A 114,714-nucleotide genomic window follows, 5' to 3' on the forward strand; every position below is an offset into this window, starting at 1 on the left:
GAAATATAGGTGAAACACTACATGACATGCACCTCAAAGACATCGTTACAGACACATCACCCAAAGCAGTGATAATGAGGGCAAAGTTAAACAGCTGGAACTACATCAAATTGAAGAGCTTCTGCACAGCAAAAGAGACAATAGCCAAAACAAAGAGAAACCCCACCGACTGGGAAAACATTTTTGCACACAACACTAATGATAAAGGACCAATCACAAAAATCTACAAAGAGCTGATGAGACTCAACAACAACAAAAAAAAACCAAAGAAAATAATCCAGTTAAAAAATGGGCAGAAGGGCCTCCCCGGTGGTGCAGCGGTTGAGCGCTGAGTTGCGAGGCTGCCCACAGCCTCTGCAGCGCCGGTTCGATCCCAGGCTGCTCCCCAGCCACCGGAGGAGGGTCCCACATGGCGCACAGACCTTTGCTGCCGCCCGCTGCTCCCCTCAGCAGTGTACTTCGGTCCTTCTGCCTGCTCTGCTCCCCGCTCTGGCTCTGGTGAATTCTCTCACCCTCCCGCGCTTCTGACTGTACCCAGTGCTTGTATAAATAATAAAATAAAATAAAATAAAATAAATTAAAAAAAAGAATTGTAAAAAAAAAAAAAATGGGCAGAAGAGCTAAAAAGAAACTTCTCCAAAGGGGAAATGCAAATGGCCAACAAGCATATGAAAAAAATGTTCAACATCACTTGTAATCAGGGAAATACAAATCAAAACTACAATGCCATACCACCTTACACCATTGAGAATGGCACATATTAAAAAAACTGGCAACAACAAATGTTGGTGAGGATGTGGAGAAAAAGGAACTCTCCTGCGCTGCTGGTGGGAGTTCACTGGTCCAACCACTATGGGAAGCTGTGTGGGGATTCCTCAGTCTGCTAAAGATGGAGCTTCCATATGATCTAGCAACTCCACTCCTAGGTATTTACCCAAAGGACACAGAAACATTAATTTAAAAGGGCATATGCACCCCTATGTTTGTAGCAGCACTATTTACAATAGCTAAACTATGGAAACAACCCAAATGCCCAAATATAGATGACTAGATCAAGAAGATGTTATATATATACACAATGGAGTATTACTCAGCAATCAAAAAAGATAAACTCATGCAATTTGCAGCAACATGGATGGAGCTGGAAGGGATCATGCTCAGCGAAATAAGCCAGAAAGAAAAAGAAAAGTACCGGATGGTCTCACTCATAGCAGGAATTTAGAAAACCTAAATAAGGGACCAGGAAAAAGACTAATTGCAATAAAGTAAAAATCAAAATCAACAAGCAACTATAGACCAGAGACACACTACAGTGTGGGGGCGGGGGGAGGAGAAGAGGGATTAGGGTCAGAAAAAGAGGGTGGGAATTGTATGGGGAATATAACCAAAATGAAAATGCATACATTATGCAGAAATGAAAAATGATGTAAGAATTATATAAAATAAAATAATTCATAAAAAAACAAAGTATGCTATTTATATTATTTTATATTTTTAAATAGTGGTAACATTGGTTTATAACGCTGTACATGATTTAGGGGAACAAGTTCATACCTCTTCATATGCATGTCTACACACTACATCCATATTTTAAAATGTTCTAAAAAGATTGTCTTAACTTCCCAACCATATTATTATAAATCAGAGGAGATGGGCAATATTTTGTATGATTTTAATGTTTATTTGACATTTCATTTCTCATATTTTTTAGAACAACGAATATCTTTTCCATAAAAAGTGGAAAAATCAGAATAAGAATTCCAACAAAAATTTCCCAGATTGTCTCAAAGAGGTAATAAGGGGGGGCTAGTGTCTCAAGTGTCCAAAATCTTTGGCTTTTATATTGATTTGCCAAAATAAGAAACTGAAAGGAGATACACAAACTGAATAGTAGAGATTTACCTACTAGGATCCTTATATATTTTAAATCTTTGATTTTACCAATTATGACCTGGTTAATGATCTAGAAGTAAAAGGAACTAAAAAGCCTTCTGGGAGTTATAATATGAGGAAAATGTGAAATATTAAGGTGGTATGGTTATATTGTCATAGATGATGCCACAAGAAGGCATGTGTAAAGTATATAAATCGCTATATTCATTTTCTTAAAATCAAATAGTTTCAACTGATCATTAATAAAAAAGTGCAATGAATAATATGCCACTAATAGGCATAACATCAATGTAAATATTACTGTGCAACTAATGATTTAATAATGTAATACAAGTCATTCTGAAAAAAAAAAAAAAACAATAAATTTTAAAATAATTTTAAGCCACTACTCCAAAATATGATTTGATTTTAAGGTTATAATAAACTCAGAAAAATACAATTTACAATAGATTTTAGATTTATTAATAGCGTGTAGTAGCTTCTTTTAATTGATAATTCAAGTTTTTATCCTATTTCTTCAGTTATTAAAAAAAGTGGTGTAACTGAAATTTGATTTACAGAGAAATCATTCTGAATCCCATTTTCCCCCTATATTTTGTGGTTGGGAATTCTAATAACCCTATAATAAACAAGGACAAAAAGACATTAAAAATAATCCTACTTGAAGAAAATATTACAGTAATATAAAATCACACAAGAACACGAGAAATCATTTTTTCCGAAGTTTAATTTCAACTAATGAATTTTAAATGATAATATAATGTCAATCCAAATCTTTGCTTATCTGCATTGCATAAACTATTTTGTAACTTGTAGATGGAATAGATTCTTTTCACCATGGTAACATTTTCACCCTTATTTATGTCATTCTGTTTTCTTCTTATTTTTCTTGAGTCCTTTTCTTCAATAGTTGAACAAGACATTCCTAGATTGGCTAAAGAGCAATCCTAGCACAATAATGTTTCAACTTGCAAGGAAGAACACCCTTATTCAGTTGATAGAACTCCACCAGCTGGATTAGATCTGTAAATCTTGTATGGCCTTCATCGAGTGTGTGGAACATTTCACCATCATCTTCCACCTACAAGTGGAAAAACAACAAACTAACAGAAGGGCAGAATACCCCAAAGGACAATCACAGTCTATCACACACTGTTGTCTTTATATGCCAAAACTGACAGGCTTATAAAACTAGAGGACAATAAAAAGAATGTTATGGTGTGTCCTCTTCTTTTTAGTAACTTTGTTTGCATTTAAAAAAAGTTCATCTGATCTGAGGATAAGTAGTGTGGTTTCACATTCTGTCTCTAATTCACCCAACATTATGCAGTTGGAATAGTAAGACTATTCTTCATCAATGGACAGTGAGAAATCTTTACTATTCAGTGTACAAGTAAAAGATTTTAATGTTCCCACTTAGAGAAAATTAATTTCCATTTCTAAATGTTATCTACTTCATAGCCTCATTTAGTATATTAAAAATGGGGCCTCCCCAGTGGCACCACGGGTTGAGCGCCGTGCTGTGAAGCTGTCCACAGCCTCTGCAGCATGGGTTCAATCCTAGGCGGCCAGTGAGAATCCCACATGGTGAGCAGACCTCTCCTGGCTTGTCTGCTGCTCCCCTCAGCAGTGTATTTCAGTCAATCTGCCTGTTCTGTTCCCCACTCTGTCTCTGGTGAATACTCTCACCCTCCTGTGCCTCTGGCCTGTACCCAGCTCTTGTATAAATAAATCTTTAAAAAAAATGAATATTCACATAATTTGTCAGCAAATTGATACTGAAGTAATCGAATATAGATGCAATGATAGTTGTCTTTTTTTTTAAGATTTATTTATTTATGATTAAAAGAACTGGGATATAGGCCAGAGGTGTGGGAGGTGAGAGGATTCACCAGAGACAGAGTGGGGAACAGAACAGGCAGACAGACTGAAGTACACTGCTGAGGGGAGCAGCGGGCAAGCCAGGAGAGGTCTGCTTGCCATGTGGGATTCTCGCTGGCCAGCTAGGATAGAACCCACGCTGCAGAGGTTGCGGACAGCCTCACAGCGCTGCGTTCAACCCTTTGCACCACCAGGGAGGCCCTTGTCTTTGTTTTTTAATGGGGGGCAGCACTGAGTTCTTTTAGCATTAAGCAATTCGAACTTGCCAGGAACGTTTGCTCACACAATTAAGAAAATAGGAAAGGTACTTCATATGGACTTAGAATAATTCCAAAAAGAAGCAATTTGAAAGGAAACACTAGCAATGTAGCAGTCTCATGTAATACTTTTGGCAAAGTAGACTAAATCTTTATTATTCCACACTCTGGTTCCAACATAGCGATCACAAGCAGACATACGTTCATGCATGCACATACAGACACAGGTGTGCCGACACACTGGACAACAGCACAAGCAACACAAATCCTAAAGCGAGTTGTGCCATCCAGAAACAGAATTACAGAAAGTTTTAAATGTGCTGAGAATATTTTAATTGTTTTCTAGTTTCAAAGCACCAATGTATCTATCTATAATGATTAAAAACAAAAATACAAAAACAAAAAGATATTTTTGAGATGAGAGGAAGAAAGGACTTTAAAATAATGATTTTTTTAAAGAACCGCTGGTAGAATTCAGAAAGAATCTTTAGTGGCCTTTTAACAATAGGTGGCATGGGGTCTATGCAATATTGCTAAATCATATTTCATGGGAAAAGGGAAATTTAATTTTTACAATTCCTGTATTTCTTATATTAATTCAGGCTTATAAAACTACTTCTGCCAAACTTAACTCTAGTCAAAGCACAAGCTCCCAAATTATATTTAATAAAAGAACCAAAGAAAACCAAAGTTTCCAAAAGCTTATGTATTTAGATGATTTCTAATACACAAATGTGAAATCACAAATTACTTACTGGTATAATTTGAAAGTGCTTTATTTTTTGTCCATGACTCATTGACAGTACGAAAGTTTTGGGGTTACTCTGACTATCCCGTACCAAGAAAACTCTAAAGAAAGAGAAGGAATTTCAATATGTTTCTACATTTACTCATGGATTTTACAGATACATACTGTATACAAATCTAGGAGGTGTACTCATAAACATTGCCGTTGATTTCCTTTACTGTGGTATTATCTAGCGTGGTAAACAATATGTTATAATATAATCTTATGCTATTAAACTACCTTCAGTGCTAAAGGAATTTTAATAGGATGAATGTACAGCTCATTTTTCAGATTATTTGTGCATAATAATTATAATGCTATGTTAGCATCAATAATTAGTGCTATGTCCTTTTTCCCTGGGGAATCAGTATTCCCATGAAAGTCTCCTGTAGGAAAATGAGGCATTAGCACATTGTTATTTTAACTTCTCTATCATATTAACCTTGAACAGAGAAAATTATTGAAAACAAAATCACTTTTTATTCCCCTGTTCTACACTGGATTCCCTTTTTCTTTTTGATTCTAGTTCTTACTGGTAGATACAAAACAGAAATGAATATATTCTAAAAATCAATCTTGGAATCATTTGTTAAATAACTGAGGAAAATATAATAAGTAAAAGAAACACCCTCACAACATGTACTTTAACCTTGAAGAAAGCAGCAGAAAAGCCTCTAAATTGTCAGGCTAGGAAAACAAGACATAGCCTGATGGCCTAAGAGAAAAATGCTGCCAGGCATGGGTTCTTATTTACTGGCGTACAATGCAAGCAAAACTAGCTTTGTGTTAATTGTTGGCAAACAGACTGTGCAAACAGTTCCCACTGGTGACTCCAATACTAATCTCACTGGGCCTGGGCAGAGGCAACCAAATTTGAGCCATCGCATGTCTAATGAGGTTACCCATTTCATTAGTGCTGTGTGAGATTCTGACATTACATCACTGAGAAATGGGACAAAAGTAAGTTTCATTGGTAAATCAAGCTGTAATTCTCTCCCCATTCCGGAGATCACCACTACCACCTAGTGGATTGCTTAGCATCATTGCATCTTTCCAAAGGACACAAAACAAAATTTTAATTAAAAAAGTAAAGATATTACCACTCTTTATATAATTATTTCTCTCTTTTTACAAAAACTGGGTACACAAATAAAGGCAATTATCATCCTCCCAAATATTTCAACCATTTCTATTGTTTATTGTTTTTTTTTATCTCATCAGATAATTTGGTTGATTGTACAAATTTATATCAAAAAACTGTTCCATGCAGAGGAAGTATATTGTAATCTTTGCTTAGAAACTAGAAGATACTGAAATTCTTTTAATAATTTTTTATGTGAAGATTTGAATTTATCCAATGTCAATATTAAATCACCTTGAAATATTTTCACTTTCATCATCATAAACCAACCCCTAAAAGAAAAGATCCCAGTATCTCCACTTGTTTAAATTGATGCTACTCTAATTTCTCATCCAAACCTCAACACAACATTCCTAATTTGTATTGCATTGGGAAGGGGAATTTTGCAATATCTGAATATATTATGAGTGGTATCTGAAATAATGAGTAATTTGAGAAAAAAATTATGTTTTTAATAAAATATTTTATATTTCTCTAGCATTTCCATAGTAGCCCACTAAAAGATAACAGGAGAAATATTCAAGAAGTACTTTTTTATATAGTTTTCTATTACTTTAAGCTGTTCAATTTTAGAGACAAGAAAATAGGAATATAAACAGAGATAAAAAGTAAAACAAGCAGTCAAAATACATAAGAACTACTTTCTTAATTAATAAACCTTGCATTACACTTAAAATATATAACATGTAAGACAATGTCATGACATTAACTGTACTTAGGTACTATATTAAATACATGTTCAAATCAAAATGCTGATACCCAAAATCAGTTCAGATTTGTCCCCATGAATTGATATCTAAGATGATATTTGCACAGGAAGCGCAACTAATAAACACTGGTTAAAAACAGAACATCCTATTCGGTTACCTGTTTATTTATATATAAACACTAAGCACTTATTTACTGGCATACAATGTATACTATGTATATTGGTATGTATGTATCTGGTATTATACTATGTATTTGGTATTACATTATGTATCTGGTATTATACAGATATTGCTAGAATTCAATGTCACCCAAACTTCTATAAAAAATGTCACTTCTGCTCTGTGTCAAGCCAAAGTCAAAACTCCGTACATATTGAATAAGTAATCGATAATTAAAGGTGAAATGAGAATCACTGAATCATTCAAAACTTAGACTTACCCATCTACAAGTCCTTGTTGAATAATCAAACGTTGAGCTTCATCTCTAGAAATTTTGTGGTGAAACCATGGCTGGGACCGGTGGATAGCTGCAGAAAATAGAGAAATGCAAAACTTGGTTTGAAATGATCACAATTTAATTGCATGTATTTTCCACCAAAACAACCCAGTAACTATGGCTGAGCGCACATCTATCCAACCCTTCACTCACAGTGAATGTGCACAGACTTACCTATGTTTGTGGCAGAACTCTGTGAAGAGGCAGTGGGGCTACCATGAGTAGCCAGGCGTAAACATCCTTTTTTCTGCACAAGAAAGGGGAAGAACAAATTTCATTTCTGGGATGAAACAAATTCAAAATCTTAAATATTTTGAATAAGCTGGAGTTACTTGTACCCTCCAAGCAAGTCCTTCTTCAACTGCAACTGAAAGGGCTTCAGTAGGATTTTCTATAACTCTGCTTTTCTGGCCTGAGAAGTCCATTGCTACCAGGGAATTCTCTGATATACTTCTCTGGAAAAAAAAAAACACATTTTCTTACTCAGAAAGTATCTTTGAAATGTATCTTTCAAAAGATTGCCAGCAATAAGTTTCCAACCTAGGATGTGGTTCCAAAAACAGCCAGCTAACAGGAAATTAAAAAGTTAAAAATACACATTAAGATATAAAGGTGCTATGAAATACTTTGGCTAAAATAAGTTACACACTTTTTGTTAAGGTGATTGAATAGAGATTAAAAGCTTTCAAAGTAAGCATGTTTTCCCTTAAAAAAGACATCTGTCCAAATCTCCAGTCAAGAGGCTTATTCAGTTTATAAAAATAAAACTCTCTAAAAGAAAAACTTCAAAAAATCATGGAAAATCCTTAATGCTTATTCCCCACAAGTGAATAGATGTGCAAAAACCCATTACATGGGGTTGTAATGATAAAGGGTGAACTGAACTGCTTCTGGGGGGCTCATGGCTTCAGACCATTTTATATCTCTCCATAAGGATTCAGTCACCCAACTTGGTCTAATACACTATAGTCAAATGTACTCTTGCAATAAGACCTTGTCTACACACAAAAAAACTGGGGAGTTCATTTATCACTGCATCACACATTCCATTTTATGAGCATTTGTTATTTCCTCTTCAAACCATGCTGTAGTGGTCCACAATCTTATTACTGTTCATCTTTATTTCTAGCGATCCAGCGTGCAATCTTTCATTTGTTACAGGAGCCTTTATAACTGACAGCTGCTCTTTCCAGACAGATGCTGTCTCTGTAATCTCTATTTGCTGTCACACCTTACTTTGCCCTTCTCACCCCGTGATCTTCTGTGCTGGGCTGTCGACCAGTTGGATATACTTTTACTTTGCCGACATTAATGAAAAGCCTCCACCTGCTCAAACCACCAAGTAACTAATCTCAATCATAATGATAGCTTTATCCTTATAATATCTACCATCACATGCCAAGATGGACTCTGTAATCACAAGGCCCTGATAACATAAAAATACTGATAGGAAAGAAAAATAAACATAACCAGTTGTTCTTGCTCTCCTCTCTCTCCTTCCAGTCCTCCCTCCCTCTCCTCTCTCTCTCTTCCAACCCCCTCTCGCTTGTCTATAATATCACAGGCCAGAATCTTAAAACAAGCTTGTAATTACTTAATATAAGTAAGGAGGCTATAATATAAATAAGTCTTTGAAGTATTTTCATTTACTATATTAAGTACGTAAGGGAAACACAGGAATATAGTAAATGTTTTCTACTGAATGGCAGGTGGTGGATAAAAAATTAATAGTTTACCTTTGGTGGACAAAGAAATGGAAGGAAAGCAGAATCTGACTTGAACTCAAAAGGTCATTTTCAGCTCAATTCCTTTCATATAGGAAAGTGATGTTGATAACATTCAGAATCAGTGTATTTCTCAAATCTTTGTCCCTTTTTGGAGCTCTTTCTTTTGGTGGGATAAACAGGGCATGCTCTAAATATGGGACCATAATTTCAATAGCATGCTTCTCTTTTTTTAGAAAGAGCTCTGGATATATCCTGGATTATCCAGATGTCATTTTGAGCAGATCCAGTCACTCTTAAGTTTGGATATAAAATACTTTCAGGAAGTGTAGCAAGGTGGCAACCAGTAGTCACACACACTCTGTCACCCTGTTTGAAAGATCTCTATATACCTGCAGCATAGTCCTTAGAAACAGGGCACAGAAATTCCTCCAACAGAGTCCTCTTATTTGCTTCTTATAGAACCACAGAGCATCATAGCTATAACCAGTTCTAGAGTTTATGTATCCATGCCCCTTATTTTGTACTGTAGGACATTACTGACTCAACCAAGGTCACACAGACAGCTTATAGTAAAAGCAGTGGCAACAGACTCTATCCAGGGTTCTTTTCCGTACCACAGACTGGGAGGTACAGGGAAAGTACTGCAGTTTGTGACATTTAGCTCAGGGTCAAGATGAGGGATAATAAGAACTTGAGAACAACTATTTTCTCCCTATTCTCACTCTAGCCAGGAACAAATTAACAGATGCTGCTATAAATAAATCCATTGTTTGCCCTAAGAAGATACCAAATATATTTGGCTTCCTGAAATATTTGCTTATGCCCCTCATTTTAAAGGAAAATATGAATGGTTATTGTGTGTTATATATAGCACCGATGTTCATTATGGTATGAAAAGTTTTCTTCACACACACTTTCTCAAAACATACACTGGAAGAATTTAAGAATATTGTTCCTTTAAAAATATAACTGAGTAAATAAAGTTTTCTGTGTTCACTAAACATAGTGTCTGGATAAAAATCCAGGAGAGGGACACTGGCATCCATTCTATAGCTCACTGATTCTTCCATATATTCTAGAAAGGCTGGGATTGTGTTAGCTCAGTGATTACTTCTGTGAATGCTTCTGATAATCTGGAAAAGGGAGGATACTGTATAGTCAAGGAGATACACAAGTACCTCCTCAAACTTCTTAGTTTCCTTTACAAAAATTAAGAAGAGATATGTGACTCTGAAGTGCTAATTCACTCTGATCATAACAACCTCCACACAGAACAGGCCACCTGACAGAGGCACCTAGACCTCGGCATCTTCAATCTTCAATTAGCAGTGTATTTTCCTCTGCATGGTGTGGAAGAAGGAAAGCTACACTAACCAAACTGCCCTGCACATAACATAGTGATCAGCAGTAGAATTGCTTTCAAAAGGGAAGAGACAAGAATAATATCATACTTATATGCTAATGACAGTGATGAGGCTAGAAAATACTTTGCTTATAACAACTTTGTCCTATCATTGAGAGGACACTAAACAATAATAGCCTCCAAATCTATGGCTGCTATTAACATGCCCATCCTGCTAACTTTACACACTAAGGGAAATTTAGGAGGATTTAGAAAAGGATTAAGATAATAAAATTCATTATTCTTCACAGATATATATGGATTGAAAGATAAGGGTAAGCTGACAAATTGTAAAAGTACTCACCTTAAAGCAATTGCTTTTATGAAAATTCATTACATTCCTTAGTTTCTTATTTTAGGGCTTAAAAGTAATAGGATACAAAGATGAAAAGTTATTCTTTCACAACTTAAAGTGATAGAACTACAGAATTGGAGTTCTTTTTCCATATTAGTCTATCAGGCTTCATAATCAACATTATTTCACGCCTCATTCCTAGACTGAGCATTTCATCTGTTACATTATATGTGGGAAATGCGCCTTTCTTGGTCACAGCCAAGAAGAGCATATTTTTAACCTAAGTGAAAATGCAGCACGTTAGCTGACTTGTAACATAGGCGCATACATCTGAATTCTTAATACACTCAATATTAAGGAGGACGAGCAAAAATAGCAGAAAATAAACTTTAAGTTCAGAAATAAATTTGTGTTAATGCACAGGAAAGTAAAATTAGGCCCTAAAAAACAGAAAAGATGTGTCTGTGTGTGTCTGCAAATATTCAAGTTGCATTTGTGTGTATCTCAGAAATGGTGCTAGACTTAATGTAATGCACGACCTATATTTCAGCTTGCAGTTTTTAGCTTTCCTGGAGAGAGCAGTCTGGTTTTGAAGGACCTGGGACTTTGAAAGTTTTATTGTTAGAAAGTCAAAATGTAAGAGCATAGTGTGGCATTTAAAATTCCAAACCACTGACAATTTTATACCAGGTTATGACAATCCAAGAACTAACATTAAAATAAATTAACACACAACCAAAATCTGTAATTAATAAATCATCTGAAATCCCAAGAAAAAGGTTCTATAAATTGTTTTATTAAGATCCAATCACCAGGGCCTTTCTGATGGCCTAGGGGTTAAGTCTCAGTGCTACACATCAATAGCCCACAGCTGCAGCCTGAGTTTAATCCCTAGCCAGGGAGTTAACACACATTGTGCAGCAGGCCTCTCCTGTGTCTCCCGCTGCTCCCCTTAGCAGTATATTTCAATAGATCTGCCGGTTCTGCTCTCCACTCTGTCTCTGGTGACTCATCTCATGCCCTGCACCCCTGGCCTATACCCCAGTTCTTCTATGAAAAATATATAAAAATAAATAAAATCTTTAAAAAACTCCAATCATCAAGTGCTATAATGATACAGAATGACTCACATAATTCTTTAAAATATTTAAAAATTTTCTTTAAAGTATCTATATTAATTGAATACTTCTTGTATACTCTACTGCTGTGACTTTATAATAAAAGCTGCAATCATATAAAATACATGAATAAATATTTCACTATAACATTACAGTCAGAAGGCACCAAAGAGTGACTCTACTTGACCAGAAGGAAGTAACTCAAATGTACTGGGATGTACATTTCTAACAAATTAATAAAATGTAAATATAAAATAAGATATAGGTACAAAAACTTGGTCCGTACCATGGGTGATATACTCTGAGAACTGCAGCCACTTCTACCTTGATATGGATGCATGTAATTCTGGTACAGTTGCATGCCATACTGCAGAGGAAATAAATAAAAGCACATTCTTACCATTTTTAATACACATAAAATTTGTTTAAAATAATCAATACTTTTATTAATTACACATCATTAATATAAAAAATAAAAATTATAAACTATCTTTAAAACAAATAAGCAACCCAAAATTTAAAAGGTAAACTTTTAGTTTTCTACAATGCTACAATTAAGAAGTATTTTTTTTCTCTTGGACCCATACTTAGCACACCAATATAGAGATCTGGAACTGACACTCCTACTCATTAATCCTAGCACCAATGGCTCAAAAACCACTGGGAGTAGTACATACCTAATAGTAAGGACACTCGACTGGGAAGGGTACCAGGTTTATGGTACAAATACTACAAAAACCTTACACATCTTAAGTAAACACAGGTAAAATTCACCATAACTCTTCAGTGACAGATTGAATAACATTTTCTCTCTGGCAAATTCACAAACTAGGCCCTTTGTTGAAGATTCTTGGCACTCTATCACTGGTAACAATACTCTTATGACACCATTCAATTTGGGTCTTTAAATTCAGGGAAATCAAAATGGTGAGTCATAAAATAAAACTAAATGCTTTAGACAGGATGCAAGCAGTAAGTTTGCTCTCCAGAGGTAGCTTCCTACGAAATTGGCTGCCAGACTACAACTGGAAAGCAGAGTGAATTATTACTCTGAGAGGCACAAGAATGCCAGCTTCCAAGGTTTATCTTGCAAGGTTTCCACCTGAAACTGTAAGATAATCCCCTCAGAGTTAAGTCATGTTGTGAAAAAAACAAAAAAAAAGGGGGACAAACAGGTTTTCCCCCCATTTTTTGGCTACACTGAACAATTCTCTCCATTCCATGGAGCCAAAAAGAAGTTCAAAATAGAACCTAGAACCTACACAAGAGATTAAAGAGACACCCTAGAATCCAATCTTACCCTTAGAATGATATCCATTTAAACATTCCAACAAAGCTGATTTTCTACTAAAGACTATTTCCTTAAAAACAATGACAGCCAAGTGGATATATTTAGTAATTAGGCAGAAAATCAGAAGGTGGTGAACACAGTCACTGTTTTCCAGATCTTGCTTTTAACAAGAACACAAACCCACACTCATATTCTGTGTTGACTTTTTATCCAATTATTTCCCAATTTCTAGAAGTTATTTTTTTTTAATTTAAGGTTTGAGTGACATTAATGGGATCTAATGAAACATATTTTAAATCAACTCAAAGCCCACAACAATATCTTATAAAAGAAGATGGGAAAGCTTAATTCCTAGTCAAATCCATTTTGGAGAACATACAGTAACCTTTAACCAACACTTTTACAAGGTGCATGCTGCTTTGCCATCTTTTATTTATTTGCAGTGAAAAGCCTGCCACCTACTAATAAGACTGTTTTCTTCAAAGATGTATTGTCCCTGGTACTTGGAGTGTTAGGTAGTTGCTTCTGTGCTGCTGGAGGCCGTTAGTAGGCATTTAATTCTGGCTGAGGCATATGGCTTGGGTCACCAAACATTTCCCTATCCTATGGAGGGGCAGATAAGGGACCAAAACATGTGTGCGAGAAGTTTAGCAGAGTTCTAGCTGAAGGGGAGGGAAGGAGACAACATGTAACTAGTATACTACATAAGCAAATCTCCTTTTTTTACGTCTCAGACTTTCTGTAATTCTATATGTAATTAGATTCCTCCAAAGAGAATGTCAGTATCTTTATCTGATGCTACCTGAAGAATTTATGTGTGTATGAGGAAAAGAAAGGGACATAAAAAATAAAATAAGAGACCGAATTTTGGGAGGAAGCGATATTTAATAAGTACAATCAACATAACACTGACTAGTTTCTTCCTGCTCTTCCTTATCCCAATGATAAACACAATAGACAGCCAAAGGGAACAATCAAAAGATAATCTCTAACACCAGGAGTGCATGGTTGCACCAGCCAGGGGGATCAAATGTATTGGTTGACTGACTTTGGAAGGGAGGAAGACAGCTTCCTGGGTACAGAGTTTCCTTTTGGAAATGTTTTGGAGGTTGCAAATTTTGAATGTACTAAATAGCATTGAACTGTTCACACTAAAAATAGTTAAACTGGTTAATTATCAGATAACAAGGCTGGAGGGCATCTCCTTTACCAGTTTAGTCCGTTTTCCAGAAATCTGACCAAAGAAGAGAAACCAGAGGCCTCAAGGCCATAACTGTTATTGGATAAAGTACAGAGTGTCCTTCTGGAATGTTTCGGTGATTGTAAATTTTGAATGTATTAAATGTCTCTGGATTGTTCACATTAAAAAATAGTTAATTTGATTAATTATGTGAATTTCATCTCAATTTTAAGAAATAAAAGAATAAAAGGATACTTCCAACTCTAGTTTGACAACTAGAAATTCTAATTCTGCCCTTTTTCAAAAAGAAATAATTAATAATTTGTGTAATTTCAAAATTAAAGCTGTGTTAAATTTACTAGTATGCAAGTTTGAAAAAAAATATGTATTTTCTATACATTCTGAAACAAACTAGTTCTGTGTCCTATCTCTCTTTAGGACATTCTTATCTCTTTTTCAAAATGGTCAGTCACAATTATGCTTATGAGGGCTGTAATTTTTACTTAGCTCAAAGGTAGATGATTTAATTATATATCTATAATAAAAGGTACACAATAATTTGATTTTAATTATTAAAGTAGAAAAAATTTAAATAATACTTAAATGAAATATAAAACAGCTACACTAAATATAACCAGGTGGACACATTTTAAAATCTATTTCATACGGTTATTGATGGCAATATTTTGAAAATGTAGATTAAGTCATATACAGAAGTTTTGGTCAGTTATACTTGCTATAGGTGTAATACTAGTACAAAAATAAAAATCAGCACATTTCTCAAAATGGAATTCTTACTCTGCACACAAAGGATAAATGTATTAGGTTTTTCTACTTTACTCTGCAAATGTTTATCTAGATAAAAAAAAATAAAATACACACATTTGGTGGTGGTTATTTTCTTCCTTCTCAAACACCAACATAGATTCATCCTGAGTCTTTGCCTTTTGAAATACAGATACTTTCAAACTTCTATGGTACTCACAGCATTTAATAGAAATTCACGCCTGCAGCGAGATTACCTTAAGCAATCTAATCGCAGTCACCCAGCACGTCCTACTCTGCTCTTCTTCTGCACAGAGCATTTTCAGGTCTCGGGGCCCTCCCGCTTTGTTAGGCTAGAAGGCCACAGCACATTGTTTATCGTTAATGCATATCTTGAAGGTAACACCTGTTGAAATAAAAGTCACTAAAATTCTCCTATATATGAGAGAAAGCTGTCTCTTTTAAACGAAATTAAAAGAAACTCAAGCTTACCTAAAAAGCTGATGCTTGCTTTATTCATCTATCAAAATACTAAGCCTGTACCTTAAAGCAGAATCCATAGTAAGTCGGTGCTCCATGTTTTTTTTTGCGTGCCAGTGACACATAAATATCACTATTGCCAAATTCGCTGAAAAACTGCAAATGCCGTGGTTCCTTAAAAAAAATATATGTGAGGGTTGAAATGCAAATTTTTTTCACACTTCTTCTTTTGTATTTCCATTATATTACATAACACTAACACGTTGGGGAAAGTTATTCTTTATAACATCACAGAAACAAAAGTAAGGATAAACCAAATCACTACCTCTTTAAATAACAAGGAGATAGAGATAATATTTAACTGGAGAACTGGCAGTTTGTTACTTAACCTCCAATATACAAGAAAAAACACTTGCCATTTTAAAATTATTCTCTTAGCCACCACTTAAAGCTACGCAAAGAAGAGAAGATAGCAAAAGAGGGCTTTTGAAAATGTTTTCCTTGTCCTGGTTTCAAACAATGGTAATTCAACAAAGGGAAGAAGGTTGGTTTGAGCTTCTGCAGCTGGTAGAAGGGGAAAAATTCCTGCTTCATTCAGTAATGATCACCCCTCACTTCTGTGTACTGCGTAATACAATACAGCAAGCAATGTGACAGGAAGCTTGACTATCTTCTTTACAAAAAGAAGGAAATCAGTACAAAGGAGTTCAGGGAAATTAGCTGGTAGTAAAATCTGTCTGATTTTTAAGGCAAAGTGGAATCATGAACAGCTATTTCTTCTCTGGGAAATCCATGAGATTTAGAGCTGATCATGGGAAATCACTGGGTCATATTATTTTGTGACACATTTAATAACCGGGAGAAGTGCTTAATTCTGGGGTTGAATGTGTAATCAAAACTGACCACAATGCATTTGTTTCTTTAAAATCTTGCTACTAGTAATGCTGTCCCAGACCAGCATATCAGTGACACCTGGGAGTCTATTAGAAATGCAAAATCTTGGGGCCACCCCAGACCTACTGAATTAAAATGTGCATTTTAACAAGACCCCAGGTGATTCATATGCCCTGAACTTCGGAGAAGGAGTGCTTAAAAAAAAAATAACTGAAAACAGAACATTCAGCTGCTTAAGCAACCTATTCAAATCCAAATCCAAAGGAATTTCTGCCATTTGCCAAAAGGCTCTTTCGTCCCTGGTGACTGAAGCAAGAGTTTCTGTGTTTGCCACCATTTCTTTCTATGTCACTGTTGTTAGTCATCTGATTTAATGAAAGGCTGTACTTAAAGACTCCATAAGAGAATAAGTCAGAAAAGAAAATTGTTAATAGAGACCTAGGCTAGGCTCCTTGGGATAGAGAAGGGAGAAGAAAGGCAGTCTTATTGTCAAGGTCTTTCAAGCTTTATTACTTGATAGAAACTAATTTACTAGTACAAAAAAAAAAAAAGATTTCTATGAAGATGGAATAAAGCTGTCCACTGATATTGTAGATGTCAATGTAGCTGAGTCATTTTGACGTGAGAAAACCACAGTTTAAAAAAACACAGAGAGGGAGTACGAGGCAAGATGACTTTCTTCTCTTGACTGATTTTTTGTTCCATTGCTGGAGACCTATCGGGGGCTATGACACTTCATGACAACAAGGCTGAATAGGCATGGGTAGCAAAATCTAAGCATGCACATGTGAAGATAACGGGGCAGCTGAAGAAGAGGATAGAGGATACTTAGACATTTCTCTGTAGATATAAGTCATAAGCACATCTCTAAGGCTTTAAGTAGTGGCTCTCCTCTATCTTCCATACAGACTACATCTTTAAAAGTAAAATAAATCAAAACCCTATCCATAGAAAGAGGACAGAAAATGGCCTCCTTGCCAGGTAGAATATTTGACACTAGAAAATCTACATAATTTATGTCAAATTGAGGTTATCTAATAATTCAAATTTCTTTTTTTTTTTTTTTAGAGGAAACTTATAGTTTCATGGATAGACCATAGCACATGAGTTCATTAGGCACAGGCCTGAGAGAAGAGTATTCTGTATTCACACACAGCAGCCAGACACTATGATGAGGAGAGCTAAAGTATGATCTGAAAATAAGAGTTCCAATGTCAGATTTACCTAGTCAAGAAGATCACTGCAAGGATAAAAGCATAGATCCAGAGGAAGGAATAAGAGCAGGTTTATTATAGAATGGGTAAGGAAGAGGGAAAAGAGAATAAATATATAGTAGGCAGTAGATTTTAAGGGGCAACCTGAGGAAGCAGTTAAGAGAGGGAAATAATGAGACACTATTGTAATAGAGTGATCCCCAGGGAAAACGGAGGTGCCAGGTTCCCTGCCCCACACAAAAAAAGGGTGGGACTGAGCAGGGAAGAGAAGAGACTGGAGAAGGTAGTGGAACGGGGTGGTCCCCAGGAAAGGGGGAGGTTCCAGGTTTCCTGCCCCACCCAAGGGAGGGTGGAGCTGAGCAGGGAGAGAAGAAGCTGCAGAGGAGACTGAGGAAGGAAGCAGGATGGAGCCAGAAGGAGACCTGGAGGAGGCACACAGAGCCGAGAGACACGTGAAGAAACTGCGCTTGTCTTTTGGTAGTGGACGGGGTGACATAGACGTGGGTGAGACCCGTGTGGAGGTGACAATGGCAGCATTTATCTTGATTTTGATTTTGCTCTTCTCCTTCTGGGCTTGTCTGGTTGTTTCTGACCCTTTTCTGTGGGTCCCCACTGGAAGATGCTTTGGACTTGTGGCAGGCTTTGGGGCCTTGCTCTGGGCCAATCCCATTTGGATGGAGTTTTTTACCCACGAGGGAATGGGTAACTTTGGGTGCTTGATTTAGAAACTAGATTCTTTGCCTTTCCTGTATTGTTTCCTAACTGTATTAAAGTTCCTTCCCATTTAAGTCTCATGTTTTGTGTCAATGCAGCGGATGGCAGAACCCTATATAGAATAGGCAGGTTTGCGGGGTTTGGGGTGCCCCTCTCACTGCCCTGTAACAGTAGCAGGATGCAGAGCCAGAAGAAAACTGGAGGGGGCACATGGAACAGAGAGACAGGAGAAGAAACTGCGCTTGCTACTTATTCCTAGACTGGTTGAAACAGATGTGGGTGAGAGACCCATGGGGAGGTTAACAATGGCAGTGTTTATCTTGATTTTTATTTGTTCTCTTCCTTTCAGACATGTTGGGCCCCTTCTACCCTTTTTCTATGGGTCACCACCAGAAGCTGCTTTAGACTTGTGGCAGGTTTTCGGGACTCAGTGGCCCTGATATGGGTCAACCCTGTCTGGCTGGACATTTACCCACAGGGGATGGGTAACTCTTGGTGCCTGATTTGGAAACTATATTCTTTGTCTTTTCTTTGTTGCACACTAATTGTAGTAAAGTTCCTTTCCATTGAAGGTCTTACTCACTAGAGTATGTTTTTTCTTAATACAGTGGATGGCAGAAGCTAGAGTGGGCAGGTTTGGGGGTTTTGGGGTGCCCCTCACCCTGCCCTGTAACACTATCACATCTTCTAGTGAAGAATCACTAGAAAGACAGTGAGATCAACATGACTACTAGATTTAGAAACCACTGTTGTTTGATGTTAAGTAAAAAAAAGATGATCCAGTACACATTTACTTAAAAAGACTGTTACAAGTTTTGTTTTGGTTTTTTAATTGAAGTAATATTGATTTACATTGCTGTTTGTGTTTTGGAGACATAAGATGCCCCCTTTCTGGTGCTGTTAAACTAGGGGTCCCACCACGAAAGCACCCATAGTCCACCACCATAGCCCACAGTGTCACAAGTTATTTAATGCAATTAGAACACTGGGAAAAGGAAGTTCATTGAAATAGTTAAGAAAAAGTCTAAAACCTTAACTATGAAAAAGGGTAATTATTCATCCCATCATTGTCACAGACTAATTTGAAAAAAATTAAATGCATCTAAATGATAGACTATTATCAGCCAAACAATAAACACTTAATAAAAGATTCAGTAAGGGGATGGTTACTAAATTAGAGGAGCCCCATTCCAAGAAGTATTGCACCACATATACCTCAAAGAAACACATATTCACACACAAAATTAAAGGAAACAATATATTCGGAAAAAAAGGAAATTATTCACAACATTTGGGGAACATACAGAAGAGACAAGTACTATTCCTTTCAGGTCATATCTTATATTATGACCCCTGCCTAAATAAGGGGTCTTCATTATTAACTGTGTTCTGGGCATTTACATTTGGATACTTCACCTTCAGCACAATATATCTAGAACTAAGTTAATCTTTCTTCTAAGACAATGACTTTCTAGCAAATATTCTATTCCTATTTGTTCCACTTATTTCTTTTTCTCTAAGTCCATTTTCTTCTTCTTTTCCCATCTGTCAAGAAAAAACAAAAACAAAAAACCCTGGCCATTTACCATTTAATCTATCCCTTTATTCCTTTCTTCATTGTTCATCCTAGGTTAGACTCATCACCTCCATCCTGGGTTACTGAAATGATCATCTAAGCCTCCAGTCAATCTCTGTGTGTGTGAGAATCTTCTCTCTCTTCCTCTCCCCCCACCCAGAGCTCTCTCTCTCTGTGCCTCCACTCTCTGTCTCCCTTGCTCCCACCCCAACTCTTCCTCTTTCTACTTGGTTTTTAACCTACCTATGGTCATACTAATCTTCTTATGACTTGATCATTTCATTCTTTTTCTCAAAATTTTTCACTGGCTTCCTGTAGTGAGTTGAATGATAGCTTCCAAAAAGATATGTATATGCCCTAACACCAAGAAACTGAATATTCACTTTTTGTAAAAAAAAGGTCTTTGCAGATGTAATTAAGTTGGATCAAGAGATGAGATCATCTGAGATTATCCTGGTAGGCCCAAAATTCAGTGAGAATTGTCCCTACAAGAGATACACAGAGAAAGAGGAGAAAGTCATGTGAAGACAGAGGCAGAAATTTGTATTAGGCAGTCATAAGCAAAGGGACACCTGGTGCCATGACTAGCCAAGACAGAAAATTCTATTGAAAAGTTAATGGATCAAATAATGAGAATGAGAAATAAATAACGGATGAACATTTCGAGCATCAAAGGAAAATATGAGTTTACAGACTGAAAGTGTATGTTAAGAATCAAGCATGATTTAGCTGAATATGTTTGAACACACCTACAAATATGAGAGGAAAATTACTGAACACCAATGTTTATAATAACATTGAAAAGCAGCCAGAAAAAAATGACAGCTTATCCATAAAGAAGCAACAATGTTGTTTCTGACAACAGACAAATGAAATAAAATTAAAATAACCTCATGAAAACTCTCAAAAGTAGTCTTACTTAAAAGATATCAATGAATTACATTAAAGTCAACACTTCCAAAATAGAGACCATATGTCACAGCTGACATCTTTTAGACTACATAGAAACACAGACTACATAATGCTGAGCACTGTGGGAATTAACATACGTGATACATAAGTGATTGTATACATGTACATGATATCTACATTGTGTATGTCTAGGTAACTATATGCATAGTTAGATATATACAAGCACACAAATAATTACATCTACCCTTGATCACAATATGGTAACTTCCTTCAGGAATTTACAATCTAGTTAAGGAGATGAAACTAATACACACAACAGAATTAAAGAGCAGTAACAGACTCAGCTGGGTGTTACTAACTCCATCAACATCAACTGAAGTCCAGAGGTGGGCAAAATCAGTAGTGTTAACCATGGTAAAGAGAAAAGATGTGGCCTACATTGGGCCTCAAAATCTGCAGCCTAGGATAAGGAAAAGGGATGAATCAATGAGGGAAGAAATGAGCAAGGTATATGGTACTGAACTATGAGCATCCAGATTCCATCAAAGGATTTATGTTGAAATTAGTGGGAAATAAAGAATAATATTTAGTTTTTAAGCAGATTATGAAAATGTTTGGCATAAAAAAAAGATCAGCCATTGAAATCAAGTAATAAAGTAGAACCCATTTTAGCTTACAACTTACACATGATTCATAATATAGCACAGATATTTCAATTTACCTTTGATGTCCCTTTAGTAGAAAAATATAAACCAGATCTTCTTAGAAGGAAATAAATCTTTTTCCAGGACTTCTTTCCCTGTTCTTTTGCATGTAAGAAGCCATGTATTTCAGGATATGTGCTTGAACTCAGAAACATCTGTAAGAAAAATCCAAACTCTCAAACTTTTTGAATAAATGATATTGTATCCTTATACCAACCCTGTGAAGATTTCAAATATAAATGTAAAATCAAATTGTTGATACCATTTATACACTATTACAGAAATGACAATTTATATAAACACAAAAGAAATCAGTCTTTCAAAAACATGAGGTAAATTCCACATGAAACTATATTCATAAAGTATACATTCTAAATGATCAAAACTTCGCAAAACACAAACATTATATGCTATTTTAATGTCCACTTGAAAAACTGGATTTTAGTTATGGAGTTATGTCTTTATAGTTTTCAGCCTTTCCTATGATTTTCCATGAGATTACTTATCAACTTCAATGTCATTCTGGTATAAAAAAGACTAGAGGGCCTCCCCTGGTGGCGCAGCGGTTGAGCGCTGGGCTGCGAAGCTGCCCGCAGCCTCTGCAGCACCTGTTCGATCCCCGGCCACGGGAGAGGGTCCCACATGGTGCGCAGACCTCTCCTGCCGCCAGGTGCTCCCCTCAGCAGTGCATTTCATCAGTCTGCCTGTTCTGTTCCCTGCTCTGGCTCTGGTGAATTCTCTCACCTTACTACGCTTCTGACTGTACCCAGTGCTTGTATAAATAAATAATTAAAAAAAAATCTTTAAAAAAAAAAAAAAAGACTAGAAGCCTGACTCCAATTATTTAATTACTAAGCTTGTTCAGCAAAGTTCACCTCTTTGATAAGGGTGAAGCAAATGATCTCTATTCTATCTGCCATAATTCTATGACTGGTTTTGTTTTCCAAAGAGAATGGCAACAATATCTTTCACTCCACATAGGCTACTGCAATGTGATCTTGCCAGTGAACCAAGAAGAGGTGTCTATTTCTCAGGTCCCTTGACTATAACCAAGACTTATGACTGCTTTGACTAAAAGAATATGGCAGGAGTAATAGTTGGCTAGAGCCAACTGACATCCTTAACTGGTTGGATGGTTTCCACTACTTAACTCTTGGAAACCTGACTTGTGAAATGTGACTACACTGAGACCACTGTGCAGTAAAAAGCCCCATGCAACTGGAAAAGTCCTGGAGGGTGATCAATATATGAAGAAAGAGAGTCCATGGAGCACAGGCACACATAGTGAAAAGCAGGGGATCCTCAAGTTCCCACACCTCTAGTCCTTGCGCCTCAAGAGATAATCCACACAGCTAACCCCATCCCAAATTCCTGACCCACCAACTTGGCAAAATGTGAGTGGGTACTTAGTCCATTAATGTTTAGAATAGTTTGTTACACAGTAATAATTAACTGAGGCAGGGAACATTGTTAGTGAGGAAAAGAAGAAAGAAAAGGAATAGCTCTGAGTGGCTGTGCTGAGCATCCTTAATAAGACAGTGGAAACACATTAGTGTTCATTAAAAGCAGAAGCCACATGAATAAACAAATGCAAAATGGAAACACTGAAAGTAAGAAAAATTATTAGCTTAAACAATGTAACACTTTAAAAGGCTACTGAGGGAAACACTGATAGTAGGTATTTGTGTTTTTTTCCAAGTAAATTACTTAAAAAAAAATTTTAACTTAATGAGCCACAGTTATTAATTAATTGACATGCAAAACAGGGAAGTCGTTTTTTTAGTTTGAGTGCTTTCCAAGTTATTAAACCAAACCAATTAAATTTTAAAAAGCGAGTCAGAGAGGTCACACTAGTAGAAGAAGAAACGTTTTAAAAAGTGGAAACATTGCCTCAGTGGAGAGAAAGGGTCAGGGGCACATGCAGGACTACCTGATTCCAAAGCTATGCCTTTTCTCCTGTTTATAATTTAACATTAAAGCAATATAATTCTATTAGGAGAATTTGGGAAAGGAGTAGAAGAAAACTCCCAACACACCGCCCTGTCATCAGACATGAGAAGGGTCCCAGACACTGCCGCTGCAATCCACCTGACATTCTGGCAGGGTGTCTGCAAGCCCAGGAGCATAGGCATGGCCTTTAGAAAAATCTCTTAAAAATAATCAGAATTTTAAAATATTCTAAAGCACAAAAATGAAATCTAACCTATATAAAAGTCTAGGAAAAAGAAAACACAAAAACAAATCTTTGAAGGGTTTACCTACCCAATATATTTAATGTCATATCTATACTGGAAATATTCAAAGTTTTCCTTACTAAAGATCAAAGACTTTTGAGTGGGTTTGGGGATGCCTGGTGCTTCAGACAGACAGGAACTAATAAAAAGACATTGTTCAATATCAACTTGTTAACTGCATAGCTTCTGATGTGAAATCTACAGATCAAAAATTAAATAACTGAAACTCTATTTTAATGAAAATATCTCAGAAAATGATTGCCTAAAGCCACTAACAATATGAGAGAAATGAACCAAACCATTGCAAAACTCGAATTTTTATTTAAATAGTGAACTAATGTCCATTCTGCTAAGAATATTTCACAATTCTATTCTTCAAGTATTTCCATCAGAATTACTACAAATATTGTATAAAATAGATAGTTGATATCTTTTTCTTCTTTCACTTAATGACTAATTATTTTCCACACAGAGGATTGAAGCCATTTATTATAAAGGCTAATATCAAATATGTTAGTAAAATGTCTACAATTTATTAGGAATTTCAGTTTATGAAGACTAACATAATATTTCAACACATCACAGAGCAAAACTCTACAAGTTTCCTTTCATGATACACATTTTTTTCCAAATACTTAAAATCCTTTGACTATTGGCCAAAATGAGAAAGAAAAAAAATCATTAAAGGGCTTTATCTACATAGGGAATTCCTATCTGGGGTTTTTCTCTTCTGTTTTCAATTTTACCTCCAGCAAAAATTAGTCATTGCAAGTCATAACATTTCAATATCTGACAATGTATAAATATGAACCTTAAAGTTTCCATTTATGATATTACTACTTACATACTTTAATGAAAACATATTTTACCTGCAAAATCTGTGTGGGGGATATTTCACCATTGGTTTCAGTTGCAAAGGACACCATATGCTCTGGAAAAAAATACTGACGAAAAGACACAGGTTACATCACCCCAAAACCCGTGCTAGAAAAGATTCCATCATGATCAATACAGTAATTTAAAGCAAAAGTTCTTTAAATAAATCAGAATTTAAAATTTACTTCAAGTGAATGCAGTTCCTGGACTTTACCCTCAGGTTTCTTAATGAGAAGGTATGGTATATAAGCCCCAAAGATTAGAAAATACTCTCAAATGAACATATGCAGAGAGAGCCACCTACTATGAATTATAAAACAATGCCTTCAAGTCTACAGCCTGCTTAATTCCATAGCTCTTCATTAAGTCCTGCAACCATTCCAGCAGGTGCTAAAGGACTATCCAGTCAATCTTTATAAAGTCAAGGCTCAGAGAAGTAAAAAGACTAGCACTAGCCACAATCACTGCCCACAGTATTGAGGAGCCAGGACTTATACTAGAGCTAGGGAGCTAAAAGTCCCATCTTTGCACCTACTGCTTTCCAAAGTTACTAAAATTAACCCAGGGTGATTGTTTAAAATAGGGAGTGAATGATTCAGTAGGACTGGGTAGGTCCTGTATTGTTAATAAGTACTCCCCTAGATAATTTGTATGGTAAGACAAACTTTAGAAAATATATTCTACTGTTTTCCAATTGGACAGGGTTGTTCAATAGTAATTCTACTAACATTTGGTCTAAGATGTGGGAGGCTGTCCCATGCACTGTAGGATGTTTAGTAGCATTCATGGTCTCTACCCACAAGCATCCCTCCTGACCCTCAGTTATGATAACCAAAAATATCTCCAGACATTGTCAAATTGCCTCCATCCCCAGTTGACAACTACTACTCCAGGTCTACAAAATAAATGTACAGCCTTGTTTAAATAAAACAAACAAACACCATGTCTTTAAATATGACTTGTAACTTCTTGCTTTTAATAAAGATTCACAACAAGAAAACAATTTCCCTTCAAATTCTATAAAATTTTATTAGGACTCTTTTTTTTTTTTTTTTTGTTAAAGATCATTCCATTATGTATCTCCTAATAGGTTCAAGTAAAAAGCAAATATAAGAGGTCTTTCAGGGTTTGAAAATATTCTACTATGGCGTGTATCATATATTTTTCATAAAGCTTCATTTCAATCCAATTATCCAAAACTTAGTGTAAAAATATGCTACAGCTGCAGAGACAAAACAATTTAAAATAATGAGCCCAGAGGCTATTCTGACTTCTCCAGATCCCTTGTCTTCATTAGAATGTGACATACATTTACTTTCTTTTTAAAGAGGACTATAATGAAAGTAGTATTTACTAGATAATGCACTGATCTTTATCTCATTTCTACTTAGCTCAGTAATTATTGCTTTGAAAACAAAATAATTTGAAACAGCAAGATTCATGTCAATCTTAAATTTCTGGCAAAGTTATATCACTTCCAACAGTTATCAGTCTATTTTTACTTTAAAAATTTTCTCTTTAAATTTCCTTAATTCTGTGAAAAGTGTTGACCTATAAAATTTTGGAAACTGCTTGAGAATATATATTGATATTCATTGCCCAAATCAAATGTACAGCAGAATTTTTTTCTGAGAAGGAAAGCAATTGTTCCCCAAAGCTAGGATTCTCAGTACTTTTAAATTAAGTAACTTATCCAAATCCATCTTAGTCAATTCAAACTTTTTGCCATTATGGTTAAAAAAAATTCACCTGTACATATGAACTTCTGTGTATGGTGCTAACTAATCATTGTCAGAGAAGGAATGTGATTATAATTATAATTTTAAAGAACTACAATCTTACCAAATAGAGAATTGTATTTTATTGATAGTGATTTTTTAAAATTTTAATTGTATTTTTATTGTGTTAATATTGGTTATAATACTGTATATGATTTGTGAATAGTGACTTGACATAAATAAAATAAATTTAATTCATTCATTTTTTCCACACTATTAATAGTAATTTCACTTACCATTGGGTTTTTAAAGAATTCATATTTGGCATAATTTTTTCTAAAGTATAGCTTATTTTCTTCTTCCATTCCCCAGTTAGATAGCACTTCAATCACCAGCTCATGGTCTTCTATTGTTCTTTCTGTAAAGAATGTTTTATTGATTATGTTGACAGATATATGAATAGATGGATGGATGAACCCAGACAGATTATATATATAGCAAATTCCAATTCAATTCTGAAAAAGCCAAAATGATAAAATTTTCATCAATTTGAATTAGTATTGTTGATTTTTACATCAATGCAGACTGCAACCTGAAAAGAAAAATGATATAAAATATCACAATGTGTTTTTTGCTAATTCCAAACTCCTTTTATTGCTATGTAAATTATAAATTTGATAATAAATTTTCATTACAGATATGGGAGCTATTCTATTCCTCCAGCTCATAATGACTCCAAAATACAAATATTTGCCTCAAGGTCAAACAATTCACCCCATGAAATTTTGACAGTTTGAATATGAATTTAAGACACATAATCTGAATAGCTGAGAACAATTAAAGCAAAAGCTTTAAAAGTAAAAATTTAATATAAGCACATATAATTTTTGAAGAAGCCTATTTTCATATGGTACTTTGTACTTTCAGAACTAAAATTCAGGCAAATAGATTTTGTATTAACAATGAAAATAAGTGGATAGGATAGAAAAACTCTTAATAGGAAAGGCACTAAATGAAATAAGCAATGATAACTTGCTTGAAAAAACAGAAAACAACACGCACAATTTTTTTAAAGATTTATTTATTTTTATACAAGACCTGGGGTACAGGCCAGAGGTGTGGAAGGGTGAAAGGATTCATCAGAGACAGAATGGGGAGCAGAACGGGCAGACAGACCGAAATATACTGCTGAGGGGAGCAGCGGGTGAGACAGAAGAGGTCTGCTGCGCCATGTGGGTATCTCCCTGGCTGGCTGGGAATGGAACCCACACTGCAGAGGCTGCAGACAGCTCCACAGCACCACACTCAACCCACTGCACCACTGGGGAGGGCCAGCATGCACAATTTTTATTGTAATAAGAAGCTATGTTGTTCATAATAAGCCTAATCAGGACAGCCCCAAGATGGAAACTATCCAAAGTCATATGAACATGAGAATGAATAAACTATGTAAAATCAGTGGAATATATGCTACAACTGTATTGATGAATTTTACAAATGTAATATTAAATGAAATAAGTCAAAAGCAGAGTACAGACATGATTCTATTCATGTGAGGAACAAAACAAATAAAATAAACATATGGCATCACAATCAGGATAATGGGAATAGTGGGTGAGTGAACAGGAGTGTCAAGGGAACCATTGGGATGTGGAAAATATATTGTTCCTTGTCTTAGGTGTTGGATACTCAGGTACATGCAATGGTTGAGAATTCTTCAAGTTGTCTATATAGGTTTGGTCACTTTTCTTAATGAATGTCACACTACAAAAAAAAAAAAGTTTCAAGAAAAACAAATGTGAGATTACTAGCACAAGCAAGAAGCAGAGAACAGCCAAATAAGGAATACAAAATTCTTTGTTTTCTTTAGGTGCTTCTAGGACCCTTTTGAAAACTATCTGTGTTTCAGAAATTCAACTCTCAGTAGTGATCTGTGACCTAAAACACCCGAACCCTTGAAAGTAATGTTATATTTAAGGAGAAGTTTATTCATCTGAAAGGAAGTTCTTCTAAGAGTGCTCAATGAATATGGATGAGTTTGAGCTAAGTGTGTATCAACACTCAGGGTTCTGTTCCTAACTGTGATTGCTCCTTTTCTGTCTCACTGACTACTAATGTTCATAGCTCCTTCTCCCTCCTAAGACGCAGTCCTTGGCTCAACAATTTTCTCTTTTTCTCTGAACTAATTATCTCTCCTCTCTTCAGTTATCAGGTCTGTCAAGTTCCTTGATGTGAAACCTCTGGACACCTTTGCTTTCATTCTTACTCCAGTCCTAACTGTTTAGACTCTCCACCATCTCCAACAGTTTGTCTAAAGTCAGAGTCAGTGTGATGCTCCTCAAAATATTGAACATTTTCAGCAATTGTGTTTCTGAATCTGCAACCCAAAAAAGGTGAAAGCAGGGGCTGGAACAGCTATATGTAGACCAATGCATATAGCACCATCATTCAGAAAAGCCAAAAGGTGGAAACATTCTAATGTCCATCAACAAATGGTTGGATATACAAAATGTAGCATATACAATGGAATATTTTGCCTTAAATAGGAATGAAATTCCAACACATGTTATAACATGGATAAAACTTAAAGGAATTATGCTCCATAAAATCAGACAAATAAAACAGAAGAGATACTGTATGATTTCATCGTTAAATTGTTAAAATTCCAATACAAAGTCACTTATACCAGGCCCCAGGAAGACTTATGAGCATTCTAACTGCAGTTTTAGCCTCTCCCAAAAGTGGAATTTTAAACCAATCAATCTGGAATTTCCTGGTTAGCACTGGTGAGGTAATCTGCATAAGACTTGCCTCTCCCCCTCTTACCCTTGCCTGAAACAATCTTTCCTTTCTTTTGTTAAGAACTTTGTGCCTCCCTCTTGTATTTTTCATATTTTTTTTTTTTAAATTGAGGTAACATGGTTTACAACATTGTCCCTTTTTCTGACTATTAAAAAAACCTTCCATTTTGTACAACCCTTGGGAGTGTCACACTAGCTAGATGGCATGTTGCCTGATTCATGAATCCTTGAATAAGGCAAATTAGATCTTTAAATTTATTCAGATGTTTTGTTTTTAACACTTTATGAGACAGGACATAGAATGGTGGTTGAGGGGAAGAGGGAAGGAATGAGGAGGTCTTACTTAATAGGTAGAGAGTTTTGCTATGGTAAGATAAAAATGTTCTAAGATGGATGATGGTTATTGTTACACAACAATGTGAATGAACCTAACACAACAATGTGAATGAACCTAACACCAATGAACTATACATTTAAAAATGGATAAGAGCCTCCCAGGTGGCACCAGGATTAAAGCACATGCTATCAAGCTCTCGCCAGCCACTGCAACATGACTCCACTCTCCAGCAAAGGAGCTACCCAAATGGTGCGGCAGACCTCTATTGTCTCACCCGCTGCTCCACTCAGTGGTGTATTTCAGTAGATCTACCTGTTCTGCTCCCCACTCTGTCTCTGGTGAATCCTCTCACCCCCCACACCTCTTGTCTACACCCCAGTTCTTGTATGCATAAAGAAATCTTTTTAAAAAAGAATAGCATATTATGTACATCTTACCAAAAAAAAAAATTAACCTTGAAAACAGTCAATTTTTTTTTCTCTCTCAAACTGGGCTTTTTCTAAATTCCCCTATCTCCAGTACATCTTTCTCTATATCCACTCCAATAAATTTCACTCTTGTCATCCTCAGATATCAGAAATTTTTCCTCTGAATGGCTCTTACACAAGCAACATCACCCCCCACTCACCCATTCCCATTGTTAATACTACAATTTAGATCTTCACCTTTTCAGAACTAATCTTCAAACCTCTACTATTATCATTCTTCCAACCCAAATCTAGACACTAATATCACAATAAACTTTATAAAACATTTGTATCAATATAATCCCTGCTCAATAAAACTTGCCTACTTCCTCCTTGCTATGAGCTAAGTCCATTCAACAAATACTTATCAAGGCCTATCACATGTCAGACATTCATCTTGGTGCCAGGGATTCTGTAGTGGCCAAGACAGTCAAAAATCACTATCTAGTGAAGTAGAAGGTTTTTTAATAGTCAGAAAGAGGGATATTGTTATAAACCATGATACCTTTATTTATATTATGTAAGAAGGGGCAAGGTTATTAGCAAAAAAAAAGAAAGATTGTTCATTCCAATGGGAGGATACAGACAATATATAAAATGTAAATCTTTAAAGCTGGCAATAAACACTGGAAGAAAACAGCACAGGGCAGGGACAGAAAGGATGCATAAGGGACAATAATTCATTTCCAATACATTGCCAAGGAAGGCCTCCTTGAGAAAGTAATGTTTGAACAAACACCCTGAGGAGAAGAGGGCATGAGCCAAGCAGACACCTAGAGGAAGCCCTTGAGGCAAGAGCAAAGCTGGCATGTTTGAAGCATAGCAAGGAGATTAATGTGGCTGAAGCTGAGTGAGCAAATGGGAGAATACCAGGAGATGTCAGAGAAACTGCAGTGATGGGGGTAGGGAATGATAAAGCCCTGCAGTTCACAGTAAGGATTTGGCTTTTCCTCTGAGTTATATGAAAGTCATCCTGAACAGAGAAATAACATGAACTGACATGGATTTTCATTGGATCACATCGACTGCTGAGTGAAAAACTGGTCTTAAAAGGCTTACTGGTGAAAGCAGAAAGGCAATTTAGTAGACTGTTGTAATTAACAAGGGGAGAGATGATGTGGCCTGGATGAGAGTGACAGCACTGGACCTGGAAGAAGCAGGCAGACTGTGGATAAATTCTGAAGATACAGTCAACAGGATTTGCTGATAAATCGGATGTGGAGTGAAAGAGAGAGGGCAGTTAAAGGAGATACCAAGGTTCGTGGCCTAAGCACTTGGAGGGGCTGAGCTGCCATTAATAAATGTAAAAAATGTGATTTGCAGAGTGATCCAATGGCTACTGAGATATCAAGTGGGAAGTTGCATCCTTAACAATCTTTCTATCCTCACTTTTATGTACTTCCCACAGATACCCAGCAGGTTATTTTCAAGCTTACGAAACAGGTTCACATTATTAAACACAGTAAATGCAAAGTACTGTATCTATATTCATTGTAACTGCAGTGAAAAAAATAAACTGCAAGGTATTAAATATTTTAACCACTTGTATTTCTTTTTTTTTTAAAGATTTTATTTATTTTTGCATATAATAACTGGGGCGTAGGCTGGATGTGTGGGGGCAGGTGTGAGAGGATTCACCAGAGATAGAGTGGGGAACAGAAAAGGCATATCTACTGAAATACACTGCTAAGGGGAGCAGTGGGAGAAACAGGAGAGGTCTGCTGCACCATGTGTGGGTTAGCTACCTGGCCAGGGATTGAACTCAAGCCACTATGGAGGGTCGTCATGGTGGTAGTTCTGAGATTAACCCTTAGGCCACCAGGGAGGCCCTCCCTTGTATTTCTTTATACCCATTACCTCTCTCTACCACTAAGGAAATAGCATATGTTCTGCCCTCAAGATACACTATATAGGGAGGGAAAATATGACAGCGATATATTTTCTTTGCTTTGAGCTTCAAAATAGACTTTACCAATCTTTGACAAATATAACTGCTTGGGGAGAATCATGTCTAGCCAATCTTCAATTGCCTCATATAGGGATCTACCCTAAGTCCTCTGGGAAAGGGGCTGGATTAGTGGGGGAAAGCATGGAGTAGGGACTGATGGGGAGTTAGAGAGTAAGTGGGTGGTGTAGGTCCCAGTTGTCCCACATCCAGCCCCTTTCCCAATCCTTTCAGGGTGAGGGGTTGATGGTAAAACTTCACATAACTTTAACGGTAATGTGTGGTTCAAACCAGAGTGTAGCCTGAGGACACCACTAGCCTCAAGGAGAAGCCCTCCAATCTGGAGGGTAGAGAAGCAACAACTGAGGCAGATGAGTCCACAGCATCCCAGAATGCGGAAAAGCTCTGCAGCAGCACCAAGTCCCTCAGAAGAAGCATGGGAAGGTTAAAAGAAGGTCATGCAATTAAGGGGCTTTATGGTACAGGCAATATGCTTAAAAGAAGCAAGAATTTCCCAAACATGGAAGAAGTGGACAAGAGTTAGACAAATGTCCTTCCTAGGACTTAACTTCTCCACCAGAGTGTTGAAGGAGTAAAGGTAATTCTGAACCCTGAATTGGGAATATCTTAAACCCGCATGTAACTCACTCACACAACTTGAATGGACTACTTCCCCCAACAAGACTAAGAAAAATTCATCAAGCAAATAAATAATAGAAGATTAAACTGTCTGCTCTTACGTCAGGAAACTCAGAAATTCAAGAAATAAAGGATGCTCTAGCTCTGCATGTCTCAATCTAAGACCTTTTCCATTACTGTACTTAATTCTTATAATATCTGCAATAGGCTGAACAACAGCTCTAAAGACATCAGGTCCTCATCTCTGGAACCTGTAAATGTTACCTCACAGGCAGAGTCTTTGCAGGTGGATACTGAGATGAGATTATTCTGCATTATACAGGTGATCCTTAAATCCAATCACAAATATCCCTACAAGAGAGATGGCAGATATGACACAGATAGAAGGGGGGCAATATGACCACAGAGAGTCAAGTGATGTGACCACAAGCCAACCAGTGATGGCAGCCACCAGAAACTGGGAGAGGCAATGAATGGACTCCAATATAATGCCCTGAAAGAAGCATAGCTCTGCCAACATATGATTAAGAAATGACCCCAGGGCCTCCCTGGTGGTGCCGGTGGTTGAGCGCCACACTGTGAAGCTGTCCACAGCCTCTGTAGCGCAGGTTTGATCCCGGCCAGTCAGCGAGAATCCCTCATGGCGAAACAGACCTCTCCTGTCTTGCCTGCTGCTCCCCTCATCAGTGTATTTCATCAGTCTGCCTGTTCTGTTCCCCACTCTGTCTCTGGTAAATCCTCTCACCCTCCCACACATCTGGCCTGTACCCCGGTTCTTGAATAAATAAATAAATCTTTAAAAAAAAAAAAAAAGAAATGACCCTAGGTATCTTTTTTTTTTTTTTAAACATTTACCTCAGGTAACTTTTACATAAATTCATAATGATTCTTTTAAAGACCAATTTTTAAGATGGACTCAAACCATCTAAAATACAATAATAAAATGCATTACTAAAACTCCACAAATTCAAGTCTGTTTTAAGAAAACTTTGTGAAGTATTTTTTAGATATTGGAAAGTGAATCACAACAATGTGTAGGCAGAAACACAACAATATGTAGGCAGAAAACGAGAGACAAACTCTCTTAGATCACATTAATGCAGCAACCAGAAAGGAGAAAGAGGAAAGAAAGCTTCAAAAAGAATTAAAAAACTTCTTTTAAAACAAAAGCTTATATTGCTATAAATTTTAATTTTGTTACCTGTACATTAGTGAAGTCTTAAGTTTTATTTTGCTTCTGACACATTAGTAAAGTCTTATGGCAATAGGACGAAATATTACCAAATAATAGTAACTACCTAAAATTCCATTTTCTATTTAATTTTCAGAAACTTTTTCTTTAAGAAAAAAGAAGAGAAGATGAGAAGAAGTTTCTTCTGAAACTGTTGATTTAACTTCAAAGTCTTTTAAAAAACCTCAATCCTCTCGGAATGGAAAGTGTTCACCTGTGACCTTCTGCCTGGATTTCTTCACTGAATCTACTGAAAGTACAGTGTGGGGCTCAAATAGAAACCTGAGTCCCTACTCTTCTCATCACTTGATAAGAGAAGAAACAAAAGTGGCTTTTACCTCTAATTCGCCCAGAAAACAATTCTTTGTATACCTTTGTTACAGGAAACTCCAGGAGACAAATGGTCCTTGTACTTCTCCGTGCTAGGTAGAAACTACATACATTTTGTCAGTCTTATTTTCAGATAAAAATGAACAGCCTCTGACCAAGCAAAACACAAACTGGAGAAGCAAAGAATAAAACAGGGCTCAATTTCTAAAAGGTTCCTTAACCCCCAAAAAAACTACTTAATACCAGCAAGATCCTCTAGGAAATTGCCACCACCAGAATCAGCTCCCCAAGTGCAATAAAGGAAAATCTTGACAGCTAAGCTTGATGGGTTTATAAAAGCCTTTGTGGATCCTGCTTTAACAAATTGAAATAGTCCTCACGTTAACTGAGATTCAATGATCACAACTTGGGTTCATAGAAAGTCTTAGTTTCCCACAAAGTGTTTACATGTATATTATCTCAAGCCAATGGGTAAATACCTGAAGAACTTAAAAATAGCCTCCACGATTCTGTTACCCAGTGCATCCTATTAGGATTAAGCATGAATTTCCATTTGCAAATGACATGTGACTTCTTTTCCAAGTCTCTTCCTTCTAGATACTTTTGTAGTCCATCCATTGACTAGTTTGATCTGTTTAATATGAATTCCTTACAGTTCAGGATAATATAGTTCAAAAACCATTTATTTGTTCTAAATCTGACTTACAAAGATGTATGTGTACACAGAGTCCCAGCTCTCAAGGACTGAATACTATGATCATCATTAAGACAACTGCAGAAAATGTAACAGCAATGCAGGAGATGAGTGAGTACCTGGGCAACTTGGATTTTAGAAAGAAGGCTTTAAAAATCTTTTTACAAGTTTTTAAAATTATGTTTATTCCTTTATATCTATTTAAAAAAATATTGGGCCCCCCCTTGGTGGCGCAGCCGTTGAGCGCTGGGTTGTGAAGCTGCCTGCAGCCTCTGCAGTGCTGGTTCAATCCCCGGCCACCGGCGAGGGTCCCACGTGGCGCGACAGACCTCTCCTGTCTCGCCCGCTGCTCCCCTCAGCAGTGTATTTCGTCAGTCTGTCTTTTTTATTCCCCGCTCTGGCTCTGGTGAATTATTTTACCCTCCCACACTTCTGACTATACCCAGTGCTTGTATAAATAAGTAAAATAAATAAATAAATAAAATTTTTAAAAATTACACTTTCATTACAGAAAATTTGAAGCTGACAATCAAAATCCATCTTTATGCCTATCACTCAGGAATAAATACTTTAAGTATATTTCAGTAATTCTCTTCTTGCCTTTTTCTCTGGTTCTATGAGTGTGCCTTTATTTTTCACAAAATTTAGGAACCATTATATCTACAAACACACAGAAATATATATTTATATCTATCTATCTATGTATACATACCCACACATTTTATTGTAACAGGGTGGTCCGCAGGAAAGAGGGAGGTTCCAGGTTCCCTGCCCCACCCAAATGGAGGGTGGGGCTGAGCAGGGAGAGAAGAAGCTGAAGAGGAGACTGAGGAAGAAAACAGGATGGAGCCAGAAGGAGACCTGGAGGAGGCAATGGAGCCTAGAGACACGTGAAGAAACTGCGCTTGTTTTTTGGTCGTGAACGGGGTACACAGATGCGGGTGAGACCCGTGGGGAGGTGACAACGGCAGCTTTTATCTTGATTTTGATTTTGCTCTTTTCCTTCCGGGCTTGTCTGGTTGTTTCTGACCCTTTTCTGTGGGTCCCCACTGGAAGATGCTTTGGACTTGTGGCAGGCTTTGGGGCCTTGCTCTGGGCCAGTCCCATTTGGATGGAGTTTTACCCATGAGGGGACAGGTAACTATGGGTGCTTGATTTAGAAACTAGATTCTTTTCCTTTCCTGTATTGTTTCCTAATTGTATTAAAGTTCCTTCCCATTAAAGTCTCATATGTTTTGTGTTGATGTTTGCGGCGGATGGCAGAACCTATTTAAGAGCAGGCAGGTTTGCGGGGTCTGGGGTGCCCCCTCTCTGCCCTGTAACACTATCATCATTACAATCTTGCATTTGCCCACACAGTTTTCAAAGGAAGAACTACAAAAACATGATCAAAATCTGCATAACCTTAGATGCTATAGATATACTACAATTTATAACTTTCCTCCTTTTTTCTAAATACCATTGGGTTTTGCTTTTCCAGTTGATAATATAAATAATCTTCCTTGAACAGCCTTATCTATTTCTTGGTACAATGTGCTTGCTTTCCACATCTACCTCTAGTGTATAGTTGTGGGAGCTTCACCTCCCACTCAATTGTTCCTGTGCTTCCTGGTATTTCCAAGATTTGTAGTTTCCTAAGGGATGTATGACAATGGGTGGTGCCATATCCTGATGATCTCAAGGAATAACATCTGAGCGGCAGAAGTCTGCACCCAGCGGCTGCACATATGGAAGAGGCAGATGCATCTCACTCCCCGCTCTCAGATACAAAGGGTGATTCTACCAGGAGGCTAAGCGTGGGATGCCTCCAAATGCTTTTCTTACTCTCCTCTCTCCAGACTGCGGTGCTAGGTTAGCTGCCAGTCCATTCAGGCAGCTGTTTCCATTTTACCTTGTTTTCACAAATATTTATAGACAACACTCAACTAGTTATACTATAATTCCATTTTAAACTAAAATTCCAAGTAAGCCTAGGAAGGTGTAGAGCAGTCAGTCAGGTAAAGGTGGCTGAGAAAGAACTTCCTGAGAATCTTAATGGCATGAGCAAGGAAAGCAAGGAGTACAAACTGTAGAGTTTGCAGGCAAGCACAGGCAGTTGTCTAAGTTTTTTTTTAAAGATTTATTTTTATTTATACAAGAGCTGGGGTACAGGCCAGAGTCATAGGAAGGTGAGAGACAGAGCGGGCAGCAGAACAGGCAGACGGACTGAAAGCACTGCTGAGGGGAGCAGCGGGCGAGACAGGAGAGGCAAGAGAGGTCTGCTGCCAGCCAGGAATCGAACCGGCGCTGAGGAGGCTGTGGACAGCTTCACAGCGCTGTGCTCAACCATCTGCTCCACCGGGGAGGCACAGGCAGTTTTCTAGTGGATGAATTAGGCAGAAATAAGAGGCAATAGTCAGGCCACAAGTGTGACAAGCCCAGCAAAGAACCTTGTCTTCTAACACAAAGCGAATCAGGTCTGAATGATATGACCAGAGGCAAGAGGACCATTTGCAAGCCTAACATAATATTTGAGAAGAGATGATGAGTCCTGAACTCAGGCTACAAGAATGCTGAGAAGGAAAAATCAGGTGGAGCCGATGGCAGATTTTATTATGAGTACTCCCCACCCTGCGCTGATTTCATGTTTTCATCTCCAGCTTTGCAGTGATGTCAGGACACTATGTCTCTTCAAAGCTCACGTCAGGGCTACATGAGTCTCAGTATAGAAGGAAGCACAGTACACATGTCCTAAAGGCTTTACAATTATTTTCGTATTTGATGAGGGTGGTCACAATTCTGATGACTATGAGGTTACAAACAGCACAGAAAAGATAACTGCATATCAGCTCCAGACAACAGGAAAACACTAGTGCAGACTTCATAAAAAAGAAAATATGTGAAGGAGCAGCTTCAAAGCAGGGGGCTGTAAAGAGTTCTCATCGCCGCCGTGCATTACTTTTGTCTTAAAGAAATCACATGGGTTTAGTAGCACACACAAAAAAATAGTTTCATTAAAGGCCTCCAGTCATTCATTTTGCTTATTAAAGCCACTCCACAATGATATTCACAATGGAAATCTCAGCTGTCCCTATCAATGACACTAAAACACAATTAATTCCTCTTCCAGAGCAGTCTACAGGTATGTGCTTGAGGTATTGTGTTAATTGCTATTGCTTCATACCACAGCTTCAATTAGGAATCAAAATGGGAGCAAGACAAACAAGGATCCCATTAAGTTCCAGAGGCCTTAAAACTGAAGTCCACCAAGCACCTCCCCCCACCTCCAATAAGTATAAAAGCAGAGGACTCCATCTGGGGAACTATAGTGACATCCAGTGGCTATGAAGTAAAACATGCCAGTTATAAAACTTGGTTTTTTATGAGAGGAGAATTATTGCTGATATACTTTAAATTCAATACTTATAAAAGTGAGCCTACAACTAGAATCTCATCATAAAGTGATGCAAAAACAAATTAGAAAGTCATAACAAAATCAGGATGTTTAGCTGCTTTAATGATTTATTCTGCATATTAAAATTCTGAGCAGCATATATTTATAACAATGGGCAAAGGATATGAAATACTGATACTGTTCCAAATAACTCACTGCCGTTCAGGCTATGTACAAATCCAAAATGATCCTTTTACTCAGCCAAAACAAATAGCTGGTTCTGCTGTAAAGTGAACTGAGTTGGATCAGTTTGAGCCTAGTAATTTCAATACTATCTTGAGTAAGACTTATCTGAAAATATTTTTGTGGGTTCAAGATTTAAATCTATACTTACAACATGCATGAGAGATAGAGATAGAAAGTGAAATAGACAAATTAACCACAGAATCCCAGGAATATTTGCCTGGCTGACTGCAATGAGGAGAAACCAAATAGCTTCAATGAAAAAATGCATAGATTTTAGAATCTGACAGGACCCAGATTTGACAATTTCTAAGTCTGGGCAAGGATCACTGAGTCTTTGTATCCCTTTATGAAACAGAAATTTTAAAAATGTATGTTAGGGTTATTATGAGGCTAAGTAATGAGAGCACCTATCAAGATTCACGTAAAAACTCTCAGTATTTCCATACAGAAGCATATTTCCATACAGTATTTCCATACAGAAGTATTTCCATACAGTATTTCCATACATTAATAGTAGCTATCATACATATTCACATAAAAAATACTAGTAAGACTGAAGCTTCCATTGCCACAGAAAATGTCACTGAAAATAATCTTTAGATTTCATAAAATCTACCACATTTTGAATGTCAAGTGCTCTTCCTTCTGACTCAAGTCATTTGTGATGTGCATTAATGGATCAGAAACAACAGAAGTAGCACATTTATTAGCAACATAGAATGACTGATATTTCCCAATATTATCTTGGTTATTAAAGTAAACTAAAAGAACAGAAAACCCGCAACTCTTATCTATCCCATAATTCAAAATGCTCTTGCCAACAGGCTTCTCACAAACACTAAATCTCATACACATGCAGATCATAAGAGGAAGATGGCACAACAAGCAGAAATGAGAGATGGGCAAAGATCAACCCAGGAAGCCACAGGTAGGCTGATGGAAAAGCAAAGGTACTTAGCCATTAAAAGGTTAAAACCTCAAATATAGCTTTCTCAGTAATACACTTTGAAAACTAAGTCAGATTATATCACTTTCTAAATTTAATACCTGCATTTGCTTTTCCTTTCAGTGTAAAAGTCAATCCCCCTCCATGAATTACAGAGACCCAGCTCAAACCAGCTCTGCAATAGCTCTGTGAAGCCCTCTCCCTCCCATTCTCCCCACCTTATCTACTATACTCAAACACGCTGGCCTCTTGGCTGCTTCCTGAACATAAGCACACTGCACATCCAGATTATTCCACTTGCTGTTCCCTCTGTCTAGGATAATCTTCCATTTAACTGCAAGGCCTGTTCCTGTCTGCTTCATGGCTCTACTCAAATATCATGCCATCAGGGAGGCCTTTCCTGATCCTTCAATTTACAGGACATCTCCCACCTACCCCAGCACCCCAGCACCTAAAAAAATCACAAATGTTCATCAGGTATCTCTTGTCTTTCCCACTTCGCTAGAATGTAAACTTGAAAGCAATGTTCTTTTGTCTATTCTATTGATACTGCACCCGCAGGTCTCCACACTACACAGGCTTGGTACAAAAGAGTCAAAAAATACCTGCTAAACTGTTTGAGAAAGGCAGCAGGGAAAAGCAAGGAAAGTGCTAGTTTTTTGTGGAGTCTTATAAAGTAGAAAAAAAAGCATTTAGGAAGCATTTAAAAGTGCATGTTCACAGAAAACGTAGCTTACAAAAGTGAATACATAGTGTAATTAGAGTTTATAATAATAAAGAGAAACTAACAAAAGCTACCTGAGTTTTGTGTAATTACGGATATTATTTACTTCTTAACATCCTATTTCTTAGTTATTTACAATCATCTGAATAATTTTTGTATCATAAGCATTTTTAAAAATCAGGCCTCCCTGGAGGCCAAGGTTATCACCACTAAGGCCTGAGTTTGGTTCCTGGCCAGGGAGCTAGCCCACATATGGCGCCATAGACCTCTCCTGTCTTTCCTGCTGCTCCCTTTACCAGTGTGTTTCAGTAAATCCGCCTGTTCTGCTCCCTGCTCTGTCTCAGATGAATCCTCTCCCCACTCCCAGCCCCCACTCCTAGCACCTCTGGCCTACATCCCAGTTCTATGCAAAAATAAAATAAAATTAAAAATAAAATAAAATAGAATTCTAGTCACTGAAAACTTACTATTTTGGTCAAAGAGAGGTCAAGAATATCTTCTGAACAATACACAGACCTCACTCTCTGGTCACCAAAGTTTTGGAACAAAGTATATTCTTTGGTTTTCCATATCAATAGCACTCTCAGAAGATTTAGACTTAAAGGAGTGGTTCATTCTATTGACAAAGAGCGCCTGCAGCTGTGTATTATATTTGAGGACCAAAAACAACCCACTCTATTTCTTTCCATCTATTTCAATATGCAAATGATGAAAATGTTACTTGATATAATCATTAGAGTGAATAGTTATTGCAAGAGTATTTACAGCTATAGATACATAGAAATAAAACTCAAAACATATCAATCTATATTTGATGCTGAAGAAGGTCACAGTACCTCAATACAGGTTATTCTTCTAATATATTGTTAAAGCAATGGAAGTTAATAAGTCTATTACATGTATTTAGGTGGAATAATGTCTGCAATCTTTTTACTGTTTTATCTTACTAAAGATAAAATCTGAGTAAAAAAGGAAACACAAGAAAGCTCTGGAACTAAATTTCTTTCTCATAAACTTTGGTCTAATGCATGGCTGATGAAGTCATCAGACAATATTCTCACACCTTTGATTTTATTTCAGCAGTTTCCAGAAAATTCAGTAATTGAGAAATAATACTTCTATTTGATTCCTAAAAGTTTAAATTTAGTATGTAGCTCAAATTAATTCTTAATGTTCCATTTTAAGCCTCTACATTAAAAGACTTGGACATTTTATTCCTTAATATAGTTCACAATGGTCTCAGAAAACTGCTGCTTGATTTATAGAGTAGATTTTTATTACCAAATTTCAAGTTATTTGTTAGAAATAAACTGTAGTAACTATAACCAAAAAATGCTTTTAAAATTTCCTCAAAAGTTTAAAAGTATAAAAGACTGTAATTATGCAGAATGCTAATTAAGATTTATAGTCCTACAAGCATAAAATGAAATCATTTCAGAAATGGCAGACTATCTGTTGAAAGTGGTTTTCGTGGTAGATATATATTCAGCTGACCTACTGTAGCTCAGCAACTATCAACTAAGGTTAGAAGGGTGCACTGGACTGGGGATCAGAATCCCTGTGGAGACTGTTGAACTCCATAAGCATCGTTTACACAGGTTTCACCCTTGTCCTTTTCCTGGGGTTCTGACTGATACCAGGACAACAGCCTTCAAACTGGAAGTATACAAGTACTTTCTGCAGGGAGTACAGGTAGTTTTACATGAGTCACTTTCCAGATCCATTTAAAAATGGATCCTCCTAAGAATATACCTTTTCTGCCTACATTATCTTTACCCCATTTGATAAGACAAAGATAAGTCTCACATTGGAACAGAACCTTACTTTGGTGTATTGCATAGATATTGTGCTATTTATTTGGTTTACTGGTGAGTAAGTCACTAACACACCAAATAAATTAAAAATGGTATATATTTGTCACAATCTATCTATGCAAAAGTGAATACCTCTTAACACTACGTAGAAGATTCATTTGCAAAGCTTTAAACGGATTGAAGCAAGTAATTGAGCTGTCACTGATAAAATATTTTTTTAAATTTTTGATGATTTATTGCTAAAGATTTTGACATATAAAGCAAAGGAGGCTATGGTGGGCTAACAATCAGCCCCCAAATGATATCTACAACTAAACCCTAGAATCAGGCAAGGTGTGGTGCAAGGGGTTAATTAAGCACTGGAGTATGAAGCAATCCACAGCCTCTGCAGCATGAGTTCGATACTGGGACGGCCAGGGAGCAACCCACATGGCACAGCAGACCTCTCCTGACTCGCCCGCTGCTCTCCTCAGCAGAGTATTTCAGTCAGTCTTCCTGTTCTGTTCCCCACTCTGTCTCTGGTGGATCCTGTCACCCCCCACACCTCTGGCCTGTATCCCAGCTCTTGTGTACATGCATAAATAAATAAATAAATAAATAGACAAATAAATCTTTTTAAAAATAAATAAATCTCTAGAACCTATGTTGCTATTATACAACCATAAAAAACGAGGGAGGGGGGTACTTAATAGATATGATTGAGTCAAGGATTTTGAAATGAAGAGATTACCCTGGATTTTCTAGGAGGGCCCTAAATGCTACTGTTCCTATAAGAGAAAAGAAGAGGGAGACTTGATACAGACAGAAGAGGAGAAGACAATGTGACCGCTGAGGCAGAGATGAGTGATGTAGCCACAAGATCAGGAATCCTGCTGACACCTTGATTTCAATTCAGTAATACTGATTTCAGACTTCTGGCTTTCAGAACTGTGACAGAGTAAATTTCAGTGGCTTTAATCCACCAAATTGGTGGTAATTTGTTCTAGTAATCACAGAAAATGAAAACAGATTTCAAAGAAGTAAACGGCATTGCCATTACTCACATGCTTATTTATTAATGTAATTTTTAACATTAATTTATAAAAATAAGAAAGAGGGAGATGAAATTGTTACCAATTCCTGTCTTATTATAGCAGAAGAATGAAAATTCTTTATAACGTATTAAAAGAACAGGGGGAAAAAAGCCCTTCAGTTCACAATTCAGAGATTTATTTCCAATTAAAAAACTTTTAAAAGGGCCTCCCCTGTGGCGCATCAGGTTGAGTGCAGCACTGTGAAGCTGTCCGCAGCCTCTGCAGTGTAGCTTTGATTCCTGGCTGGCCGGGGAGAAAACCACATGGTACGGCAGACCTCTCCTATCTCGCCCACTGCTCCCCTCAGCAGTGTCTTTAGTCCGTCCGTCTACCTGTTCTGCTCCCCACTCTGTCTCTGGTGAATTCTCTCACCCTCCCACACATCTGGCCTGTACCCCAGTTCTTGTATAATTAAATAAATCTTGGGCTTCCCTGGTGGTGCAAGGGGTTCAGACACAACCTTTCTGCAGCCACTGTAGCATGAGTTTGATCCCTGGCCAGGGAGCTACCCACATGGCACAGCAGACCTCTCCTGTCTCGCCCGCTGCTCCCCTCGGCAGTGTACTTCGGTCCTTCTGCCTGTTCTGCTCCCTGCTCTGTCTTTGGTGAATCCTCTCACCCCCCACAACTCTGGCCTATACCCCAGTTCTTGTATGCACAAATAAATAAATCTTTATAAAATAAATAAATTAAATAAAAGCTTTTAAAAGTTATTCTTTTTTTTTATAGACGCATGTTTTATTTATTTGTTTGTTTGTTTGTTTATACATGCACTGGGTACAGTCAGTAGCGCGGGAGGGTGAGAGAATTCACCAGAGCCAGAGCGGGGAGCAGAGCAGGCAGAAGGACCGAAGTACACTGCTGAGGGGAGCAGCGGGTGGCAGGAGAGGTCTGCGCGCCATGTGGGACCCTCCTCCGGTGGCCGTGGAGCAGCCGGGGATCAAACCGGTGTCGCAGAGGCTGCGGGCAGCTTCGCAACCCAACGCTCAACCTCTGCGCCAACGGGGAGGCCCTAAAAGTTATTCTTTATGCTTATAATTTAAAACTGCAAAGGATCATTTATCTCTTCAGGAAACATTTAGGGTGTACACTCCTATAAAGATAACCACCACCGTGGATACTTCTTATTGAAACTGGAGACACCCCACTCCAAACGCACACAGGGCTCCAGCGCTTGGTCACAGAAACTGTTTGCGGGAGTGCAAGTGGCAGTGAGTGTGTGCACTATACCTCTAGCCACCAGTGACCCCACTGGGGTTCAGGCTACAGGCAGAGCCAGCAGTGATAGAGGCCAGTGGTTTCTATACCATGCCACCCCCAGGTCAGGCAGTCACTGTTTCAGGGATGCAGGGAAAAACACAGGGCTATACTGGGCCAGCTCAAGTGCTGTGGCTCCCTCCAGCTGCAGGTAGTAGAGAGGCCCATGGATTTGGTGCCTGGATCACAGAATAAATCAATCAGGTACAAGCTATGCGCTGGGTGGTGCTTTGGTCCAATCAGCCATAGGATTGAAAATAGCCCAATCAGAATTGTAGCTGGGGGACTCCGAAGGAGGATATAAAGCAGGGCAGGTGCCAGGTTGGGAGGTGCTCTTTTCCTCAGAAAGACTCTGTTCCTGGATTCTGAAGAAGAAAGAAGGATGAGCAACCAACCTCCAAAGGAAGAAGAGAAGCCAAAAGCTTTGCAGAGTTTGGACCAGCAGCATCTGCCCTCTGGCCTACCTCTGACACCGCCTAAAAGTAGCACCAAAGAACCCAGGCCTGGTGTCTTAAAGAGCTGTTTGTTGTTGGCGTGGGCCAACTCACAGAACTATAACGTTGGTGGTTTTGACCTGCCACCTCCTGGTCACTGGTGGTCAGCAGCACTGCTGGCTAGTGTTACCCAACACTGCTGATGGGTGACAGGCACCCTGTGTCCAGGTCACTTTTGAGAGCTGTTAACATGGTGTGCCTGATCATCCAGCACCGGCTACCAGTGCTGGATGGTCCAGCTGCTGCCTCCATTGCTGTCTGGTCCAGCCTCCTGTGCCGTCCATTCCAATCTTCAGACAGTTACAGTGGGCTGCTGCAGCATCATCTCAGCAGCCCCACCTCTGACCGTCTGTGAGTTGGATCCTGGCCTGCTGCTTGTTGGCTGCCACAAGCTCCAGGCACTCAATGACGGGACAACACCATCTCGGATGAGCAGCCTTTTGTGTAGGACTTCTGAACACTGTGGACACTATCTGGGGTGAGACAGCCGGATACTTGTGGCCTTAGAAACTCTTTGTTTGCCTCATTTGTTAAAGAAACCCTATTATTGTTGTTCCTTGTGCCTGAGTGGTTTTGCAATTGTGTGCAGAACCCATAGTGACCTGTCCTCTACCAGGCACTGTCCTTTGAGGCTATAGCTCCCCTGTAGCATTGTTTCATTATGTCTGTACTACAACAGAGTCAAAAAGTATTTCAAATATCACCTTATTTTATTAACTTCTCAAAAATATTCATTGTGCTACTAAAGGTTATGAAAATCATCTTTCATAAATTTGGACTGTTTTAGTACCCAAATTTCTTTATGTTTTAGTGTTACTTACACAAAAAAAGTTGGTAATTGTATAGTAGTTCTATCCTTATTTTTCCATTTTGTGCTACTTTGTCTTTCAACCACCAATACCAAAAATAAAAAAAGAAAGCAAAAGACTAGCCATAATTCCTTTCTCCCTGTTTTTCTACACCTGAAGAACATCTTTGCCGTATGATAGAAACTACAAGGGACAGAAAACAATGATATGACTATGATTCTTTATTCTTACCGAGACCTAAATGAGGCAGGTGCTCAAAAAGGGTCCAGCTGTGGTCATCAATGTAATGATTCTTCAGGATCAACAGCTGGCAAACATCTCGGGCAGTTATGTCACTGGGTACCTCTAAAGCCCTGCTGGTTTCATCTTCACTGTATACCTTAATTACCTGTGTAGGTAGAAATATGAAAATGAGGTAAAATATATTTTCAAAATACCATCTTAAGTCATCCCACTTACTGGTTGAACTGATTACCAATCCCTTAGACAGCTTTTTTTTTTTAATTTTATATATTTTTACATCATTTTTAATTTTTGTATAATGTATGCATTTTCATCTTGGTTATAGTCCCCATAAAATTCCAACCACCCTTGTTTTGATCCTACTCCCTTCTCCCCCCTGTAGTATGTCTCTGGTTTATAGATGCCTGTTGATTTTGATTTTTACCTTATTATAATTAGGGTTTTTTTCCTGATACCTTATTTGGGTATTCTAAATTCCTGCTATAAGTGAGACCATCCAGTATTTTTTCTTTTTCTTTCTCGCTTATTTCACTGAGCATGATCCATTCTAGCTCCATCCATGTTGCTGCAAATGGCATGAGTTTATCTTTTTTGATCGCTGAATAATATTCCATTGTGTATATGTACTACATCTTCTTGGTTCAGTCATCTATTTTTGGGTATTTGGGTTGTTTCCATAGCTTAACTATTATAAATAGTGCTGCAATAAATAGGGGTGCAGGTGCTTAGACAGTTCCTTACACAACTAATTTTCTTACATATTGAATGAATGTTATCGATCTGAGAGCTTATATGTGCCAAAGTCACCCTGTTCCACTTTCACTCTCTTCTAAACCTCAGGCTATTCAGTGTCAATTCCCTAACTCTATGGTTTATTAAAAAGCTATGCATCTTTTATCATCATTTAAATTTTTCCATTCCATATTTAAGCTTGGTAAGTAATTCAAGTAACATGGGTGCTTTATTTCCATATACACACATGTAGTCAATGCAGTGAACAGAATCAAACTTGATGAAAATATTTCTCTATTTCAGGAATAGAAATTTTGGAAAAATCTGGGTAGATGGTCAACAAAACCTTTCTTTTCTCCCTTGCAATTAGTTGTGTCCATGGGTTGGAGTTTCAATCAATAGGATAAAAGCACATACAATGTTGCACTTCCAGGCCTAGCTCATAAACAAACTGACAAACTGCTCTCTATTCTATTGTGCCACTCTCCCCCTAGAGGAAAATGATGACAAGGACCTAGAAGAAAGTCATGGAACAGAACAAGCCTTTGTCCTTGAATGACTATATGGAAGGTACTCAGCTGGGAACACCCATGTGGAACTTTGACATGAGCAAGAAAAACCTTTTATTATGTTGGCTTACTGTGAATTTGTACTTATCTATTAACATAGCTAGTGTTACTAAATTATATAGAATTAAAGTTTTGATTATAACACTCCCCTCAACATACACCAAGTTGTGCTGTCCTAGAATTCCCACTATTAATCATAGTATGTTATATATTAAATCAATTTTAAAAAAGACAAATACCTGTGACAATAGTAGAGTAAGATATACACACAGTGGAAAATGGTAAGAAAATTCAATAAGAAATATTACCTATCACAAAAACAGACACTTCAACATTTTTAGCAATTCAAACAAATGCAAATTAAATGGTATATATATTCTGCCTTATCAATTATTTTTGAAGTTATGCTTAATGATAGTAAAATGAAATGATAGGAGTTATATAAATTGGTAAAACTATTTCACATACCTTTGAAAGGTATTTTTCAAAACCATTAAATAGTCTGTATCTTTGACTCAGTAATTTCACTTACACAAAGTAACTCAATAAATCTATTCTAAATGTGGAAAATGACCTTAGGCATAGATAAGCCCCTCAAAGTATTGTATTCAACAATTAGAGAATGTTAAAATACAGTACTTTCACAAATTGGATATTACATGGAGCTTAAAATGTTATTCAAGGAAACGACATAAGAATTTTTTAAAAATCTGAAGGAAAATAAAATCAGGACACCAAAGATATGTTACAGTGGCACCAAAGTACATGCTACATGTACAAACTTACTTGTTGGACTGGCTAGGAGACACCCACCCTTCTTCTGACAATATTCTGATAGTCTTTTCCAGCGCCACTCCCTCTGTCCCCATCAATCTTTGTGATTCTGGCAGCTCCACATTCAGCTCAAGGATTGTGTGCTGGAGCTGCTAGAACTGGTTTGCAAGAGCTCATTGTTAATCACTCAGGAACTTTGCAAACCAGTGATCTGTAAATCAGTCATATGAAAGTACATACACCAAAGAAAATGGAAAATGCTACAAATAAGATCTTTTAAATAATTTTTATGTTGAGCCAGTTTATCAGTGTGCCACTGCCTCAGTCGCAGATTAAAGATGTTACCCAGATTGATCAATCTGCACCCAGAGTCCCTCTGGGCAACAGTGATTATTTCAAAGACAAACACATGACCTAATTAGAACTAGTTAGAGCCAATCTGCTACCTGTTGTCACAATGATAGAGTGGGCCTTCTTTTTTGCTGGGAAGAGATAGGGTAATGAGAGGTTGTGGGGTAAATGGGGCCATGCCAAGAGATGAAAAAAGTCTTAAAAATATTATTTGCACCTCTGAACTTCTGAATGTTTATGGTTTTATCAGGTGTGTGCTATAAAACTAAGCTTCTAGTAGTAACACTTAACTACTTATCTCCCTTATTCTAGCCATGACACCACCTTCAATTTATCCTCTCTACTGCTAGTAGCATCAACCGACCAATCCACTCAACAAGTAAAATTCTTCAATGGCTCCTCACTACCATAACTCAAACAGCTCATGGTATTTATTAAGACCCTCTCAAGGTGTAAATCCTTTGCTAAGTATTTTAATAGATGGTTGTCATAAAGATTTTTGGTGTCCTCAGAGAGCTTAAAGTTTAGAGGGGAAAGCAGTATTTAAAAAGCAATAATTACAAAGTAGAGCTAAAAAAATACATGTTACCAAGTCATTAAAATGGCTGTTAGGAGAAAGTCAAAATCATCCACCATTTAAGCAAAGATCTGAAGCGTGAATAGGCAGAGCTCTGTTTATTCACCATTTATTATCATATCCCAGGGTCAAGTCAAGGACAGTGCAAGACTTAATAAAGGCCAGTGGGATAAATAAACTTTGTACTCCTTGCAAAGTGTATTAAAATATTTTGTATATGTTAGTTAACACATATTTGTAAATTTTAATTAAAAATATTTTCTGTCACAAAGTACATGATTAATTAAATTTCAGTTCTCAGGAAATTAAAATTCTTCTCAATAAGGAACAGATACATAATTTTTTAAATAAATAATCCTGGGTAAGAACTGACTTAATGCTATTAGCAGGGAGTTCTAAGTCTTGAAGTTATTGAGCTGGCTATAGAGTTACATGAAAAAGGTAACGGAAATACATGGTCAAAACAGATGCAATTGTCTGAACTTTCACTTTAGTTCATTTATTTTTTAATACATGTGGCTCATTAAGATTCCAAGATCTCTTTGGCATCTCAGAGTTTCCCAAGATTGCACCTGGGAAGGTTATTCTTTTAAGTACGTGCCTTCAGTATCTGTCTCTGTGCTAAAAAATTGGCAGGACATTCAGGGACGCCATCCACGATATATCCCAGCTGCTATGGTTAACCCTGACTGGATCAAACACTGGTGGATGCGCCAGCCAAAAAGCAACAGATCAATCCCTGAGAGGACAAGAGGATCCAGCCCTGGGGCTGCTCCTTCACGTGGAGCAATGGTGAGCAGAGGCTCGCTGCACGCGCATGCTAGGAAAGTGGGGGACTGGCAATGACCTGGTGGAAAGGTACTTTCTCATTACCCCCTGTCTTCTTACAGTAAATTCCCATCACTTAGGGGAATAGAAATATGCCTCTTATTTCTCATTCTCTTTTATATCAGAAGAACTAAAGAAATGAAAACCAGAGATACTCTGAAGCCTAAGTCAAATGCAAGAAGAGGGCAAGAACAGAGCAAGAGGTATGGTAGGGAAATGAAAAAGATATCTGACCAATCAGGAAGTGGCAGTAATTTGTTCATATTATGTTGAAAGAAATAAGCTGCCAAGAATCAAGACATAAATTTAAAGGAGCAAGGACAATTTAAATTTCTGAAGTTGGTGCATGTACTCATTTTGAAAATAACACCTAGTGAGAGAAAAACAATACTTTTGTATGCGTTCCACTTAAAATTCTTATTTTTAAATTCCACTTAATGCTGACATTTGTCCATTCATCTAAAAGTGATAAAATTATTTTTTGAGTGATATTCCACAGTAAATCCCTGTCATCCCCATCACCTCTTAGATCTATTCAGAAATCATGAAAAATTCCTTCCACTACCATTAGGGTACCTCTGTTTGAAAGTCTCATTTTTTTTTTAGCTCTTCTGCCCATTTTTGACTGGATTATTTTCTTTGTTTTTGTTGAGTCTCATCAGCTCTTTGAAGAGGAAATGCAAATGGCCAACAGGCATATGAAAAAAATGTTCAACATCACTTATAATCAGGGAAATGCAAATCAAAACTACCATGAGATACCATCTCACACCAGTGAGAATGGCACATATTAAAAAAACTAGCAACAACAAATGTTGGCGAGGTTGTGGAGAAAAAGGAACTCTCCTGCACTGTTGGTGGGAGTGCAAACTGGTCCAACCACTATGGAGAGCAGTGTGGAGATTTCTGGACCTACTAAATATAGAGCTTCCATATCATCCAGCAATTCCACTCCTAGGTATTTACCCAAAGGACACAGAAATATCAATTCCAAAGAGCACCTGCACGCCTATGTTTATAGCAGCACTATTTACAATAGCTAAGCTTTGGAAACAACCCAAATGCCCAAAAATAGATGACTGGATCAAGAAGATGTGGTACATATACATCATGGAATATTACTCAGCATTCAAAAAAAGATAAACACATGCAATTTGCAGCAACATGGATGGCACTGGAAGGGATCATGCTCAGCGAAATAAGCCAGAAAGAAAAAGAAAAATACCTGATGGTCTCACTCATAGCAGGAATCTAGAAAACTTAAATAAGGGACCAGGAAAAGAAAAACTATAAGAAAGAAAATATCAAAATCAACAAACAACTATGAACCAGAGACACTCTATGGGGGGTGGGGGGGGGCGGGGAAAGGAGGGCTTGAGGTCAAAATAAGGGGGTCATAATTGTATGGGGAATATAAAAAATAAAATTTAAATAATAAAAGAATAAAAATAAATAAATTTATCCAAATGACTAAAAAAAAATAAAAAAAGTCTCATTTTATATTTATTCCTCATTAAGATAAAAGCAGAAATGGGAAAGACAATCTAAGCCTGAATTCTTTGGCAGACCTTTTAATACCTCTACCCAAATTGCTACACTGAATCTTCCCACATAAGGAAAAAGACATCAAGAAAATCTACGAAGTGATTTGGTTTAAAACTAAGTTAAAAACTGTGTTCACATAAAGACTAAGTAGCAGAGCAGTTCTTAATAATCATCAGAGTAAAACAGTGGTATTCTGCTTCCTCTACTTAGTGAGAGATAAAAAAGATTTGAAGATCATATACTTACGCTGTTCAATAAAGGGATATACATTTCTGGTTCAGTGGTCCAAATTCCCATCATAATTTATTGGGTGAAAATAACAGTATTCATATTATCAACACTATCATTTGAAATAATATGGCAGCAGGAAGAAACCCTGCTGACCCTAAAGTATAACAGGAGCTTTCTTTGTTTTATCAATGGGCCCGTTCTTGAGTAGTAAGAGACACATACATTGACAAGGTCTACATATACTATCCCACCAGCAGAAAAAGCACCCAAGCACAGCCTACACTGCTCGCCCAGGCTGTAACTTTTCAAGTTACTATAACCCGGAAAATAAAACAGCCCAGTCTTTGGGGTGGCTTACAGCTTTAAAAACTGCTCTGAGAGCAAATGGCAACTAGCAACGGAAATTTAATACAGAAACACAGTAGTCCCTGCAGGGGATAGGCTGGAATGTGGATGGAGCCAATCTGTTTTGGCTGACATCCTTATCAGAGCAGTTTTGTGCCTCAACAACCCTAGACTGCCCTCCATATAATGTTCTTCGAGGCAAGAGATTAAACAATCGGCATAACCCATTTTTACAGAAGTAGACACAACAAAGACCAACTATAAAGACAGCTGGAAAAGGTTAATTTTTCAGAAAAAATAGCATAAGGTCCCTAAGCCTTGAGATTAATGGAGATTAAAATATAAGACAAAGGCTATTTTCTGAAAAAAATAAGATACCGAATTTGAAAGTAAATTCAATCTCTATCAACCTGCCCCTAAAGCACACCTAATATTCATTTGCTACAATCAACAGAAATTCTGATTCTCAGAACAGATTAGCTGGAAAGCACTGGTCAAGAACTAAGCAGCCTTCTCCTCTCTGTGGAACCCAGGAATATGATGGCCTGGCATGGGCAGGTCTTTTTCCAAATTGTTGATCCCAGAATATCTGAAACAAACTCAGACTTGTCATCTGATCATCTGGCAATGCCATAAAGCAGAAAGAGGGCACTGGACCCCTTGGTAAGTAATTAACAATTCACTAGACTTCCCCACCTACCCTGAGAGCTAATCACTCAACAGGTTAAAAAAAAAGGAAAATGAATGTCATATAAATAAATGAGCAAGAATCCACAGCATGAAGTGAGAGAAATTCTTTTTTAAAAAAAGAAAGGGTGAAGGGGTGGGGGACATAGCTGGGGCATAGTTACCTTCTGTGGCAGTTTAAATACCAAGATCTTACTATGATGAAAAGCATGTAATTTTTGAACAGAAAAGTTAACTCATTAATTTATTTTTAATATCTAATAATTATATTTTTAACATATTATAGTGCCAGCAAGGCATGGGGCAGGGTCTCTATCAATTTGAGTAGAAAGGTAAAGGAGAGTCCTGAGCCCTCAGTAACTTTTTCAGACTTTAATGCTCTTTCTACACCAATTGTTGTGGGGCAAGCCCGCAGGCTGGCAAGGCAGGGAGGCTGCGGGGCCAGGAGGCTGGCAGGGCTCCTAGCTCAGGGCAATCTTTACTCTCTGGGCTCTCTCACGTAGTCTTGTGGTCTCTTCCTCCCACAACCGTGCCTCGTCCTCTCGTGGCCCTTCTCCACTGCAGCTGTTTTCCAAGTTACACTACCCTTAGAGCCTCAGTCTCTTGGCTCTGGTGTGCCCACTTATTCATGCCCACACCATACTCCAGGTGTCCACAATTAGGCACCCGGAGCCCACACTCCCTAGAGCCTCCTGTATTAGCACAATCAAAGCCCCAGGTGATAACCATGGAAACCAGTGGCATAAAAGCCTGAGCATCTTCATTTACCCTAAGGATATATATGCATACACATAAGGTAGAAAAAAAAGGCCCATTGACATTTACTTTCAATAGGTTTCACAGTAATGCTCAATGCTCTTTAAAAGATTATCATCCAAATACATAATGTTTCAAACTTTTTTCTCTATTACTTTTAACAGATAGACAATGTATCTAAATCATGCAAAATATTTTCATATGGAGGTCAGAATAGCCCTGGAATTTTACATTCTTCTAAATAAGGAATGCAATGTCCAAAGATAAGAGGAGACATTCTTAGATACTTTGAATTAAGCAATTCACTGTGTTCCCTTGAAAGGAATGGGAAATAATTATTATTACTTATTCCAAATCTCTAACACAGTGTTGTATTTTAAAAAACAAAGACTGTTCCAAAAGACCCTAACTGCTCAAGAAAGGCTGTTGTTTCCTTATTGTTATTCTCTACTATTTTGCTATGTATCAAATATAGAAGATCAAAATAATACATAGTTTAGAGAAATCAGGTAGTGAGGACACTTAAAGATGCCCACTCAGAGGAATATTCAACAACATACATTCCTTGAGCATGAGCAATACGTGTTCATAGAGTTAGAAGATATTAACTCAAAACAATATCTGAATTACAGGAACTGACTGACACAGAAAGGTCCATTCCACATCGATGTGGCCCCCTTCAACTTTATTCCCTACAATCCTGTCCTTATGCTCTAAATCTCACCATACTTAACTTATTCTATATTTACTGACAGAGTCATGTTCCTTTCTGACACAGGGCCTTTGCATATACTGCTTCTTTTGGTTTTCCACCATCTACACCCACCCCTCGGACAAGCCATTATTTCTGTGGGGAAGCTTTCAATGACCCTCCCAGTGTAAGCCCAGACTCTCTGGTCCATGTATGCACGTGTCTGACTGTGTAATCACTATCCATCAACCTCCATTACTCAGAATGCTGCATGATAGCAGGGATGTCATACAACTTTCCTTCTGATATATTGCACAGTTAGCACAGTTCCTGGCACTCAGTGAACAATCAAGCAGTCAAGAAAGAAACCGTCATCCCTGTAGGAGGCAAAAATCAAAGATTTCAAACTTGTAGCTTTGAAATCTTACAGGATTTGAAAAATTCTTTGGGAAGAAAAAGACCTACGGAAACAAAGAGAAAAAGGCAGGTTTTCATGAAATGTATGAAATAAACAAAGGTGGGTTAGGTGAATTGTGTGTTCCTCTTCAAGTATGGGATTCTGCAAGAATTTTAAAAAGAAGAAAGGAGGAGGAGAGGGAGGTGAAGACCATCTGGATGTGATTAATATTATGAACAAAGATACTGAAGACTGAAGGAGCAAAAACTATCCACAAAACAGTAGACAGACCACTTTGCTGAGGTCAGAGGGACTAAGTAAGTTAAGCAGATCAGGTGAGGGTGAGGGAGTACAGGTGTCAGGAGGCTTATGGAAGGAGTTTCTTTGCTGAACACTGGTTTTTGTCAATGCCAACTAGTGAGGGGGCCACCATTATAGAAGATCATTTTTAAGATCAAGTAACATTTTTTAAAGGGTTGAAAATGTAAACTCAAGTTTTACAAAAATATGGTAATAAAGTGATAAGAGAATAAAGATAAATAACTGCCTGGTGACTTAGTCATTTAGTTTCAGTTACAACTAACTTAAAATCTACCCTACCAGGACTTAACAAAATTGGGACTCATTTTTTTTTCCCTCACATTTGAAACCAGAGACAGCTGGCTCAGGGTCTAGTGCTGTAGCTCCATCAAGTCACCTCTGACCCGCGCTCTTTCTGTTTTGTTATTGCATTATCTTTAAGGTCACAAAATGAATCTTCCCCTTCCCCCCACCCACCACCACCTCTGTCAAAACCCTGAACTTGTATACCTTTGTATGTTATTACATTTCAACAGGATATTATTGGGCATGCCTGGATAAAGAGATGAACGAATTCAGAGTTAAAGGACTGGCCTTACTGGAGATACACACAGTTCTCTGGGAGTTCTGAACATGAACTTTAAAATACAAGGATGAGTATTATGATGTATTACTTTGTTTCCCATCTAGCATCAGGTCAAAGAGGCCCATGGTGGACTCACTACTGGAAGTGCCCCAACCTTGGCATAGCAGGGGATTTAGTACAGCACACCTGGCAGCTTGGATCAGTGACAGTGCTGAATCGTGTCACATGATTAATTAAATAACACCCCCAAATGTCCAAGAAAGACTGAACATAGCATATTTCATAGGCAGAGGAAAAGCATTCTGCAGATAAGACATAGAAAGTCCCCCTAAAGCCCTCTGCTCTACTCTACCCTCTTTCTATGTTCTTTACCCCTTCTGCTCTCCTTGCCTCCTGCCAACAGCTCTACTGACTGCAAATTTTGGGGGTTTCCTTTCTTCTTAGAGAACAGAGGGCCCCTAACTCAAGTGGAGGTTCAATTTTACAAAGACAGAAATTGGAAGCCGCCTTAGTGTGCTCTGCTGTGTGGTGGCAAAAGAAATAGCTCCAGTTTCATTGCAAAGAAGGCAAACATTAAAACCTAAGTCTAAAAATATCCTAACCCATGAGCGCACACACACACACACACACACACATGCGCGCACACACATACATGTTATTTCAGAACCAAAATCCAATATGAAAACTAAAGAGGGTCAAAGCACAAATTTCACACTAATGTTTCCAGTGATTTCATCAAAAGAGTGCTCTCTGAAGTCTCAGTGTTTTTAAAACTCATGTAATTCCTGTGAAGATGCCAGAGCTGACTAATTCCCCTTTGAAGTGAAAAAAATCTTCACAAGTGCTAATGCTTATTCATATTTAAAGCAGAAAACCACTGGTTTTGCTTATGTTGGACACAATGTTATTCCAGTATCTCATTTCAGCTTTTAAGCAATTATTTATTCCCAGAATAGCCATGAGACATGTCTAAGCAAAAAAGTTAAAAATTATTTCACACAGTGAGAAAGAAAGAAGTTGGGAAGAGGTAGAAGGAGAAGTATTTAGAGGAGAGAAAGGGAAAAGTGAGGAAAGAAACTCTTAAGAGCCAGGACACCAGACTTTATTGCAATTCTTAAGCTGCCTGGCATCAACTGAAGCATTTTTAGGAGCTACCTTAGTTCTGTTTTCTGAAAGCACATTTTCTCACATTTAACTTCTCTGAAACTTGGATGGTAATTTACCATCAATGGTACATCACAGTTTAATTGGAAGCACATAAAATAATGATGCTTCCTGTAATTTGAGGTGCCACAGAACCTATGAAATAGTCTATATTCAGTCTTTCCGGGACATTTGGGATATTATTTTATAAAGGTATAATAAAAGACAAAATACCATGTTCTAAACCTTACACTCCCACACTATGACAACAGTAGGAACAACTGACATATCCGTTTTTGTAATTTTACTTTCCGTTCACCTTTCTAAATATTTATATTAGTGCAAAACAAGTAGAAAGCATATTCCTTATAAAAAAGAAATGAAACAAATACTGTTAAAATCATAAAATACTGAAGATTAGAAGGGCTCTTGGAGAACACCCACTGAAACCCTCCCAATTCACAAATGAAGCAGTGCAGGTTGGAGAGTCTGACTTGCCCCTGATCTTGGGCCCTAGCAGAACCAGCCCTAGGTTCCCATCTCTGGGCTCTCAACTGACCCGGTTCTTTCTACTGAGCTCATCCTACTGTTTAATACATATCTTCAATAAAAGTACCATATCAGGGCCTCCCCTGGTGGCACAGTGGTTGAGCACTGGGCTATGAAGCTGTTTGCAGCCTCTGCAGCACTGGTTTGATCCCAGGCTGCCGGCGAGCGTCCCACATGGCACACAGACCTCTCCTGCCATGCCCACTGCTCCCCTCAGCAGGGTATTTCATCAGTCTGCCTGTTCTGTTCTCTGCTCTGGCTCTGGTGAATTCTCTCACCCTTCCGTGCTTATGACAGTACCCAGTTCTTGTATAAATAAATAAATAAATCTATAAAAAAAAGAATAATATAAAATAGAAAAAAAAGTACCATATCACTAAAACTCAGATCATAAAAATACATCTATGCCCAAAAGCATCTAGATTTTGTAAGGAAAACGAAAGGGCTATTTTTCCTTTGTTTCTATTATGTTTTCTTTTCTCAACAAACTTGCCAGAAAAATTGCATACAGTAAAAGAACCACCAGAGGGAGTCTATTTCTCAGTACGTACAAATAGAGAAAGAAAATATGTTGAAAATTGTAACTGTAACACTGCTAACCTTATGGAGTTCCTGTTTAATATAACTACAAGCTTTAACAAAGTTTAAATCTATTTTTAACTGAATTTTTAAGATAAATCATATCTACATCTTAAACTTCAATAAGAAAGGAGGTGGTTGTAGGAATAGTGTGTGTGTGTGTGTGTGTGTGTGTGTGTGTGTGTGTGTGAGAGAGAGAGAGAGAGAGAGAGAGAGAGAGACCGACCCTGACCACCACCTGGCCACCTGACTAAAAATCTTTCCTGGGACTCAAGCTGGAGTTTCTCTCTCTTTCAACTAAGAATACAATTAACTAATTTTTCTTCACATCTTATACAACTACAAACTAATTTGACTTCTGAGACTATAAAATAATGTTCCTGATATTTTCACAAATACAACTGAATACAGATGTCCAATTAGGAGGTTATAATCACTTTCTAACAATACTATTTGTGCCAAAACAATTTTTGTATTCCTCTTTTGAAACTATTTTAAGTACAAGCATTTTTAATATCCTACAGGAGTAGAAAATCTTTATCCTTTCAGAGGTTTTAATATCTGAAATTACCAAAAGTCTTACTCCTTTTTTTCTGCCAAAAAGAGATTCTTATTTTCTAGATTTGGCTTAGGGTGCTGGGACAAGGCCAGGAAAGCCAGCCCTAAGACCGCCCCCAAACAAGAGTCTGAGACTGTTAATCAGCCCAGCTGTTTTTAATCTGCCCTTGTTGCCAAATGCGGACTAGGCACCGTAGCTTACAAAATAGCAGGAGGCACAGCCCCTGTCCTTATGGATAGTCAGTCCAGGTGCTCCTGGCACCGGTGGACACCAAGCCTACTCTATCACCATGTTCTAGACGACCTCCATATCAGCATTGAGTCTTATATTTCTCACAGTGTAAAATGGGCAAGATGCTGGCAAACTAATAAAAACTCAGTTAATATTAGAGTTTAGCATACATATTTTGAAAGCAAACGTGGTATTTATGACTATGATCCACAAGATTCCTCCAGTTCCAAGGAGCTTTCAGGAACTAACGCATGGTTTATCAACGTGTCTTTGAGGTAAGACTGAGTGCACAACAAAAGGAAATAACTGAAAGTTCAAAGGGCAGATTAGTAGAAAGATGAGATGTGTGTGATGAGCAGAGGTGAGGTGAGAGGAGACAGTGCTGCAGCTGTGTTGTGAAGGTGGGTTCTGCGGAGGGGAGACCATGATTTTGGAAGGTGGCCTGTGCAAGTGGATCCAACCTAGTGCTCATCTTGCCTTCATCACTTATTTTCATGGGATTTGGGTAAGATGCTTCACTTCTTCAACCCTCACTTTGTCCACTAATCTGTAGAGTTCTTGGGAGGATTAAAGAGAAAGTGTGATGAGAACTGCACGTTATACTGCATGTACTCTTGCCAGCATGTGTGGAAGGCAGTGGGTATGCCAAACTGCCCACAGTAGCAGGTTGGAGCTGGATAAAGATCATGAAAATACAGGGAAGACTAACTGAAGTGGATTCTGATTGCAGAGCTCTTCATGAGGTAAAATGAAGTGAATACAACAAAGAGACAAATATTGAGAAGGAAATGCCCATAACAGGTCAGTATTCAAAGAGCCTACTCTTTGTTTTTTTTTTTAAATTGTGTTGATTCAACTGAAAATAATTATAGACTAACTCGGTACCTTCACTGTGCATGACATTTAAGTTAAGTGATGATCAAAAATGACACGGATCTGCCATCATACAGCTAACATACCAGTAACACCACCCTTGTCTACTAAAACAAAGTTAACAGTAGGCACAATTTTACCTCTTTCAAACATACAATATAGGAGTCCCACATCATGCTCCCTAGGATAGCAAAAGGAGAAATAATCTAGCCATCTATCTTATTATATTTAAATCTATGTTCCCAGATTTTAATAATAATATTTTCCAGCACATAATGGTTGGATTACATTTTTTTTAATCCCAGAGTCCACCCTAAAGTTATAAGAAGAGAGCAAAGAGAGCATGCATTTAAAAGGCATATTGTCTTTCTCTCCCTACGCTATACCAAGGACAAATGCTTTTTATTGGATTCATTTGCTACAAGGAAATTTTTGGATAATCAGCATAACAGTAGAGAGCCTCCAAAAATTTAAATTCATAGTAATAGGAAGATTTTAAACTGTTTAAAAAACTAGCAAAACATGGCATTTCACAGATGAAAAGGAGGAAAGGAATTCACATTTGTTGATCTTCTACTGTGTATCAAATTCTTCTAAATATTTATCCTATTTAATCCTTGCAACTTGTTCCATGAGGAAGTATCATGATCCTCAAGACAGAGAAATGGATTCTCAGAAAGGTTTAGAAGAAGGCACCCAAAATCACACCTGGTCAGAAATAGAGCTCGGCTCAAACTCAGGGGGGCTTCCTGGTTCTAAATGTACAGTCTCCACTCCACTCTACCATACTTCCCCAAAACTCACTTCTCAGGAAAAGAAACATTTTGTGAAAATACAAAGTCCTTTGTTCTGTGTGATACCCTTCATGGGTGACTACATAACTAAGATACCCTGTGTGATAATTAAAAGGACAGAAGAAAGATCAAGGTTTATCAAGAATGAGAATTCTGGATAAATAGCAATAAAAACACTCACTACCACCATTATCACCTTGCAGGTAAGTCTCCATTTAAAATCAGATCACCATCTGTAGATTTCTAATGCCCTCCCCTACACAGGAAACCTGCTCTCCCCATGAACCACTGTCCCCATTCAAGTAATAAAATACATTTGTTCAAATAGCATGACCATATTTCCCATCTGTCGTGACAATAATAAAAATCCAAGGGACAAATATTTCCTGAATGCCTAACTTGTTGGAGTACTTATAGAAAAGGCAGCTAGTTGCCCACCACTAGGCAGCTAGTTCTCACCTCCTCTTCCCAATGAATCCTGATTTTGATGACAAAAGCATTGTATTTGAACCTACAGTTTCCAATTTTCCTTGTATCCAGCATTGACCACAAGCCTGGCCAGTTAGCTCTGGGTTATTGTGGCATAGTAACATCTGGAAGAACTGGCCAGCCATGCCCTTGCTCCTTCCCATTTTGAATGCCAGGAATGTGAACAGGATGACTGGAGATTTGCATTTATCTTCCCATAAAAGGAAAGGGATCCACAGTAAGGAAGATATAATAGAAAGCAAGGAGGTTGGTTGCCTGAGGATATTGTGGGGCGCTACATTAACTTTGGACTGATTCTTGTCAAGTGAAAGAAAAATCTCTTTTCTGTTTAGTACTCTGTTATTTGAGTTTGCTGGTTATATGAAATTAAATTTAGCCTGTAACTGACAAAGCACTTTATTTAAAGAGTCTTTCCTTCGAAAATTAAAAATCTAGTGATTAGACTAAAAAGACTGCCCAAACACACCAACTAGTATTAGACAATAAAAAAATACACAAGAGGGTCTCCCCGGTGGCGCAGCGGTTGAGTGCTGGGTTGCGAACCTGCCCGCAGCCCGCGGCCTCTGCGGCGCCGGTTCGATCCCCGGCTGCTCCCCAGCCACCGGAGGAGGGTCCCACATGGCGCGCAGACCTCTCCTGCGGCCCGCTGCTCCCCTCAGCAGTGTACTTCTGTCCTTCTGCCTGCTCTGCTCCCCGCTCTGGCTCTGGTGAATTCTCTCACCCTCCCGCGCTTCTGACTGTGCCCAGTGCATGTATAAACAAAACAAACAAACAAAAACAAAAAAATACACAAGATACACAAAGATGACTGAAAGTTAAATTTGCAAAGTCAGTAAGCATTAAGACACACAAAACCAGCTAATAAGATTTACATATCATAAAAGGTAATAAAACTAATGTCACATGGCAGTAGTTACTGAATTGAGAAATAAGTAACAAAGGTACATCCATTGATGTTAAGATATCACAAAGATGGATGTAACGTGAAATAATCTAGGACTTTAGGACAGTACTATGACCTGATCCAGGACACAGTCTTTGGAAAAGCAAAAAGGAGCTGGGAATTGTCTATATACCATCAGAGAGCTCCAGACTGCAAGCAGACATGCAGAGGGGAAATGTTCAACACTGTTTGGGGCACAAGGAGAAAAGCAGTGTGCTAGACTGAGGCACTATACGCAGCTGGGAACTGCAGGGCACCTGGGAATTGCAGGGCACTCAGGCCCTGAAGCACAGTGAAACCTACATGGCTTGTACTGGTTTTGCATGTACTGAAAAGTTTCTGGACAAAATAGTGATGTTATGATCTGTATTCTTTATTCTTCACATTAAAATTATTTTTAGAAAATCAAAGCAATGATTCTAATTGCATGAAGAATGAAATGAATATAAGATAAGCAATTCTCCTCTGTAGATGGGGATTGGATCTTTGATAAATATCACTGATCCATGGTATACTCACGAATTTCAGACTTTCAAAAGAGATTTGAATATTTGAATATTAAGAAAAATACATTCTAAAAATTATTGCTTTTTTTCCTCTGAGATTTCAGAAAATACTTTAGGACATTGTATAGTTATGAATATCTTTCATAATCATATGGATAATTATAATAAGCAGAATTTGCAAAACAATGTTAATCTGATAGAGGCATAAAACACCCACAGAATCAGAATATGAACATCTGGCTTTCTGGCCTGCACCTATTTTATAAAAGTAATGTGAATTTTATATTGGACTTAATTTATACCTTACAATGCTCTACTCCTTTGCTAATTCTCTGAGATGTTTAACTGTTTTCTTGATGTACAGTACTGATTCAGAGTTCCAGATACAAGTTCTCTGTCTCTCATCTTCTCTCTCTCTCTCTCTCTCTCTCTCTCTCTCTCTCACACACACTCACACACCACTCACACTCATTGTTGCTTACAATTGCTTTCTGAATAAAAAGTTTTTTTATACCAGAGCATATGGGAGTTGGTGGAAGCAGAGGAAGATGAAAGGATTGCTTGAGCTAATTCCAGCCTGGAAGTTGAATGGCAATTATACATACCATAAGGCAATTTCATTAACATATTAATTTCAGGAGGCAACATGTATTTAAGAGAAATACACTGGAAGTCACATGGCCTAAATTCTATTTCTAGCTTTGACATTGACCTTCTAGGTGACCTTAAATAAGTCACTCAATACCCGAGATTCAGTCTTCTCATCTACAAAAATAAGACATAGCCTACTTCTAGTTTTCTGAGGAAAAAGATATGAGGTAAAGTATTCATTTAGAACATTTGATGAGGAGATGATAATTTCTGATGGATATAATGAAATCCTCATTAGAACCTGATTCACAAGAAATCAAGAAAATCAGATCCTAATAAAATCAGAGGAAACCAAAAATTTTTTTCCAATTTACTTGAATTCTACCAAAATACCCTGTTCCTCAAAGACTGAGGTATATTTTGATCTCCCACAACAAGATTTTAATACCATGTTAAAGGCCATGTTTAAAATTTAATTCCTAACCATTCATAGGAGAATCTTAATGGCCATACAGATTAGATATACTCACAAAGAAAAAGTTACTTCCTAGCACTGTTAAGCATATTCAGGAACTCCCTCAGTCTTTCAAAGGATTATAATTTCAGTTGGCAAATTATTTTGCAAGAGTCACTCATTCAGGGTAAGCAAACATTTTGCCAGACCTGTAAAAAAATGTACTTTGGCCTTCTTGGGAAAATTAGAAGCTTCTTCCACAACTCTGACAAATGCTTATACTAATTAGTAAGATCATCTTAAGTTACGGTGCATGCAGAAAATACTAAGTTAGTTACCAGAGAGAATACTTTCCCATCTTGAAAAAGTCATGATGTGACCAGGGCACATAAAGTGATTTTTTTAAAAGATTTATTTATTTATTTTTTGTTTGTTTGTTTATTTATTTATTTATTTATTTATTTATACAAGCACTGGGTACAGTCAGAAGTGCGGAAGGGTGAGAGAAAAAGTGATTTTTTTAGTCAGAAAAATATCCAATTCCTAAAAAAAGAGACATTACAATTTTCAGAACATCTTATAGACAGTAGGTCCTTTGAGGATTAAAATGTCAGGATAAAGAAACAGCGTAAGTACTTTCTGCAAATGATGTGCTAAAATATATGAACATAATGAGTGTACTCACTGGAAAGGAATAATGTGGACTTGGGCTTAGGGAATTTTGACTTAAGTAATTATAATAGAAACCTGACAAGAAGTTTATTATAAAAAGACCAAGAGAAATCACAATGATGTGCCCATTGGCAACTCAGAGCTAACATCAATTATAATCACAGCTTTCCAGCGTAATCTTGCTTTGCTACGTACCAGTCAGTGGTGGAAGTTATTTTCTAGCCAATTTTTACATACAATTTCCCCTAGGCTAACAGCTCAAGTCCTTGAAAACAAGAGCATCTCATTCTAATTTTTATATTCAAAGAAAATAGGAAATGGTTTAAATATTTTACATAACTATGAAAATACAAAATATATAATTTGATTCACAGAAATACAGACACAAATAAGACTAAAGGGTATTTTGGTAGAAGAGATCATTAAATGAGCTCTTAAATACCCTGATTTTAATTTATTTAATGATCGTTAAATACCCTGTTCCTCAAAGACCAAAGTATATTTTGATCTCCTACAACAAGCAACTATCTTACAAGTGAGGAAGTAGAGACTGAGAGTTTAAGTTTTTTGTCCAAGGTCACATAGCTAGTAACGGGTAGCCCAAGTGATATGCTTTCCACCACACCAACATATCGTACAGAAACACCACAAGATGAGTTTCTTGGTCATGTAAACTGCACTATTAACTGGATAAGAAAATACTCAAATATAAAAGCACAGATTTGATATATATCACTATAATTTTTCATATTCCCAAAGAGTCAGGGAATGTATCTGCTCATTATTAATGCACTATTAGTCTAAATCAAAATATTGTAGCTCGCAGCAAAATATTTTTAGTTAAATTTGCTTAAGATGAGAGAATAGCATCAAGAAAGATTAAGAACAAACGCTGCCAAAATTACCATATACTACCCCAATGCCAAGTAAAATGTCCCTAGTAAATAAGCAGTTAACTGGATAAGAAAATTGAAAAGCTAAAAATTAAAAATAAAGAAGAGACACTTCCTTTAAGAAAAAAACCTTGTTAGATTTGTTATTTTCAAATAAATTAAACCACGACCTTTGACTTAATGGAATACACTAATAGTTAACTATTAAAAGTTTGGGTGGCAATAAACATTACAGCCTCCAGTGTCACCAAAATCATTCAGAAAGAATACTTCCAAGAATTTGTTTTGGTGCTTTCTTTTTTTTTCTATGCAGCAAATTTGATTTTTGAAGGAGTTCAATGTGATTGTTCTTATTCAGTGTATTTACAAAATAAGTTTAGTATACTCATTTTTACTTAAGTGCTACATTACATGACATATTTACTACCTTATAAAATACAATGCTACAAGAAAGACATGAAACTTATCTTTACCAAAAAACTAAGAGATAAAATATTTTTATACAAGGATAGATTGCATTAATAATTAACAGAAAGCTCTTTCACGGGGAAATTTAATGGAAAGTTTTTCTTAAGCAAATAGACAGAAACTCAATAGAAATGAGTAGAAACCAGAGGCTAATAAACTGGTGCCATATGTTTAAACAGTAAAGCAATTATATAGTCCATTCAACAATGAAGATGGATGTATTATAAATTATAGTGAAACAAAGAAACTGTTCCTTAGTAAACAAATATAAAACATAATAGCTAGCAGATTTCCTATTGAACTCAAGGCAAAATGGCCTGAAGTTACAGTAGAAGGAGAAAAAAACTTTCAATACAGTCTCTAAACCACAATGACCTGAAATCGAGACCAAACTACTTTTACATGGAGGTTTTACTACAGAGGTATCCTAGCGCAGCATTTCCAACCCCAGTCGAATGCCAATTGCATGTTCTTTAGTTATCTATAGCCTCAATGAATTATAGTCTCTTTCAGTTACAAGTTTCCAACATATTAATAAACACACAGTAACAGGAAAAAAGAAAAGAAAAAAGGCAAAGGCAGGCACATACCCTTTTCTGTAGCACTATTGGCGTTATTGCAGGCAGAGTGACTCTTCTCGCATTCAGACTCATGCCTGCTTTTCTTAGAATGATCCCCTCTCAAAGATCATGGACGAAATGAAAGAAATCTTTTACAGTTACTCCTTAGGCATCTCAGAGCTCAGTGCAAAGAAACAACTAAGAAAGTAATAAATGTCACCCTGCTTATGTGATTCCAATCTACTCTAAGCCAATTAAGGATGGCTGTGGGACAGGACAAGGCAGCAACCAATCAAAGCCCAGAAAACTCTGCCTTTGTCCTTGGAAACACATTCTGATACTTTTGTTTATGATATTTAAAGAACCAGATTAACAGGCATCTAGTTCACTTAACTTTTTTTTCCAAAACAGTGCAATTCAATGCCATCTTTGTTGACAAGGCAGTTATGTCTTTACTTTACTGAAACATTTCAACATATGGCAGATAAGACACTGTTTACATTGGTCTATTTTAAAGTATATAAATATGCAGATGAACTGAATTTACTTATGCTAGTCATAAAATTGATAAATGGCCTGATTGGAACATATTATGTGAGGCACAAAAAAATAACCCTGATGTTTGAATTAGTCCAAAAGTGTTAAATTACAGGTTATAACAAAATATTTTTAATGTATATTTATGTATTTCATCCAATTGACTGCTAAAATTTTTGCATTCTGAATCTTTCAACTATCCTTCAGATTATGTACTTAATATTCCTGTTAAACATTACCTTAACAATCATACTAAATCATGTAATATAAAATACACATTAAATACATGAATCTCAAATACTTGTTTTTAACACACACAGATCTGTATAATTTAGCATACTTCAGTTACAAAATATCATTGCTCAAAGCAATCTCAAAATTTTAATAACCATTTGCTTTTTCATAAATTACTAAAAATTGCATTCTAACAGTTTTTAGAATGGGAGGAAGATCATAATTAGAAACCTTGCTAAATAAGAAGATTTTCAATAAAGTCTAAGAAACTCAAAAGTATTATTATAATTATTTAAACAGATCTGATTTTTTATTATTATATAATTCCTCCTGGACTGATGACTTAATAAGCACCTACTCAGTGCTCTTCAGCCACAACATGGGCATTGACCTACTGCTTTCAGCATCAAGGAAACTCTTGGAAATTTCTAGAGTACAGTGAGATTGTTTATTATTGTGTAATAATGAGGCGAAATAGAAGATTCTCAGTAACTTGGCCACAAACTTTCCATTTTATTATCTAGACTGCTACAAGGCGGTGTTTGGGTATGTTTGGGGTATCTGCTGAGGTATGTTTTATGTGCACAGTGATCTCAGATTCCTCAAAAGCCAAAAAGACACTACAATCTCTAGGGCTTCCTCTTTTGAATTTCAAAATTTACATCCTTTACACAATGGTAGCTGGGGAAGAGGGTTATTTTATATAAAGCTGCTGACAGATCTAATTTGGGGACATTCATCTGATACTTACCCAGTTAGGTTTATCACAGCTTTTTAAAATAAAACTACCAACAACAGCCAACTACTACTAACACCTATGGGGAGTTACCAATTTATGAAGTAATGATTCTGGTTTAATTTTGAGACACTTTCTGCCAGACCAACAATAACAAAGCCCACAGTAACTACATAATTTTAAGAACAGCATCTGTTATACTTGACAGAAATGTTATCTTTGCTTTCAGAAATCTTACTGGGGTCTATCATAATCAAACCAACTCATTTCACTAAATCATGAAGCAAAATGTCCACTATGTGCCAGGTACTGTGTTAGTGGGAGTTCCATACTATGGAATTAAATATGGTCTCTGCTTCATAGTGGAATATATATTAATTTTTAATTAAAAAATCACACTCAGTTATGGGCTAAGTGAGTTCGTAGTGATGAAATGCCAAGAACCAATGTGTATCAAGTGGAAAAAACTATAAAACCAAACCAAGGTGAGATCATGGCAGGCGTCAAGGAGGAAATGACATTTGTTCTGAAAAGTGATTAGGGGAAAAGATATAGACTTGAATAGTTTATTAAAGCTGACTCCAAGGTTTGAAGTCTAGGTGATTAGGAAATTAAAGATACTGTTTTACATCACATTATGGTGCTTTTTAAACACTAAAATACATTCTTATGAACTCAAAAGAATGTCCAAGCTCTCTATTACGGTGCATAATATTTAAACCTGCCCCAAAGGACTCAAAGAACATTAGACAGACAACTAACTACTGAAGTATGATATATCATCTCTGGAACACTAGAAAATTATAAAATTTATAATTATAAACTTATAAATTTTCAGTGAAAAATCATAAAGAGCAAAATGTGGCATTTTATAACTTTATATTACCAAAAAGGTAGTTGTCTTTGAAAAATGATACATACACTTTTTGCAGTCAACAAGCTGAAAGATTAATGAGATGACATTCACACTTAAGACAGGCAGTCTTGTTTTTCCAATTTCCTTTTCAAGAATGCATATTGACTGTTTTCTTACTTCCTAGTTATCACAGATACTATTACAAAAACTTGACTTTGGTATTTGCTCCCTTATTTTATTATAAATGACTTTTGCACTGACTAATCCTGTCGCCCGAGCCTTAATTTCTTTGCCTGCTTCAAAATGGGGATAAAAAGTTAAAATGAACAAATTTGGAACTGCTGTACATCAGGAGTTCAAGTTTATGGAGTGGCTGGAAGAACCTGTTGCGGGTACTGAAAAAAACTCACCCTGAATTCCTACTACAGAGAATGGGCCTAAGAGATTTCTCTCAGACTGTGTCACCAGTCATTATTTCCAAAAATGAAATTTTGACATAACAGGATTCAAATTTAATACAGCCAAGTGAATAATGAAGTATTATATAATAGAGGTATACATTATTATTTTACTCAATGTTTTGCTAGAACATGAGTGAATTTTGCCACTCAAAATATATGCACGTCGAGGTTTTGACATGCATTAAGAATAACAAAATTAACTATTATTATAATTATTGATAATATTTATATAAGCACCCAATATGAGCTAGACACTAGACTTGTTATCATTTAATCTGCACAGTAACTCTATAAAATAGACACTATCTAGTTAATAGATGAGGACAATAATGACAGAAGAGCAGACAGCTAAGAAATAGACCCAGATATAAGGACATATTGCAAAAGAACTTGCCTTGTCCAAGTTCACAAAGTACATAAATCAATAAGCCCAGGTTAAAAAAAAAAAAAACACATCACTCCAGACATTCTACTGTTCCACTCTATGATATTCTTACTCACTTTGTACTGCATAATTTGATAGAACATTAGCATAAGTGTCATCTTCATACAGACTTTTTCCTAATATACCTAAATATTCTTTGTTTTATGCTATTTTCTTTGGGGAATTCAAAGTTGATAACTCCTGATTCCTACGCATAGCGACAAGTAAACAATTAGTCAAAGTAGTGTACAAAATGGGAATGAGACAGGAGGAAGCACCAGCTAAGCTCTATTTTACAAGTCTGTCTTTCAAACTTCTTTTTCCTTCAGCTTCTACAAAAGTCTACAAAGTCCCAAAAGCACATTATGTTTTCCCATGTCTTCGTTCATAATATTCACCCTCTAAGCCCCATAAATCACAAGTCAAGCCATATCTCTTCTGAAAGTTTCATTGATCATGCATCCTTCAACTACCTCTCTTTTTTATGAACCTGTTATCTTAGAATTGAGAGGGAGAGGAGAGACAACAGTGCTATTTCCCATTAAGTGTTAGGCACTTTGTTATTTTGTTTCAGTTTAACCACCCTATAAAACAGGAGGTATTTAGTTCCGTCTTTTCCACACTATCTCTTGCCTTTTAAAATATACTAGTTTAGTGAAGTTTCAATTATTGCTTCCTATGTGGGTGTACTTTATATCATTTAGAATATAGGCTGCTTGCAACATGGATGGAACCAGAAGGAATTATGCTCAGTGAAATAAGCCAGAAGGAAAAAGAAAAATATTGGATGGTTTCACTTATAGCAGGAGTATAGGGGAACCCAATAAGACATCAGTGTAAAAAATAATAACAGTACAAAACACAACAAAGCAAAAACGGACAATTATAAATCAGAGACATCCTGCAGGGGAGGAGGCGGGAGAGGGATCAGAGGGAGGGAGGGAGGAGCACAGGGGACTGAGGTGATGGTGCATGGGTGCATTGGTGAAGGAAACTCTATGGGGACTACTCCTGAGTGGGTGGGGGGAAGTAAATATTGTTTAAAAATGAACAATGATGTAAAAAAATAAAAAAAATAATATAAAAAATAAAATGATTAAGGAGGAAAAAAGTAGAATAAAAGGTGCTTAAGGGTGAGTACATTTCTAGCTTCTCTTTAACCAACACAGCACCTACCCAGTGACCGAGTGGCTAAGGGGGAAATGCTGTAAGTAAGAAGAATGCCTCTTGGTTGCTGAGTCCTACAAATACTTCTTTAGACAACCAGCAGCCACTAGCCTCCCTTGCCCTCCCTCATACAAAATGCAACTTGCTCTTCTCCTTTGTCTTCTCTGTGCATAGCGTGCTATCATGCTGCCTCTTTAGGGAAACTCATTGCCTATTCAGATTCATTAACTCCCTCAAAGGCTCAGATTAAAATTTACTCCTCCGAAGGGTCATTCCTCCATTTAAATTAAATCATTCCTTGTTTTATACTTTTTTTGATACTAAACTTTGCACTTCTCTTCTTGCTCTGCATTTACTTTGGTAACTTATAATCCTTAGTTTTCTTCCTAACGACAATGTAATCCTTAAAAGGAGGAACACAGCTCTTATTTCCTCTGCTGCTCCCAGAGTACCTAGCAGTGTTCTCTTTGTACACAGTAGGCATCATGTTCACTCACAACCAATGTGGAAAGACTGGTCACTCCAGCTACCTAGTACAGAAGTCTTTTCTCATCTTAACAATCATTACTTTTATGATTTATTCAGAACAAAAGCACACCATCATCTGTCCAGGAACATATAGATATTCCTTTGCAATCTGACATAGTTCTATTAATGTTAAGTAGTATGGGCACTACTTGAGTATCCCGCCCTACTTGAGGAAGGTCTAGGATTTCTCAGATTTACACTCAAATAGAAAATTTCCTTTTTCAAAAAAATTACTGAGTTACTTGCAAGTTCTAGTGCTGATAAATATTACCATTTAATTTCATTCAAGTATTTATTTATTTATTTTTTTTTTTTTAAATTTTTTTTTTTTTTTATATAGGCATGTTTATTTATTTATCTGTTTGTTTGTTTGTTTTTGTTTATACATGCACTGGGTACAGTCAGAAGCGCGGGAGGGTGAGAGAATTCACCAGAGCCAGAGCGGGGAGCAGAGCAGGCAGAAGGACCGAAGTACACTGCTGAGGGGAGCAGCGGGCGGCAGGAGAGGTCTGCGCGCCATGCGGGACCCTCCTCCGGTGGCCGGGGAGCAGCCGGGGATCGAACCGGCGCCGCAGAGGCCGCGGGCAGGTTCGCAACCCAGCGCTCAACCGCTGCGCCACCGGGGAGGCCCTCATTCAAGTATTTAAAAAGAGCCTACGTATTCTATGCCTGGCATGGTTTTCTAGGAATATTATGCCTATCTACCAAAGAATTATTATCTAACAGGAGGGCAGATGGATCTTAAAAATAATGAGAATAATGTATTAAATGCTGTAAATGAGTTTATTAAATAAAGTGCTAAAACTACAGAGAAAGAGCTTAACTTTCACCAAGAGATAGCAGGCCCGTTGACAAAGGATTGAGGACTGAAAGGAGTGCCAGTAAAACAAACAATACATTGATGAGTATGCAGAAATCTCACAGGAGGAAGCAGAGAGGACTGGTCATTTCATGTCAAGCTGAGGAGTCTGACTCATCCTCGAGGATACCAATATTTGATAAGATGTGAATTTTACCTCAGTGCTGAAGAGGAACTGTCTTTTTTTTTTTGGAGATGGATGGTGACTAAAACCAAGGAAAACAGAAAGATGTAAGAGGTAAGAAAACCGAAAGGTGAGCCAGGAGAGAGACAAGAATTACCAAATCAGAAAGAAGTCAAATTTTAAAAGATGACAAGGAGCTAAAAGTCAATTCAAGTGGTCAAACAGATAAAAGTAATTCATTCTTCCTATATATAAGCTTATAACATGATATAATTAATAAAATACAGACTATAAGATAAATGCTTGTCTATAATCTCTTAAAATCTCATGTACTTTTAATTTTTTTTAAGTAAAACTTTTTCTCTGAAATATTCATGACTAGATCAATAGAACAGATAGAAAAGAAGTGCCTACCTTATGTCTCCAAAACTTTACAATGACAAGAAGTAAAAGAAGGAAGACTTTCCTTACTAGTAGAGATCATTATTTTTTTTACAGAGATATATGAAAGAGCCTTCATAAACCATAAACTAAATGAGCTTCCAGAGACTAAAAATCACTGGGATTAGATTAATAAGAATATGAAATTACAGCCAGAATTCACATATAAGAGAAGTGATGTGAAAGCAGAGTAGAGAAATAGTGCTTAGAGAAAATACAAGTTCATTATAAAGACCATGTAAATACTTAAGAGAAAAGGAAAGCAAAGGTCAAAACAACCAGAATATCCACTCCCACCAAAAAAAAAAAAAACAACAAAAAACAAACATATCAGGGCCTCCCTGGTGGCCTAGGGGTTAAATCTCAGGGCTGACACTGCTAGGGCTGGAGTTCCATTCCTAGCCAGGGAGCTAACCCAAATATGGCGCAACAGATCTCTCCTGTCTCACCTGCTGTTCCTGTATATTTCAGTAGATCCACCTGTTCTGCTCCCCACTCTGTCTCTGGTGAATCCTCTCACCCCCTGCACCTCCGGTCTACATGCCTGTTCTTCTTTAAAAAACAAAACAAATAAACAAAAAAAAAAACCAACCAAAGACAAAAACAAAGGAAAGAGATCTATTATCTATGTAAGTGGTGTAAGATTAACAAATACAATACACAATCAAGGATTACTGACATTAGAAGAAAACAACAGGAAAATAAGAATGGAATATGAATGGAAAATAAACTCCCTCCAAAAATATTAGAGATAGTTCAGGAAAATTTTAGTTTTTTAAAAAGTCTAAATGCATTCCTCAAATGGGCCAAGATTCAAGTCACTATAAACACTGACAAAATACAATGCTACCATGAACTGAAATTGCATTTTGGGACCCCCATCCCTAGTCTGAAAAGAAGTTCAAAGTCCCTGCATAGACTCCAATCAGAACTGGCTGGCCCTGTTCTATGAAGAAGTTAGGAGAAAAATCCATAAGCCTGTGAAGAAATGAAATGAACAACCTCTCTACATCTGTTGCTGACAGAAGACAGGAAGATGAAAATAATGAAAGCGGAGTTAGGATAATGTTTAACTACTGTGATGTCTTGACTCCCTTTATGCACAGATAACAACAACCTGAGTCTGAACAACCAGGAAAGTCTGACACTTCAAAACCTATGAATGAAAACCAGAAACCCTTGTCAAAAATCTATGCTTTGATTACTGTACTACATGATATAAGACAATAATTAATGTCTTCTTTCCTACAGTATATAATCTCATTCAAACTTGTGATTGGCAGAGGAGTTGTCTCAGAGTGAAATCTGTCAGACTGTTTCTGGGTTTGACTCCTCACTTTCATTATCTATTAAACTCTGTCTAATTATCACCAATACTGGGCTCATTATTTCAGTCCACACACAGCTGCATTAAAGTAGCAATTAGAGACCCGCAGACCATTCTTGGATATATAAACTGTATGGAAACATATTATGTTAATATATAATATAGTATTACAATGAATAAAGCTAAAAAATAATAAGTAATATGAACGATAAAGTTGACAGCCTGTCTCCCAAAATATGAAGGAAAGCCAAAGAAGTAAAAAAGAAAAAAAAAGCCACAGAGGAATAAATCCTGAAAGATCAACACCTAACACATACAGAATATAAATTACAGATGTGAAAAAAGAAAGTAGAAGAAATTAGAAAGAAAAAGTAGAAGGTCCCTGGCTAATGAAAGTTACAAAACTTTATTTTTTTTTTTTTTTTTTTTTTTTTTTTATAGAGGCATGCTTTATTTATTTATTTGTTTGTTTGTTTTGTTTATACATGCACTGGGTACAGTCAGAAGCGCGGGAGGGTGAGAGAATTCACCAGAGCCAGAGCGGGGAGCAGAGCAGGCAGAAGGACCGAAGTACACTGCTGAGGGGAGCAGCGGGCGGCAGGAGAGGTCTGCGCGCCATGTGGGACCCTCCTCTGGTGGCCGGGGAGCAGCCGGGGATCGAACCGGCGCTGCAGAGGCCGCGGGCAGCTTCGCAACCCAGCGCTCAACCGCTGCGCCACCGGGGAGGCCCGAAAGTTACAAAACTTTAACAGGGTCCTCAGAGGTCTAAGCAATTTGAATGTAAAAGGAGTCATGCTAAGACAAATAACAGAAAATGTGATGACTTCACAAGGAAAAGATATTATGTACAACTCTTCCTGAAAGAGAAATTACCTACAAAGTATGAGAATCAGACTAATATGAAATATGAGAATATTATCTGATTTCTCATCACTATTCCTCATAAACACATACACATCTTTTAAAAAATAATAAAAATCAATGTAGATCAGTATTCATTTTAATAAGGAACACCTTAACTCTGTGGCAGTGGGAAATCATTATATTAAGAAAAACATCACAGTTACCCATCTCTATTAGCTTAGAAGAATTAAAAACTGAAAAAATTCCAAACACAAAGAAAATTCTTTTTAACTTAATACTTAGTCTTTGACTGTCTTCCTCATGAAATTCCCAAAAACATGTTCAAGTAAAACTCATTTCCTTTATAGATGAGTGATAAAACAGAACCATCATCGAATCTGTGCAAACACAGCATGAATGGAAGGAGAAAATGTACAAGGAAAACAAATGGGAGATGCAGATTAATTGCAATAAAAGCACTGCCAACAAGCAGATAAAATTCAATATCACACCACACAAAATCCTATGTGTCCACACAAAGTAGAAGATTAAAAGTATCAGGATGAGGGGCCTCCCTGGTGGCTCAAGGGATTAGGCACAGCAAAGCACAGCACCATGAAGCTGCCCACAGCCTCTGCAGTACGAGTTCGATGGAGCTACCCACATGGTACAGTAGGCCTCTCCTGACTCGCCTACTGCTCCCCTCAGCAGTGTATTTCAGTAGATCTGCCTCTTCTGCTCCCCACTGTCTCTGGTGAATCCTCTCACCCCCCCAACACCTGTGGCCTGTACCCCAGTTCTTGTATGCATAAATAAATAAATCATTAAAAAAAAGTATTAGGAAGAGACAGCAAGACAATGAGGTGAAACCTCAGTTGATAGAACTTGACATTTAACTGTTATGTACTGAAATCTATAGTTTAATCAGAAGTAAAGTAAATTTATGACAGTTACAAGAAAAGCAGTCAAAGAAGAAAACCTTTTTAAATGTAGTATTAGAGGGGCCTCCCCAGTGGCGCAGCGGTTGAGCGCTGGGTTGCGAAGCTGTCCGCAGCCTCTGCAGCGCCGGCTTGATCCCCAGCTGCTCCCCGGCCACCAGAGGAGGGTCCCACATGGCGCGCAGACCTCTCCTGCCGCCCGCTGCTCCCCTCAGCAGTGTACTTCGGTCCTTCTGCCTGCTCTGCTCCCTGCTCTGGTGAATTCTCTCACCCTCCCATGCTTCTGACTGTTCCCAGTGCTTGTATGAATGTATGTATAAATCAATCAATCAATCAATCATCAATAAATCTTTAAAAAATAAATAAATAAATAAAAATAAATGTAGTATTAGAAACTGAGAGACTTATAGATAAGGAAAGGAGATCTATAACTGGACTCTCCATCAAAAATAAAAATAAAAAAATAATATAAAGGAATAAATACGAAAATTTAAAATATAAGAAAACTTTTTAATAAAATATCAATTGAAAAAGCACACTATTATATGGAATGCAAATTCTAGTATTTGTAATACATTTTATTGGAAGACAGCCACAGTCATTCACTTATGTCTTGTATGTGGTTCCTGTTCATGCTACAAGTGCAGAAATGTGTGGGGTGTGATGTAGACAGTCTATCCACCAAAGTCTAAAATAGTTATTGTTTATTGTGGAGCCCTTTATAGAAACAAACTTGTCTTAAACTTGATATGTATATACACATGTTGATCCTCAATGATGCACACAGAAACATACATAAGATTATAAACGAAATGTAAGTTTAATAAAGAAGAAAAGGTTTGTAAACCCCCATCCTAAACAAGTTATAAATTTCAGAAAGACAGCAAGACAAATGAATAACAACAAAAACACTAGTTACACTTCTACTCATATGTACATATTATTTTCACACATTTGAAAAAAAGGCACACAGTTCCATGGATAACTTTTAACAGTTGATGGCAAAACAGTCTAATAAAGTTAGTGAATTTCAAATTAAAAAAATTCTTTGGACATCAAAGCAAAATGTTCTAGAAACTTATAAGGGGGTTAGGGGGAACCATTCCATTGTACTATTTCCCACAACAATATTCAGCAACAAGCGTTAGTGGACCCACTTCCTTCCAGTTCATCTACTGGATGGACAAATGTTCATTACATCCTTGGGCATGAAAATACAAATAAGATTTTAAGTTCAGTCAAACTCGTTAATTATAAAGGCAACAATGTTCAAATGTTTTGAACATATGCAAACACACAAATTCTTTTTCCCATAGGATCTTATTGAAGGATATAGTAGAAGATAAACTGTAGTCATCCAAAAGATGACTAGAAAAATAAGAGTAAAAGAAAAAGAATAAATACTGAAACTAATTAAAGGACTAAATCCCTCTGTGATTATGCTGCTATAATAAAATATAAATCATACAAGACTTAACAATGCAGAAATAATAAACAAAACAGGATGAAAGCTGAAAGAGAAAATATGGAATGTTTCTGAGATCAAAAGATATTTAAAATGTATAAATCACAAAAGAATTGAAGTACATTATTTTATAATGTTATAATTAACTGAAATGAAAGGGAGAAGGATGAATATTATATTTATTATTGCTCCTTAGAGGGGATTAATAAATAATGTTGAAAGAAACAAGAGTAGTAAGTGTTTCATACAGTTATACAGATACAGTTATAATGATATGCTTTCATAATTAAAAGAAAGCAAACACAAAAAGTCAAGAATGAAGAATACGCAGTGAAAATAGTTTTCAAATCTTACAAATCAAAAAGCATGTAAAATATGATTTTTAAAATAATATAGAATAATATAGAATATTAACACCAAGTTTATCTCAGTAAATGTTAGAGAGTCAAACTCATCTTTGAAAGGAAACAAACTTCATATTTGAATCATAATACAGATTGCTTCTATTCTGTGTGGAAAAGAGATCCCTAAAACCAAGTGATCAAGAAAGTCTAAAAACAAAAGAATAGGAGGAGGAAAACAGAAGAGAAGAAACAAAAGAGAAAAGAAAGATGGACAGAGGAAAGGAAGAAAAGAATGCAGTGGTGGACATAATGCAAGACTGAACCCAGAACAGAAAAGTATAAACAGAAAATCAAGAAAACTTGAACATGCCAAATGATGTAACCCACAACAAAAATATTAACTATGAATACCTAGTCATTATAAAATACATTTGTATTTGTAAAGCAAACCTTATATGAGACATGGGGAGAATAAAGTATAAACACATTATTAACAGACTATTAGACTATTATACAACCTTCAAACCATGAGTCATAAGTGGATTAAAAAGCAGGCATAAATAAGAAAAATATAAATAAGTAAATATAATAAATAAAAGAGACTTAACTGCTACATATTGAACTCTAAAGTTAAATAAGAGAATATAATTTCCCTTTAAGAAAGTGGTCAAAAAAAAAAAAAAAAAAACTTGAACACATTTCAGGTGGCCAACAAGTCTGAATAATGGAAAGAATGCATAGTTTTTGATCATAATACACTACAATTTGAATTTACTAATGAAACATGGGAAAAGGAAGCTGCTAGCATCTAAATATTTTAGACTCTTCAAATAATGCTTTTGTCAAAAGAAAATGAAAACTGTGGAATAGCTAGTCAGACAATGATAACAATAATGGATAAAATAAAAAAGTCGTATTATATCTTACTCTGCTAAAACAGTTTTCATACTATGATTCATAGCCTTAAACACATATTTTAATAAAGTAAAATGAAAATTCACTAAGATTCAAATATTAGAAAACACCATTAAACCAGAGATAATAAGAAAAAAAGAAATTAATAAAGATAAAAGTAGATATTAAAACTTGAAAAAAATCAAAACAATAAATAAGTAAAACAAATCTGAGATTAGGGAAAGTGCCAAGACACAAAATAAATAATAGCAAAGATATGAAGAAGCAATTAAAAGCATATTAACAAATTACTTACTCTAATTTTATGCAAATAAACCTAGATTAAATTGATAATTCTCTGAGCCAATAGAATTTACATATATAGAATATAGAAAAACAATAAAGACATCAATTACCATAGAAAAAAGAGAAAAAGTTGTCAAAGAGCTATTCCCTCAAAAAGTATCCTAATACCAGGTTGTTTGTTGACAAAAAAATTCTATATAATCTTGAAGGAACAAATTCCTTTTATGCTATTCAAATGGTTTCAGAGTAAAGTGTGAAGTTGTCACTAAGAAAGAAGAACAAGGTCAGTTGGAAGGGTCTTATCTTCACTAACAGACATAATATATTATAAAACAATCATCATCTATTTTTTAAAAGGGTACTGACAGATCCATGCATGTTTGCAACAGCTGGTACTGAAAATCAGTGGCGAAATAAGACAGAGAAAACTATACTCATCTGAGTAAATAAAAGATGCAGATTTTTTTTACTTTATATAATGAACCCCAAATTTAGAAAACTGAAGAGGAATTTCTAAGTATTAATTAAGCTATAAGCATTTTAGAAGAAATAACCAAACAATGCCTTACTAACCTTGTGATGGGAAAAGTCTTCTTTAAGTATGACCTAGAAACCATTTTAAAAATCAATAAATTTAATTTGTAAATATTTTAATGTTTATAATATAAAAGACACCATGCATACAATTCACACAAGGCACAAATTAAGAGATTATCTGTGCAACATGTTTAAGAAAGGACTAAAATCCAGAATATATAGAGTTCCTAAAAATCAACAGAAAAAAATACAACACAAAAGGAAAAGAAAGGACAAACAGGAACCTCCTTTACTGGGTGCTGAAAAATCATACTTTGTCATTAGCAAGTGTGTATCACTACTCATAAAGATCAAGAAGTGATCATATAGATAATCTAAAAGCCTCTAATCAAGATCATCAAACAAAGCACAATTTTGGTCACTAGTCAATTCCATTAAAAAAAAATCTCCAAATTTACTTTGTTCCATGTGAAACATGACATAGCAGAATGACTGCAATACATTCCATTCTCTTGTTCATTAAACTATATTTACCATGCACAGATTACACTTACACATAATACACTGTTAGACAGTAAATCACAGATGGGTTTTGACACAGTTTCTAGCTAACATCACTTCAAGGTTATATATTAGATGCTACAAGAAATATATACACATCACATGCTTTGGACCATACAGAGAGGTAGAACAGAGTCATGGAGATTGTCAAAGTCTTCATAAATGAAGAGGCTGTATAGTTGGACCTTAAAAGTGAAGGATTTCCCCGGTGTAAATAGGCTGCAGGGAGAATTCCAGTCAAAGGAAAAGCATAGAATATATTTAGGAAACAGTAATACATTTTTGTTAAGCTGAAGGAATATATAGAAAACAGTAGGATATAATATTGGAAGATTTACTGGAGTCAAACATTTCACAACTTGAAAGTTAAGTATAAAAATTTGATGTTAATTTTGTAGGCGAGGGGATCCAATGAAGATTTTTAAGAAGTGTGACATGACTGGAGCTGCTCTGAGAAGAATCATCTGTCAGCAGATTACAGATACACTGTTTTCTTTTATAGTCTTCTACCTTACAACAGTCACCCTGTTACTTAGCATCCTATATTCCATATTCACATACTTTGACTTTTCTTTGTGCTGATCTCTGTATGTGCAATTTAGTACTGGCTACAGTATCCAAAGATACTTTCATAAATGAGCCAGGGCTACCTTGAGGAAGACCAGAGTCATGTCCAGTAACCTTCATGCTAAAAACAGCCCAGACATCACTTTAAGAGCCAGAATCTATATTTAGAGTCAAGTGCCTTGATCAAAATGATAAGTTCAGAGGAGCAAGGCATGTGAAGGAGAAAGAGTAATTACCATATTGGGTACTGGCCTCCCAGTGATTATAATTTCCACTTTATAATAATGCAATTGATGATCAAAGATGTTAGAGGTTAACGTGCTCAAAACCACAAGGCTGACATAATGCTTGGCAAAATTTGGGCCCAGAAGGGGAAAACAGAAGAGAGAAAAATAATGAAACACATAATGTTCTCTTAACTGAATAAAAGACTGTAGGCTTGAGATTAAACAAGCCTATCAAGTACAGTGCAGGAATAGTAATTTTAAAGACAATTTCAAAAATATTTTTGTAAAATATCATAATTCCAATATTAAGAGGAAAAAGTGGAAAACTTCCAGAGAATAGATTAAAAACCAACAAACAAATCAAAAGTCTTACTTACCAGTAAACAGGAGATTGACAACAAACTTTTAAAATCTTTAATAGTAGATGCTGAATGACAAAGGATCACTATCTTCGAAATTCTGAGAATAAAATTATCTTGAACCTATAATTCTAAAACTAGTCAAATTACCAGAATGAGGATCAAGTGAAAACATCCATAAACAGAGTCCTTTCGCTATTAATTATAGATGCACATCCTCTATCCCAAGCACTGGGCTAGGGATTCATTACCTCAGGTGAACTATTCTATCCAAGACAGTTTTTCTACATAATTTATTTTCTTTTTCAGTTTATCAGAGCTGAATTAATTCTGTTTATTGGAATACTATATTCCCCAACTATGCTTAACTCCGGTATTTCTATAAATCAAGTATTATTTTTAGACATAATTGATACAAAAATATTGTTTTTATCTATTAATTCTCATACCACAGATGTACAAATAACTTTTTTTTAAGATTTATTTATTTATCCATACAAGACCTGGGGTACAGGCCGGAGAGGCAGGGGGTGAGAGGATTCACCAGAGACAGAGTAGGGAACAGAACAGGCAGATTGACCAAAGTACACTGATGAGGGGAGCAGCGGGAGAGTCAGGAGAGGTCTGCTGAGCCATATGGGTTGCTCCCTGGCTGGCCGGGGATCGAACTCATGCTGCAGAGGCTGCAGATTGCTTCATAGTGCGGTGCTTAACTCCTTGTGCCACCAGGGAGGCCTGACTTACAAATAACTACTAAACCAATAAAAACTTCAAGGCAATAATCTTTATTCATTTATTTTCCCCAGTTCAGAGTCTGCAATACTTACTGATCTGAACTGACATTTAGGACTATCTTCCAATAAACAAATTTTCACTCTCTGTATTAAGAACATTGTCAAGAAATCTGTACCTGACATGAAAGTTTTCTCTCATAAATAAAATACCACATAGAAAGGGGGTGATCTGGGATCCCTGTGGACAACACTAAGAGAGGGAAGGGGGGATGAGCACAGGGTCTTTTCAAAGATGGTAACTGTCATGGCAACGTCTGATATAAATCTCAGGTTCCAAAATGAACCCCCGCATTTGTTTAGGACAGTACTCTTGCTGATACTGACCCTTCCACATTAGAACGCAGTAGTCACCAAAACATTTCTTGGGTCAAATTAGACAGTCTCATCAACTATTAACAGACAAGTCCTTGCTTCCACCCAAAAAACTCTATACAGCTAATGGGATTTAAACCTAGACCTACCTTTTAAAAATGTTGTGCTTCATGGGAAAATGCTTTTAACATTTAAATGATTCATTTAATGATTTCATAAAGATAAGAAAACTAACGACAATGCCTAGCCAAGGGTAGGCAAGAAATGCAGAAACGTTGCCAATGTACCTCATCTTAACAGCAGCATCCTTATGTTCTCTCATTAGACGCTCCTGAGCAGATTGAGTAGAACTACTGAATTAAATAAGGGCCAAAGAATTTCTCTACTCAGATCAACAGACCATCTGGTCTGCGATGCTGCTTCTGCCAGTGGTCACAGCAGAAACTTTTAGAAAGCAAATGTGGACATCATTATAGAGTTGTATGTAGGTGGAGAGACAAAAATATTCTTAACTGTAATCGTGGGAGAACATGCATTTTCTGACCATAAGTTCAAATATTTATAAGGTGTGACTGTAATACTGATACTGATTTAACAAATATATCAGAACATATAGAAGCAGCAAATGAGTGAAATCCTTCAAGAATAACGATCTCAGAAGCTATTCAGATAGGCCTCATCATAACAGCTTCATCCGAAATTGTTTAAAAAACCTGTACTTTTATCTTCAGCCATCTTTACTCATGTTACAGTTTATTAACAAAGGAGAGACCATTCTGGCATAAATGGAGAGGAATTGCAAGCTGTTTTAAATAGCATGGTTCTAAAGTCAATGCAGTTCAGCCTATTGCAGAAAAACCTATTTTGAGAAAAGATGGCTTCTCTTTAAACCTCCATGATACCTATATTGAAATTCCCAACTGAGGTAAACCTTTTCAAAAATTTCTTTTAGATAACATTCTTCAATTGGCACATATTTAGTAGCATGAAAAAATTGATAAGTTGGAATTACCCTTTTTTATTTTAAATGTATGCATAAGTGCTTTTCCTGAAGTCAATGAACACATTTACAGATACTTTATAAGCACTGAAACTAAGATTATATCCAATTGTTACTTACAGATTTATGTCTACTATATTATTGCTTTCACATTCTGTCCTATTACAATGCATTTAATACACATTAAAACTATAATAATACCTTGGTCTTGGAAAAATATGATCCTAGATAAAATATTCTACTTTGCATTTCCACAAATTGTGTCAGAAAAAGTGCTAGGCATCCTACATCTTATTCCAACATTGTTCCTCTCCACAAACAATTTGATTATTTTTCAAGGGTATACCAATCTGTACACACCAATAGGATATATGTGAAGTTAATGAGACTATGATTTTTTTGTTAGACTTGTACAGGGTGGTATACCCTAGGAAAATAGTCATTCTCTAGAATGGCTCTAGAAAATGTTTTGCTCTTTCTCAAAATCATATACTCTTAAGGAATTAACATCAATCACCAATGGGGATGTTTAAAATAATGCTGTCAATCTCTAAAAACAAGTTAGTTGTTCCAGAATTACTCAGTAGAACACCATCACTAGATAAATGTCATCTCCCAGTGACTACTTTGAATGGTACTGTACTCACATGCAAGCATCAATTCGGGAATAAAATAAATAAATACCATGGCCTTAAGCTATAATCAAATGAAATTAAAATAATAGCTGGAGGGGATGGGGGAGCAACAAAACTATTATTTATAATCTATTGCAAACTGACACTTAATTTATGCTCTATACACAGCGACACTAGATGAATCCTACAAAGCTAAACATACCTCTTCTATAGCATTGTTTCAACAGAACCTATGGCTACACCTACTTTGACAGTGCCTTGTAGTTTCACTTTTCTTAAATTTCACAAACAGGACACAATCATATTCTTTACTACATGAAAAGAAAATATTAATGCCACTATTTTGGCATTAAAAGTACTCTAAATATCTAATTATACTTGTCCCCCATTCTAATCCACATTTGTAAAACTGCCACTTGATTTATTTTGCAAATAACTACATCACATATATAATAACATGCAATACTTGGGGGGCCTCCCTGGTGGCTCAGGGGTTACCATCTCAGTGCTATTGCCAGCCACTGCACATGAGTTTGATCCCCATGAGTGCCTAAGTTCGATCCCTGTGAGTTTGATCCCCAGCCAGGGGCCAGGGACCAGGGATTAAACCCACATGGCACAGCAGACCTCTCCTGTCTCACCATCTGCTTCCCTCAGCAGTGTATTTCAGTAGATCCACCTGTTCTGCTCCCCACTCTGTCTCTGGTAAATCCTCTCACCCCCCACACCTCTGGCCAACACGCCAGTTCTCGTAGGCATAAATAAATAAAAATAAATCTTTAAAAAAAAAACCATGCAATACTTGGCTGTATTTCTTTTTTTTTTTTTTTTTTTATTTTTTATAGAGGCATGTTTTTTTTATTTATTTATTTTGTTTGTTTGTTTGTTTTGTTTATACATGCACTGGGTACAGTCAGAAGCACGGGAGGGTGAGAGAATTCACCAGAGCCAGAGCGGGGAGCAGAGCAGGCAGAAGGACCGAAGTACACTGCTGAGGGGAGCAGCGGGTGGCAGGAGAGGTCTGCGCACCATGTGGGATCCTCCGCCGGTGGCCGGGGAGCAGCCGGGGATCGAACCGGCGCCGCAGAGGCCGCGGGCAGCTTCGCAACCCAGCGCTCAACCGCTGCGCCACCGGGGAGGCCCAATACTTGGCTGTATTTCTATACCAGTTATGCAGCTTGTTAACTTAGTAAAATTACTTGATCTAATGAATTTCTATCAGCCCTAAGAAATTACTTTGTAGGACACTCAAATTACGTTTTGAAGACAAAAAAAAATTATTTTCTCCTTTCCCTCCTGACCTCCTCCCTGTCCCCTATATCAATAACACCTTAAGAAGAACCTTGGATCCTAGAGCTTTGACATACATTTTCAATAAAAGAAAAAAAGGGCATTTTTGTCCAGGTGGATTCTATAACACCATCTTGTTATTTTGCTCATTCTCAGACATAGACAACAGATTTGGTAAGGCTGGTATCCAGCAATATCCTGGGTTACTGGTCTGGAGGCCAGAGGTTTCCAAAGGCCTCAGGGCAGTCTGCTTCTCTATCATTCCTCACTAATAATCAAGAACTATTTCTTGATCTCACTGCCTTCTTCAAAGCAGTACTATTGTTCTGGGCAGTTGAGCAGACAGGCTTGATAACCTTGGCCCAAAGCCTTTGTTTCATAAGCTACTGATCTCAGTGGGCCCTTTGGGACACAATCCTGACAAGCCAGCTCTGACTTGGAGGCCTTGCCTCTTGGGCACAGGCAGGCTGAGATCCAAGCAGGTGGCTGGCATCAGCCACTAGGCACACTGTGTTCATGCAGCCTTCTTCTTTACAGTCTGGCATTCATGTGCATGGCAACTTGCTAACAATTTGAAAAATTAAAGGAAGAGTGGTACCTGCATTAAGTGACTCTGTAGAAACATCATCAGAAAACCTGAGTTCTCTGGATAAAGGATTATGGCCAAGTACAGAGAAGTAATTGTCTGTTTCTTAATTTGTAAAACACAAAGACAAATAATAGGACCCCTTCTTGATAAAAGCATATGATTCTAGATCACTATGTAGCATTTGGTTAAAAAAATTAAATTTAGATGCATTAGAACGGTAGAAAAAGATGAGATATCAAAGACATTAGCAGGAGTGATAAGCAAGAGGTCTACTTTTAGCTTTTGTTCTAGCTTTCCTATGATATTTAGTAATTTAAATAAATCATTAAAATGTAAATATATATATTTTAAAATTAAAATAGAAAATAAAATTATAGCATTTCCCAAATAAAGAGAGGAACTTAAGATTACTCAGGCAGGATTTTTCCAAATTAGTATTTTCCAAATACTAAGCATGATGGAAATATTTATCACCATCATTAACTAACCAAACAAAAAATCTGGAAAAATTGTTTTTGTACAATTTTGATATTGATGCTTGGAAAATAATTCCCTTTGAGACATTATCCTCATTTTAAATCACTGAATGCGTATTTATTGCTGAATATATATGCACAAGTCAAAAGTCACAGACATCCTTTCACAGTCTCAAGCGTATCAAAACTTTTCAAGTTGTATATCCTAATGGGTATGTATTTTCCTTTGGAGATGGCAAAACTTACTGATGCAAATTTTTCTATTCGCTACAGGTATTTTGGGAAGCACATGGTATGATTCTATTCTTCTGCTTATTTTGCTTTACTATTTTTCCATATATGGAAATACTCAGTTTAAGAGTTACCTTAAATACCCATTTTTCTTATTTCGTTTCAGCATTGTTTTGCCTTTCTCATTTCATCTCTGCCTCCAGCCATTAACTCTTTGATTCATTAATACCCAGTCTTTTGCATTTCCCCTTATAAACCTTGGGTTTCATAAAAATGTGACTACAGGTGTACAAGAACCAACCCAAAATTATATAAAATCACTTTTTCATATTGTACTTTTTATCATTCAATAAACTTCTTTAAGTAAAAATATCCAGAGAGACTGTAAAACCAAAAGCAAAGCAAATAGGGTAGGCTTATAAATAAATATGTATTTATAGTTATTATTAGGTAAATAAAAACAAGGAACATATAAAAGACATTGATAAAAGTAGAACTTATAGGGGTTGGGGAGTAGTCAGAGGCCAATGGTTTCAAGAGTAAGGGCAAGAATTCTCAATGAAGAAGTTTAAAATATTTTTATTCTAAATTGAGTAGGTATGTTATACCTACTCAAAATAATAAAAACAAAAAAATAAGTGAATGAATGTGTTTTCAATGGATTTGAAGCTTTAAAACTGTAGTAATGAAGTTTCTTTTCCTCCTTTTTAAATCCCCCAAACAAGAATAAAAAAGAAAAACATTAATTCTATCTACAAAAAGACCAGGAAACAGACTCAACCGTGAACTTTATTATATGAAAATATAAAATGGCTGTAAAAATAGTAAACAATTTAAGAGAATGGAGTGAGGTCATAGCTGAAGATAAAAATCAATCCAATATTCCCTGCAAATCCTCAAAATGTTTAGAAATTAGAAATATACAAGGCATACACAGAAGTGGTGCTGTTACTAGATATAAATAAAAAGGTCATGGCCTGAAAATTCGTATAAAGGGTCTTTACACTTCCAAGTCCCCCCTCCCTATTCTGTAGAGTCAGGGCACTACTTTTACCACCTCCCAAGGGAGATATTGTCTTACCAGAAATGGAGTTGGAAAGACTCCAGGGTCAGAGGAGAATGGGGTTGAAAAATCTATATCCCAAATAATAAGACACTCACTCTCCAAACACTCTGTCTTCACCTAGCTCCCAGGCACTTGCTGCCAAGCTTATATCCCTAAGTAAATTAGTGAAGACTCCCTATCTATATAAACTCAATGACCTCAGATAAAAGTCTTGTATGGCCATGTGAGTTGCCCTATAAGCTTGATTAACATTGCCTGCCCTACTAAGAAAGCTCCTAGCCTACAGTTTTCAATAGTCATTTTATGACCTTATTTTTAAATATTAATGGAAAGCCAAGAGTCAACAGACATTGGATGAATACCTCCATCATTGAAGAAAGGGAACACAAAAAAGTAAAGAATGAGACACAGTGAATGGGACAGAAGATAATTTCAAAGAAGCCAGGAATAATATGCTGAGAGATGAAAGAAATAGTTTCAACATACTATAAAAATTAAAAAAAAATGTTATTTAGAAATAAGAGTTCTCAGACATTACAGGTATAATTACTAAAACAAAATGATTATTTCAAACTGAAAAAATAAATGGGAAAATCTACCAGAAAGTATAAAAGGACAAAAAATATGAAAGGACAGAAAAGACTAAAAGTTAGATCAATTCAAGAGGTTCAGCATTTCTGACAATAATAATTTTAAAATAGAAAAACAAGAGGGCAGGAGTACACCACAGAAACAATACAAAGAAAAGTCATAACAGAAAGACTAATCTCTTGATTTAAAAGGTTACAAAGGGCCTTTTTTTTTTTTTGTACAGTACCACAGCAAGACATTTCACCATGAAATTCTAGAATGTCAGGATAAAGAGACCATCATTATAGTTTCCTAAGACAACAGGTCATAAAAGAATGAAATTATAAATGAACTAGAACTTTCAATAATAATACAGAGGTATCAAGCACTACAGTAATACCTTCAAAAGAGGAAACTGACTAGAGTGACTAGAATTCTATATTAATAAAACCATTGCTGAATTATAAGCCTTCCTAGAAAGGAAATTTCAGAATGGTAGACGCAAAGAAAAAATTACTCTACTCCGGGGCCTCCCCGGTGGCGCAGCAGTTGAGCGCTGGGTTGCGAAGCTGCCCGCGGCCTCTGCGGCGCCAGTTCGATCCCCGCTGCTCCCCGGCCACCAGAGGAGGGTCCCACATGGCGCGCAGACCTCTCCTGCCGCCCGCTGCTCCCCTCAGCAGTGTACTTCGGTCCTTCTGCCTGCTCTGGCTCTGGTGAATTCTCTCACCCTCCCACGCTTCTGACTGTACCCAATGCATGTATAAACAAACAAATAAATAAATAAATACATAAATAAAAATACATGCCTCTTTAAAAAAAAAATATAAAAAAAAAAAATTACTCTACTCCTTCCTACCCCAACTATGAATGTATGCTCAAAAGAAGAAAAAAATTAACCAAGAGACTCAAGAAATCAGGAGTCCCACACAGGACAGAGGAAAAAACAGAATTCCCAGAAAAAAGGCAAAGCAAAATCTCAAGATAGTTCTGTGGCAATCATGGAGAACAATCTTTCCAGACCAGAGCAGAATAGAAAGTACCAGGAAGGATGCCTGGGGTAGGGAAGAAACTAATAATCACTATGTATCAGTGAATAATATTACAGTCATATTAAGGGAGTTACAAAAAAAATTGTGTTCATGTAAAGAAGGAAAAGAGAGACAGCTAAAGAAGCAAAAATCTTAAGCTACCATGACAGGAAGTCAGGAAATGGCATCTAAAACAACAACAAAAAAATCCTATCTTGTGCTGACTCGTAAGAAAACAGTTTATATATACTGGTTAGAAACACTATGTTAAATAACACAGAAAAAAAGAACTAAGTCTTTTGGCAAGCATTGCCCCTGGGGTAAGAAGACAAAAGAGACATTATTTTATTTATTTTTTTATAAAGCTTACCTCGATTTTTAAAGTTAAATGTATGTATAATTCCCATACAAAGTAAGTTCATGAGTCAATGACTATTTTCATAATTAATCTTCACGTCTCCATATGAGATAAATGGGATGGGCATCATCATCTCTTTATTACTGATGAATAAATATATAGTGTGTCTGTTGACTTCCTCAAAATCTAGCTAACCAGCACCAAGGCCAAACCAACCTCTTTGCCCCTTATTCCAGGATGCTGTCTATGATATTCTTTCTTGTAAAGTATAGAGGTTCCACATAATTATTAGTACCAGCACATAGGAAACTTTGGGTAAGGGCAGGAAGAAGTAATCAATTTCTTCTTAAAATTCTTCCTAAGTGATTCTATAGCTATATACTTTTTACATAAATATTTTGTACATATTTTAACTTGCCCACTAAATATTCCCTATAAACTTTCATAAAGAAAAATGAAATTTATAGAAGTAAAAACAGAGCCCACAGCAGCAGCAGAAGGGTACCCCTATGGTCTCCAAGGTCAGATTTCACATTGTATGTCAAAATGAGCTTCTGCCAGGCTTCAGACAAAGGTTCTTCATGAAAATAGTTTTAATCCTTAAATGTCAAATTATATCAGATCCACTAATAGTTCCATGTCTGTCTCATTCATTAGAGTGTAGCTCAGAATCTATACATGCAAAGAATAAAATACATATTTATTAAGTAAATCATTGAAAGAATAGAACAAGCCCAGATGATCAAATAACTTGAGAACATACAGAATATTTTATTAAAAAATCAATGTTTAGGGCCTCCCCGGTGGCGCAGCGGTTGAGCGCTGGGTTGCAAAGCTGCCCGCGGCCTCTGCGGCGCCGGTTCGATCCCCGGCTGCTCCCCGGCCACCGGAGGAGGGTCCCACATGGCGCGCAGACCTCTCCTGCCGCCCGCTGCTCCCCTCAGCAGTGTACTTTGGTCCTTCTGCCTGCTCTGCTCCCTGCTCTGGCTCTGGTGAATTCTCTCATCCTCCCGCACTTCTGACTGTACCCAGTGCTTGTATAAATAAGTAAAATAAATAAATCTTAAAAATAAAAAAATAAAAATCACTTATAAAAAAAAAAAATCAATGTTTAAGCACACAAATGGTATTTTCTGTTTGGTAAGCCTACTTATTCTTGCATTTAAAAAAATTTTAAGCCTACTGTACCAAGGACTATGTGCAAGAGATCTATGGGTGATTAAGACATAATCCCTATTCTCAATAGTGTGACAGTCTAGTGGTTGAGAGAGATAGATATAAAAAACATAGCGGAGAAATGATATAGATATTACAAAACCAAATGTGTAGAACAAATGGAATCCACAGAGAATGTGATTCACTTTCCTGGAGGATATTAGGTCATGCCCTCTAAAAAAGGTGATAATTAATTTTGGAATGGAAAACTATGCCTAGAGGAGAAAGTAAGATATGGAGATACAACAGCAGGGAAAAGGAAGGTTGTCAGAAGTCAGATCACAGAATGTCAGTAAGCAATGGTAAAGAACTTGGGATTAAAGCCTATCCATTCTACAGGCTGTCAAGAGACATTCAAGAATTAACATAGACAAATAACATGTTCAGATTAGGTTTTTAGAAAGAGTACTCTAGCAGTAACAGAAAAAGAAGATAAGGTATGATTTGCAATAGAAGTTGATGATATTTAGAGACCATTGCAATAGTGCAGAATAAGATCATGAGTCTAACTGGAATATACTCAGTGGAAAATGCAAACAAGAGCTGCATTCTGTATTTGGCAGAACACTGGGCAAAGTAGTCAAGAGAACAATAGAAGGTGGCAACTGGAAGGAGAACATCTTATTTACGGAACCTCTCACATATGGATTTCCAACTTGGAATATACTGTAGGTATTCTACTCCAAGAACAGTTATATATAAAACCATCCCAAACATAAAGGAGGAAGCAGTGATAAGAGGGACATAAATAATAGTTACTTTTTAGAAAACCTATAACATTACTAAGTCAAGTTTAGTAAAGCAAATAGAGCCAAGTTCCACCTTTTACTATACTGAGTTCCAAAAGAATGTGTGCCCCAATGGATGTCTAAAGGAAGCTAAACCCTGACTTAAGTAGTTAATTAATACCTCAATAGTCATTAAAATGCCAGCTGTCTTGGAAAAAAATGGTGGGCACTAAAAATAAACCAAGATCCTTTACAAAAAATTACCTTGCTTATTATTCTGTTTCTCTTAAAATTACTATTTGGAATTCTCTCATAGCTTGAAGACTTGAAGAATTATGTCAAATACATTTGGTCTAAAAATTATAAAAATAGAAAATAGTTTAGAATGACAAAAGCAAAAAACTGATAAATACTCAGATAAAATTTTGTGGAAAATGTTTTTTAACTTAGGACTTCTTTGCATCTTATTTTTATACTCAAATCAGGCTCAAGGAAACATAAAAATTGTCTTGAACTTTTCAGTACCATTTTTGTCTTATCCTTGAAGAAAGCTGGAACTGTCATAGTACAAAATATTCTATTTGAGTGAAGAACTATAGTTTACTTATCAAAATACTGGCTAAAAAATTATTCCCAATCTAGTCTTTAATGTTTGAAATAACCTACAAACTTCATTTATTAATATTATTTTAAGGAATAAAAGTATTTAACATCAGATATACCCTTTATCATCATGCACCACACCTACGACTTTAGAGTTATGACTTTTCGGCTGTTTAATAGTACCGTAACAAGAAAATCAGGCAGCATTACGAGAACATCTGTGCAAACAGCAAAAGAGAAAACCAAAAGCAAAATATGACATTAAATTTTCACACACATTTGCATTAAATACACAAGCTAGAAATTAGGCAATATGCAAGCATTCACATGATTTAAAAAAAATTTCATTGCATTTCACCCTCTTTCATAGCATGCATATATATATGCATATATATAATAGAGATGTCATAACTGTGATTTTTCACTTATACAATAAATAATGTTAAGTATTTAAAACTTATGTAAAATGGAACAATGGAGAAAAATTAAATGTAATTCCTTCTGTTCAAGGATTTATAATCAAGTAGAAATACTTAAAATTTTTCTAACTTGTACAAACAGTAAAGATGCCACTCAATTTCTCTAAATCAAAAAGTAAACTGAAGATTTAATTAACTGTATGGCAGCTAAAAACTTCCAAGGAATAAAAGAAATTTGGTTGTTTTTAAAAGAAATATGACAAGGAAGGAGGGAGGGAAGAGAGGGAAAAAGAACGAGAGGAAAAGAAAAGGAAATCACTATCTGAATTTTAAAAACAACAAATTATAAAAAATGGAAAGACTTCATCTTGTTATCAGTTTAAGAACTGATACCTGGGAAGGAGGAAGCTATTAGGAAAGATGGAAAGAAAAACAAGGCCCATCAATTTCTGGGATACTTGAAAGGAGGAGGGGAAACACAGGGAATTAATCTGAACTAAGAAATTAAACCAGAAGAAGCTTTGAACCTCATAACCAAGTGAAGCATACTCTCCAACAGCAAACAGCCTGCAGACCCTTCTCTACTTAATTCTCAGGCATAACAAGATATCTGCCACCAGCTTGTGTGAAGAGCAAGGTAAGGTCCTCCATCTCATTGCTCGAAGGAGAGTAGATCCCAGTTCCTCAATCAAAGTCAAAAAAAGGGGTAGGCTGTACTGATGGGTTCACATATATCACACTGCCATTCAGAAAGCATCTTCCCACAGAAAATTGACGACTATGATGTTTATTCAAAGTACTACATGTTAGGCAGGTTATATATTAAATTGAATTTTGAATAGCATTGTTTCTATAGGAAAATACATTCAAAGTTTGGAATACAAATTATAAAGTGTTTGGAATGTTTGGAATACAAATTACAAAAATGTTAAAATTGTCTATATAAGAAACTAGTATTCATTATTTGTGCAAATGCTTATTTTTTGTTATTTTTTACTATATTCGAATATAAAGTGAAACATGACAAAGGAATGTAACTTTTTATAACAGTAGTTAAATACTTCAAAATGGCTGGGCTGCTTATTCCAGGAACAAATGCTGGTTTGGAGCCCTGTTTTATATTATAAAAGTTCTTTGTGTCATGGTAGTAGTTCTTTAGGTATCTCTAGGCTATATCTACATGTCTTCATTTAAGCATTTGGAAAGTGCAAAGTTAATGATGTTATGGGATCCTTCAGAGGCAAAGGTAACAATGTCAGATTAAAGTTTTGACTGTGACTGTAACTTTCTGGATGACCTTAAAGAGAACACATCACTTTATCTGTCTGGATTGCATTTTTTCCCTACAAAATGGAATAGTTAATATGGGCTCCAAACTTTCTTCCCGTTGACATCAGCTTTTCTTCTCTCAAATACTTTGCTTGTGTTCTGGTTATCCCACTGCTGTATAACTGCCCCAAAATACAGTGACTTAAAACAGCAACACTTTTACCTCATCCCATGATTTTATGGATCAGAAGGGCAAGATGTGGCAAAGAGATTCTTCAATTTACCTGGTTTCAAGAAAGTCACAAGATATTCATCTGGTGGATGGGGTGGCCTGGAGGATCTAAGACAACACATATGTGGAATACAGATAAACCAAACAAAGGGTCAAAAAAAAAGTCAAACTTAGAAACTAACCCTTGAACTGAGTAATCCAAAGGAAAAGGCATGAGAACAAATGGAGAGAGTTCACAAGGGACTACAGTGGTGGACTATGGCGCTTTGGCAGTGGGTATGCTACAGTAACTATATCTGAAAAGGTGGCTTCTTCATGTAAAAATGATATAAACCAATGGTACTTCAATAAAAATTTTAAATTAAAAAAATACAAATTTCATATCTAGCACCTTCACAAGGATGACTAAAAAGTTGGATTTTGCTGAGATGTTGGATCTAAGAGCCTACATATAGCCTCTCCTGCATGGTGGTCTCCATCTAGCCATCTAGTCAAGAAGGGATCAGATAAAGCTCAGGGCTCACAAACAGAATTCCAAGAAACAGGAAATATAAGTTAACAGTCTCTTAAAGTCTTACATTAGAAACTGTCATAATGTCACTTCCACTTTATTATATTGGTTAAATAACCAGATCCCACTGAGATTCTAGAATAAGACATAGATTTCACTCCCAATGAAAGATATAACGAAGTATTTATAAGCATACTTAATCCATCATAACCTTATTTAGGAATTGAAACCACCAGTGACATTCATTCCTCTACTCAATGTTTCATAGAAACTGAACAGATAAAAGGAAGGAACAGTTCCTGCCTTCCAAAAAAGGTCACAACTTGACAAAAAGAACAGCAAAGTAGGCTTTCTTTTTCCACTTAACCTGTTGACTTTTTCTCGTTACTAATGGAAAAGTAATTCATAGAAGCATTTGTGCAAAAATGCCATGCAAAAATATACATTCTTACTAAATATATATTATATAAAATATATGTATATATGCATATAATAACAAGGATATAAAATACATAATGCACTAAGCCTAGAAAGAAAGAGAAAAAAAAGTTTTAGGATATAGGATTCCTTTCTAACTTTTTAGTGATATAATATGGTCTGAATGATACGTAAATTCAATTATTATGTAAAACACTATGAACTGTATTCAACAAATAATGTGCAAGAGATGCCTGCCAATTCTGCTTTTATAATCATCTAACACTTTTGCATATCAAACTCTTAATTTTAACAATAACCAAAAATATCCCATCTGTAACAGAGGCCAACTAAAGCCATTGTTCAAAACATAGTGTGGGGCCTCCCTGGTGGTGCAAGGTATTAAGATGCAATCTATGAAACTATCAGCAGCTACTGCAGCACAAGTTCGATCCCTAGGCAGCGAGCTACCCACATGGCGCAGCGGACCTCTCCTGACTTGCTCACTGCTCCCCTCAGCAGTATATTTCAGTCAATCTACCTATTCTGTTCCCCACTCTGTCTCTGGTGAATTCTCTCACCCCCCCGAACACCTCTGGCCTGTACCCCAGTTCTTGTATACATAAATAAATCTTTTAAAAAAAAGTATAGTGTAAAAATAGGAAAAGAAACATTATTTACACATATAATTAAACATAAATTTATTTAAACATATGACAAACGTATTTTTCTTCAAATAATTAACTTATAAAAATCTTCACATGTTCCTTTCTTAAACAGACCATTTGTTTCAATAAATGATACCTGTAACATTCTAAATGAAATGAATTGACATATTCATAATACTTATAACTTCTATTAATTATTAAGTATGAATAACTCATACTAAAACAATCCGGTCACAGATACTGTGGGTATTTTATTTATTTATTTTTCTTATTTAAAAAAAATAATTATTTTTTTAATTTTTATATCATTGGTCATTTTTCAACAATATTTGCTTCTCCCCACGCCCTCCTTGTTCCTTCTGCTGTACATACTTGGAACTAATCATAGACAAAAACCTATCTCAACAGCGCCCCCCTGTGTGAGCTACTTCAGCACCCACCTATGTAGTCAGGGAATCCTGAAAATTCCCATTGTCATAGAGGTTCTTTATTAAATAACAAATACATTTTTGTTTTAAATTGTGATGTAATTTAAAATTCAAGCAAAAGCTAACCAGCTTTGAGATGAAGTAAAAATACTTAAGCAAACATTAACCTCTAGAAATAAATATTACAGAATAATGTTTATACAGAGAGAGCATAAATATATAGAGAACATGTGGATTCACAAGCAATAGAACCATCATTAATGACGATGAATTGCCCAAATTTCCCCTTGTAAGGGAAATGTTCTTTCCACACCTGAATCTGATGATACCGTGATCCTCTCAAAGGTAGTCTACAGACTACCTGCATTAGTCATAAGACTCTCCTGGGAGATACTTGTTATAAGTTCTAATACTTCTACTCTCTATGGAAATAAATTCTCCAGGGTTGAAACTCAGGAATCTGCACTTACATCAAATATTCTAGGTATGTGACATGCCCACAGATGTTTGAGAGATGCTACCTTAAAACATTACATACAGAAACAACTAAGATTAAAGGGTAATCACACTGATAAGTGAAAGATTATTAATTTGTTTAAATGGAATTTAATTTGATCTCAAAATAATTTGAACAATTTTTTGAGTCCATGCTTTAAAAATCAATATTCTCTGAACTGACATTTGTAGCCCCACTTTTATTGTAAGGACAGATGTTCTGACTTAGTGGCTGGACAGGTTCACAACTAAAGCTCTACTATCACTGCAGGTGACCTAGGTTCTGTCCTAGAGGTGAAAAGTTGAGAAAATGCATTCCTCTCCACTTTATCTACTTTGCCCAACAGCTCTCTAGGTTTTTTTACTAACCTTAATCTCAATTAAATCCCAATAAAATTACTTCAATATCCATTAGTTAAGCTTTTTTAGTCAGAATATATCCTAATTTAAAAATTATCCAATTTCCCTGATAGTTTCTAAAATCATTCATCTCTGAAAGAATAACAAAAAGGACTTCTGACATTTTCTGAAAGCAACAGATTAATGCCATAGGAAAGCCTCTGGAGGCAGAAAAGGCAGAGCCATATCTATATATATGGTTCATGTCATATTAAAAAAAGATAACACCATAGAAAAATATTCAATAATGAAGAAATATGAATGGCCAGAAGCAAATAAAAAGATGCTCAACCTTACAAGTAAGCAAACCAATGCAAATTAACACTATAATTAAATTTCATTACACTCACCACATTGGCAAAACCTTTTAAATCTGAAAATAACAGCTGTTGAGGAGAAAGTGTGGCAATAGAGACACACTTGGTGGGTACAACCACTTAGGAGAATGATTTGGCAATATCCAATAAAACTAAATATGCACCTGCTCTAGATCCAAGCAATTTCACTTTAAAGGACAAATAAATTGTGATGTATGCATTCAATGAAACAAAATTAAAATAAACTGGATCCCCATTTGTTAACATGGGTTAATGCAAAATGTCAAATGAGACAGCAAATTGCAGAGATAACACACACAATTATTTATTCAAATCATTAAAACACAGTCCAGTGCTATGTACTGTAGAAGTATGAAAACATGAAAGAAAAGGATACTCACCAAACTCAGGCTCCCTCATAGCAGGGGGCAAGGAGAGACAAAACAGAATTGAGAACAAAGGAACAGAGGCAAAAGTGACCATGTACGAACAACCTCCTGTTTCTTCAAAGGTAAAAACATGTACTCTACATGTGCAATTATTTCATGGTTAAAAGCTTGTTATATGCTACATGTGACTGAACTTTGAAAACATGCTAAATGAAAGAGGCCAAACACAAAAGGTCACATACTGCATGATTTCATTTATAAGAAATATCCAGAATAGGTAACTGCACAGCAACAGGAGACAGATCAGTGGTTGCTAGGGGGTGGGGATAGGGGTGGATGGGGAGTGACTGCTTAATGGATATACACTTTCCTTTTTGAGTGATGGAATTAAATAGAGATGATGATTGTATAACAATGTAAATATACTAAATGTCACTGGATTACATGCTTTATAATGGTTAATTTTATGTTATATGAATTTCAGCTCCTCAATTAAAAAAAATGTAAAGCATATTGCACTTGTAGGAGTAGAACAAGACTAAAAATAGAGTAATCAGTAAGGAGCCTCACAAAGTAATTATGAAAGAGATGATCTGGCCTGAACTACTGAAGTAGAAAAAGAGGTTGTAGAGAATGGATAAAGTCAAGTCATTCTACCAAAAGGATTTTGTAACCAATTGGATGAGGAAAGAGAGGAGAGAGAGAAACAAAAAAGAACTTTTTTTTTTTTTTTATTTCCTAGTATGAGTAGAGAGTAGAGGCCATTTCCAATAACAGGAAGCATAGGATCAAGTTTAAGAGTTAAAGCATTAAGTCTGTTTAGAATATGCTGAATTTGAGATGTCTGTATATTGTAAAAATAAAGGTATCGAACAGGTAGCTGGAATAAAGACATTTACGTACAGTAAATATGCGGCTGAGGCTATGAGAGCAGATGAGATCATCATAGCAGTAAAATAAAAACAAAAATTGCTAGGAGAAAACACTAAGGAACACCAAAACTAAAATCCTATAGTAAAGAATTATAAGGAGAAGTCAAGAAATTTTCACCAAAGAAAGAATAGTCAAAAATGTGTAAAGCTACAGATACATCAAAATAAGGACTAAAATAGGTGTTTAGGAATGAAGGTTGTCAGTCTTTAGTATGCAATTTCTGGCATTCTGAGTCATTTTTAAGATTCACTGAGGGAAAGCTGAGAGAAAAAAACACCTCAAATGTTTAACAACACAATATCCACAATATTAATGATACAGGTACCAAGAAAATCAAGGAAATTCTTTCGAAAGAAAGAATTCTGATTAGAGAAGAACTAAAGGAAAAGAGAGGTGATAACCAATCTTCCAGAGGGTTACAAAGAGCCACTTTCCAAAGAATTGAAAATGACACTAGTATTTCTCATATTTTCCACCAGAACTACCAAAAATGCAAAAGTAAATAATTAAACAGCTCTTGCCATCTCAGAGTAGGCAATAACTCTCAGGTATTTAATTTGTTTCTAAAAATCCATGTAAACTCATAAAACAGAAGTGTTTAATATGAAATGCCCCCCTCCCATTTTCAATTAAAACTACTGTTTGGGAAAGGTATTCCATGTTTATCATGCAACTTTCCATATGGCCCTCCCACAATCCCCACATATCCCATAATGCAAATATGCATCATATGCTTTGAGAACTATGGAGATGGGACTTCATTCCACAAGAATGACATCATATGGAAACCTTTGCAGAGAGCATCTGTGGAAACACAAGTCCCATTAGCTGCATGACCTGTAAACATTTCTCACATCCACTTTTCTCAAAACTATTTCTTTCAACCTTTAGACAACATGGAATGTGATGGTTACATCCATGCAGCAAAGACTTTCATTAGACTTCTTTCTTCTCCTTGACTAAAGATTCCTAATTTATCAAGTTCTCTTTATATGGAGGTTGACCAAATACCTTCACATATTCAAACTTTTCTCCAAACTCCTCCGATATGTTTCACAAGGTGCAGACATAGTTTTGTAAAGGAGCCCTTATGCCTTTGGGACAAAGGCAGGTTCAGCCTAAATGAGGTCATTAAAACAAAACATCAAGTTCCCAGTGCCCTAAGATTCCAAGCCAATGACCTACAGAGTGTTCCAGCTGATCTTAATTTCCCTGGCACAACACAGTAAGAGTACTGTAATATAATGCAAAATGTCTCTAAAGAGAAACTAGATACTAGACTAAGTCTTGCCAATACACGGTTAAATAATACCAAAGTACCCCTTTCATCTGAATACTAGGCTTCACACGCATATGTCACCCTTCCCAAGGATGAAAGTAATCTTCCACTGTGAATGTGGGTTGACTGAAAAGCTTTTACTGGACTCAGCCCCATAAAGTATACATGCTTTTTAACCTTTTTAACTGGCACACATGTGCTAATAAGACTAAAAATGCTTACAAGAGGACCACAGAGACAAAGAACAGAATTTATTCTGAGCAAGGGTAATCCAAATTTAGAATGTGCTAATAGTGCTAAATCAATACTCAAAACATTTCCTGACTAGGATCTCTTTTAACATCCAACAATATCAGATCCACCCCTGCAACTAAACCAAATTTCACTTTCCTATGTTCCCTTATAAGTTCTATATCATTTATATTAAAATATTAATACATTTCCAAATATTGCCTCATTTACTCCCTTAAGTAACAACCACTTCTTATCCCTTTTTCCATTCAGTTATTCCTTTTGTTTTGTTTGTTTTGTTTCCAATAGTTGTCATATACTTAAAAAAAATGTTGTCAAAGCAACATTGGTTTACCATTATATAGGTTTCAAGTGTATTGTATTATGATTATAATCAGCATCTATATATGCTACCTTTTGATCCCCACACCAAAGTCAAATTTCTATCCACCACCATAGAATTCAAGTGCCAGGTATTACTAGAGATTGAGTAGTATATAAAATAAAGTCTCTACCTTCTACAGTTTTTACGCTAGTGCAAAAAGACAGAGAATAAACACATGTATGTGTGAAAATATATGTTACATGATGATAAGTGTTAGAAAAATTGGGCTAAGGGAGAGGAGGGAGTTAAAAGGTGATAGAAGGCAATGTCAATCTTAGATTTCCATCTGAACTAAAATGGCTTTTAATGACCCAAGAAATCATTTAGGGCCTTTATAATGTAATTGAAAACAATTAATTAGAAACCACCAGACTTGAAAAAGATTTGTTACTCAATCAGATTCATTCACTTTCTCAAATTCTGAAAAGTTGATCAACAAGGTTTTACCATCAATGGTATGTCATTCTTTCACTTAAACACACTTCTTCAAACTAATAATTTCAGAAAAATCTGGGGGGGACACTTAATTTTATCATATCTTGCCAAACCAGCATACTGGTGAGGCTTTTTTATGATTTCTTTCCACTTCTTTATAATAAAATGCTTTTTGTCTTATGATGCTTTAAATATATTTTCATCAAAAATTTAGGGCTATAAATTTAGTTTATTACATTTAAGGAAAATGTCAACTATATAACTGGAAAAGTTAGTCCTTACTCTCAAATCAGATAAAGTCCACCAGAGGAATTCAAACAGAGGAAGCAATATGCAGTCTGCAGGGGAAAAAATTTAAAAACACTGAAAAATAAGCTATGGATTATATTTTAAAACAGAAATAATGGGAAATAGTTAAAATTTAAGTGAAGAACTAAGATCTGAAAAGCATGATGAAGTACCAGGAAGGGCATGAAATTCCTTTGTTAATTATGTGAGTGTACAGTCTACCTTGATTTTCAGTTTTTCCATGTAATTAAATAAAAATCAAGTATAAAATTAGAAATCATTCCATTAATTGCGGTATTTATCAGGATAAAATGTCCTGGAAAGATAATAACATACAGTTTAAAAAATTAGTCTAGCAGGTATCATCTTTTTAATTAACAGAAAGTGGAAAATATTATTTTATGATGAAACCGTATGGTGATTGTATGGCATTGTAATAAATATTTCATGATATGATTTGATAAAAGAGGATTTAACAACAATATTAAGTAACACACATGCAGTGGGTAAATCAAGACAAAGGACACAATGGTATGATAGACAGAAGTAGACTTTTAGCAGTGAACTTAATGTAGAATATATGTTGTTTTTCAGTGATACTCACCTGAAACTTACATGTTTTAAAGCAATTTTACTTCAGTGAAAATAAAACATAATTTGAATATCTAAAGGATATCATGTACAACTTATATAGCCTTGAGTTTATTTAACTCAGCTTCAAAAACTTGGTAGTCACAGAAAGAATCTGTTACATTTAAAACATCAATTACTGACTGTTGTAGATGCTATGGCATATCATTCAGCCCCCTGTCCCCTTTCAGGACCGAAGAAGTCAGTCCTGACTATTAGAAGGCCAGCCACTAGGTTCTGACTAAGTCTTGCCACTGAAGTAAGTGGAAGGGAGTTACAATACCCAAAGCCAGACCATTCCTGGGCACACCAGGTCCTATGACTGCATTCTGAATAATTCTTTAGGGCCATCCTAGCTCCAGAGCACCTATGGGATCATCTGAGGCCCCTGTTGTGACTACATACAAATCTATGCTCCAGGTCATCTCTGCATTCTTTATCTGGAGTGCCAAAAGAACAATTTCCAAGTCTGGTTATGCCCAGTCAAATATTCATCAGTATATAATTATACAATGGAATGCATTACTGTTCCTTATAAGCTGACATTTTTAAAGCAACATTGATAAGACTGCAAAAATCTTTTTTATATTAAGATACACATTTATGTTGAACCAGGAATGACTCCAATTTTCCTTCTTTTGATGAAATATAATATACAAGCCTAGGGAGAAAAAGAACAGAAGCTTGGCTTTCAATGAAATGAAAAACAAAACTCAAATTGCAGATAAGGGTTGGACAGTAAATGTACCCTGAAAATTAACCAAAAATTAGATGCAACCTTCAAATTGGAAATAAAACCTTCAAACAGAATGGCTGCTAGGGGACTTAAGTGTTTAAAACAGGAAGAATAAAGAGCTAGCTTCTGTTCCACATCAAGGTAGCTAGCATGAAGTAAGGAGGATTCTGAGTTGGTAACTCTTGTCATTAGTGGCTAAGGGGACCTCACGAAGATGCAAGCTCAGGACAAGGCCAAGGAAGACAACTATCACTGAAGTATGGCATGAACTGAAACTTCCGTCAAGTAAGTAGACTTCAAGTAAATTAAGTGAACAGAGTTGAATAAATTGGCTTAATCAGCCAAACCAATTGGTAGATCATCCTATCATACATATTTGGTAAGACTTGTTTTTGTGCATTCTTGTTTTTCTGTTTGAGATTTTTCACCCTGCTCATCCCACCTCCATATACCATACCTACTGATCCTGTACTTCCTGCTCATAGAATAATTCCCATAACCCTCATTGAACAAGCGGTAGCCCAAGGTCCCTAGTTCCTCTTAGACACAGATGACTGAATAGGCGCAGGACACACTCAACTATTATCTTTCTGCAGATATAGATTCTAGTCAGTTACCAAGTGTACAACCATTAGTAGAAGGAAATATTCATTCCAATAATGATGGTCATTGAGGTTACACACACTAACATATACTAACATATAATCAATACTTCAGAGAAATGTCAGAGAATGAAATGGATCTGGAAACAGCATCAGTGTCTACGTGCTGAGCTTGTTAGAGAATGAAAGAGAAAGAATAGAAAAAGTTGCTCCCTTGATTTTTGCTGACTTTTAAATTCCCAAATCCCATCTTCCATGAGAGCAATGAACTTTTGGCCTTCAGGTACTAGAATATAACCTTTAAGGTCAGTTCACGTGGGGCTCTGTTTCCTCCAAAGAATCAATACCTGGATAAAACACCAACTAAAGTCCATTTGTAATATTCCTACCTTTTCTCAACTAAGTGAAATTGTCCACGATTTTGAAAGGTCAGATTGCCCCAGTCTTAAAGTGATCTCGCCCAGCCCTGATTTTGTACATATGTCAGAGGGAAAAAAATAAGAAATCAAATTCATGAGGACATTGTTATTCAGTGGGTTTTGTAAAAGGCCAAGTATCTGTATTTTTAACAAGCTTTCCTGCTGATTCTGAGGAAGGTGGTCCAGTGACTGCACTCTGAGAAGCGCTGCTCTAAAGCCTACTTCAATATCCCACAGGTCTTTGTGTACTTTCAAATGCTTCTTCAAAAAAAAAATTATATTCATCAAGTGCCAACATTCAAATTGCTGTTGGAGAGCCATCTTTGTCTAAAACTCTAATAGGAGCAGGTATTGTTTCTATTATTTCCTCTGCATATATATGAGACCTGCATTTCATTTCATGTTAAGAAGCATTTTATAAAATAGTTTGGGAGGATATAAATACAATTTATGATGTATTTCCAAGTAAAAATCTAAATTTCCAAAGAGCAAATTTAAAGACTTTTGAAATATAACTGGTTCATTATTTAAAGATTTCATGAATCATTCCAACTGAGAAAACTTGATTATGGATCGTCTGAAATGATACCAAGAAACTATTGTTATTTTTGTTAGAAAATAATGGCATTTTTGGTTACATAATATAATTTTTAGAGATGAACACAAAACCAGATAGGGATGCAATGACACAAAATACAGAATTTGTTTTCGAATACTTCAATAAAGATAATAAAATTTCTTGAAGGAATAGATTAAGTAAATGAAGCAAACCTTGTTAACTGCTGAATGCGGAAAATGAGAATATGGGGACACAGTTTACTGCTTTCTTCTCCCATGTGTGTTGGAAAAATGAGCATGTAAAAGTTCAGTTAATGGAGCAGTCTCACAAGATTTCTACAGAACCACAGATACAAGGTTAAAACTATACAAATCAAGACATTACTGACATTACAGGAATGATATCAAAGGCACTTTAATTTGGAGAAAGAGATAAATTTATATAAGACTGACATGAGAGGAAAAAAAAAAATCAAAGGCAGAGCATGTAGAAAAATAATTTCCTAATTATTTGGAAGATTTCTTTTCTGCGGTATATCTATCCTCTAAGCTTATCACAAGATAAGTTTATCTCCTTCTCCAAATAAAAAAACTTAATACAGAATAGACCAGAAACAGTGTGATGAGGGGCAAACACATTGAGATGTAATATTTTCCTTTATGGGTAAATCACTTCTGAATTTTGCACTTAAAAAAAATCTTAAAATATTATTACAACTTCCTGGCATTCTTATGAATGTGGACTGAAAAGGACATACACATGCTGGTTATAAATAATAAGTCTTACTTGGTGATAAACCAATTTATATACTAGATTTTTCATCACAATTTTAGGGAAGTTTTGGAGAAGAAAGCTACCAGAAAAAGAAAAGATACAACTATATCTAAAGAAGGAAAAAATACATGTCCATAGATGATTATTAACAAATTGCATTGTTCACCCCTATTCTTGTATTATGGACAGAGTTATAACTCATACCACTACACTGACATAGATTATTACTTGAATACTATTCTTACTGCTCTTCATATTTATGAAAATGTACCTTCCTTAAAAAAGATTGTCAAAGGGCCTCCCTGGTGGCGTAAGGTGTTAAGACACAACCCATGAAGCTATCCACAGCCATTGCAGCATGAGTCTGATCCCTAAACAGGTAGCTACCCACAAGGTGCAGCAGACCTCTACTGGCTCACCAGCTGCTCCTCTCAGCAATGTATTTCAGTCAGTCTGCCTGTTCTGCTCCCCACTCTGTCTCTGGTGAATCCTCTCACCTCCCCCCACACCTCTGGCCTGTCCCCTGGTTCTTGTATGCATAAATAAATAAACCTTTAAAAAAAAAAAAAAAGACTGTCAAAGACAAAGGAATCCAGATGTTAGGTCCTAGCTGTGAGACAGTCAGTCACAAAGCATTAAGCCTCACTTTCCTCATCTGTGAAAGAACATTAGATCATGTCAAAGATCTCATCTAGCTCAGCTTGAACAGTCCATGACACAGAGTTTGTGATAGGTGTTTTACATCTCTAAAATCTTCAAAGGCTTTATTCTGAATTAAAATATATAGTCATAGGAAGCAATTAACCAGGGCTACTACACAAGATGAGGCCAAACATAATAATTATCTGGGGGTAGAGAAACTCAAGATAAGAAATGATTTTACTGCTTGGGCTAAAGATCTCTATTCTTTGCCTTTCTTCAGATACTAAGTGTTAATGAATGATTTCTTGTTACATTTCAATCAAAAATAGAAAAAAATCACTAAATCCATAATTAAGGCACTTTCAACATCAAATTTGAATTGCAAATTACTTTTCTGGATTATGTATACAAAGGAAGATATATTTTAAATAGGCTTTATTGATAAACATAAAGGAACTATCTGATCAATATTATAAAAAGAGGGAGAAGGAATAAAGAATCTATATTCTATTCCATTCTAGTTCTCAGTTTAAAATAAAAATACTGAAAGCCTACCATTATGTATTCTTTGGGATATTTTATTTGCGAAAAAAGAGATGAAACATTTCCTATATGTGGCTGCAATGTACTTTACCACTCATGCATTATGCAGGCATCTAAAAGTGTTAAAAAAAAGTTTATGGCCTGTAAAATGATTTTTGACTGTAGTTTTGAAACATCATATGAAATTTAACACTTCAAACCTATATTCCTTCAAACTTTTCCTATGGGAAAGAATTGTTAAATGAGTGAAATGAGTAAACAAAACAAATGAATAAGCCAACATAAAGAAAAAAACACATCATCTTCCTATATTTCAACCATAAATAGTATTCAATGGAAACCTGTTACATATAGTCACTTACAACCAAAGATCAGAGCTAACTGAGCAAGAAATATCATCTTGTAAAAGGGTAATCTGTGTCACAAAGATACTGAGCTTGGGAAAACTACTCACAAAGTGTCAACTGTTCCAAAATCTCACTCATTCCCCAAAGAACTGGGCATATACAAAAGGAGAAAGTCAAAGGATTGATCAGCTATAAAGGCAAAGTCTAGGTAGGAAAAAGAAAACATGAAAGAATGTTAAAAGAGCCTTCCAATCCCCCACACTAGACCTTTTCCACTTCATCTAGACATCTTCCACTCCAACCCTTGGGCTGAGGAAGGGATCAGCAAGAAGGGCACTCTTTGAGTGGGAACAGCCTCTAAAACTGGTATCCAGGAGTCAAGCCAGAACTCTGCTCATGAAAAAGCATGGCTGTCTGTGAGGGACACTGTCCTCTGGTTTCTTGGGTTTTTTGTTAGAGATTTATCTCCCTGCCGCACAGTTTCCTCACACCCACTTCCATGTACCATACCTACTGATCCTGTACTTCCTGCTCATAGAATAATTCCCATACCCTCGTTGAACAAGCAGTAGTCCAAGGTCCCTAGTTCCCCTTAGACACAGATGACTGAGTAAGGGCTGGACACACTCAACTATTATCTTTCTGCAGATACAGATTCCAGTCAATTGCCAGGTATACAACCACTAGTAGAAGGAAATACTCATTCCAATAATGATGGCCATTGAGGTTACATACACTAACATATACTAACATATAATCAATACTTCAGAGAAATTTCAGAGAATGAAATGGATTTGGAAAGAGCATCAGAGTCTCTGTGCGGGGCTTGTGCTCTCTGTGGAAACAGGACACAAGGCCAGGGCAGGAAACTGGGTAGAGTCAAGAGTAACATAGCATTCTCTTCCCAGTTTGCCAATTTGCTAAACCTAATCTGAAGAAATGTTGTCACTCTCCAAGATTAGATGTTTTACTCTAAGTTGATAACTATGCACACTCGTACACTCAGACTTGATCCTGATACCAATATCCACTCTCTTTTTCCTCCTGCCATTAACAGAAGCATATAACACTTTTCCTCCCTATATTCAGTCTGAGCAAGCCCAGACTTTTCTTCCTCTTCTCCCTACTTTTCCTAACCCTAACCTAACCCAAAATCAAAGCATCATCATGGTTAACACACTTTGGATGGCATTTTACTTAGCAGGTCCTCCATAAATGGGAAAATAATCTATTAAATTCCCCCAAGTGACTATTATGTCATCATCAAACATTTCCTTTTCCCGTTCGGGGTCACTTAAGACAATAGAGTCAACTATTTATTTATTTATTTATTTTTTAAATAGTAGAAGTCAGCACTCCCTTTTTTTTAAGATTTATTTATATATACAAGAACTGGGGTACAGTCAGAGGAGCGGGAGGGTGAGAGAATTCACCAGAGACAGAACAGGGAGCAGAACAGGCAGACAGATGGAAGATACTGCTGAGGGGAGCAGCGGGCGAGGCAGAAGAGGTCTGCCATGCCATGTGGGTTTCTCCCTGGCCAGCTGGGACCCGAATCCTTGCTGCAGAGGCTGCAGACAGCTTCACAGCACGACACTGAACCCGCTGTGCCACTGGGGAGGCCCAATACAGAGTCATTTTTTTCTCATGCAGTCAGATCTATCATTCATGCTGCCCTCTTGCAGCCTACTGCAAAAGACGAGCTCTCAAAGAGTCAACATGTTTCAGCAGGGGTGCTTGTCCCTTGGACTCTGACTTCAATCCTCACCCTGACAACAAACCTCTCAAGAAAATCTTGTTCATCTCCCCATCCAAAGTCACAGTGATACCCACTGAAGGACTTGCCTCCCCCATCAAAGACTCAAAATCAGAACATATCTCAGCTCTAGGAATATCTATTCTCACTTTCTCCGATTCTTATCCAAAAAACCACAAGTACCAACTAAACTTCAAATCACCCCTTAATCCCTCCTTAAAAAAGGTACATATGACTTTTTATATCATGTTTCCATTAAAACACAAAATTCTACATAGAATGTTTCCCTACTGTTTTTATTATTGCTTTATTGTGTCAAGAATTCATCTATTTCCTAAGGTATTTCCTTCATTTTCTAAAATTATAAACACACACTATTGAGCCTATCACAGGCAATTAAAGTGCAGGAAAAAAAAGAGAGAACAATAGATGGGGGAAAATTATCACCTGTCTTCCCCACCCTGTTTATTATCCCTCTCCTCACAGCAAACCTCTGTTCAAATATATTGTTTCTACCCTTGTAAGACAAGATTCATTTTGCCTATTGAATCTTTTCTTTGTTTTGTTGTTTCAGAATTGGAAGTGTATTAAGAAAAGATGGAATTATTCTATGACACATTGATTTTTTTTTTTTCATAAAATGTATAGTCATGATGGATAGCCCCATAGTTACTTGGTCCTTGAAATCAAATTTGCAGTCAGTCCCAAACAAGCTGAAAAACAAGGAAATTATGAAAATAAAGTCTGTTTTCTAATCATCGCTTACAAGTCATCTGTCTTCTGCAGTCTGAAATCTCCAAACTGAGGAATTCACTGAAATGAGGACATGTCAAGTCCTAAACTCCAATTACCTTTTGCCACAGACTCACTATATCACTTTCCTTTCGTCAATAAGGTTGGTTAGCTTGTGTTAAAATGTGAAAGATTAAAGAAGGTATTAATGAAACCAGTAAATCCCCTTCTCACCATAATAACACTGACTTTCCTTCAATTACTGAATTATCACATATAACATTCCCACCTATTCTGTGAATAGCTCCCAGTACTTCCCATATATTTCCTCATCTAACCCATTCCAAATCCCATAGGTAAATTGCAGTATTCCCATTATACAGCTTTGAAAACTGAGGCTCTAAAAAAATTGCCAAAGATTTATGTTAGTCATAAAGTAATTTAAAGTAGGCCTTTGTTCATATTGCAGATTATTAAATATCTGAGAGTACATATGAATTTAAAACTCCTAAGATTTTTGAGTTAGAAATATTTTTAAAGGCATACCTGTTTTTTCCTTGAATTTGCTTTGGGAAAGAGGCCTGCTGACAACACAGATGTAAATGGAGAACAGCATAGCTCAGGAAAGGGGTTTGGAATAGATGGCATTTCTAGAACATCAAGATCTTTCTTTTTTCTCCTACACCAAGAGAACATAGGATGTAATTTACATAAAACAGAATGTAAAATATAATTGCTGTCAGAATGAAAAAGTTAAGAGCAACATACACCACTCTGTGGCAACACTAATATTATATAAAGTATATAGAAAACATATGTGATGTACTTTCTGTGGGTCAAAATAAAATGTCAGATGATATAAATAAATCTTCTATAGTATTTATTCTATACTCTTTTTTTTTTTGGCCTTTAGAAAAGAAATCACTGAGCATAGAAAACCTACTTGCAGAACTTTTGATAATGCTAGCCAAAATTAGACTATATAATTATTGATGCCAAAATCACTCTCAAGAATTAGACATTGCTATACATCTATTAAATTGACAAAATCTATAAACATTTAGTGAATTCACGCCGATGCTATTTTACTAATCACTTTTGGAAGTTATGGCTTATTAATTATAGCTGTGGTTCATCTCACTTCAAATTTCATTCACAATGTTGCCCACACACAGTCTGTTGATTTTGCAAGTGCTTATAGATACTAAACCGCAAGGCAGTGTTTTTCAGGAGGTAAGTGAATAGAACTTGCTAGTATAAATGTACTCGAGTCCACTGCTGAGTAATTTTAACTTCAGTGAAGTTGAAGCACTTTGAAAATTTAAGGAAAAAAAGTACCATTTAAAAGTAAGGCTATAAACGACTATAGATTTTTGTATTGCTGCAGCCTTTTTCTTTTCTAAAGTATGTGCAAAATTGTGAACTCTAAAGGCACTTAGTGCTGAATGCTATGGAGATTGGGAAACCTTTTAAAGCCTCTATTCTTTCCTGCTGCACAGCAAGACTGCTCAAATTTCAATCCGTGCTTTGCTTCTCCAGGGTCGCTGTAAGACTCTGTGGGTGGTGAACTCATTTATGCTGCGATTTTTAAAATATATAAAATAAAAGGGATTGTTTATTTTTTTAATGCCGGGCCAAGAAGAAAGGAGGAAGGGGGTTGAGGGGGAGGTGGTCTTCCAGGAGCCTGGCCTCCTAGTTTCACACCGAGCGGCTGAGACGAGGACCGGGAGCTCTCAATGAAACGGTGATGCTATTTATAAGGCGTCGGGAGATCGCAATGTCCTGCTGATCCGGCAGGAGCCAGCTCAAAGGGAATTGTCTTCAGAGACTTTCACAAACTTGGCCCAGCTCTGGGCACATGGTTCACCCCCTAGGACCGCCTCCTCACCCCCCAGCCGGCTGCCAAGCCAGGACACTCCCCCGCGCCCTCCGGGGCTGCCTACCTGTCTGCGGCACAGCCGCGGGTCGCGTCCGGAGCGGGCAGGAGCGCCCGCGCGTGCAGCCAGGGGGCCGGCGCCAGGTCGCGGGCGTCGCCCCTCCCCTGGGCAGCGCCGCACACCTGGGCGGCCAGCGGCGAGTCCCGGGCAGCCGCCCTGCCCGCGGCGCCCTGCCCATCTTGCAGGGAAGTGGTCATTGTCGCCGGCCGGGGGGCGCGAGCGTCATGGGAGACCCGGCGGGGGGCCGAGGCGGTCGCGCGGCGGGCGGAGGCGCGGGCCGGGCAGCCGGGCGCGCTGCAGGTGCGGTGGCCTCGCCGCCTGCGCTCGGGGCCCGGGCGGCTCAGACGCGCGGCCGAGCTGTCGGCGAGGCGGCGGGGGAGGGGAGGGGGCGGAGGAGGAGGGTGGGGAGAGGGGAGGAGCGGCCGGTGGGTGGGGGCCGCGGGCGGCGGGGCGAGGCGCGGAGGGGGCGGGGAGGGCCCCGAGCGCCGCGCGGGCCCGCGGGGGGCCTGGGGCGCCGGGGAAAGCCGGCGTCCGCCGCGCGCGGCCCGCGCGGGGGCTGGGGCTGCGGGTCCCCGGGCTCCGGCCGTCGCCTCCTCAGGTGGGCGCCCGGGTGGAGGTTGTGCCTCGGGTCAGGGCGGGCCCGGAGCCGCTGGAGGCAGGGACCCAGCCGAGCCCGCGATCCCGGGGGGCCGGGCTGGCGGCTGGCGGGGCTGGGGTCTGCGCACCGCTGTCCTCACCCCGACCCCCGACCCTTCCATGCTTGCTGCTCTGCGATCTGCGCTCACCTAAGCCGTCGCTGGGCCGCCATGACAGGCCCCACCGTGCCGGGAGGCCAGGGGGCCACAGGGCTGGGTTTGCCCCAGTGCTTTCCCCACGTGCCTCTTATTCCTTTCACTCAGCTGCCAAAGACTTGGGGGGCTTGGGGGGCGGGGGGAGTGGGGAATGGAGGAGTTGGGGGGGCACTGGGGATGGGAATGGGGGAGCGGATAGTACCTTCAGTGTAGACAACTACTGAGGTGTTGGGAGAATTCTTGGTAAGGTGTGAGTAAACCTGTAAACCTGAAGAAATGATCGGTTTACTTTGAATCAGAGCAGTTCTCCTTAATGACTTCCCACTCTGCCTTTCCTATTTTGCCCCTCAAAATAGTCTCATTAATTAGATGTTTACCCATTTTACAGATAAGAGATGAGGCCCAAAGCCATCAAGTGTGTTACGCAACAGCACACAATTGGTGCAGTGAAGCTTCCAATCCAGAAGATTACTTCTCAAAAACATGCATACTATTTGCAATACCAATTGCTTTTATGCTCACCCTCAGATACAGCAATGCAACTCTGAAATTCTGTATGGTACTGTTTCTGTTCTGCCTGTAAGTGACCCCTTCCCATTCCACTGTTGAGGGTTACCAAATGTTTTACACACTCTTTGTTCTTTGACCAAATTAGGTAACATCTGTCCCTGGCATCTGTTTCACCAGGTTTTCTTAACCTCCACAACCTCTGCCCAGGGAGCTGCAAACACTGTCTATAGAAGAAACAGGGAAAATCCCTCCTTATAGCCTTGCATTTTCTGTCCTTGCCCCCCCCACACACACACACCCCAAATCACTCAGGCCTCACCACCGCCACCACCGCATGCACTTAACACCATAGCACCAACCACTGCTGACACTCTGGAATGGATAACTCCCAGCCTGTGCAGAAACCTGGAGTATTCCATGAAGGCAGAAAAATCTGAGTCAAAGAGGTTAAAGAACCCCACTTCTTCATTTTCCTTAATTCAAAGTTAGAACAAGACTGGTCTAGGACAGGATATAGTCTCCTAGAGGCTTTATGCAATGTCAAGTCAGGACAAAATGGCAGTTCTGAGGAGTAAAATTAATAATACTAATCATGAAAGAGTTAACATGCATTGACTCCATGTGCCAAGCCTAACATCCTTTTTCCTGAATTATGGTCTGTATGCTATGTGTAGGCTTTAAGAGAGTTTACTAAAAAAGCACAAATATATTGAGGTCATTCCAGTCAAAGTAGAAATAAAGTAGAAATAAAACATTATTGTTGTCAACAGCATTCCTATTTTCATCCAAAACTCTTGTAGGCACCCATTTCTCTCTAAAAATGAGATATTAACAAACTAATAGAAGAGTGAATTAACAGCTGAAGTTTTTTCCCTCCTCTTCTTCTGTCTCTCTTTGTCTCTGTCTCTCATACACGGCCTGCTACTTTTTGTTGGAGAAAAGGATAGATGGAAAATACATATATCTTTGGAATCACTGAAATACTAAAATACCATTTCAGCACAAAATTTTAACCTCAATAAGAATAGTCATTGGTGGGAGTGAGATCACAATTGCATCCTTCCTCTTCGGGTAGTGAGAATCCAGGGAGTATCCATTTGCAGGCTTTATGTTCCTCCAACCCCCATGAGTAAAAATTATAATACTTGGAGTCATCAGGAGCAAAAAACTAAAAGAGCTAGTCTCTAAGGAATGAGAACCTAAATAGTTTTGCCATGTGGATCAGCATTAAATATTGAATTTATTCCCAAATACCTTGAGGATCTGTACTAAGAATTAATAAAATTAGTTCATTCACATTTTTTTTTTAGATTTGTATTTATTTTTATACAAGAGCTGGGGTACAGGCCAGAGGCGTGGGATGGTGAGAGGATTCACCGGAGACAGAGCTGGGAACAGAACAGGCAGACAGACCGATATACACTGCTGAGGGGAGCAGTGGGCGTGACAGGGGAGGTCCGCAGTGCCATGTGGGATTCTCCCTAGCCAACTGGGAATTGAACCAGCTCTACAGAGGCTGCGGACAGCTTCACAGCGCTATACTCAACCCGCTGCGCCACAGGGGAGGCCCTCATTCACATTTTTGAAGCAAGTCAACAAAAGAACTAGGTTTGTGTCTAAGAGGATTATAAGAAATGATTCTAAATAAACAGCTCTGCAGACCTACTTAAGCTAAGAGAATTCAGAGGCATTTTTCTACCAAAAGGAAAGTTTAAGATTCCTCATAATTAAAGAGTTCTGAAACAATGAAGCAAATATCTTGGTACCAAAGAACTGGTCCTCCCCTGAGTGGCTGTTGTCCTTTGTGGGTTGAGTCTGTAAACTTGGAAAGGAATACTTTGCTTCTGGCCCCTCCCCCACGATAAGTATTTTCTGCCCCTTTCAACTCCCTTTCCTGTCTCCCTGTAAGCATCCTGTCCTTCCTGCCCCTGAGGAAATGTGTCCTCCTTGCTTTCCTCTCTTCCTTTTCCATCAAATCAAGTTTCTTAACCCTCTATATTGGGAAAAATAACATAAGCAGAGAAGTGGTTCACAAACAAAAATTGTACGATGACTTGTTACCAAAAAACCCCTAACTTCAGATCATGAAATGATTGTTGTGTCTTCCAAAAACCTCTCCCTCCAATCCAGTTTTAATAGTAATCAACTCCTTTTTAATTACAGTTCAAGCATAAGTACAATACCTAAACACAATAGATTAGGTCACTTGGATTTTATCTTTATAGAAATGGATTCTTAAAGTGTGATCCTTGTGTGCTTGACTTCATTCCTTTAACATAATATTTACAGTATTCTTCCAAGCTTTTGCAAGTAGCTCTAATTCTTTCATTCTTTCAAATAGCGATAATTCTTTCATTCTTCTATTGCATGTAAATACAATTGATCCGTTCTACTACTGATAAATATCTAGGCCCTTTTCCACTTTTGGCTATTAACACTGAAGCAATGAATGTTTTGTACACTTCTTGGTACACAGTGCATGTGTTTCTTCATAGTATGTACACAGGAGTGGTATTGAGAGGTTATGATATGTGTATGTTCAGCTTTAGGAGATTCTGCCAGTTTCCTGAATTAATTTACTAATTTTCCTGCCACCAGCAATGTCCAGGTTTCCCTTTTTTCCCTTGGCATCAAATATTAGTAGGATTTACACAATAGACTTTCTCGTGGGTATGTAGCAGTATATTGTTGTGGAATTTGACATTTCTTGATGACCAACGTGTGTCAACATTTTTCCATGTTTAGTATTTACATGTTCTCTTTCAGGCATGACAGTTCATATTTCTTGGCCAGTTTTATGGTGGATTGTTTGTCTTATTCTTTTATAGCAATTCTTTTTATATCATAGGTAATAGCTCTTTTTTGCTTCTTTTGTAAATTGTCCCATTTTGTATCTTACATTTTAGATGTCTTGATGGTATCTCTTGATAAAGAGAAGTTCTTAAGTCTAATTTAGCGAAATAAATTTTTATGATGATATTTTTAATATTCCAGAAATTACTTTGTCTTTTTCATTAAAATCTGTGATCCACATGAAATTGAATTTTCACTTTTTTAAAATAGAAATATAATTGACATACACTGTGTTAGTTTCAAGTTTAACACATAATTTGATCTTTCCAGCCATTGTGAAATGATCACTACAATAAGTCTACTTGCCATAGTTTCTTAGCAGCAATCAAATTTTTTTTGACTTGAATAGCATTTTATTTTATTAATTTAAATTTTGTTTTTATATTCCCCATACAATTACAACCCCCTTATTTTGACCCCAATCCCTCCTTTCCCTGCCCCTCACCCCCCATAGTGTGTCTCTGGTTCATAGTTGTTTGTTGATTTTGATATTTTCTTTCTTATAGTTATTCTTTTTCCATTTAAGTTTTCTAGATTCCTGCTATGAGTGAGACCATCCGGTATTTTTCTTTTTCTTTCTGGCTTATTTCGCTGAGCATGATCCCTTCCAGCTCCATCCATGTGCTGCAAATTGAATGTGTTTATCTTTTTTGAATGCTGAGTAATATTCCATGGTGTATATGTACCACATCTTCTTGATCCAGTGGTCATCTATTTTGGGGCATTTGGGTTGTTTCCAAAGCTTAGCTATTGTAAATAGAGCTGCTATAAACATAGGGGTGTAGGTGCTCTTTGGA

The 114,714-nt window shown here is 36.9% G+C and overlaps 1 protein-coding gene across 2 annotated transcripts; it reads right to left on the bottom strand.

Annotated features, from left to right (window-relative positions):
- Window positions 1–1,477: 1,477 nt before the first annotated feature.
- Window positions 1,478–110,495, bottom strand: GRB14 (growth factor receptor bound protein 14). 2 transcript variants are annotated; one of them, XM_037523430.2, is made up of 14 exons: window positions 109,770–110,495; window positions 108,373–108,505; window positions 45,677–45,833; window positions 26,562–26,683; window positions 24,541–24,615; window positions 21,455–21,592; window positions 15,487–15,597; window positions 15,201–15,296; window positions 11,994–12,074; window positions 7,504–7,620; window positions 7,340–7,412; window positions 7,109–7,196; window positions 4,787–4,880; window positions 1,478–2,974 (listed from the first exon to the last, which is right to left on the bottom strand). In XM_037523430.2, the coding sequence occupies exons 1-14, from the start codon at window positions 109,958–109,960 to the stop codon at window positions 2,828–2,830; spliced, it is 1,623 nt and encodes a 540-aa protein (XP_037379327.1). In that variant the 5' UTR covers window positions 109,961–110,495; the 3' UTR covers window positions 1,478–2,827. The 2 variants fall into 2 exon arrangements, with proteins under 2 accessions (XP_037379327.1, XP_037379329.1); XM_037523432.2 differs by lacking the exons at window positions 108,373–108,505; window positions 109,770–110,495 and adding an exon at window positions 65,392–65,632 and having other exon boundaries at window positions 1,481–2,974.
- Between the last annotated feature and the right edge of the window lie 4,219 nt (window positions 110,496–114,714).

The sequence above is a fragment of the Talpa occidentalis genome, unplaced genomic scaffold (assembly GCF_014898055.3).
Source record: "Talpa occidentalis isolate TD23 unplaced genomic scaffold, MPIMG_talOcc4v2.1 talOcc4.3, whole genome shotgun sequence".
In the NCBI taxonomy this organism is placed as follows: Eukaryota; Metazoa; Chordata; class Mammalia; order Eulipotyphla; family Talpidae; genus Talpa; species Talpa occidentalis.

What these genes read in the sequence shown, in the direction of transcription:
- GRB14 (XM_037523430.2), bottom strand. Translation starts at nt 109,960, where the DNA reads ATGACCACTTCCCTGCAAGATGGGCAGGGCGCCGCGGGCAGGGCGGCT. An exon ending in CCTGCCTCATTTAGGTCTCG is followed by an intron (nt 26,684 to 45,676) that starts GTAAGAATAAAG and finishes CATTCTTTACAG; the next exon opens with AAAGAACAATAGAAGACCAT. An exon ending in AATTCTTTAAAAACCCAATG is followed by an intron (nt 24,616 to 26,561) that starts GTAAGTGAAATT and finishes TCTTTTCGTCAG; the next exon opens with TATTTTTTTCCAGAGCATAT.